The sequence below is a fragment of the Corvus hawaiiensis genome, chromosome 2 (genome assembly GCF_020740725.1).
Source record: "Corvus hawaiiensis isolate bCorHaw1 chromosome 2, bCorHaw1.pri.cur, whole genome shotgun sequence".
NCBI classification, from domain to species: Eukaryota; Metazoa; Chordata; class Aves; order Passeriformes; family Corvidae; genus Corvus; species Corvus hawaiiensis.
In genome coordinates, this window is record NC_063214.1 from 116,641,099 (window position 1) to 116,785,277 (window position 144,179).

The 144,179-nt window shown below is 42.6% G+C and overlaps 3 protein-coding genes across 8 annotated transcripts in view; 1 reads left to right on the plus strand and 2 right to left on the minus strand.

Annotated features, from left to right (window-relative positions):
• The first annotated feature begins 12,466 nt into the window (after positions 1-12,466).
• On the plus strand, positions 12,467-47,326 carry LOC125318752 (amine oxidase [flavin-containing] A-like). The gene is made up of 15 exons (XM_048289686.1): positions 12,467-12,595; positions 23,406-23,500; positions 24,794-24,931; positions 32,004-32,108; positions 33,341-33,432; positions 35,737-35,878; positions 37,394-37,543; positions 38,497-38,656; positions 39,891-39,987; positions 41,318-41,371; positions 42,286-42,343; positions 42,774-42,871; positions 44,033-44,144; positions 45,464-45,526; positions 45,997-47,326. Exons 1-15 carry the CDS (start codon positions 12,550-12,552, stop codon positions 46,150-46,152), a joined length of 1,566 nt encoding a protein of 521 aa, XP_048145643.1. The 5' UTR covers positions 12,467-12,549; the 3' UTR covers positions 46,153-47,326.
• A 9,149-nt stretch (positions 47,327-56,475) lies between these two features.
• On the minus strand, positions 56,476-109,465 carry LOC125318763 (amine oxidase [flavin-containing] B-like). The gene is made up of 16 exons (XM_048289698.1): positions 108,998-109,465; positions 90,679-90,773; positions 89,672-89,809; positions 77,229-77,333; positions 76,435-76,526; positions 73,082-73,223; positions 71,667-71,816; positions 70,862-71,021; positions 70,017-70,113; positions 69,208-69,261; positions 65,076-65,133; positions 64,069-64,166; positions 62,893-63,004; positions 61,239-61,301; positions 60,671-60,826; positions 56,476-58,000 (listed from the first exon to the last, which is right to left on the minus strand). The coding sequence occupies exons 1-15, from the start codon at positions 109,041-109,043 to the stop codon at positions 60,677-60,679; spliced, it is 1,560 nt and encodes a 519-aa protein (XP_048145655.1). The 5' UTR covers positions 109,044-109,465; the 3' UTR covers positions 56,476-58,000; positions 60,671-60,676.
• Positions 109,466-133,515: 24,050 nt separating this feature from the next.
• LOC125318775 (norrin cystine knot growth factor NDP) overlaps positions 133,516-144,179 on the minus strand; it is a 19,246-nt gene continuing 8,582 nt past the window's right edge. For 2 of the 6 annotated variants that reach the window (XM_048289736.1, XM_048289722.1), the window contains 3 exons: positions 142,152-142,208; positions 141,132-141,486; positions 133,516-134,331 (listed from right to left, as the gene is read on the minus strand). In XM_048289736.1, the coding sequence (XP_048145693.1) occupies positions 134,104-134,331; positions 141,132-141,350 (447 nt within the window). In that variant the 5' untranslated portion in view covers positions 141,351-141,486; positions 142,152-142,208 and the 3' untranslated portion in view covers positions 133,516-134,103. Of the gene's footprint in view, positions 134,332-141,131; positions 141,487-142,147; positions 142,209-144,179 lie in introns of all 6 variants that reach the window. The other 4 variants (XM_048289728.1, XM_048289709.1, XM_048289715.1 and 1 more) reach the window with 2 other exon arrangements.

The window sequence follows — 144,179 nt, forward strand, 5'->3', positions numbered from 1 at the left end:
GGCTCATCACTGTCAAGAGCTCACTGCACATACTCCTGTCTGAGAGATTTTGTGCTGCAATTTTAGCAACCATCAAAATGCAGGTCAAACTAGAAGCATGAAAGATAGATTGTTACCTGAGCTGTCCACATGTCTCAAACTAAAATCCAGGTGATCTTTTTTCATTTAGACAAACTTAGTGATGGGCTCAGGAGGAAATTTCCCAGAAGGAACAAATACAGTCAGCCCATCTGTCTTGGGGATGATAGAATGGGAGATTTGTCTCTTGGGATCTCTAGAATTCCCTTTGCAAGTCTCAGCTACACCAAAGAAGCACTGAAGTGCATAAAAACGTAAGTAGAAGCCCTGATCCTGTCTCTTGTGCTCATGCATCTCATCCTTCTACATTCTGCAGTGAACCTGGGGACAGCATCCCTGCGTGCTGCACAGGAACTCATCTGCTACATGTAATTTCCTTTCCAGTTATGGTTTTCTCCAAAGAAAAGTTTTTATTTTTTCTGTATTTTTGTGTATTTATATTGCCTGCCACTGTCACACATTTACCTCTAAATGCAATTTAAGCAGAATAAATTATGCCTGTGAAATACACCCCCCTCCCTGAACTGTACTGACAACCTAAATGTCTTCTCATTAGATGAATCAGGAGAGCTGCATTGCACTCAGAGCCACTCCCTCCTTACTCGGCCTGACAACAAGAGGTTCTTTTGGTTATGGGTATCTTAGAAATAAATTAGTAATGTATTTTCATGTGCAGGAGGCTTGAAACTGTTTGGTCCACCTGGGTGCTTAAGCTAAAGCCATGCAAGCAGGAGATCCAGCTTTTTCTCCAGGCTTGGAGAGGTGGAGCCCAGCAGTCAGCACACCCTGTGGGTCAGCACCTGCTCTGTTAGAAAGGAACAGCTCTGTCACCCTTGCCTGCAACCTCTTTTCCTTGCCCTTGGCTGCTACACTGTGGCTTTTTTTTTCCCAGCAGAGGGAAACTCCATTAAAACAAACAAACAAAGAAAAAAGAATGCAGATAATCAATATGTTTTACTCCATAACTATCTAAATTTCATGGCATGACACATGAACAGATATTTTTCTTCTGTGGAAAATAGGATAAAAAGATCTAGCACAGTCCTGATAGAAGAATATTTAATAAAATAAATTATTTCCCATCAGATTAGTCAGTAAGAGATCTGAATGTGATCAGCACACCTCAGACATATATGGAGTCTGAGGAGATGGCAGACATAAACTAGTAAAGAGGAGCTTTTTAAAATTAAAACAAGCTGGTGGTTTAAATAGGCATAGAAAAAAAACATAAAAAAATATATAACAAAGTGTTCTGGGCGTGGTTCACACTAATACCCATGTCCTAGCCCACAAATACACAGGAGTTGTATATTTCATACTTTATCGTACCTTTGTTTATTCATTCTCTTACCAGGAGTCTCCTGTTGGCAGTCGTTCCCTCACCACATAAATGTTTTCAGAGGAAAAAAAAATTATATCTAGGTATTGTTTCTTTGAAAATATATCTGAAAGCCAGTCAAAATGCAGAGGAAGTAAAATTCTTCTTTCAAAGGACTCCATGATTCACCACTGTGTAAACTTCCACACCTCCAAAACGTCCTGCAGATAAAAGGTTCAGGCAGATATGAAACCTCACATACAGGAGTCTCTCACAGTTCAGAAAACGTACTTTCACACTGGAGAGCAAGCACAATGAATTGTTTATTGCTGTAGGTCCCTTCTGATAGCTCTATGATGTTCAAGATAGCAAAATTCAAACCTGCTAGGAGTCAAGATCCAAAGAGCACCAAATAAGATATTTGCTTACTTAAGCACTGTACAGTTGATACACAGAAATTGTCTTTACACTGAGGCATTGCATTAGGCAAGGCAGGCACCTCCAATTACTAGAGGCTGGTGAAGCTGCAGGGACTTGTCTCAGGTGGCTCTGGAATGCAGAAGAGAAAAAGTCCAGAAAGAGAAACTAGAGTACAGAAAAATATGAAGTGAGATCCACAGTCAGAGTTCTTGCTGATGGTGCTTTCACCTTGTGTCTTGGCTGATCACTGCAGCCTGTGCTGCAGCCCCCAGACTCTGCAGCAGGTGGAGAAGTCACAAGCTTCATCAGAGGGGTAGAAATCATATTTTGGAGACACTGTTTTTTTCCAGTCCCTTTTTAATGCATTGCAGACACACAAGAAGGAGCTGTGAATCAGCCAGATGCTTACACTTCAAAACCCTGGGGTGGGAATTGTCACCCTGGACTGACAATGCTGTCCCCTGTCCCTGCTGCCTCCCTGGCACTGGCTGCCCAGACTGGTGGGCAGAAGGGTTTCCTGGGGAGAAGTAGCCCTGGTGGACACTGCTGATGGAGCCATGCCTGTCCAGACTGGCATCAGGCAGCTTCAGTCCTGCCAACACAAAGTAAATGTACACTCCCATGTGTGTTTTCCCCCTCAGTCCTCTTCTCACAGGTGTAAGATGAGTGTTGAACTCATAATGATGCCTGTGGCTCATAATGCTCCTCACAGGAATGAAAACCACTTTTACAGTTCCTTCAGAAATACCTCAAAAAATATTTGGAAAATTGCACCAATCTCCCTGTCTCTTAAATGACTCATTAAGAGGAGAGACAACAGGCAATGTTTTTTTCTAATGACTCAGGAGCACAAGGTACCTGCAAACCTGCCTGCTGCTGCTTCCCACTCTTCCAGCTCTGTGGAGGAATGAGCAGCTTCACGGGCTGGTGACAGCAAGGACTTTGCCACCCTGTCCGGGCACCTGTGCTGGCACAGAAGTGCAGCCCTGTCCTGGAGTGCGTGCCAAAGGCAGAACAAACACAGCTGCCTCCCTCTGCTGCAAATCTCACATCTGTGCTGGGCATTTTGGCTCGAGATAAATCTCTGTTCCAAAGAGCAGGCAGCTCAGTTTGAGAGCAGCTCTCCTGTCCTCCCTCTCTGCTGCCCTGGCACTACAAATTGCGCTGTGATTGCTTTGCTCTGCTCATGTTGTGAATAACCCTTTGAGACCCTGCAGGCTCACACTGCCTGCTCTGTGCAGGTGAATGCTGCATCCACATTTATTAATCAAGAAAGTATGTGTAGGCAGAGATTTCCATTTGCCTTCTGGGACTGGATGGAATTGTTTTATCAAGCTGGTGGTGACTACTGCTAAACAGAGCTCTGAGAAACTGCATAAGGTGGTGTTGATGGATTTCATCACAGGCTGCACTCTGTTTTTTCTTTTACAGGAAGCACGTTGACAGACTTGATCAGAGACTATTTTCAGTTTGAGGGGCTTCTTAAATCTAGATCCAGATTAAGACATTTTTTCCCCGAAGCAGTCAAAAAGTTTAATGTGTTACTAACTTGTATGAAGCAGAAGTAATCAATATTATTTTAGAGAATATTTGATATCACCAGATAAGCAATAGTCACTATCATAAATACTGCTGAGACAGTATAATTACACCAGAGGTCAGTGAAGTTACAAACAATCCTCATGAATTTAACTTTAACCAATTTATTAACAGTTCTTAATAACAAAATCTGCTAATTCATTGCTCTGGCCGATTTCTAATAATTGATCATCCAAATTTGAGTGATTGTGTGAGGAAAAAAGATGCACTTCCCTCTAAGACAGTTTTAGGAATGAGCATGATGTTGGGATCTGAGATTCTCTATTTGGGTTTGCAAAAAGAAAAACAGGCAATTAACATTATTTACTTACTGCAAGAACGTGGTTCCTTGGGTCACACTCAAAAATGTGCTGCATCTACAGGGTAACTTCCAGTGAAGGACTTTAAAGAAAAGAAGAAATGGCACCTTGGAGATGACTCTTCTCTCTCAGCTCACCTGCCTGACAGGGGTAGGGAATTGTGTCTGTGTGACTGATTTCTATCTGGTGGAACTTGGGGCTGGGTCTGGTTGCTGCACAGGGAGAGGTGGGCTGGCAGAAAGGGTTGTTCAGCTCCCAAACCCCTGCACTAAATTTGCTTCTCAGGAGGAGTGCTGATGGTTTTCTGTGTTCAGTGAAGTAGTCAATTATCTAGGAGAGAGAAGAAACCACACTCATGGCTTCAGCTCACTGCATCCTGCACAGGACTTGCAGTGGAGAACAACCTTTATTTCTTTTTAGAGGCTTTCTTTGGATTCCCAATGCTGTTTTACTTGAGACAGTGAGAAGGCATGACAAATTTCTCTGATCTAGTTGTAGCAAAGCCTTTTGATGTTTGTTTTTTTTGTTATTGGCTGGAGTTTGATGGCTGTAAGTGGATTATTTATTCCTGCTGGTGTTTCTACCAGGCTTTTTCGCTCTCCCAGATCAAATTGTCTTTGCTGTTTCGATGTCTTCACTAATGATCTCCACTCATCTCCCCATATTCTTATAATGGTGGTTCTACTTCTAAAATCCTGTTCGAGCTGCAGCCATGCTCTGTGATCTATAACAGATCCTTGTTCTCCAAAGGTAGTATCATGTTCAGATTGCTGTTATCTCTTGCACAGGCTTTGATCTAACCCCAAATGATACCAGCAATCCATGAGCTATATACAAACCACTCTTTCATGGAGCTAGTAATTAAAGGGACATTTAGCTCGTTCCACTGAAAGTTAATTTTAAATCCTGCTGCATAAAAATTAGCTGATAGTGGTGGCAAAGGGCAAAGAGAAAACTTGATAGCAGCAATGACACTGCGCAGTATAAATCTGCTTCAAGTGCTTTAAACAACATGAGCAAAGTTCAGGTCTTCATATAAATTCCTATTCACTCTCTGGGTCACATGTTGTGCAATTCCAGCCCTCCCCCTCTAAAGGTCAGAGGGTGCTTGCATTCATATGGTGTCTAAAACCTGAAAAGGGAGTCTGGGCAAATCAAAGGAGCTACTAAACTAAGAATGGAATTAAGTCAGTTTAATATGCCCTCAGAAACACCGTAAGGAGAGTCAGAGACCTGAAATGTGCAGGCTGAGTGTTAAACCCATGCCCTCCTGAAGGGCTGAGTCCAGGAGAGAAGACACAGAAGCTTCTCCCCATTTCCAGAGCTCAGGCAGCTCTGCCATGGCTGCTCCTTGCTGTCACCTCTTCTTGGGGTCTTTACAGGACACTTGGACAAAAATCCTGCAGGCATCTGCTGCCAGCTATTTGTGCAGCATTGAAAGCACCACATGTCCTGCCCAGCAAGGTCTTCCCCCATCCCATTAGGATGGAATGAAGGAGCTCCAGAGGTTTGAGAAGCACCTGGAGCCCTTCTTCTAGACCTCCCTTGCAGTGTCTCCCCTACCAAATTCATATTGGAGCTTCTACTGGACCTGAAAGTGTCAGTCAAACTAAAGTCCCTGAAGGATTTATTCAACTTAAGCTTGTTAAGCTTAATAAACGTTAAATAATGTTGAAAACATTCCAGAGCTTCTTTTATTTGAAAGAAAATACAACTATATACATATTTTTTTTAATCCTTGTTACTGCAGTCAGTGCATACATTTTATCTCATAGTTCTTACAACAAACTCTGTTTGAAGACAAATGAGTCATGAAGATAAATTAGAGAGAAAGGGAAAGACTTCATGCCTGTCTTGACACTGGCTTTTGAACTAATGCACGTAATTAAAGACAAAAAATAGAGAACTAAAGAAATTAAAAACAAGTTACCAGCATAATCTTTTTAGTCACACATGCTAACTTTATCTTGAATTACCTCTATTTATTTTATTAGCAGGAGACATATCTGCAGCTATGTTCTTGTCACATCTTCTGTAAAAAAGCCCCACTCCCACACAGGGGGATTGTACACTTTTAAAGGCAACAATTATATTTTGTGATGATTTTACCTTCAGAAGATGTTTATCAAGAGGTGGTCTGAAATCTGTTGGTGCCACTGTAATGGAATTACAAGATCTGAAATTGTACAGACATCTAAAAACCATTGTTTTCTTTCAGAGAGGCTGTGTGTGGGAGGAGGCTGATTCTGGAGAAAAGATGGGCTTGTTGCACTTCACCTGCTTCTTTCAGAGCACTGTGTGTGGGTCTTCTAACAGCAGAAAGCAAACTCTCCTCACTCTGAACCAAACAGCCACTTCTCTGTGTGAGACCTGCCTGGGTACATCTTGCTTCTGGCACCTAGAAATTTGTGCTGTATTTCACCCACTGATGAAGCCTGCCCAGTGCTCATCAGTAGGATGCTCAAATTTTGAAGATAATTGAAAAATTATCTTCATTTAAAAGTATTTGACAATTGTGAGACATACAGGAGGGTCTGATGCTGATAAAAGATCAGTAAGTGTTTTAGTCAGACTGCACAATTATGCAGAGAAGTTACTTTAAAAATTGGAATGAGGTAATTCATTCTCCTCAAACTATCTTCTGAATTTTGGTATATCCCACACCCCTAAGTTGTATTACCTAATGAAATAAAGAGTTGGAAATATTTTGAAAAACAAAATTATTGATGGTATCCTAGCAAAGTAAGAAAACATTTACCTAATTCTTTGGTGGCTAAAAAGTACTTCAGATTTTATTCCATGTTTCTGTAGAGTCAAAATATCTTTTGGCATCTTGAGGTAGGGAAACTTTATCCAGTGAGAACATAACAGGTTTCTCTGGGGGAACAGAAAATTTCACTGCATGTAGCTGAGGGCATTGCTCTTGAGGGAACAATTCTCAAGCTTGTATTTTGTTTTTCTTTTTCCAGGTGTAAAGGAGCACTTTGAAATTTGAATTAATGTTTTAAATATATTCTAGTAGATTTACCTAGGGACACTGAAGTCATAGTAGTTGCCCTTTTCTTCATGGCTTTCAGGAAACTCCTTGCATGCAGTTGCCTGTTTTCCCCACTGCAGAATCACAGAATGGGTCAGGTTGGAAGGGAGTCTGATCCAACCTCCCTGCTCAAGCAGGGCCATCCCAGAGCACATGGCACAGGATTGTGTCCCAATGGGCCTGGAATATCTCCAGTGAGGGAGACTCCACAGCTTCTCTGGACAATCAGTTCCAGTGCTCGATCACTGCACAGGAAAGAAATTCTTCCTCATGTCCAGGTGGAACTTCCTGGGCATCAGTTTCTTCATTGCCTCTTGTCCTTGGCATTGACAAGAAGAGCCTGGATTCATCTTCATGGTACCCCCCTTTCAATATTTGTACACCTGCTTAAAGTTTCCAGGCCCTCAAATGCAGTGCAGTCACAGAATGATGCCTTCTGCATCCAGAGCTGTGGAGGAACTGAGATCATTGGAGCCATGTAGGGGATGGAGAGTGGATAAGAAGGTCCAGCATCAATCAGTGGCTGAAGAGCAGAAGCTCTGCCAGTGCAGGGGGCTGGCTCAGAGCATCTCACTCCCCTCATCCCCTCCCACTGCCACTGTTTAGCACTCAGGACAGCCACTGCACCAGGAGGTTTGTGGCATGCTCAGTAACTAAAAGAGAGGGAAACACAGGTCAAGGAGAGGGTGGGCAGTGAATCTTTATTGTCTGTGTTTATGTATCAGAAGATTTCTGTTGTGATTATAAGGTAAAATGAACTAACCAAATGCTAATAGCCACGAGCAATGATAATTTCTTCAAGGTGCTTATTCATAGATTAGAGATCAACACAGTGCCTGAAACAGAGCTGGTCAGGAAGCATGAGATCACTAGGACTGTTGAAAATGTGCCAGTAAAAAATATGCCACAGCCATCTTTGTGTACAAAACCATTTTTCATACCAGTGAAGACTGTTCTGCCCCATCAGACTGGTGATGGTTTTCTGATGGTTTTGAATACACATCTAAGAAAGTAAGTGATCTGGAGAAACCAAGAATATGCATCCCAGTCTATGAAAATGAAGATTAATACTCAACAATGCCATCCACAGTTTACCAATTTGATTCTAACCAGTTTTTACCAACATGTTGTACAATCTGTTTGTGAATCTCCAGGTGGGACTATTCCTGTGGATCTAGATAACTCTGTATTTGGGGGCACCAGAGAGGGGTGAAGGGACTGTAGGAATATTCTCTAAGGGACTCACTGGGGGCATGGGATCATGATGTTTAACTTTCAAGACCTACTCTACAGTTCCATGGCTTTAGTTCTTGAAATGCCTCCAACAGGTGAAGTTCCAAAGCACAAAAGTACCCAGAGCTGTGATGAAACAGGGGCAAAACCCACAACCTGGCCAACTCAGTATGAGGAAAAAAGGGTTCAGTCTGAGAGTGGCCAGACCCTGAAGCCCACAGAGCTTATGGATTTTCCATCCTTCAGTGCATTCAAACTAGACAAGCCCTGGATGTGCTTTGGGCAGGAGGCTGGGTTACCCCTTCCTTGCTCTTTGGGCATACAAGTTTTCTCTCCTTCCTCTTGCATAAAGCCCTTGAAGACAATGATCTGCCATTTTTTGTTTGGAATTTGTTTCAGAGGAAAATACTCTAAAGCCTGAAACATTTTATAGAACTTTTTTTTTTTTCCCAGAAGATAGAGTGCAACATTGTCCAAATACCATGTGCTACATGGTATTTTATGATTTCCATTGACTGATAAAGTCCTTGGGTGGGAAGAGGAGAAGGGGAAGGGGAAGCAAACCACCATCTATAAACATCATTAGCAGTATAAATTAACTGTTGACCCTGAATTTAGCCTACAATAGTCTGTTCCAAAACAGAAAACTGTTCTTAGAAAATACAGTATCACCTACAGCTGAGTTCTGAAGTTGCTCCACACCATGTGCACTGTTTTCCCACAAATGGGCTCCCAACAGAACTACTGAGTCTGATATCTGGGGGAGTCCATTTGTCACAGTTTTTCACATTCCAGCTTGATGCCACCCAGAGTGCTAACCCTGTAATTAGCAGAATTAAAATGTGTGTGAATGCAAATTTTTGCGATTTAGGCTTCACAAAAGGCTCTGGTGCTCCCTGGAAAGCTCATTTTTGTGCGTGCAGGGTAGAGTGCTAATCAACACAGATGATGAGTTAATGGCAAAAATTTCAGCTGACAGTAACACTTAAGATGACATGTTCTAGGGTATTTTAGAGAAGCTCTGTTGGTATCATTAAGATAGAGAATTACATGACTTTAGAGGTGGCTAAGTGGTGCTAATTATGATCTTAATAATGACAATCAGTCTTCTAGGGATAATGCACTCTTTGCTTACAGCACTTAGGCTTTACTCATCTCTCAAAATACACTCATAAACCAAATAACTAAAACCCCTGTACTATATACATATATGTAGAACAGATAATATATTTTATTTTTACAAAAACAATTTATTTTAAGGATTTTCCCTATGTTGGTGTTCTAATTTTTGGATGCAGCAGCAAAATAAGTAACAGTGAAATCAGGAAGGAATGCAAAATATCTGTGTCTTTTGCAATGATTAGGACTGATTTTACTCATCATTTGGGGTATTGAGCAGACATAAAATAGCACTTAACTTGACTCCTGATGACATGATCTGAGATGTTTGGCTTCCCCACATTGGTAGCTGCCAAAACTGAAAGCGAAACACTGGTGGTACATTAATGGACTTGGTGATGCCACTTACATTTGGATACTTCTCTTCATGTTCTTTGATCAGAAGATGAGGATTCTTTGATCCATTTTTGCCCATTCTTGGGGCTACCCAATAATTTTTGTTGCTGCTGACACAGCTATGAGCTCAACTGAAAGCTTTGCTCTTGATATGCCACTGTATTTCTCAGCAATTTCAGTGGTTTTTTTCCTGGCAGATTTGAAAGTCTGTTCTGTGACTTTCTATGCCTTCACATTTATGATCATGCACATTCTGCAGGCTCAGCAAATTATTGCTACAAATCATTCACTGAAGCAGACATAAATCAGCTAGAGAGACTGCTAGGAAATGGTTTCAGCAGAAACAGAAGCTTCCTGTATTCATCCTTCAGTGTTGTTCCCTTGGTTTTTTATACTGCATACCAAATAGGGCCCATTGGTGAGCATTTCCTTATTATGCAGCTCTCTGTTCTGAGCAACAATTGATTTATTTCCAAATACAATTTTATCTGCTTGGAATTTCCCTTACTGTAAGGTTTGGCACGCCTTTATTTTCTGCTGATTTCTAACAGGTTTCAGATCTCTTTTTGAAAACCATTTTGAAAATGGTCATCACATTTAGAAGAGCAGGATCACACTCAGTATGACACATCACCTTCTTCCTTCCCTACTTCTTGCATTTTCAGCAAGTCCATTGGGTTTGTCCTGCTGTTCTCAAGCAAGGCTTCAGGGTTTTTTTTCCCCCCAAATCCTAGATGTCTGCAAGCCTGAGTTGAGAGAGAAATATTCTGAGGGCTCTTATTGTATCCTACAGATGCCAAAGACTAGGCAGTTACACAGCTCTGACAGGCATCGCTACTTCTGGAATCTGTCAAAGCCCGAGGTAACCCTTGGTAACCCCTCAGGAATTTTCTCAGTCTTTACTAAGAGGGTTGAGCCAACAATCTGTACAATTCACACTTTGATATCATCTCTCATCCTTAGAGCTGCTCTAGGTAGAGCCTCCATCGCCCTTTAACAAGACTGTTACGGCTCCTTTTAGCACTGGAGGTTTGTTGGCAGGATTGTCTATCAGCAAGTTATCTAGATGCACACAAGTTTCCTGCTGTTATCACAAAGGATGTTTTTGTTGTTTTCCTCCAAACTTGGCTTCTGAATTATGAGGGAGGTGCCCCTGGGTGAAGCTTTTTATTTGTCAGATTTCCTGTGACCTGCCCACTGGAGCCAGCAGAGCTGTGGGAGTGGGTGTCCTTATCTCTCCCAAGAAACAAAGACTTTTTTTCCCCGTTAAGCACAGAGGGCGTGTTGTCACACTGCGTTTTCTGTTTCAGAATCCATACCACTCTCACAGCCTCGATCTGCTCCTTTACCCTGGCATGGAGCAGCAGCAGTCCCAGTGATAATGAGCTTCTGTGTCAGCAGATGATCTCCCAGAGCAGCAGGGATCTGTTGTTCTGCCTTGCTGCAGTGTCTGGCACTTCTGTGTCTGCAGCTATTGCAACACACTTACTCAGCTCCACACTTACATTTTGTAAAGTGCCTGTCCTTACTGGTGAAGAAGATCCATCATTCTGTCTCTCACACCGTTGCTTAGTGATTTATAGATGTTTCTGCATTCAGTCACTGCTGTCATAGAGCCACAGAATGGTTTGGGTTGGAACGGACCTTTAAAGCTCAGCCAGTCCACTCGCCCTGCAATGAGCAGGGACATTTTCAACTGGACCACATTGCTCAGAGCAACCTGACCTTGAGTGTTTCCAGGGATGTGTCATCCATTACCTCTCTGGGTAGCCTGTTTCACCACCCTCACTGTAAAAAATTCTTCCTTATATCAAACATAAATCAGGTCTCTTTTAGTTTAAAACCTTTTCCTATTGTAACAGGCCCTGCTAGAAAGTCAGTCCTCATGTTTCTTATAGCTCCCCTTTAAATACTGGAAGGCCTCAGTAAGGTCTCTGCATAGGCTTCTCTTCTCCAGGCTGAACAACCAGAGCTCTTTCAGACATTCCTTGTCAGAGAGGTGTTCCAAATATTTTTGTAGCCCTCCTCTGGACTCAATCCAACAGGTCTACATGCCACTCATTTGGCACAATTAACACAAACCAAAGGTCTTGTATTTTCCCTATAGAAGAGAAAACCAACTAATTTCCAAGAACACCAGCTAAAAAGTACTGCAGTCTCATTGGATTCATTGGTCGTACCCAGGCATGGAATATGATTGCAGAATTGAGCAACTGTCAGAACTTATACCAATATTTAACATGGAACACCGTTAGGATTTCCAGTAATTGTGTGAATTGTAAAGGTCTCCTGTGCTTACTTGGAAGGGGATGGACAGACTCTCTGTTTTTTCCACTCACTTCACAAAGATGACATTTACACTTTGGCAATAAAACCTGTACGAGCTGTAAAATGCATGGCAAGAAATGTCACAACCATCACTCCAGAGCAGTAATAGTAGCCAAGTATGAACAGAATTTTGAAAACTAATTATTGTTTCAGGCATTGTCTTTGGGAACATCCATCCCTGGAAAAATTAACCCTTTGTTCCCTGGCTCATGGATCCAGTACGACTTGATTCTAGTAGGAGGTGAGGCTTGAAGGCTGCCATAACCTCTGGCTCCACGGATCTCCTCCTCTCCCGCAGTCACTGCGAGTCCCTAGCACGGGGTTAAGCGAGCGCTGGCTGGTTCCTACGCCGCATCCCGCACCGGGCACGCTGCCGCCCGCCTGCCTCCATCCCTCTGGCGTGGTGCGGCTCGGAGCCGGTACTGATCGGCGCGTCGGGATGCGGCATTCCCGGTGCTCCCGAGCATCCCCCGCCCCGTCGGGCCGCCCCGCCCGGGCGTGGCCAGGCGAGGCCCCGCCCCGGACAGCGCCCATTGGTGGAAGCGCCGAAAGGCCGCGCCCAGGGGCGGGGCCGGGGCGGGGCCGGGGCGGGGCCGGGGCGGGGCCGGGGCGGGGCCGGGGCGGGGCCGGGGCGGGCGGGGCGGCGCTGTCCGAGCGCGGGGCCGGGACGGAGCCGCGGCGGTGGCCGGAGCCCGCACAGGGACAGCGTGGACAGCACAGCCATGGCAGAGAAATACGACGTGGTCGTGATCGGGGGCGGCATCTCAGGTGGGTCAGGGGGTGAACGGCGCGGCCTCCGCGCAGCCGCCGGCCTCCCCCGGGGCATCCGCCGGGAGCGCTCCCGGAGCCCGTCCTGCGACAGCGGGGCCGGGCGGTGGCGCGGGGGTGGCGATGGACAAGCGCAGTGTCGGGGCTCCGGGGGCTTCAGGTGCGCTCGGGGAAGGAAAGGGAAAATGATCCGTGTCGCTGTGTTAGGGACAATTGCTGCTCCCTGCGCTGGTTGGTACTTGGTGCTCGTCGGGAGGGGGGCTGGAGGAAAAGTGACTTGGCGGTGCCCGCAGGTGCGGGACGAGGCAGGGATACGGGGATACGGGCTGGGATTGGTGCATGCCGACAAAGATGGTGTTTTGACGTGGTTTTTTTAGGTTGCTCATGCAGTGGTGGCAGTTGTTTTGTTTGGAAAAATGCTGCAGAATAAACGTCTGGGAATATCTGTGGGTTAGGTTCTGTTGCTGTGAGAAGCACTGTACTAGAGGCAGCCCAATTCCCCAGGTGCCATGGGCTCCTCACACTTTACTAGGCAACACTTCCCAAAATACTCTTCAGATCTACTGTGACACCAGCAATTGCATCATAGCCCCTCATCCTTATGCTTAAAAAAACCCGTTAATTAATTATTTTTATGTTACCTAAGATGAGAATGTTGCTGCACTGGAGAAGATTAGTGTTTAGGTTGTCCATCAGGTCAGTGGTGTGTTGGCAGCTTTGGCCAGGTCTCAGTTTTCAGGCAGTCCTTACTTCACTAATGATTCAGAGAAGGTGAGTTTTGCGACTGTGTGACTTCAGTGATATTACAGCCATTATTGGTGTGGGTAAAGTTAGGTTTTATTAGTATTGTGAAGGAGTCAGAGGCTTTCCTTTGGTTAATCTGCAGTGAATTAAGGTGTGAAACAGCAAATGGTTACCATAATTACATTATTTCATTTACTAAAAGAACAGTAGTTGTTTAAATAATTAATTGTGAATATGTAATTATGCAAATAATCTGTAGTAAGTATCACAAAACAGAAAAGAAGAGTCTGGACCTAGATTTCCTTACTTTTTAGTTTTACCAGATGCCTGGTAATTTTCCTGCTAGCAGGAGACATTTGGTCTTCATCCTTAGGGTTCCTGTACACAGTGTCCTTAGGGAATTACCACCCGTTCTGTGTGCAGCGGATGGCAACATCCTCTTTATATGTTTTTTAGAGCCTTGAGAAGCTCTTGTTCCCTTCAGGGTGCCTTGCTCCTCCAGGTCCCCAGCCTGTTGCAGTGTTTCAGAAAATGCTTTAAGTGTTTCTGTGTGGTATCTTGCCTCACTAGTACAAAAACACTAAGTTACTTTGTAACACCTACACCTTGGACCAAAACCTGGTGTGGGGATTGAAATGGAGCCAAACAGAAAATTTCATGGTGCTCACAGTCCCTGAAAATTTGTCAGCGGATGAGGAAGACGAATAAACATGTCACAGTACTCCTGGGGTACAGGAACATTTTTCATGCCAATGGAAACCCCATGTCAGTGGCATAGAAATTGGTGTTTGCCTGTTGGGAATTAGAACAAGCATCGTTTTAAGAATGCAGCCTTTGAAAAACAGACAATAAATGCCTTATTTGGTAATTAATCCATCTTTACTCTACACTGCCGTTCATAGCTGGGGATTAAACTCTGATCAGCCTCTGGTCTGTTTTGCTTTTCTCACAGCTTCTCTTTCACTACCATTCCTTTACCAATATGCCTACACCTCACTTCTGTAAGAGGCTAGACAGTCTTAAAACTGGTCTTAAAAAAAAAAAGTAATCTGTATCTAGAGTTCTGCTTCTGGTGGAATACATAGTAAATCATGTTCCCCTATGGACAGGATTTCCCCTCAATGTCTCTCTGACTCCAATCTTGACTTGCTGTTTGTATCTGTGAAATTGAGTTTGCAGTTGACTTATCTGGTGAGATTACTGTCTCCTCTCCTTCTACTGTATTTTAAATACTCACTCCCTGGTGCTTGCAAGAAAGGATAGGAGACTCTGGAATAAACTAGTTCTTTACTAGAAATACATGAAATGTGTATAAGGTATAAGCAAGGTGCTTGTTCCATTAAGTGTGAGCTTCCCAGCAGTGATGTTGTGGCTTTTAAAAATATTTGTCCAGTATTTGTGAAATGAAGCTCAAATCCTGACAGGCAGCTCTGGAGTTACCTATTCCTCAAAGCAAAGCATGGTCCTGAGAGCCAGTTTCTGACCAATGCCTAATATATTCTACTCATTCGTGCTCGTGGCCTCTGCATGCACACCTCAGTGTGGTCATTCCAGGGACACAGGATCCACTCAGCCTGCAGGGAACTGCAGCCTAGGGATGGAGGGAGCTTCTGCAAAGAGTGCTTCACAGGGGAGAAGCCTTTGGAAGAGGAACTCTGCTTGGGTGGCTTCTACCTCTGAGATTTTCCTGCTGTACCCCATGGAATCGCGCTCAAACTGTCCAGGCTGCCTCAGCAAGTGCTTTTGGTCCTCTACAGAGAGGGAGCTGCAGAGGTTGGGGTAGATTCCTCTTTTCACCTGGGCTTGCATGTTAAAAATGTGGATTGTGGCCAGTAAAAGCCCCAGGCGCACATTTGTGTCACTCTTAATAGATAACATCCCCTGTAATACAGTTAATATTAATTACAGCATTTTATACCCAAGCATATTAAATAAGCTGATGCCTGAAGTAACACTTTCCCCATACCCACAGGGAGTTTTTATTTATATAGTTTGAATATTGCTCCCATTTTTTATTTATAGGGTTTTCTACTGAACTGAAGTGTTGTTTTGGATTGATTTTGACTTGATTGATTTTACTTGTGTGTTTGTTGAAACCCAGCAAGCTGATGGCACAAAATGTTTTAGGGAGGTCCTGGATGCTTGGTCACTCCTCAGGCACTGCTCATTAACAACTGAACAGCATTAAGTACTCAGAGGGTTTTGACAGAACCCTCAGATATTTCAGCTTGTCAGATCTGGAGAATGACTGCTGTAATTTCTCAAAACTTTCTAACTGACCTCACTGGGGCATATTTTCACATGGATAACAAAATGAGCTATGTTGACTCAAAAGTTATCTCCCTGCCAAATTTCAAGTTGCTGCTAGAACTTCCAAAATAGGAATAAAAAAAAAGGCATGAGCTTTCAAAATCAAAGAATATTTTTTCCCTAGACACTTAGAAATAAACAGTCAATTTTGGCCAAAGTTTTCCAGCAGAAAAGAATCACAAAATAACACACCCTGAAAAACACACCCTGAAAATTCAAGCTTAAGTAGTTCCAAATTTGGAAAGGAAAAAAAAGAATGTAAGCAAAATACCTTAGCTTTTTTCATGGGAGTATATTCACGTGCCAGCCTCACCTTGCATGGAAGCCAAGTTTATCAGAAAATGGGATGGAGAATTAATACCGTTTGTCTACATAATGCAAACCAGAGAGGCAGCAGATATGGAGAAGTATGTCCAGAAACAGGGAAGTCCAAAAAATCTTGTATACCAATATCTTGGAAAAAATTTCAGCACATTGTGTTACAAGTACAAAACACAAGGGAAAAGCAGATGTAATTGAATCTTACACTTAAGATCATAATTCGCTGACATAGTTCTTATTTCCACATAGAAAGATGTTTGTTCTTGTCTAGAAACAAGGAGATTGCGTGGTTTACAAAATCAAAGCTGAGATTTGCCAGCCATGTGTTGGAAACAGCACTGTTTTCTGTTGCACTTACAGAGGAGTCCAAGGGCCACAAATTGTAGGAAAAGCTAGGATGTAAAAATAGTAGTGATTAGTCCTTATATAGAAGTAAAACATATGATATATTATTAAGACTTTTTTTTTTCTCTCTCTGAAGAAAAGCACTCTGTGTTGGCATCTCCAGCTCCACAGAGTGTGATCGACAGCCTTACCCCTCGAGCTACCTACGCCTTGGCTTGGGGCTCTTGAGTGAAAGACTGAATAATGAGGAAATGCAGATTTTCCTTGCTTGCCATCCTGGCAGCACAACTTCTGTTGTATACTGCCCTGTTTGTTTTGACAGCACGCCAAGCTGCTGGTGGGTGGTGGTGTCAGATAAACTGTCAAACACACAGTGTAAGATAGAATCAGTCTGACCTGTGTAAATCTGGAGTAGTTTGCAATAAATTTTTGTTTTCCTACTGTTACTTCTGTATTTACCTAGGATTTGACCTATAGGAATGTGATATTTGCATCATAAAATGTATTCTCTGTTTATCTCTTTGCATTCGCCCTGTGCTGGGTTCCATCTACCCGGTTCCTTCCTTCCTTCTTTCTGGATCCAACCAGAAAGCTGATAGTCAGTGGTAATATTGTCATTTAGTACCAGAGATTCCTAAGGACCATTTTTGGGGATGCAGAAATAAATAGCAATGTTTCACAGAGCTCTGGGTTCCCCATGCACTGCTAGCAAGCTGACTGTCATTTTGACAAAAATTTACAGCAGGACCAAAACTGCCCGAACCCCGTACAAAGTGTAATGGATGCTTTTTACAGGGATTGCAAGTAAGCAGAAGTACCAATTTCCATTTACCTCCTTCTTCATATTGTGTTCTGCTGTTTTGCTGCTGAAGTCTTATGAGTGTTATTTGCCTCAAGAAGCAAGAGAAATAAATAGCCAAGTAGTTGGGACAGATGCCTAAAAATATCCTAACATAATGAAACCTGGCATGGGACAGGCATTATGTCTTTCCTGGGAATACCAGTGCTGATGTTGTTGGTGTCTGCAGTGATGACACTGATCATAATTTAGCACCAATGTTTTTTCACATCCTTTTTTAGTTAAAGGTCACCATTTAGGTAACAGGAATTTATTCTGCACAACACTGACTAAAAGAATTGTCAACAGTTATCAAATGTGTGTATTTACCTTGGATATTTCCATTACTAGGTGGTTTCAAACTGTCATCATTTTAACTGCTCATTTTAGTATGTAATGGGAGGGAAGATGCTGCATTTCCAACCCTGTGCTTATACTTTTTCTGCCTTTGTTTTGGGGGAGGGCACTACTTTGTGGAAGGAATGTTTGCTGCAAGAAGCTGTGGACATGAAAATTCCAGTGGGTGTGTGCGGAGGAGTGGATTCATTGTTGGGATAGAATTCCCTCTTCCTGCCCACTGTATTTCTGTTAACATTGTCCATGAGAAACTGTCTTTGTGCCCCTCAGAACAAGGCTTGCGTCTATAGAAAGCATTTAGACAGTGGTGCCATTGAGACCAGTAAGTGGCTTGGTCTCATTTGGACAATGTATTCTGTAATAGAAAATATTTATTCTCTTTTGGTTAAGATCTTTGCTGAATCAAGTGGATTTTTTTCTTTTCCTAGAAGGGAAAAAAAAACCTGATGAAAAATAAATGTATTACATTTACCTGAAAATGGCAAAATGCATAAACTCAATCTCTCCCCAGTACCAGGTATTCTGCAGGAAGGGATGTGAAATAAAGTATGGCAAGATAAAACACAGTTTCTGACAAGCAGAAAGTTAGTGATGTTATGGTATTAGGCAACATTGAAGTAGAAATAAATGTAGACTTGTGATCCACACTGTGCATTCTTTCTGTTTCGTGTGAATTTAAGATGCTGTTACTGAATTAATAGCATTGTTGTTTTGGTTTTTTTAATATTTTCAGTGGCAATTTAAAATCTTGAAATCTTTAGTCTGTGAAAGGAAACAGTTCTTTAATTCTCAGCTGTAGGTTACGGGGGTTCTGGGGGTCCAGTCGGGATGGCCGGACGTAGACGGTGACGGATGGAGACGAGAGATCTCTATAGGCAGGTCTTGGGACACAGCCGGTTTATTGTAAAGGGCGTGGGTATTGGGGCACTGCTCAGAGCTGGTAGACTCAGCTCTGAGCAGGCCCAAGAGAGCAAGAGAGTGAACGGGTGAGAGAGAGAGAGAGAGTAGGAGCAAGAGTAGAAGTGGAAGAGAGAGAATGAGAATGAGAATGAGAATGAGAATGAGTAGAAGAGAGAGAGTGAGAGAATGTCTGAAGTCCTGGTTACAATACAATAAATCATCTTCTGCACTGAATATTCTAATTGTCACTAACCAATCTAATACAAGATACAAATCCTGTAGCACTTACATACAGCCTATAAGAGTTCTTATATTACCATAGAGTGTTACATCTTAACTTCTAAAAACTACTCTTTGGACCCCTTCTGCTGAGCTAGTAGGGTCTGCTCTGACCCTTGGACCTGCCTGCAAGCAGAGGGTATTGTTCCATCAAGAGGGGATTACTTCAGTGGCCATACCATTGTTTTCTAGTTGTTCAGTAACTAAGACCTGGTATTTCAAAAGTGGCTTTCATTTCGATGTTGCCTGTAGTTTTCATATTCCCAAAATCTTTTGTCAGGCAATCATATTTCCAAGGCTTTCCTGTTTCATCTTCCCCAACACTCAGCTTTGTGTTGTTGCCCATTAGTGCCTTCTCTGGTCAATCTGATGTAACTGAGCACATTTTTAACTGTATTTTAAAACTCAAATAAATGCTATAATGTACACAAAAATTCCAATGAAAGGGTAATCCAGGTTGCAGGAGAAGAATAAAGAGGTGAGGAAGGGAGATTTTCCCTATGGTCATGGCAGAAATGTTTTGCATCTCTCATTGACAGGTTCATTTTTACTTGCCAAAGGGATTTCTAGCTGGAAAAATGAGAGCTGATTCTAAGGTGGTTGTTGCCAGGTTTAATTACTCAATTGTGTTTAGAAAAAAGTTAGGTTTTCCATCAGTGAAACAGTAAAAATAATCTCAGCATTAGAATGCCATTACATTGGAACTTTAATAATGATATATTGCCCATTCTGTTATTTTACTGACGTGTATTAGAATAATGAGCAAAATAAGTCTGGAAGTTATTTCCCCACTTAAGATAAGAAAAATTTAGGGATTTTGCAGGAAGATTTTTCCCCATTTCCTCAATTAAAGCCTGCTAGAACACTACAGTAATGAGTTAGTCATCTTTCTCACAATGTAGCTGTCCCATGCCATGTACAGTAGGGTGGGTTAGCAAGGATTTTATGAAGGAATGTTGTGGACTTACAGAGCTTAGATTTTGAAAACTCTATACTGTTGGTATAGAATCACTAGCACATTCCCAATAAAGTAACTTTTTAAAAACTGTGTTTGTGCCATAGAACTCAAAGCTGCTCATAAGCCCTGTATCAACCCCAGAAGTGAGGAGACTTGGAATTATTCTCATAAATCTACCCTTGTAAATACTTCCCTACAAAATGGAGAACCATTTTCCACATTACAGGACTCCTCTGAGATTCAAGGTCGAGTCTCTTAAGTCCCGCTGTTGTTCACTGCCTGTGGAGTTGAACTTTTCTTTCCTATGAGGTAGAGATGGGCTTTGTTTTATTACAAAACTTAGTATTGTTCAGCATCCTTATGTCAGTCATGGAGTGTGTCTTGTAGTCTGCAGGCTGGCATCAATTCACCTTAGTTTCTTTTAATTTTTTTAATTCTTTTTTTTTTTTTTTTTACTGTATATCCAGTGTTTTGATGAACTTCAAAGTGCTTTGCTTGTGGTAGGATTATGACAATTTTCTGGCATGAAAGCAGCCGTGGTCGGATCTGTAGCAGCAGCAATTCTGAGTCCTTAATAGCACTGCAAAATCAATAGAAACAGAGCTTTCCTGCATGGTGTCTTCAGAGGAGGGGAGCTGCTTGTGAGATTTCCATAGAAACCCTTGTGGAGGATGTCTCACCTTGTTTGTTCTCATTTAACAGTAAGTGAATTTCTACAGCCAGATACTGCCAATGAGGCATGGTTTTGGCAGGCTCCTTCCATCTTGCTGAGGGAAGTAGTGTATTTCTAATTCATGGAATTGGGGGGCTGTCTGGAAGGAGTGTGGCCAGTGATTTGGGGTGGTTTCCAGCTTTATCTCAAGGCTACACTCGGAGGAGGTGGAGGCGACGCAGCCACAGGCTCAGCTGTGACAGGAGTGCCTGCGCTCCAGTCACACCAACAGACCCTGGAGTGCTTTAATTGCCTGGTCTGAGCACTGAGCCCAGTGCTCCATTTGGCCTGGAACAGTGTGCCTGTAAGGAATGGTTTGGGTTGGAAGGGACATTAAAGCTCATTTCGTTCTACCCCCTGCCATGGGCAGGGACACCTCCCACTAGACCAGGTTGCTCAAAGCCCCAACCAACCTGGGCTTGAACACCCAAGGAGGGAACATCTACCACTTCTTCCCTGCTCCTTGGCACTTCCTGAAGTTCATGAGGTCCTCTGGGATGGAGATGTTGTAGAGGAAGTGAGAGGAACAGAACAGCTCCCCTCTATGCAGCCTGAGGGGAGCTGAGCAGGCAGGGATGAGGCAAAGAGCAGGAAAGGAGAAGGTCTCATTCCTTCCTCTCTCATTCTCATCCCATCAATCAAATCGTCACTCTCTGGTGTCCAGTACTGTCCACAATACTGGAACAGCAACAAAAGTCTTGAAAATTCAAGTTATGGAGAAGATGAAAGGTAAATATGCAGTCAGTCTAGAGGTTAATTGTGTATAAATGAGGCTTCATGACCTGTGGGGTGCTTCAGCCAAACCTGTGGAAGCACCTGGACCTGGTGCACTTCAGTCTCACCAGGATGGAGCTAAAGAGGTGGGTCCAGCAGGCAGCTGCACAGAGATGCTCTGTGTGGGTGTTGTTCCTAGTCCTCTGTTTTGAAAGAAAATAGTTTCCACGCTTTAAGCAAATAAATGTGTAGTAATAATCTTAAATCAACATGTTTTATATTGGTTTTACTTGTGAGTCATGCCCTCTCCCGGTTCCCAGTAAGCCATTGCTGTCCCAGTGTATTTCTTGCTCTCTCCCAGTCTGTGAAACCCCAAAGCCTTTTTCCTTTTTTGGACCAGTGACTAAGGTGACCCTTGGGTCAACAATAATGAAACTTAACCTGTAATTCTGCAGTACAAGTACAGTTTAACAGGCAAACAGGTTAGAGAACCTCGGCCACATTACAACACGTTCTTCATCTCTTAGCATCCCTTCTTTATTGGGATATATCCCATAATTAAGCTATAATCCAGTAGTAGGCTTAACTTCCAACTCAGTCCAACGAAACCATTATTCTTCCTATAACTTCCTGTAACTGTGGTGGTAATAGAGCTGTTGTATTCAGCATGAAATTATGGTCTTAGGCACCAAAGATTTGCATTTAATTTTTTTTCATGCCTAGGCTTTACTTTTTGTGGCTCCATGTTCAATTTTTTCAAGGCATGTATATCTACAGTAAACCTTCTTACAAAAGAATTACCCACTCATGCCTGAGTGTCCAGTGGTATTTATACAGAATAAAGAATTCAGTCTTTTATTTTATGCATGTAGGATATCCACTATTTTGCGACAAAACCTGCTGTATATTTTGAAATCTCATTTTTCTGCATAGAAAAAATTGCGTGTTTGTAAGAAAATATTGCAGTTTGTCTTTTCAGCATCATAGATTTGTGTCTTCTATGTTTATGTTGGGGAGGAAGAGAACACCATCACTTAATGGATTAAAGAATTAGCTAGAAAAAAATTGTTTCTCGAGTTTCATGGAAGAAAAAATTATCACTGAAATAAATTAGATCAATTTATAAGACATCCACTCTACTGAAAAATGGCTTGCAATTAAAAAAATTAGAATATTAAATAGATGGAAGAACTAAGTATACTTCTGCTCCAGCAGCAATCTTAAGAATATGGTGCAAGGATGTAAAGTTATTTTTAATGACTATGAAAATTATATATATAATTTTTGCCTGTGTAAGACATTTGAACTTCCTCAGCTCAAGTGAGCAGTGAATGGTGTTCCACTTCCCCATTAAAAGGTTGTAGCACAGGAGTTTATGGTCAATTCTGTATTGTCCTTAGAGTAAAGGAGTACATTTAACTCTTCCCAGAATGATTCCTCTCCCCTGGTCTTTTCAGACATGCTTTGTTTGTAGGCTCACAAACAGTTGATTTTAATCACATTTCAGGGTAGTGTAATAAACAGGAGGGTAATGTTGTTACCGCTGCCTGCGGGGTATCTTGGAAGTTCTGATCAATAAGGCTGCCTTTCGTGTACTTAAGGAGGGGAAACAACTCCAAAGAAACAATGCTTCAGTGCCAAATTGGCCTGCAGGGCAGTGGGATAATCTGATTTCACCAACTCATGATTGCTTTTTACAATTTCAGCTCGCATCTGTCAAGAGCAAAGAGGTCTCCTGTCCTATTGAATTTTCAGTTGTCTCTGGTGGCTCCATCGCAAAGTCCCATAATTAGATGATTTTTGCTGAGACCATAATTCCTTTTATAAAGTATCTACATACAGCCTGTTTGATTGTCATGGTCAGACTCCCTTGCTGAAAATGAATCCTGACAGTGAGGCAGACTTTCCTTCTGCATGTGGATGAGGACAAGGGACAGCAGTGGAGCAGAGAGTTTGATGTGTGACATTATTGATGTCACTGTAGTGCTGCAAGTCCCCTAAGCTGGGTGCTGCCTTTCCACAGGCTGCACAAATGAAGAGTAAGATGTGTGTCTGTCTCTTAATAATGGAGGTTTTTCCAGTTTTAAAAGGCCAAAATGCAGCCCAAGGAGGAAACTTCAGTCTGTGAATGCTGTGAGTGGTTCTGCCATGCAACTAAGCAGCAGCCACATGATTTCTGTGGGGAGATACCATGAAAAATGCCTAACTTCTCTCAGGGATTTTTGAGAACAGTCTATTGAAATCTCTGACCTTGAAGCTTTGGTTCAGTTTTTAACCATTAATGTGGCTGATGCTGCCACTTGCTTTAACTCACTTTCTCTTTTTTTGGTAGGTTTGTCAGCTGCCAAATTGCTGTCTGAGGCTGGGGTCAGCGTGGTGGTCCTTGAGGCCCGGGACAGAGTTGGAGGAAGGACATTCACCATCAGGGTAAGTGCTTCATGAGACGTGGACTCTCACTTGTGCTGGTCTAGGATGTGACAAATGTCACTCCTATTGTTTTGAGCCAGGCAACTACAGCTTCAACTCAGTCCCTCAGAAGCTGACAGAACAACTAATCCAAAAGTCATCAGTCAGCATGAGTTCACCAAGAGGAATTCATGCTTGGCCAACCTGACAGCCTTCTAAGGTGCAATGACTGGCTTGATAGATGAGGGAAAAATGAATATTGTCTACCTAGACTTCAGTAATTCAACAGTGTGTTGAAAACCATCATCTGGGACCATGAGTGTCAGAGCATTTCCCCTCTCTTTCCCATCTCCCTTTGCATACTGTAACAGGCATGATAACTTAGAGCCCTGTAAGAAGCAGCCTGAGCAGGACCAGACATGATTATGGCTCAGACATATGTTTTAAAATGTCTTAAAAATATCTGAAATAACACTCCTGCTTCTAAAAATGAGCTGCATCTCAATTGCCATTAGAAAAAAAATGAAAGAAATGAAGAGTCACTTGTGGCACAGGGTAATGTAGCCCAGACATTACCTCTGCTTCCCACCCTGGAAGTGAGGGAGGTGTAAATTAAGTCAGGTGCCATTGCTGGAGAGCCAGAGATAAACTGTGGTGTTCCAGCAGAAATCATTGTGTGTGAAACATGGAGCATAAACACCATCCTTCTGTGACACTGAGAATGCCAGGCTTAAAATACTCACTATAAACAGTGTTAAAAAGAGTTACTGTCTTGGGACATCAGCCTGCTGTAATAGTGTGCATCCCTGAGGCCTTCTGCTTCCTTCCCACCTCCCAAGTGAGTGTGGTGCTGGTCTGAGGGGTGCATTGAGCACCTTGCATGGCAGGCGTGGCTGGGGGTCACTGCCCAGAGAGCAGCAGGCTGGAGCCAAGGAGTGCAGTGCTGGAAAGGAGATTAATCTCCTGGTAAACTGCAGTGCAGTGCAGTGCTCAGCGCCTGTAGCATTAAGTCTGAGCAGGTATCTAGGAGAGCAAACAAGCCTGGGTGCTGGAGATGGTTTCAGCTGCAGAAATGTTTTGCAATGACAAGAAAAGTAATGTGAATTTCTTGAACATCTCCAGGGGTGGTGAATCCACCACCTCCCTGGGCAGCCCATTCCAATGCTTGACAACCTTTTCCATTAACAAATTCCTCCTGAATATCATACACATACATTCCATAGACATGCAGTATGGAATAATTCTTTCTGCTTCTAGATGTTTGTTCTGAGGAGCTTCCTGCACAGCTTCTGATTCCTGCATTCTCTTTGACAGAACGATAAAGTGAATTATGTAGATGTTGGTGGATCATATGTGGGACCTACCCAAAACCGGATTCTCCGACTGGCAAAAGAGCTGGGTGTGGAGACCTATAAAGTGCATGTCGAGGGCCATATGTTCCATCATAAGGGGGTAAGTATTGCCTTTCCATGCTGAGGTACCCAAAGGTAGCACTGAAATTTGGAAATTACTGACAGTCATCAAGAGGGTTTCATTTAAAACTCATCCTTAGTAATCCAGAAAGTACCTGCTTGAAGTGTTGTTATTCTGTTTTAACTCACCGGGAGTGGGACAAATGGTTCTTACTTCCTTTCTAAGTGTTCAGAAAATGTAACTGACAGCAGCTAAAAAATTTGGGATGCATTTGGCACATTGTCTTTGAACATACCCTCCAAAGAAGTTTTGCCTCAAATTCAGGAAGTACTTGTTCTGAAATAAAAGCCAAATTTAAATTTAAAAAGTAATAGTATTGATGGATAGTATTGACTAATGATACTGGACAACAGTGTCACAGAACTAGCCTGAGAGTAGTATAATATATTTGCCCTGTGTAACTAGATTCACATGAGATCTCTCCCTGTCCTGTAGTGTAGGATTTGTCTTACTTCCAAATAGATGTCTGGAAGTTAATCTTTTAATCTGGGACTCTGAGGTGCCCTCTCTAGCTAATGGTGACACACAAGCCCTTCCCAAGAGTCACCAAAAGTTTCACCTCTGAGATGTGGGGCAGCAGGAGTCCAGGTGGCCACTCTTGAGCAGGTACTGGTGTGGCTAAAGTGAAACTGTCTTCAGAGCAGATTTCCAGCCCTTGTCCCAGATCTTTAGCCCACTCATTTTTTTGCACAGGTCCTACTACTGCCAAAACCAGTACAGGGTGAGACCAGCAGGGAGAAGGACAAAGAAAGGGCTAAGATTCATAGGTATGAGATGTGACTGTCTGTATCCATAACTCAAACTATTTTACTTTGCAAAGACCATCACTTCCATTTATTCAATTTTTTTTCTTTTTTTTTCTATAATATTCTTTAGTTCTGGTACTTAACAGACTCTGGTAGAACCAGACTTGAAGCCTCATACTCAGTATGAGTCAGAGTTGACATACTTGATGAAGGCAAGCCAGCCTATGTGATGGATCCTTAATTGGTTTCATTTCTATTACCTTCCCACTTTTTCTCCTAAGAATTAGAGTGATGTGTTCACAGTGCAGAGTTTTACCATCTGGTTCTGCAAGCACCCCTTATTGGGCAAATTGATGCCATGCTCATAAAATAGGCACATCTTAAATAATTGCACAGCCACTCCATAATACTAAAAAAGTTATTTGTCACCTCCTCATGCAAAACTGATGTTATTCTACAGCAAGAGGGATGGGCTGGTTTGTACCAGCAGAATGTTTGTCCCACTCTAATTTAAGCTCAGGCATGAATCTCTCAGCATCCTAAAAGGCACTTATCTTCTTTATGTTAAATAAAAGGCTCTAATGGGTTACATTACTTTGAGCCCTTAATCCATTTTGACACCAAAGCTGCAGCTGTTTATTGTCCCACGTTGCATTATGCACGTCTCTGCTAATGACCATGTAATTTTGGAAGTTTTCTTTGAAGTGGAAGCATGTTTCTAAGCAAGAGGCAGCATTATGAGCTATTCAGCTGGATCACAGGCTGTGGATCAGTTCTGGGTTTGTCATCGTGGTCCTGCTGAGCTAATCAGGGTCCCAAGGGAGCTGTAGTTGTTGGAGCAGGGTGACAGCAAAGGGGCTTTAAGGTCTCCCAGATTAAAGCACTGGATGAATAATAATGATGCTTTTCTTCATGTAGGTCTCAATTCTCCCACATTCTCTTCCCACTCTTTGAATTACAGCTTTTTCTTCCTTTTTTTCCCCCTAAGGTTTTGTACTTCTCCTTTCTTTTCCCTTGAGACATTGTGCAGTCACCGTACCTTTTGATTTAGGGATGTGTTGTTGAACCCTCTCTTACATCCCACTTCTGGAGGAAGCTTATTGAACTCCATCTGTGCAGTCCTGGCTGTTGGCCGGGCTGGTCAGTGTGCAGGGCTCTTTTACCTGCCTCTCTTTTACCTGCCTGCTGCACACTGTTCCCAGGCTGGAGGGTGAGGTGCAAGTAGGGGTTTGTGCTCTCCCAGCTGTAGATGCACCCCTCGTATTCATTAAAGATGCTCCAGGAACACAAGCACTTGTGGTATTTCCTAAATGACAGAAAATGTTAGCAAAGACATTATTTGGTATTAAAGGATCATACCCACCAAAAATTAAATATTAATCTGAAAGATGGATGTTTTCAGCTTCTTGGGCTAATACACCATCAGCCATGGGCCAGCTGCTGCCTTTCAGGTTTGAAAGGTCTGACTAAAACTTCTCCCCTTGTGTCTCAGCTGTTGTTGCTGTCAGCTGGTGGCTGTCCAGGAATGTGTAGCCAGGGCCAGACAGGAAGGTCTCCTCCCAAGAGCTTTCTCCAAAGTCTGCAATGTTGTGTGGTTTTGTCAGAGGTGAGAGGCAGTGTTTTGAGCAGTGACTAAGCACAGCTTTAGATGTGTTTGTGACAGTACTACTCTGTATGTAATATCCAGCACCCTTGGATTACGAGATTTTTGGTCTTTTGTTTGCCATAACAATCAGTTCAGTTTGGCTTTTTCTGAAGATTTCCAGGATACTGCTTTGATTGAGTTAGGAGAAAGTGGGAAAATGGTTTATCCGAGCAGCGGATGCAGCCAAGGGAAAGTGAAAATCCCCAGAGGGATTTAATGAGCTTCTTTTCTCTGACAGGAATTTTTCCCATATGCATGTGGAAAAATTCCATGTACTGCAAGCTTTGATAACCAAGTTGCTTCATTGGTGCAGGTTTCCTTTGTAGTTACAGTTTATTTGAGAATCCAAATATGTAACCATTGTTTATCTTTTTTTTTTGTTTGTTTGTTCTCTCCCATCAGTTAGCATGGTAACATGGACTCCTTTGGTGTCAATCAGGAATTTTTTTGGCATCCTGTCCTTGTAAATCTGTAACTTGAAACTGTAGTGTTTATTATGAGCCCCAGACTTTCTTTCCAGCTAAATTTCTCTGTGGCTACTGTCCCATAGTTCAGTAAGAATGCTTTCGAACTGAGAAAGGGCAGATGTGCTGGAGTTCTCCCTTCCCTGAGCTGGCAGACAGCTTTTTGTTTTTACAGAGGTCCATGAAGCTCTGTGCTGTTTTCACCCTTTTAATAGAAGACCCTAGAAAGTAAAGGCTTTGGGCCTTGGTGTGGTATTAGCCTTCTCACATAACTCTACTCCTCCAATATCTGGCAGCAGCCCACAGCCCCAGGATATATAATATTACTTAATAAGGAATTATGATTTTCAGAGCGAGGGAACACTTGACAAAATATGAGCATTTCTATACAATGCTTTACATTTGCCATCTAGTCTTTTCTTTCCTCCATCCTGCCTTAAGATGAAGAGCTCAGGGTGCAGCAGGTGGGTCTGTGACTAAGACTGCACATCACGATAAACTTGTTCAGACACAGGAGTCAGACAGTCCCAGGCACTGCAGTGCTCCCAGGGCTAGACCTGCTGGAGGTGGTGGTGATCAGGGAAGGACACTCACCCGAGGGATCACACCACGGGGAGCTGCTGCTCTGTGTGTGCTGTGCACAGCCCCAGGCAATAACAACCCCTGCTCTGGGGCATGGGGGATGCTCCCCCTGTGCTTCCTGATGTGTGCCCTGTCCCTGGCACAGCAGGCAGGAGACAGACTTGCCTTTCTCAAGACTGGAAAAATCATTTTCTCCTCTGGCACAATGTGAAACTTGGGGTGGTGTCACGGCTTGAGGTTAATTCCTGTAGTTTTGGCATAGCCCTGAGCAGGGAAGGGACCTTGCAGAGCTCGTTTCTCACTGCCTTCTTTCTAACCACTGAAGGATGGTGCTTGAGGATCTTGTTTTCTTTGGATTGGTGTGGGGTAACTAGTGCAAGCAGGCAGCAGAACTCAGATCTGAGGTCTGCAGGAAACCACTCTACACACCAGGAAATGAGAAAAAGGGTTGGATAAACTCTGTGGGTCAGTCAAGCAGCCCTGTGTTAGCATGGGAACAAAGCCAGTAGGTTATTTGCCTTTCAGTTAAGAAAACAGTAGTTCTGAAAAGAATGTGTCCAGAACACTATAAACTTGTTTAAAAATGGAATATTGCAAGACCTTGCCTGTTTGCAGTGAGCTCCTCTGTGAAACATGCAGCCAGAGCTCCTCTGCCTAGCAGGGAGACAATATTAAAACCAAATTAATAACTCACCTAGCCCCAGCTCAATCGAGCTAGATTTACTCCCTGCCGTGGAGATACTTGTGCCAGAGAGAAAGCTGGAGAACTGATGTGTCTCAGGCTGTTGGGCTCACTCTCCCTGGTGGGAAATGGGAATTTCTTTCCTGGAATTTGCTGGAATTGGGCTTTCCTCTGACCTCATGTCAGATAGGTACAGCCCCGCCACACAAGGGGTCACTGTGTCTGTGAACCATTTCAGTCTCTCTGAATTCAGTCTTAGCCTCTTCCAGGTCTGTTAGCACTGCTGTCTTTTTGCAGCTTTTCCTGCCACTGGACTCCAGTCTTACTGAAGTTCTGGGGTTTTTTGCATGCAGAAGAGAGCAATAAGTAACACAACTTTAGGCTTTTTAAATTATCAGTTGGCATTTCATAGTTCTCAGGGGATAAAATACATTTTCTCATTGATCTCTCTGGGCTATGCCATTGACCAAAGATGTTTTAAGCTAAGTAAGCTAAGGATAGGAGAGCTCTTTGCAAGTTACATCACTCTGTACAAGCACAGTCACTTATCAAAAAGACTTTTGAAAAGAGGTGTCACTGAACAGTGAAAAACTGGGAACTTTTTGCTGCCACTCCTGATTGGACACAGGCTTATCTTTTCCCTTTGCCCCCTTGCAGTATTTCCTGACAGAACTACAGTAATAACTTCTCCTCACCAGGATTTGGGTGGTCTGACAGCATTGCACCTCATCTCTGCTGCAGGGCAGAATTATTGCTGTTAAAGCATGTCAAGGAAGGAATGTGGATGGCACCTGTGTTCCTAACCAGAATGAAAAGCCTAGCAATATATGAATTTTGAGAAGCAGTGTTTGATGATCTTTTAGAAAAGCAAAATGTTGTGCAATAAGAATAAAATGATTAGTAGTATGTTACTGCTTGGTATCAGTATTTCCCAGTTTGATGCAGCATCAGTTTACGACAGTAAAAGCTGCAGTATGCAGTATATCCCTTTGCATGCATTGTTTGGCCTTCTTTTCTGTGGCTGAACACAGTGCTCTGGCCTGGCAGTGAGAATTTGTCCTCAAGGGAAAGGAAGAGCCAGTGTCATTTGGAGGATTCCCCTGCTGGTAGTTCACAGGAGCATTTATTCTGCTCTTGCCATGGCAGAAATGTTTTGCATGCACGTGTGCACCTGGAGAAAGCTGGAGCACCCACCACCCTCCTTTAGTGTAACTCTCTGGAAAAGAACAAAATGGGCATAAAAGAGAAAGAAGTATGTGGTACACAAGACTGAGATTACATACCCAGAAATCCAGAGGTAACCAACCACCTCCTGGTGACTTGAAAGCACAACATTTACTGGAAATTTAAAAAAAACCCCGAAAACCTTAAACATGTGGATCTCAAGCTGAACTAAGGCTGAGATCACAACCTGATGCTTTGCTTGGCCCAGAGGAGAAATTATTGGGTCTGGATGGAGCAGGAGAGTGGCTTTGCTGCTGCCCTCACTGAAGATGGTGAGGAGGAACAGCACAGAGTGACCTGATGGATGTCAGAGCTGGGGCACCCCTGGAGCCCTGCTCTGAGGAGTGAAGACCACGCAGTGTCAGCCAAGTCTTGCTGTGGTCCCTTACCCACCACATACATTTGCCTCCCCTACTGTACCTGTCCTGGGGCGGACAAGTGTTGACCAAAGCGTAGGAATTTCAGTATTTTACTGCTTTTGCCAAGTGCGAAAGCTCACTATGATCTCTGAGTTTCATCTTGCACCTTTTATCTTTGTTATGATCTTTGCAGAGAAAAATGTTCTGCAGAATATCAAAAACCCGTGTGTGTTTACAAACAAATACACAAATACCAGTGGGAAAGATCAGTAAATTCTCTCTCATGAAGTGTGAGAAGGGTGTGTTTGGCTCCTGGTTTGTGTCCTCTGTCTCTGGGTCCCCATCTCCTGTATTTGAAGCACTTCAGCCTCTCTTTTGGTCTGTGGCTCCCACCTGCCAGGTGTGATGGGCTGGCACAGGGTCCATGGCACTGAAAAGCTTTAGCACCCCAGCTCCTATCTGTCATGGTCAGTGTGTTCCCTGCATCCTCACACAAACTTCTGACACATCTGGAAGGGCAAACAACAGAGAGGTCTGATGAGAAATTCACCACTGGCTTACATGGGGGAAGGGTCAAAGCAATTTAGTAAGAGAAAATTTTACCTGCTCATCCTGTCCTCTTTCAGATTAAAGTTATCACAAAGAAGCAGCTGCTGCCAGATTGTTTCTCTTATCATTATATCACAGGATTATCTGAAACAGTCAGTTTCAGATAATAACAGCTGCAGCCACTGCTGCAGCTCAGTGTCATACACGTTGTAAGTACTGACACCATTTTTGCAAATGTACAGTATTTTTCTTCCTGCAGCCAAAAACTTCCTTTTCAGATTTTTTTTATAGGCTAGGTTTCTTCCATGGAATAATAAAGTGAGATGTACCATAAAGGTGCTTAAATAGTTTGAAATGCATGCAATTATAGACCCATGCCAACTTCAGGATGCACATTTCAGCAGACAGGCAAATAGTAGATTCATTTAAATGTAATAATGGAGGATGCTTAGGAACAAGAAATATTACCTCTTTGGCCATGGCTTCAGTCTCCTTAGCCCAGAATTTGACAACCTGCTCAGAACAAATGTACCTTTCCCCATCCTGTCAGAATAATAAATATAAAAAGTTGTTATTGTCCTTTTTAATGTCAGTCCAGCTGTTTTTATCCCTCCTGCTTAGCTACATGCATTTCATTGCTTGCATGCATATGCAGGAAAAAAAAAAGAAAACACCTAAAACCCAGCCAGGTCTTTTGTGGCAAAAGGCCAGCCATGTGATGACTGAGAATTTTGTGTTCTTGAGTAGTGAAGATATGCTGGGTTGTATTTCAGTTGCTTTTGTTTTTATGTGCATTTCAGGGAAAGTCACGAAATTTCACAGGAATTTGCCCTTCAACATGGAATCCCTTGGTTTATCTGGATTACAATAACTTCTGGAGAACCATGGACAAGATGGGAAAAGAGGTAGGCTGTGAAAATTCTGTTTCCTACAATGCTCATGTCACCATGAATAAATCAGGTTTTGTTTTGTTTTGTTTTGTTTCTGGCAGGGTTTTTTATTCCTTCTTTAATACAAAAAAAACCCCTCAACAGCAAAACAAAACAGAAAGGAAGCATTCATCAGGAAAGATTCCTATATTGCCCAGGAACTGTCAGAAGTAAAAGGTCCTCCTCACTGAAGGAGGGTGGACTAGATGACTTTTAAAGGTCCCTTCCCACCCAAACTATTTTATGATTCTGTGAGAGAAGACAAAAAGGTCTGGAGGTATCTAAGATACCTGAAAAAAGTGAGGTTGAACTCAGTGTATATATTTTCTCATGACAGGGAAAACCATTCCATGAGCTAGGGGATTAGAAGGAGTTTTTTTCCCTTCCCTTGTGACAGCATTTTGAGTGAAGATGATTCCTTTTTTTGTAGCTGCCTAAGCTGAGCTCCAGTTTGACTTCAAAGTAACTTTTTTTTTTTAAATTCAGAATATAAGCAGTACAGCTGCAGCCCCTGGAGCATTATACTGTCTTTCAAATGTTCATCAGTTGCCATATAATCTAGCAACAAACCAAGGGCTTTACCTTACCAGAACCTTCAAGCATAACTCACTGTACTCCTGCAAATTTTATTGGTTTCATGCAGTTTTGCAGAATCAAATTTGTGTATGATACTACACTTTTTTTTTTTTTTTTCAAATAGTACATTTTTTAAAGATTTAGGGATTTGGTAGTGTCCTCCACATGTTACTTACATGCAAAAAATTGTTATTAAGAATTTAACTGCCTAAAAATATTTCAGTGGTATCTAGACTTTTTTTTCACTCTGCAATTAGCAGAGAGACATGGGTACCTTTGGATACCCATCTTGGAACTGACTGAAAAAAGAACTTTCCCCTCAACTTTTAGAGGACACCAAGACAACTAAATTGCAATCACTTCTGGACAACTAAAAGCCAGATGAGTCCCAACACAAGGATATAGTTCATTGGTCAGACATAGACAGATTTAGTGGTCATGGTACAATTCATGCCGAGATGTGTGAATGGAAACTATTCCATTTAGTGAATTTGTTCCAAATTTATATCCATGTGCAGCAGACAAAATAACTCCTGGCCAACATATCAATTAAGTCTGTGCTAGTAACTAGCTATGACCAGGCAATGGTGAAGTATTGAATCATTTATTGAGTATTTCACCTCTGTCTCCAGATTCCTGTTGATGCACCATGGGATGCTCCACATGCTGAAGAATGGGACAAAATGACCATGAAAGAGCTGATAAATAAGATTTGCTGGACCAAGTACGTAAATCTTTATCTGCTTTGAAATTCCAGCTGTGGAATTATAGTGGCTTTTTGGCAGATTCTGGGGTACAGCTGAGTACAGGTGCTGAGAGATCAGGAGGTGTTCGAGATGGGGTTTAGTTAGCTGGCAGGTGGCATCAAAGGTGCTGGGGGAGCCTGGGGTTTGCTTCAGCAGGTCCCTGCACACAGCAGTGGTGGTGTGGGCTCTTCCCACCATCCTTTCACTTCAAACCATTGCACTCCAGCCAACTCTTTGCCCTGCAGGATAGTTTCCTAGGAGACACTGGCAGTCAGGCCCTCGAGGAGGATGTAATCTGCCCTTCCAGATTCCAGGGCTGCAATTCTGCTGTTTGCCTTACTCCTCTCAGGATCTTAAACTCCACAGTCTCATGGCCACTGCAGCCAAGGCTGCCCTTCACCTTTGCATCATCCCACAGGTCCTCCTTGTTTATGAGCGGCAGATCCAACAGAGCATCAACAATAGTTGGTAGGAAGAGGGCTCAAGGTCTATAAAATGACCAATGTGCTCTCTGTGAGGGACCACACTGTACAAATAAAAAAAGGAACAATGTTCAATACATTGAGGTGATGACCACTGGAAATTCTGTTTCCTTCCTTTCTCTTTTCAGTCATTTCTCCTTATAAGGCAAAGAGAAGTGTGATTGTATGAGCACTCATGTCCCCGCTTGCTGTGCCAGCCCCTGTGCTGTTCTCTAACACTCTCCTCCCTCCTATTCGGTGTCTTTTATTTGTGTGGCTGTGCTCTGTTTGCCCTTTCATTCTGAGTGCAGTTTAGTGCTGTGTCTGCGGCTTTCTGACCAAAACTTTTCATTTGAAATTCGTTTTTATGGCTTAGGTCTTGCTCCAGCTCCATGGGATCTGCTGTACAGCCATTTGGACTTGCTCGAGCTCTCTGTGGCATTGGAGTTTCCTTTGCAATTAGCTTTATGAGCCTTTTGCCTGCAAACTCAGTTACTTTGGACTACTGTTGCAAGTGCACTGATTCTTCCTCCTACTTTTACTGCTTCTCTTAGTCATGGAGCTGGTGGAGTATAAGCAGGACTGGGTTTATAGTGATCCCTCCTTTAACAGACTTCTCTGCAAGGCAGCTTCTACTGCCAATGGTGTTGTCAGTAAAACATCCAGTTTTAATGGATGTTCTCAGCTGAAACGCATTCAAAAACTCAGTAAAAACCCATTTTAGATCTTCAAGCCAAGCCACATTTTTCTACACACAGTTGAAAAACAGTGCTTAAACAGACAAGCTCTTCCACAGGGTTTTCTGTATGACTGAGGCCAAGATTACAAAAGAAGGTTGGTTTGTCCTGTGTCACAGATCAGCATCTACTGATCCTGGAGACTTTTTTCACATTTCTCAGGCCTGAACCTGCTGCAGCTGTTTAGTGTCTTGGTGCTCTCAGGATTGTCACGGAGTTCTTGTGTGCAGGCTGTTTTCATATCCTGGCTAATGAAATAGGGGTGAATGCACTTCATACTTAGGGAAATGAGGTTATAAAAGTTTATGTTACATATTTTAGCCCAGATAACTTGCAAAGTTCCTTCCTTTAGCAGAGGATTATAAAATCATGTTGTTTCATGGAGCTTCATCCAAGTCAAAGTCCTTTTACCTTCTTTGAAAATGATCTCAATTTCCTTAGCAATTTGTAGCCACAAATTAAAGAAATGTGAATATCGAGATCTTCAGTTCCTGCTGCTGTTTCTCTGTTCATGTTCAGAGGACTTACTGTGGTAGACAGGTGACCCTTTCCTTATTTTTATGACAATGATTGCCAATTTGGTTTCTCTGGGTTATTTACCAAGTCTGATTCTCAATTTCACAAAAGATCAGTGCAGCAGTGTTACGTGAGAGGTGGGGAATGTTTTGGCTGCATGGCTACTTCAGTCCCTCAGGACCCATCAGACCTTGGAACTGATGTGCTCGATGAGCTCCCCATAGAGGAGAAATGCAGAAAAGTTTCACTAACAGATTACCAAAAATGTTCTTCTGCTGAGAAAAATATTTATTCTGATGAAAGGAGTAGCAGCTGGGAAACTCTTTAACTGAGGTAAAATCAGTGGGATTTCAAACTAAATGGGTAAATGCTTTGGGAGGGAGGGAGGCGCTGGTAGAAACCATTTGAACATTCTCACTACAGACTGAAAAATTAAACAGATATAAATCACCTTGACTTTTCTGACTTTGGGAAAGCAGCCCTTGTTTAGTAAGACAAATAAAATCCTGAAAGCAGTCAGGAAGTCATATTTTATCACTGTCTCTTTCTGCTCCTGTGTCTCATGCAGAGCTGTTAGAGACTTCGCCACGGTCTTTGTGAACGTCAATGTCACATCTGAGCCTCACGAAGTTTCTGCTCTCTGGTTCCTGTGGTATGTGAGGCAGTGTGGGGGCACATCCAGGATTTTCTCTATCACCAATGGGGGCCAGGTACAAAATGTCTCATTTTCTTCCTTCTCTCTTGAAATTATAAGGAGCAAGTGGAGTGTTGTACCCATCAAAACCCTGCAATTAATGAAAAGATAAGAGCATGTGGCACCAGAGAGAGACATGTTCTCCCGGGGTGATACAGCCCTCTCAACTAACCCTATTTAATGAAGGATTTTATTGGCTAAGCTGTGGGATAAATTGGGACTATTTAAACATTTGGGGGGGTTTCTGCATTCACTTCAGCACAGTACTGTTGTTGCAGTTCTGTTGCTTTTTTGCCAATTTATTTTCTATGGGTTACTTGGCACATTTGAATGTTTGCAAGAGTTCAGAACAAGTGCACTTCAGAGTGAAATATGGGTGTTTTTTTGGTGTTGAAGCCTCTAATGACAAGAGTTGGAAGTAAATAGCAAAAGGTCCTTCCTTCTTGAGTCAGCTCACATGGCAACAGTTTCCATCAACATCTGTCCACTGGGGTAAGAATAGACAACTGTATGTCAGGAAGGATGTGTGCTGATGCTGTCCTGAGGTAGGAGACAGACCTGACTAAGAGCCTTCCTCCTCAGGAGCCCCTCAGTCATGTTTACTGTCCCACATCAACAACTGCTAGATGTTGCAGCAAGAATTAAAAATAAAATTAAACCCAAGATACTCAGAGCTAAACAAAACATGTGGAGAAGGGAAAGCTAGCCTGGGAAGAGCACTTGCTTTTCTTGGTAGCTGGATGGGAAAAGCTGTCTTTGTTCCTATCATGCTTCCCTCTTCCTTCACCCCAATCAATATAAGTTGAGCAAAAGCACTAAGGGTTTCTGGCTTTGTGGCCCTGACAAGTCTTATAAAACCTCCTTGGGCAGCCATTTCAGTCTTTCAGCATGAAACTTTGTGGATCCTTTCCTCCTTGCCAGTACCAGCATCTTACATGTGAAAGTGAGCTGCTTGATACCACGCTGGTGGCTGGTAGATAAAAGAGGTTTTAGTGCTTCCCCTGCCCCTCTGCATGGACATTACAGGGAAATGTGTGTCACAGATTGTGCTTTTTTCCAGACAGCACTGTCTTTGTGTCTTCCCAGGGACAGAGAAAACTCATTACCTTGGGACCAGACCCAGTTAAAGATCTGTCTTGCTTCTGGGCTGGTGCAGTTTTTCACTCTGCAGTTGGTTTCTTTGTCACACTTGAGGGTTTTGGTAGGTAAAATACTCAAAACCTGTTTTGAATGAAGTGATATGTTTATTTTTGCTAGAATGCCTGCATTATATGTGCATGTTCTCTAGGCTTAAAGGGTCTTTAAGCCAGGTCATTAGGGAAGGCGCTGTAAAAGTGGTTTAGTCAGTAATCCCCACTGAGGCTCAGGTTTATGCCCTCACTCTTCTGAAAGTCTGGGTGTCTTTATGCACCCTTAGGACTTGAAGATTTGGCCTGGAATTTCATGATGGTGAGCAGAAGTCATATTCAATATCATTGTGATTAATGCTGTTGACTTTTTGTTTGTGTTTCTTTTCTCTTTGTTGTTTTAGGAGAGGAAGTTTAAAGGGGGTTCTGGTCAGATATCGGAGAAAATAATGGGACGCCTCAAAGGCAGAGTTAAACTGGAGAGACCTGTGATCAGTATCGATCAGACAGGTGATAATGTCCTTGTGGAGACTCTAAACCATGAGATATATGAGGTAACTCGATCAGAATAAGAGTAGAATATGCATTTAGTGGGGGAATACATCTGCTGTAGCTCTTAGCCAGATGTAATCAGGAAGTACCCATTTGTGTGTGTCTATTTCTTGGACTATGCTGACACTCCATGAAGCCTGCTTTACAGATTTATTTATGACTGGCTCTCTTCTTGGTGTTCTGCTACTTGGTTTCTGTCATTACTCTGACTTCTCTGCCATAATTTTTATGTCTTTATAAATTTTTACATTTTAGTTCTGCATTGAGACCATTTCAAAGGAAGGAAAAGTAACCTTCCTGTTCGTGTCTAAGTTTGTGGTTTGCAGCACAAAAAACAAAAAAAAGACATTTCAAACACCCTTAGTAAGATTTTGCCTCTGTGCTGTGAAATGCTCTATCAGCACATGATTACCCACAGTGGTACCCATGGGACAGCAGCAGCCCCACCAGCCTGAAAGCACCTGAGAGCAGCTGTGTTGTGATATAGTGTCATCCTATAGAGTCCTGCACTGCTCCAGTCAGACCCAGACCCTGTGAGAGGGATGGAACACATTCAGGAAAGCTGAAATCACCATTAGTATTCCTTGTCCTGAAGTAACGTCCTGTGAATATGCACAAATGGGATTTTTTTAGCATATTTTAATTGGGATAAATATGGGTCATATTTTCCTGGGGATGATAAAAGGCAGTTTTACCTAGGCCATAAGATCTCTCATGTCCCATTTCCCCACCTGTCTCCAGCCAAGTTTCAACTATGCTCTGTTTTTTCCATCTCCTTTTTTCTGAAATGGCAGAATTACTTTGGTCACCTGGAAATATATGTGTGAGAAAGCCAGCTAGCAGGGTCAGGTGTGGGAAAGCTGTTAACAGCTACAAAGAGTGTCTTTCAAATGTGTCCTGTGGAACGAGCTCACTGAGAGGCAGCGCCTTGTGCTGACTTTGTTCTACATTTCAGGGCAAGTATGTGATCAGTGCCATCCCTCCAATCCTGACAACAAAGATTCATTACAAACCAGAGCTGCCACCAAAGAGAAACCAGTTGATTCAGCGTTTGCCTATGGGGAGTGTCATAAAATGCATGGTGTACTACAGAGAAGCCTTCTGGAGGAGGAAGGGTAGGTGGAGGATGTGGAGGACTTGGGAACTCTGAGCAAATTTTGAAGCTCTGCTGTCTAACAATCAAGGAATAAATCCAAGGGGGGGTTAAATGGGTAAAACCCCAAAATCAAACACACAGAAAAGTGAAAAGTAAAGCTCCTTAGAAAGGAGAACTTTTTCTCCAAGCTTGAGTGCATGCCTTATCCCAAAGATGAGTCCAGACCCAAACAGGATCCTGAATCTCATTGCTGTTAGCTGAGGTGGGACAACCAAGAGAACAAGCATGGGAAAACCTGCAGAGAACAGAAGCATCAGCTTCCCTGCAGCATCAGCTCCCTTCTTCTCCTGCCAGGGACAGTTAGGTCAGCCAAAGAGAATTTACAGCAAAGCTCAAGGTTTATGCAAGACCTTTCCCTGGTTTTAATCTTCTGTTCTGCAGACTTGATATCTCAGAGGACTGGGAAAAGTAGGTTCAGTTTTTGTTTAGCTCAAGATATTTTTTCCATGCTGCAATGTCATGTTTTTCTCAGCTTTATGATACCATATTCAGAACTATTTGTATGAACAGATTAGTTCCACTTCCTTTGTACCGGTACTGAGAGTGGCAAGAGTATTTCTTAATCAAAGTAATATAATTTTTGCATGTTTCAGGGCATAAACTGGCCACAGAGATTAGACAGGAATACAATCAGGTGTATACATTGTTCTCTAGATGAGATTTTTTGCATGTTCATCTGAAACATGTCCTGACGTGATCCTAGATTAGACAGGCCATGCTTCTGCTGCATTACTGTTACAGAACACCATTCCTAACAATCTTACCACCAGCAAAATCAAAATAGTGTAAATTTGAGCCTGCAGTGACCAGATGTATTTACGCTGGGTTTTGTTTTGGTCAAAGTTACTCATGGAATGAATCACCATACTTCTGACTAGATCAATTTATTTTTAATGTTTATTGTCCCTGAAACAGAAAGCCAAAGAGACTTGCAGCAATCCACAGAAATTCGTTGTTAAGTAACAATGGAATTTTAAAGATTTTTATAAGTCTGTGTACACAATTTCCCAGAGTCAGAGAGAACAGAGTAGAGAAACTGTTGCAGAGACACTTCAGACATGTAGGTGTTATTGGTAACAAAGGAATTACTGTACAATTCCTTTTATGGATAACTTTCCTTGCTCGTTGCTATCAGCAACAGTGATCACCAACAAGTTTCTCTGACAATCACCTTGGGGTTCTTTTCCCTTTAGGTTACTGTGGTTCCTTCATCATTGAGGATGAAGAGTCTCCAGTTGGAATAACCATAGATGACACGAAACCTGATGGAACTTTCCCTGCCATTATGGGGTAAGAGCTTCTAGCCCACACTCACAGATGTGTATTTCTTCTTGTAAGAGTTAGTGGGAGGAGGAGGGAGAGGGGAAATGACCAGATTACATCAGTGTTTTCCACTTCCACAGTCTGCACTTCTGCCAAGCCTCTTGTGCCCCTCTAGTCCATATAAACTTTCTGCTGAAGGTTCTGCTACAAACAGCCTAATACAAAGGATGTGGTTGGGAAGGAGTTCCTTGAATTCAGCTGCAGTTTATTTTAAGCACTCATTTCATGTCTTTTTTTGCCGTGGAGTAGATTCAGAAAGAAATCCCTGTCTTACCTATCTGTTTGAGCCTGTATTTGGCTTATGTTGGGCTTTTATGTTTAGTGCCTGGGCCAAAATGACAATGCAATTGTCCAAGAAATCCTCATTTGTCTCCTCTCACCACTGAGCTGAGGCAGGACAAGGAACATCAGCTGGTGGAGCAGAGAAGCAGCTGTGCAGTGAAAAAAATCAAGATTCTGTAGAAACTGACAAGTAAAAATGTTATAGTTTGGAAAAACAGGTGGTAAAATACATGACAGCACTGACTGACTCTTAAAATAGCTGAAACCAAATGAACAATCAACCTTTACAGATGTTTCCACCATAATCTGAGGTGATGCTGCCAAAAAAAGGCCAGTATAAATGTCAGGCAACTACTCCTTAACTGTCTGGCAGGAAAAGCTCACCACTTCTACTGAACTGTACATGTTTGTGGGCATGTTCAAGACTTAAAAGCTTCCATGGCCCGAGAGCAGCAAGCCTGCTCCAAACCCCATATGGCAAACAGCTTCCTGCTTTCTTTCTCCTTGTGGATTTATGTGACTTTCTGAAAGAGTGCAGGAATATACTTCATCCCCTGGGTATCTCCACTAGGGTCAGATGGACTAATTGCCAAATCTGTTTCCTTCAAGATGAATAAATACTAATCCCAGTTGTTGCAGGAGGGATCCATGACACTGTGCAGTGCCTGTCAGAGCAGCAGGCTGCCATCACCTACTAACACCAAGTGACACAGGCAGCTGCCTGCTAGACTACAAAAGCTCAAGAAAGCTCAGGGTCTCTCAGTCCTTTTGGATCAGACCTTGATAGGTGCCCTCTGGGAATACACACCCTCCCTTTCATTTAACTCTGCAGGTTACCCTGCACAGGCTTTTTCACCTGTGTGACCTGTAATTATTAAATGTTGAGGTATGATTACAAACATCAAGCCCATTACATACCAGTAAGGTGCTTTGCCAATCCCTTTTTAGAGTCATTTCGAGCAAGAGCTTGCGAATCAGCTGGGGTGATGTTCATAAGCCTTATTTTTCTTTTCAGTTTCATCCTTACCAGAAAGGCTGTCAAATTGGCCCATCTCAGCCAGGAAGAGAGGTAAGAGTTCAGAAGCTGTAAATATTCAGAAGCAAGTTGTTTCTCTGGGATGCTTCCCCACAGGAATATGTGTGAATATGTGTGTGAATATGCACAATATGCTCAGTGCAACTACCAACACTGGAAATTGAGGCAGAAATTGAGATTTAGCATAAACAAGCCAAGACACTAATGCTAATATTCATCCAGCTATGGATATTTCTAAATTTCTGAGTCCTGCCCACTCTTCCATGCTATGATTTACCAGCTCTGGGTCTCTGTGTGAACAGAAAAGATTTTTCCAGAGATGTTCCCAGACTACATCCCCACTGAATGATGCTTTAACCCAGGGATACAGGGAGTGCTGACATGTCTCCTTTTGGGTCCCCTTCACATTCAGACTGGCTGATAAAGTTTTTAAACTTCAGTGTTGACAAAAGTGTGGTTTCCCTGCTAGTCAGTGAAATCAACAAACAGTACTTTCTAAATGTGAATCTTGGTAATGTGCAAGAGGAGCTCTGCTTAGGAATGTGAGCAGCATTCTTCAGCTCATATTTTATTCCCAGCTATAGTAAATCTGTAGGGATTTAATTGATTTGTATTGCTTTTCTTCTGGTCTTACACCAGTGAACATGAGAATGAATTGGCTCTGCATCCTAAAATAGCTGTACAAAGATTTGTTTTTTTTAGAGCTCATTGCCAAAATCAACCTTCATTTCTCATTCCCTGGGTCCATTTTAGATGTAACTTTCAGGCATCAGCATTTGAAATATGTATGTTACGATAAGAACTTGAAATCAGACTTAAAAACAAATCCTAACCCAACTTTCTTTCCAGTGTGTTGCAATAAATTTGTTGGGTTTTTTATAAGAAGAATTAGAGCGGAGAGGTTTCCCCCGCTTTTTTTTTCTGACTCTGATTTTATTTTCATACAGGAAAAAGAAGATCTGTGAGGCATATGCCAAGGCACTGGGGATGAAAGAGGCTTTACAAGTAAGGAATTAATGCCTGGTTTTGCCTCTGTTGTACAATAATGTTGCTCCTTTGTTCTGGGTGATGAAGCCGAAGTTCCTGGCACCTAAAATGTGTACCTAAAATTGCATGTTGTGCCATACAATCTGTACTCCCAAGGGGAGGGCAGCATCGAGTACAGGAAGAAAAGAACTGCCAGTCTCACCCTGCACAAGAAAAGAGAAGGCAGCGCATGTTTTAATTTGTCCTGTTGTGTCCCCGTGGGGGGCTGGTGTTTCTGTAAAAGCACAAAAATTTGTTTTGTGCAGATGGATAGCATTAGCCAGATGACGTGGCACTCCTTTGTCAGGTATTCTTAGCCTGTATTTTCCCCCTTTTCAAAAGAAATCTGTTCTTTATTTCCAATTTCTCTGCCAGTGTTTCACTCTGTTTTCTCTGTTGATACTCACAGCCTGTGCATTATGAAGAGAAGAACTGGACCATGGAGCAATATTCAGGGGGCTGCTACACAGCCTACTTCCCACCAGGCATAATGCATTCCTATGGAAGGTAAAACAGAGAAAGCTTTGCTTTCCAATTCACAATTCTTAGCTCACATACAATGCCTGTATACCTGATGTAACACACCTGTGGCATATATTGAATACTGGGGGAGTTTCAACCCTCATTCCACTCTCCTACTCCCTGGCTAACAAGGATCTTGCTATTTACTTTATTAAGAGCAGAGTTTCTCTTGTGGCTTTCAAGGAAACAAAACACAGTCACAAAGGGACCTGCTAAAGCCACAAAACTTTTCCCCACTGGATTATTTACGATTGTTTGTGCTATGCAGTATTTGCAATGGATCCCTCTAGAGACACCCAAGCCCTTGAGAACACACATCTTGGACAGAGGAAGACTGTGTAGGTGGAGCATCAGGTTCAGGAGATGCCCAGGAGCTCTTCAACATGTCCAGCATGGGGTTACACCCTGTCTGAGCCAAGATCATGTGGGGAGGAGTCATCCCATGCACAGTCTCTTCTCTTGTCATTTATCCAAACACTTGGGCAGTGATGGGTGAGGTATATGGCCCAGGGAAGCTGCTGTCAGGCAGACTGGGAAAACCTAATGGGGGATTAAGTGGGAGCCATTACACCAGGCACATTCCCAGGGGGAGAGGGAGCTCATTACCTACAGCTGGGTTGGCTGGGATGCTTGTGCAGGACTGCAGGGCTGAGGGAATGGATTTATGACCCTACAGGGTGAATGCAGCTCCCTGAATGCCAGGCCTTCAGCAGCCAGGCAAGTCCAGCCTCCAAATAGAAGCTGATATTAGTGATCCATCACTGCAAAAATGTCATTCACATTCCACTTAATAGAAGGATAACAGCAAAGCTGCCCTGCAGAAGACATAAATCTATCAGCTGCACGGCATTGCTGGAGGCTGTTAGGATTATCCCTTATCCCAGCACTAAAATAAGGCCTGTATTACTTTGCATGGAAGCTGGGAACACTGATTTATGCCTTAGATTTTTCTCTCTCTCTGATGTTGAGTTTTGTGTACAGAAGCAAGCAGGTGGTCCTGCAGGGACAGCTTATGGCACCTCAGCCCAGGTCTGCGGGGATTCTGGAGAACTGAAGCCACGCGCTCCATCAAAGCCATAAATTGCTTTTAGAAGGATCATCGCCTTCCTGTCACTTGTCATCTGACATTCTCCACTTGTTTTGAAGGATCATTCGCCACCCTGTTGACAGAATCTACTTTGCTGGCACGGAGACAGCAACCCAGTGGAGCGGATACATGGAGGGGGCCGTGCAGGCGGGAGAGAGAGCAGCCAGAGAGGTACAGACCGTTGCTCTGCTTTCAACATCTCTATCAAAAGGCTAGAAAGGATTAAGTACAGCTTGGAGGGTCTGATTTTGTGCAAAGGCTCCTAGAATTGCCAGGGAGGGATCCCATAAAACAGCAGGAACCAAAGTATTTTTATTTTTTTAAACTTGCTTAGTTTGTTATTGAATAAAGTGAAGCCAAGAATCTCAACCAAATCAGAATATTACTGCACTGGAGACTTAAAATAAAGTTTATGCCACGTACTGCATGTCTAGAGGAAAAAAACCCCCAACCTGATGCTGCTTGTAGATATACTACCTCAATTTCTAACAGATTAATCACTGCGTGTTTTAAAACTACTCTAAGTCATTTCAAATGCTCACAGCTATTTCCTGTACAGCAATCTGGAAATCTGAACATTGTTCTTGTGTTTGATCTATCCCTTCTGCTTCTCCTTTTACAAGACAGTCCTGTTAGCTGAGCTTTATGAATTTGTAATGTGCAGCTCTGATAATGTCTAAATCTCCTCAGAAGGACACACATTGGGCTGGGCTCCCAGTCACAGTGAAATCCCTTTACAACAATCTAGGGGGAGGGGAAAAAAGCATGAAAGGGTGCACATTACAGTTACAACTGCTGCATGGCAAAGCCACAGAGTTGTTACTTAGGGAAAATCAGTCTTTTACTTCCATTTGGCACAATGTCATATTCACCTTATAATCCTTATTACTTGCTTTGTTTCAAGTCACCTAATATCTCTTTTCTCCATGCCTGTGAGCAGTAGTTACAGAGACAGTTAGCTGTCTCTTCTGGAGGCATTCTTTTGGCCCCTGGAACCTCCATGATTGTTACAATCAGTTTATTCTCAAGAAAAATCCTTGATGAGCTTTGTACTGCCTGAATAGGCGAGGGATGACTGCATAATTCTGTGCTGTGAGAGCCTCAGGATTGTATCTTTCCTGTTTCTATATCCCAGCAGCATCACTCCTAACAGGTTTTGTGTCCCAAGTGCGTGGCAGTAACCTCACCTTGGTATTTCTCAAACTGCCTTGAGAAAAAGCATTTTTACTTTTATTTAGGAAAAAAAACCCAACAAAACAAAACAAAAAAAAAACATAACTAAAAATCCCCCCCCAAAAAATATTTAGAGAAGCTCTAGTAGAAATCACTGTATTTTCTGGTTCAAAATTTTCTGGTTCAAGAGACTTTCAACTACTCACAGTTAGGCTTTTTATCAATGTCACCTTGCTCTGATTTCCTCTGTTTTTCCAAAACTGGAAGTAGTGTGGGTTATAATTTTTTCATGTGGTACAAACAATTTTTCCTTCCAGGTACTGCACAGTATGGGGAAGATCTCCAAGAGTGAAATTTGGGTGCCAGAGCCAGACTCAAAGGTAAGCCAGTCAGGCACACACCCCTCAGTCCCACGTGTCCCTATTTCAGTGATGCCTATGCACCCTGCTCCCAGGCAAGGCTTTGGTCACCTCACATGCTGATGGTATTAATTTTTGTGACTTGTCCAAGGAATATCATTACCCATGTCTGAAGGGTGGATGGCTAAGAGCCAAGGACAATGATCTCAGGGCCTGGGGGACTGAAAAATGCAGCCTGATTCTGCCCAGTCCCAGGCCATGGTTTAAAGCCAAATATAACCTCCTTCCAATCACAAGTAACTCCATCTTCACTGTCCTGTGGCTGTTCAGGATGACAGAAAATACTTCTCACAGCCATGACTCTTCTTCCCTGCATAATCCAGCCCTTGGGAAAAACCTGTGACATCCCCAGCCTCGTGGGGGACGTTTGCCACCTCCCTGCTCACGTGGTGAGGAGGGACCCTGCAGTTACCATCTCCTCTCTCCCCCAGGATGTCCCAGCCCGACCATTCACCACCACCTTCTGGGAGAGGAACCTGCCCTCAGCGCCGGGGCTGCTGTGCCTGCTGAGCTGCACCCTGTGTCTCACCTCTGTGGCTGCTGCAGGGCTCTTTGCCTGTAAAAAGGGACTTGTCGCTCGAAATTAGTGGGGACCACACGCCCAGTGGAAGCTGCATATCCCCTCTCCTTCCCTTTTACCAGATGAGTGTTATTTGGAGAAAAGTGGCATGGACAGCTGGAAAGAGCATAAGTTATTCTCCTTGTGATTTTTCTTTTTAGTCCCATAATTAATGCATCAAATCTACTGCAGTTGCTACCAGCTAAACAGAAATAAGTCAACTGTGGGGGCATTTTTCAGATTTGCCTTATTCTTGTCCATTTGTTTTTGATTGGACATGGTAATATCAGTATATATCAGTAATATCAGAATATATTCCTAATAAAGGCAAGGCAAAATGCAGATCACACCTTTTCTGAGTTGCAAAGAGGTCTCGGAGAATGCTTTTGTTTCCACTCAGTGTTTTATTTTTCTCCACATGAGATAGTAAATGCCCTCATGCATTCACCTCAGTCAGCAGCTCAGAACATCCGAGGTTATTCCCATAACGTGCCTGCTGCATAGAAGAGATTAGCATGCCAATCAGTCATAGAATTGCCAAATTAATTTTCAAATGAATTTGATTAATTATTAATCATTGCAACGTGAAACTTAACCCGAGCTGGATGAAAGGAGGGAATTAGCACGAAGCACAGCACTGAACAGAGAGAGAGGAGGCGTGGGTGGACTTTATTCTGCCCACTGCCAAGGAAACATCTGTGCACATCTGCTCTGCGGGGTGCCTGCCCCGAGAGCACCCATCCAGCCCAGCCTTGTGCTGTGCAGCACAGTGAAATGAATTAGCAAAGTTAAATCCCCCCAGCTTGCAGCAGGTGGTGGCTGTTATTTTCCAAATAACAGCCAGCAGCTTCCTGGCTCCCTGTCAATTCGCTGCCCCTCATTTCACTCCTAATCCGTAGCCCCTTCTTCCAATAAGGAGAAATGTATTTGAGGCTCGAATTACTGCCTTGTAAATTACAGTAATTGGATGCATCTGCCTGTGCTGCTCTTATTATGTACATGATACACTTAAAATAATCACTTTAGTGTTTTACTGAAGTCAGGAATGTATGTTTCACAATGTACCATCATTATGTGGTCTTTTTGCTATGAATTTTGAGCATTGTACTTGTCCATGAACTCAACTGTTGTTCAACATGGGTGAAATGTGCCTTTCAATAGTTCTGAAACCTTGATCTTCTTATAAACTTTTCTTCAGATTCTTTCTTGCTTGGTTTTTTGTGAGTTACATGAATTGCTGATTGACTCGAGGGCTCCCTGCTGAATGTCTCTCCCCAGCTCCAGCCATTACTGAGCAGGGATTCCTGTGCCCAAGGACTAGCCCATGCATGCAGCTTGGCACAGCCACGGTGTCTCCTCAGGGAGGGAGGACAGGCTTGCTACTGCTGAGCCTTTTGTGGTGTGAAACAGTTCTACACCACTGCATGCTTCCTCCAGGGGGATATTTCCACCACCTGAAAAACACTGCCCATATTTGTTCAAAAATAATTTATCCATAGGTGTATTTGTAGCAATCAGAGCCATTCATTTTCAGGCTTACTTTAAACTTGACATCAGAACTTCTGTGTGCACATAGAAAGGGACCCCAAATCATCTGGAATACACTCATGAGCCAGCACTGTCCAGCTTCACTTTTCACCTTATTCACGCACATTTATATTGCAATTAGTTTGGGGTTTGGAATACCAGTTCAATTCAGCTGAACTCATCTCAAACTGTTAAACAGGGCCAGGTACAATGTTCTCCCCTTCCCAGGGAAAGGCACATCTCACCACCATGGGATTGGCAGGCGGCAAGTGAAATGAGAGAGATTGATTAAAATTGGCATTTCTGAAACTCCTGCAGCTCCCAGGCACCAGGCCGCTGCCGAGAAAGGGCAGCATTAGTCAGAGATTATAGACCCGTTCCCATCCTGCTTTAATGCCCTTTCTGACAATCAGACCAATTCCCCTGTTTAAACATTAAACATTTAGCTTAAATATTAAACAGCCAGGCATCTTTCTTAAACCAATTTTGAAACAGAATGGAACCGAGTTTATCACTACTGACAACTCCTCAAGTGAGCTGCTGCTGTGGTATTAAAGCCATGAGGATGAAGCACCAGGGAAACACCTCTTTCTTCTGGGAACCAAGCAGAGTCCTCACCCAGGCTGGGGAGTGGGAAAGCCTTAGGACACCTTCCCTAACCAGGAGTGCTCAGTGCCCCAGGTTTCGGAGGAAGAGCCCTGCACTCCCTTGGCAGAAGTGGAAATGTTCTGTCCTCTCCTAAGTGAAGGGTGGGATGGGAGAGGTAAAATTCTACACCATCAGCACCAGTGTGGGAAGTAAATTGCAATTCCCTGGAAAATGGGAAAACATTAGGTGAAAGGGCTGCTGGAAGTAAAACAAAGACCAGAGCAAGCACTGGCAGAAGGAGTAGCAGAGGGGAAAGAGAGAGAAAAGACCCTAACCCTCCACAGTAGCAGTGAAATAAGAAGCACCACAGAGCATATAGATCAGGCGGTCCAAAATAAGCAAGCAGGGATGACACATGTGAGAAAATCTGCCTCTTTTTAATCAAGTTGCTGGGTTTGCTTACAGACAGCATAGCAGCTTTGCCCAAGCCCTGGGGATGGAAGAACACTCCTTTGAGACTCTCCTGCTTCCCACCTCCTTTCTGGCCCACTCCCCTTGGCTGCAGCTCCTGCCTGTAAAGGGTGACATGCTTGGTCCCTCTCTTGCTGCCATCAACCAGCCCATGGGGACAGGGACGCTGAAACGGGATGGGCTGCTGGGTCAGCAGGAGCTGGACAGGCAGGAGGGGCAGGAGGAGAGCCACTGGCTTGATTTTAGCACCATCAGCCCAGCGAGGCTTTCCTTCCCTCGTTACCTGCCCAGCCCACAACCTCCTGACACAGGAACTGACAACCCAAACCTCTCTGGTTGGAAACCCACTATGTGACAGGTCTGGGAAGGGGCCACCACCCCAAGGAAGCTGTGCCAGGTCGCAGGGGCTCCATGTTGTGGAGCAGTGAACATGGATGTTCCCCAGGGCAGGCAGTGGCCCTCCAGTTGTCCTCCTTGTGCAGGACAAGGGGGAGGTCTGACAACACACACAGTTTACTAAAAAGGTACATGCAGCCTCGAAATGGTGAGGGACAGGGTGCCCAGAGAACTCAGGCATGTCCCATCCCTGGAAGTGTTCAAGGTTTTCTGGATGGAGCTCCGAGAACTTGTTTTTGTCAAACAGGGATTGGAATGAGATGATCTTTGAGGTCCCTTCCAACCCAAAGCATTCTATTACTCTATGAAAATCCACTCTGGGGAAGCAAGAAGTTGCTGCCTTCCCTTGGTCTCTTTGTTAGTCCTTCAACAGCAGTACTTTTCAACTCACATTTCATTCAGCCCCCAGGTTCACACTTGATCTCTTTTCCCAGGATCAAACATATCCCCCAACTACTGGCAAAATTAGCTTTATATATTAGAATAAAAATATCACCCAGGGTGATGTGCCAACATTGCACAGTCTGGCACATCTAAACATACAGGTTTTCCACCTGGATTCCCATGTCCCACTGATCAGGTTCTGATGCCTGACAACAAGGGTTTTCCCCAGCCAAAAACCACGCCAGGATCAAGCTGGGGACTGGTTTTATGCTCTCCGCACAGAGTTCAGCTCCCAGCTCCAAAAATAGAAAAATAGACAAACCAGAGGGTCCTCTTCTGTGGAAATGTGGCCATAGTGGGTTCTCTTCCTCGTGGGCTGTTTGTCCCCTGCAGCAATTGCTTTTCACACACACAGAGAGAAAGGAAATTTCGTCTTGGTGAAAATCCAGGAGGAGAAATCAAATGTGCTCTTTGTGAGTGAACTGTAACTTTTTCTTTTCCCACTCAGCTCCTGCACTTGGCAACAAATGCTTTGGGCTCCAGCTGCAATTCCTATTTTGCTCTTTATTTGTAGCACTTGGCTTTCCAGTTTCTGTTCCCTGTTTCTTGCTCTCTTTGTTTTGTTTTTTTTGACTCATCTTACATAACAGAGACAGAATAACCCAGGACACATAGAAGGAACAGGGAAAAAGTTTCCCAAGTGAGAGCCCATTGCTGATGATAGGAGAGGGAAGCTTTAGCAGAGTGGTGCTGGCACCTTGCTGGGTGCCAAAGGAGGTCAGCAGTGCCTTCAAGCCACACATCTCTTCTTCCAGAGTCCCAGGGGTGTGGTGATCCCTGGCCTATAATGAACAGATCCAACAGAGGCATGAATTTGCACGGCCTATGACCTTACCAAACACAAGAGAATATAAGACAGATGCCCTTTGCCATCTGTGTCTTCCCACGGTTGTTCTTTATGAAATGTGCCTGACACTCACAGTACAAGAGGACAGCTGCCACTTGAGATGGGGTTGAAAATGAAGCAAAGGATGTAATTAGTGCTTGTGTTGGCATTTGGACTTCCATGGCCAGTCCATTCACTTGAAAACTCCTTGGATTATAGCCTGAGTCCCATCATTTTCATCAAAACCTTGGTTAAATGCAGGACACCTGGCTGAATTCCAAAAGGCAGAGGCTAGCATTTGAGGAGGACTTCTATCAGCAGACACCAGCTGCAGACAGCTGAGCTGAAGCCCGGCCAGCTCAGCAGCATGGCACAGCAGGGCTCAATGCTGAAATAAAGGCTGTCATCTTCTGGGCTACCTCATAGCAGTATTTTATCACCTCACAAAAAAAAATGTGGCAGAAGCTTAACGCTTTGGTTTGCAGAAAGGTCTCTGTGGGTATTTCTGGGCTGGTGCTTAACATTCCTGCCAGCTACCCAAAATATTGATCTCTGTAAGGAAAGCACACTAAAGGAAAGGATGTAAGTCCCCAGCTTTCAGCATCACTCCTCACCCATCTCCAAGCTCTGATGTGCCACAGTGGAGGAAGCAGAGAAAGGCAGGCTCCATCCCTGTGGCCTCTGCCTCCTGGCTTTGGCCAGTCCCTGGCAGAAATCAGGGCAGTGAAATGGCTGAGGCACCACCCCTCTGCCAGCATTGCAAAACTTCCTGCAAAGGGCAGCTCAAGTCCCTTCTCCTGCTTGGCAGCATAAAGGAGCTGGAACAAAAGCGTGAGCACAGATCCTAAATGCACCTGGACACTCCCCTCCTCCAAGAAGGGGGTTTCTGTGGGGGCAATTTTCTTGGCAGAGATGGATAGAGGTGCTGGCTCAAATATGCACACTATGAAAAATTGTTCTGGCCAAACTCCATCTCACAAAGAATTATTGGGAAATAATATGGTTTCTAATTTAGTTAAATATTCTTGTTCCACTTTGGACTGAATTGGCAAGTGGAGGCTGGAGTAATGTCTTCCCTTGATTTTGATTAACTACAAGCATGCATTTCAATTGTTTAAGATAATGACTACACAGCCCAATGGGACACCTCCCTGCCTCAGACCTGGAATAGAAGTTTCCACATCTGAAATTATAATGTAATTTCTGCTAAATGCAACACTGCTGTGCAAAGTGTTTTCTTACAGCTTGGAGCGTATGCAAATTGCGCACAGCCTGAGGGCTGACAAGGATGCCTCAGTGCATTATTGATATGTTTCCTTTTCCCTGCTCCTTCCCAGCCAAGCACTAGAGCATATTCGAGTGCAGTGTTGAATCCCATTAGACAGAGGGGCAGGAGCAAACAGAGCCACTTGAGAAACCAAATCATCCAAAGGCTGGTGTTTCTGCTGGGTACCATTTCCTCAAGTGCTTCTTGGAGTCTCTGCTGCTGCAGGGAAATGGCACTCAGAGACACTCCCTCTCTCAAAGATACCACTGAAGTTCAATGACATTATGCCCTTGGGCAGATGGGGCTGGTCTGTGTTTGCTCAGCCCCTTTCTGCTGCAGGTCGGATGAATGGATCACTTTGATTTGGATGAGGCTTTTTCTCCCCCACAAAGCTGGAGGGATGGTGGGAAGGAGTCTACAGAGCCTGTAGATGTCAGAGTAAATGGAGCTGGATGGATATGGATTATTTTGTTAGGGCCGTCCTGCTAAGAAAGGATTAGAAACATTGCTATCAGAAAATTCACTGTGCACCCAGCAAAAGCCAGCCCTGGAAGAAAGCTAATACCCTTTGCTTCTAAATTAGAAACAGTATCTCACCTTCTGTCAAAACACAGAGTGAGACCAGCTTGGACTCAAACCAACTTGGTTTGCCTCTTTCAGCAGTGCCAGGAAGAATGGAAAACTGGGATGGGCCAGCATGGCACTGGGTACAGTCCCAGTGGATGAGACCATGTGTGTGTCACAGGTGTTTTGACAACAGGAAAGACATGGACCTGTTGGAGTGGGTCCAGAGGAGGGTCACTGAGCTGATCTCAGCACTGGAGCACCTCTCCTACAACAACAGGTTGAGAGAGTCGGGGCTGTTCAGCCTGGGGAAGAGAAGGCTCTGGGGAGATCTCAGAGAACCTTCCAGTACCTAAAAGGGTTGGAGAGGGACTTTTTAGGAGGGCTTGTTGTAATAGAACAAAGGAGTTAAAACTAAAAGAAGATAGATTTAGACTAGATATAAGGGGAAACAATGGAACAGGTTGCCCAAAGAAGTTGGGGATGCCCCATTCCTGGAAATATTCAAGACCAGTTTGGATGGGCCTCTGAGCACCATGGTCTAGTTGAAGATGTCCCTGCCCATGGCAAGGGGTTTGGACTAGATGATGTAGAAAGATCCCCTTTCTAGATCCCCTCCAACCCAAACTATTCTATGATTTTTTTTTTTATTATTTTTTGAGCTTTTTCTAGCCTAGCTTCAGAATAGCTTCTTGCTACCGACTGTACAAATCATGCACACTAAAATCAACTTACAAAGCCTCTTAGTCAGGTGTATTTTTTTACAGCTTATCTTGGCACTCAGCTGCTAACTGAAGGCTTTTCTAGCAAACACTGTTAATATTATGACTAGACTATCATGGCTCTGTTTCCAATGACAAACAAAATTCATCTATATCCTGCCTGGCTAAAGGACAGCTGTGTATTAACATATTAAATGTGCAGCTACCTATTAACACGCAACACATTAACTTGCAATGTGTTAGATCCACAGAGCCCACATCATTCCTGTTGGCATTTCTTCAAAACTAAATGCCCCAAGAAGTACCTAATTGCCATCAGCAGTCGGTGGGAGTAGAACCTCCCCAGTTTGGTACCCAAAGAGCATCTGTGCCACCAGGCAGGGCTGGTTTAGGACACACATTCCGTCGGGCCTCCGGAAGAGGTGCCTCCTTTTGGGGCAGCAGCTGGAGGCTGAGCAATGTGTCTTCAAATGTCTGAGAGGCACAAGGCTTTGGCTCATGAATTGCTCTCTAGGTGGGTAAATATGTGCTCTTTGCAGAAAAAGTGAGATGCAAGTAAATTCCATCTGATAACTGAATTTAAAAACCCATCCATCCCTCCTGCCTGGACACAGAGAGAGAAGGACATGTCTGTAGGAGTCCTACAGTACCTGCATGGGTTAAAATGAGGAGTCCCCCTCCACACCCACACCACAGAGCAGGACCAACCTGAAGAAAATGTCTTGTTTCCAGCAGATACCAAACTGTACCTTGGTTCTACCATCTGAGGTCACTTTTACCTATCATTCTTGCATGTTTTGTTTTTTTTCTTCTGAGGCAATTCCACAGGCTCAGGGGGAATTTATCCTGTCTTGAGCCAAAAGGCAAAACTCATCAGTCCCTCCAACATTTTGGGATTTGCTCCAGATGAGCAATTGATATAATTACACAAGACAAGAGATAAAAATGATCCTCAGCTCTCATAGTAGCAGTGAGTTTTGCATGATTTAGCCAAATAATTTGCACACACATCCTATCCTCTTCTGAACAATGAGTGGGATTTCTAATTGGTTTCTTGGGAAATCATATTTGTATTTTCTATAGATGTTAAACAAAATAGATTTCTTCTGTATTAATCTGTCCACATTAATTTTCTGTACTCTGGACTGATGGAAATAATGAAGTGCCCCTTGGCTGACACAGTCTCTTAGAAATGCACACTGAAAGCTTTGTAAATAACTAAATTAATAACAATACCATTTCAGTTGTGTCCTCTGGGATTCTCCAGGATATGTCTGAACAAAGGATTGAAGAAGGTAGGTCAAATCTGACTCCACTTTCCACCCCTCACCCGTGTAAATCATATATTTAAGCATTTAAGAATTATCATTAAAATCCATATCTATCACACAATCTGCACTCACATCAACAAAACCAACCAAACAAAGCAAGACAAAAATTCCCTACACAAAAATCAAAGTAACTCCGTCACAACACAGAGCAAAAATGGGAAATTTACACAAAATCTACCCCTTGTCCCTTCACCATAATTACAACAAAAATTCCCCACAACCATTCTACTCTCTAACACTGTTCAGTTCATGTTTTGCCCAACCTTTCCCAATTACCATCCTTATCTCAAAATCCTCATGATCCTGGGTTTCAACCCCAAAAAGGCTGTGAGGGGTTGACCCTGGCTGGATGCCAGGCATCCACCAAAGTCACTCTGTCACTCCCCTCCTCAGCTGGACAGGAGAGAGAAAATACAACAAAGGGTTCATGAGTCCAGATAAGGACAGGGAGAGATCTCTCACCAAAAACCATCACAGGCAAAACAGACTCAGCTTGGGGATATTAATTGTATTTATTAGTAACAAAATCAGAGCAGGATAAAGAGAAGTAAAAATAAATTGTAAAAACAACTTCCTCCCACCCCTCCCTCCTTCCCAGCTCTTCCTCCTCCCCCCCAGTGTCACAGGGAGATGGGGAATGGGGGTTATGGTCAGTGCATCACACGCTGTTTCTGCCACTGCTCAGGGAGAGGAGTCCTTCCCCTGCTCCAGTGTGGGATCCCTCCCAGGGGAGACACTGCTCCATGAACTTCTCCAATGTCAGTCCATCCCATGTGTTCTCCACAGATCACTCCAGTGTGGGTTATTCTTCCCTGGGGTCAGTCCTTCAGGCACAGCCTGCTCCAGCCTGGGTCCCCCACAGGGTCACAGGTCCTACCAGGAAACCTGTTCCAGGGTGGGCTCCTCTCTCCATGGGTCTGCAGGTCCCTGCCAGGACCCTGCTTCAGCGCAGGCTTCCCACAGGGTCACAACCTCCTCTCAGCATCCCCCTGCTCTGGTGTGGGTTCCTCCACAGGCTGCAGGTGGATCTCTGCATCTCTGTGCCCTCCATGGGCTGCAGGGGTGCAGCTGCCTCACCACGGTCTCACCAGGGGCTGCAGGGGAATCTCAGCTCCGGCACCTGGAGCAGCTCCTGCCCCTCCTTCTGCACTGACCTTGGTGTCTGCAGGGCTGCTCCTCTCACATATTCTCACCTTGCTCTTCTCTGGCTGCAATTACATCTGCACAATAACTTTTTTCCCTTCTTGAATTTGTTATCACAGAGGTGTCACCACCATTTCTGACTGGCCCAGCCGTGCCCAGCAGTGAGTCTGTCCTGGAGCTGTCAGGGATTGGCTCTGCTGAACACAGGGGAAGCTTCCAGCAGCTTCTCACAGAAACCACCCCTGTAGCACCAAAATTGGCAGCACTCCTCTACCAAAATCAGGCCATGCAAACCCAGTACAGCAGCAATGTTTTAGAGTCATAACCACTCGCTGGCTGCTTTGAGGGCTGTGAAATGCATTGCTGGTTCTGACACATTTCTTAGGGGACAGATGCTTTATAGAGCGTGTGAAGGATTAGTTGTGGGTATTTGCTTTCATTGTATTTGTGCTCCTTTGTAACTTGTAATGCTGAAAGTTAAGCCTATACAAAGAGCACTGCACACTTTAGATGGTTTTCACATGGATGGTTACACTTTCTCCAGTATTCACGGCCAACAGTTTTGTGCAACACAGGTCCCTTCCCAGGAGCAAATTTGTTCTTCAGTTGCATTATCTTGCTAGCACTGACACTGAGCCAGTGGGTGAAATTAAGAGATTTTCGTCTCCCTTTTCTTCCAGGGTTTTTATGTTTACATCCCACAGGATTTGGTATAAGGTCTGCTTCTTATGTTCAGTTTGAGCCACTTGCCCTACCGTAATAAAAACTAATTCTTAAGTGTAAGACAGTCAGTCATCTATACTACTACCAATTGTGGTTTGATTTTTTTTTAATTGTGTATTGGAGGGGTTGACTGGGATTTTTTGCACTGTTTCGGGAGGTTGCTTGAGTGGTTTTGTGTTATATTTTCTTTTATCCTCTCCTTTTCTTTACAGAGCTTTCTTTACTAAGAAAAGCTGAAGTTATCTCACAGGTTTCAGTATGAAATACAAAATGCTCTGTCAGTTAAGTAATACCACTACAACCAAGTCAAAAGGGGCTTCCATGAAAGAAAAACCTCAAACAACACATGTGACATGACAATATTTATTGATTCTAATTAAGGTTAAAAAAATTTCACAGCTGTCAGATAAAAATATCTGCAGAGCCTATTGAAAAGGGAGCTGAAGAAGGAAACCAAGGGAGACAGTCACCACAGAGGCACTTTAGAAAATGCTACGGTTATAAAAGGCACAAATTCATCACACACACAGCATATATATTCCTGCAAAGTGAAGTCACTCTTTTTTTTTTTTCCCAAAACACAGAGGCAGGCACCACTGAGCACTGACCTGCACATGAGCACAGCAGACACGCTATAAGCGGCAGTCTATGACAACGCCTAAACGAATTCACTGGAGAGACACTTAGAAAGCAAGGCTGCTTTGGCTGTCTCATTTTTACAACCTGTTCTTCAACAGAAGGAAGATCAAGGTGATCTTAAGGTGGTGGAGATGGGAGAGGGAATGTTAGTTCATTTGAACACAGGTCAGGTTTATTTGTGAGCATTTGTAATCTGTGATTTGACGGGGTTTGCTTCTTGCCCAAGTGGCAGATCTGCAACTTAATCTTGACTCCCTAGTACTTCTGGGGGTCATACAATTCCTTCTTCCTCAAAAATATTTCTTTTTCATGTCTCAAAAAAGGGGAAAAATCTTAAAATTTCTGCACATCTGTAAAGCCTACTTCAGTGAAACAACAGTCCCACTGTGGACACAGAAAGATTTCTTCAAGCCCCATAGCTTCTTGTCCAGGCCATGGGTTCCAGTGATGGATAATGCTCAGACATGTACTTAATTACTTGATTAATGTCTTCATATTGAGAGCAGATGTGCTATTTGGAATCAAGATCTGCACTGGGTAAAAAAATGCACAAATTAAAGGGAAGACAAGGGGGCTGCCTCAGGTTGTTCACATCCTTGTTATTGTTGAGTAGTTTACACAATTAGATTTCAAGTACTTTGGTTAACACAGATTTTTATGCCATGACCTGTCATTTCCTTGCAATGTACGGTGGCTATCAGGACAGAGTATAAGAAAGTAAATCTCTTTTTTTTTTTTTGTAAACTCTTAAGAGCATTACAAAATATGCATGGTAACACAGTTCAGTTCGTAAGAGACAAATACAATTATTTCCATAGTTGTTCCTATAGTACATTTTACAAAGCTGGTAAACTGTTGGAACTTTCATGATAGCAGTTGTCTCATCAAGTGTGTTAATAAATTGAGAATACAGCACAACTGGTTATCCATTAAAACAGACTTCATTCCTCTCTTCAAAGGGTTAGCATGAATTTTAGTTTCAAAAACATAAGCCAGTGCTAACAGTTCCCTCTACCCATAGGGAAGCAGCTTGATTCTCTACCTACATTTGTCAATTCACTCATCCTGCTGGCATCCACGTACACAAGGTGCCATGTATTCCTTTTGTGTTGAAAATGTTGAGAAAACAGCAGCAAATCCTTTTTTTAATCCCATAGTGGTGGTAAGGTCCACAGCACAATCATAGCAAGACACGGCTTTAAAGACAAAGAGAGCTTTCCTAAAGCTTTGGCAGTCTGAAAGGAAGAACACAGAGACTTTAGAGTGCTAATACAGATGTTACAATTCAGACCTCCCAGCTCCAACCAGATTTGATTAGAAAATTTCAGGGAATCCAAATTTAATTTGACATTCCAAGTCTCACCTACTTCAGTTGTGGCAGAATAAGATGAGAAATGCTTTGTGGGATTGCTTTATTTTTTTTTCCATTTTTTTTTTTCACTTTGAAATGAAGAATATAAAAGGTTTGTAAGTATAGAAACTTTTCAATATTTTTTTAATTGGTCAATCTCATGAAAAGGTTAGGTTATAAATCAGTTCAGTTCTAACTACCTAATTTCTGGTTTTGATTGGAATTTCTGCCCCTGTGGCACACAGCAAGATCTTGTTAAATGGGGAAAAACTTCTGCCAGATTCAGGAGTAAAGAAGAGAGAAATACATTTTGGATGTGAATAAAACTGATTTATCCTCATTAATTTCATGAATCTGCTCCTCTTTAGAGAATGTGGAGTATTTCTAGGGCAGAAGCAGGACCCGAATTCCAAACAGTTCTGGCAGAAAAATCATCTGCAAATGCAGTAGTTCTTTATATGTAAAGTATGTATTCACTGTCTAGCACTTACAAATATTGGGGCCAAGACTTTAAAAATGTCTTCCCAAATTTAGGTTCCTGTGTTTATTTCTGGCCTGAGAATTGTGTGAGTTGCAAAAACTCTGAACTTCCCATTCAGCTTTCAGTTCCTAATTCATTTAGTAAATAAATCACAGGGACAGAAAGCCATGTAGAAGCTCTCTGCAGTAGGCAAATGTCCCAGCAAATTAGAGCTCGATGTGATACAATGAGAGAGGCCATATGTACACTGCTGCACTCTTCTTCTGCCTTAAAGATCTTTATGCCTGAAAAGTTCCCCCATGCATTTTAAAAGGCTGTTATGAGGATATTCATTTGTGATAAAATCCAAGCTGCTGCTACAAGATGATGTTTAACTGGCACATCAAGTTAAAAAGAACAAAACCTAAGGGCCGGAAAGCGAGGTGCTGCTCACAAATATTACAGCTTTCCAAGCAGTTTGGTAAATTTCCATGGGACTATTTGGAGAACAAAGTACTGCTCTACACAAGCAAGATCAGATGCTAGCCAAAAAAGTCTGCCTGAGACTGGTGATACAGTTCCTCCACCTTCTGCTCGCACCAGTTGCTGGATTTATTATTATACTTCCTTCCATGGCTCTTTACTGCAATCCATTTTTTTTACATATAAATTGGTACTCAGTGAAGGGAGAAGTGCAGCAAACAGACTCTGAAAAATTCCAGACATCTCCAGCTTCATGTGCACCAGATCTTGTTCTCATCCATACCTATGTCTTCCTGTTTTGTCTTGTGCACAGGTAACACAGCAGAAATATCTAGAACAAGGTACCAACAGGCTGACAAGTAGGCACTGAGATCTTGGTGTGTGGATTTTTTTTTACTTCCCCCCCACCCCTGCATCCTGCCTTCTTTATATCTTCTTTTTCTCCACTGTTTGAACAGCACTAACCTGTGAAGGGCAGAAGCACTTGCATGTGACTCTCCTATCCACGGCTGTCTTTGAGCTCACTATCATTTAGATCATTAGTTACCAAAAGTGTATAATCAGTACAACACAGCACAGCAGGCAGAAGTGGAAGTGCTAATCCCATGAATATGGTTGTTAGGAGAGACCAAAGCTCTGGATCAGCAAATCTGTGCTCAGCATGAAGCAAGAGTTTGGGCGCAGATAAGTTGGTGGGTTTTGTTGGTGGTTTTTTTAGTTTTTTGTTTGTTTTGGGGGGGGTTTTGTCTTGGTTTTGGGGGTTTTTTTTGGGGGGGTGGGGTTTTTGTTTGTTTGGGTTTTTTGTTGTTATTGGGTGGGGGGTGCTGTTGTTGTTGTTGTTATATTTTGCTTGTTTAATGCTAACACTACATTTTCAAGCCCATTTTGCCCTACCAGGCAAGAGACAGCCTCAAGGCACCCACAGGGACAGACTGGACTGCACCACATGAGCTCTGCTGTGCCAGGCAGTCATGAACACAGCTGGGGAGCCTGAAATCAACCACACTGCCAAACACAGCAAAATATTGTCCTTTAACTCACTGTAGGACACATAAGCCACTGGAAATGCCAGCATCCTATGGCTGTACTTGCATAGTTCAGGTGGATAAATTCAGCCTGACTCGTCCCTTAGGTGCTCCCCGGGCTCTGGACATCTGGGTAAAAAATAAAAATACTAACAGTTTTTTACCAGTAATTTGCATGAACTATTTAATTATCCTGTAAGTTGTGGATTTCTTTTCTCAGTCTACCACACAGAAAGGCAGAAATCCTTTGTTTACAGCTAGAGATTTTGTTGTACAATACAAATAGGGCCTGTGGAGACTTGGAGTTCAGGGTCTGGTTCAGACGTAAGAGTAAAACCAACTAGAAACCTCAAGGTGATAACACCTGATACCTCAAAAATTCAACAACCAGTTACTGCTAGAAATAGGCCTGGACTCTAGGGGCTCTTTTTCAATATGGGTCCCCTTTCTATATTCCTTCCTTCCAACCTATTTCTCTACTGTTTTCACCTCTTCCTCAGATTTTGGAGACAGGAAAGTACATGACAAAAGAAAACCTCTGAATAAAAAAAGAAAATCCCTCAGTTGGGAGGCTTTGAGTTGGCACCTTTTTTCAGTTTCGAAGTCCCTTTTTGTAGGCAAATAACCCAGCTGCAGCCACAGAGGTGAAGAAAGTGGAAAATCCAATCAGCTTTAGCAGTCCTGGCACAGATGGCAAGTTCCTCTCCCAGAAGGTTGTAGTGATGGGCAAAGCTGGCACATCCTGTGGGGAGAGCATCCATTATCCACAGAACATCTCCACTGTGAGAGGCAGGATATAAATGGAGAGATTCTTGCAGCAGGAACAGAACTGGGTTGAAGCAGTTATATCTTATCAAGAAGCAGTATATCCAGATTTTTCTCTCGGTTAAAGGGAAGAACACACACATGGAAAGGATTCACAGCCCAGTTAAAAAGTGCAGCTCTTTCCAATCCTGCCTTACAGACTTGTCAGATGGGTGCCCTGAGTTTCTGTCCTCTTCCTTTTTTAGGGAAGGGCAATTTTGGTGAGTAAGGGAAAGTTTATTGTGGCTTTGATTTAGTGAACTTATATAAAAACAGCCAACAAAATTTTATCTCATCAGCAAAACAGCAGGAAAAAAAACCCAATCCATTTTATCTACATAAATACTTACAACTGATTCAGGTTCTGGCTTCCAAATTTCACTGTCTGGGATTTTCCTCATAGCAAACAGTATCTGAAAATAAGTAACACTCTCAATAAGTGCCATTGATTCTTCAGAATGGAAAAAAAAATCTGGCTTCAATTCTTGTTTATAAACGGCGTGATGACTGAGTGCATAAATCAAAATGTATTCAAATTTTAGAAGAAAACTCAACCTTTTACAACTCATTTCTGGGGAGGCCTGATATTTAATAAGACACTCCTCCTATTGGAACATAGAAACAGTAACAGAAAAATCTCTTTATGCTTAGTTAGTCCATGCAGGATATTGGAATTTGGCCAGTCCCACGGGAACAAGGTAATGTGATTATGACTAAGAGTTAAGCAGACACTCATGGCACAGTGAGGCATGAAGACACCAGCTACAAGGAGTAGCTTGTTTTGCAAATTTTATCATGATGTAGGAAGAGGAACAGCATCCTGGGAGTGATGACAGACCACTACTTCCAGACAAAGAAAAGCAAAACTAAAATGAAAACTTTCTCAATGGGAAAGTTACCAATTTAAAGTATCAAAGCTAGCAGAGATCAGAAGGATAGCAAAGGCTATTTGAAGTGATAGTCAGGGAAGATAGCAAGATTAGCTTCTTCTACAGTGAAATAAAATGGAGATGGTTATATTAATGTTTTTCCTATTCCAGGCACTTGTAGATTTAAGATTTAATATCTTTTACAATGGGCTTTTACTGTAGACAAGATTCATGGACCCTGTCAACCCTTCAATGCAGAAGAGTGAGAAGCACTAAATTTTCAACACATTTTCCTCTCTTAAGTAAATGAGGAAAGGAAAACATCAAAATTTTTACCAGTCAAGTGCACTTATCAGCTCTTCTGCTGACGCCTATGGAGGCTCTGCTGTAATGTCCTTAAATTAGAGAGGTCATGAGGCACTGCCTCTGGAGCCTTTCAGGAGCAGTTCAGGTATAACTTTCCCAAATGACAATTTAGGAACAGTTAATCCCTGTTTCTAGGGGCAGGGGTATGGGCTAGATGAACTCTCCACATCCCTTCCAGGACAATTTGTGTTCCATGACTGTAGCTTTTAGCCACAAGGTTCCCTTCACCTCAGAAAACAAAAATTAAATTTCTTTTGCTGTTCCCTAAACTGTAATGTTCCTGAAAATACTTGGGGAATTGGCATTTTCTCAGAAGAAAAATATCTAAGTCCTTGTTTAGTGACTTTATGTTAAGGCTGTCTCGATGGAATAGCACTACATTGGAAACACCGAGGAAGGGAGTGGCTTGGTGTGCAGAGCTGCAGGACTGAGCTGTTCCCATGCTCTAACAGCCAGGATCTCTCACTGTGATGATTAACACATTTGGGAGAAAAATTACTAGGGGAGAATTTGGCATTTCTGCAAAAGAAGAAAGAATTTAATCCTAGAAACAAGGGGAGAGTTGACAAAATAGCCAGAGCCCTTCCTAACATTCCAGATCTAAGTGCAAAACCTTTATCCTTTTTGAAGTCTGCCCCCTTTGCAGGGATTTGCATCAAGATGCAGAACACTCAAAGTTGTCAACACTCGGTTTTCATTTCCCCTCCAACCACAAGATCTTTCATTTTCCACAGGACATTTGACAGTGCTCCCTGAGCATCTTCTGTACCTCTCTGGCTGCTCTTTCTCCAGCCTGGACAGCCCCCTCCATGTATCCACTCCACTCTGTGGCTGTCTCTGTGCCAGCAAAATAGATCCTGCCAACAGGTTGCCGAATTATCCTGGAAGGGACCAAGCAAAAAGTCACGTCAGTGTCAGGAAAGAACTGAAATAGTTGGGTTAATGTTGGAATAAAGTGTTTTAAATGACAGCAGGAACTTGAAGATAATTGCACTGGGTGAGTGGAGCTGGAGGAGGAGTCTGGGTTGCATTTAACTTACTACAGTGAACACACATTTTCTAAATGTTTACACTGTTCATAGGTGAAAAGGACTAGTTTGAGATGAGACTTACACTACCTCACAATTCCAGCCTGTGGCATAAATACCAATGCCAGGCATTACTGGCACAGTGTAGTATTCTGAAATTGCTCCATAATATTTGAAGCAATAAGTAAATAAACAAAAAGCATTGTTTAAACTCTATTTTTTGCCAGAATCTGCAATAATTACCATTTTAATTACTTTAAATACTAAGGCCTCTGTAAGCTCTTTGTTACAACTGCTTTATTGCCCTAAGTTACTTTTAAATTGTAAGAACTTACGCTTCAAAAGTAGGGCTATTCCAGCACATTAAAACCTGTGTATCTAAATCCAGTCACCAGTCTGAAGTAAATCTTTCCCTTCTCAGTAAATCTTATTTTCATGCAAAAACTGAAGTGGGAGAGGACTGTATACAATGGCACACTGTATTAGGCTTTCACTGCTAAAGAGAAGGAATGGTCCAAAGAAATCTCTCATTACTATCAATGTTGGCAAGAATTAACTCTGTCAGTATTTTTAAAACATCACCTAAAGATGTGCTTGAAATGGTTACACTGATCTCAAATACCCAAAGCCTGTTTTGTAAGCAGACTGTGAAAGCTTCCCAGCTCCCTTCCCAGAACCTACTCAGCTGTACTCACCAAATAACAGGAGTGGATAAAAGGCCCTAATGATACTGTACTCATCCATCATAAAGCCCAATGGAGACAAGTGGAAGGTTGTATTGTCTGTTTAAAACATCCCCCAGTGATCTTAAAGGTGTAAAGCGAACAGTGACAGAGGATTTATGACCCTTTCTGAGGATATTTATTAACTTGGTCTTATCTTACCACTCCAAAGCCCACTATAAATAGGCACTGTACCTTCCATACTGAGTCATTACGCCTGGTGGGAAGTAGGCTGTGTAGCAGCCCCCAGAATACTGCTCTTCACACCAGTTCTTCTCTTCATAATGCACTGGCTGTAAAACAGAGATTAATTCACTCAAGGAAAGGACAGAGTCTCGAGGAAGTTAATAACAGAACTGAGGAGAGAGCAGAGAAGAACAGCTTATCATTTGTTGCATGTCAACGTGTGACAAAATGAGCACATTTAACAAGTCTCTTAATGCAACACAAACCCAACACAATAAGCCCTAATTTTTTAAAAATAGGAATACACTGTCTAAAAAACTGGTTAATCTGGCCATTGTAGAACACAATCCCCTTAATCTGTCAACATTAATTTATGCTTTGTGCACAAATTTATGCTTTGAGCCATGTAAAGCAAAATTAACCTCCGGTGTATACAGTTGTAATACTTGTAATGTGTACATTGGGTACAAACATACACTGTTAAAAGTGCAAAGTGTGGCACTTGTATGGTTCTGTGTTGAAAATCATGTGTTCTCCAGATTGGTGTCTACAATTTTTAACCTTGTAAAATTGTCCTTAGAAGTATAAGCAGTGTTAGTCCCATAATCTAAGTGTGAGATCACACCAACCCTAACAGTCATTTACCTTTACAGGGAAGAGAAGGCAAGGGGAAGGCAAAAGAAAAACAACCCAACATGTGCAGCAGTGGATCTTAACAACCAGTAAGAGAGAAGATACAGGATGGACAGAGGGGGAAAGTAAGCCTGTCACATGTGACAGCAGCTGAGCTTTAGGGTGGCAAGCACTGAAAACTCCACCCATGGAGCTGGACAAGAATATACTAACAACATCTTTTAATGTTTCATTAATGTTCATAAAGCTTGTTCTTATCCTCACTGTCAAATCCAGCCCAAGACTTGCCATAATCTTCTCTCCATTCCTCTACCGAGGGCAGCAAGTGCTCCCATAGCAGGTACCTTTTCCAAAGGTATCTTTTCCAGAGATTTTGTGCTTACATGTAAAGCTTCCTCTGATCCCAGAACCTTTGCATAGAGCTCACATAGCCTCATCTTCCTGCAAGAGAAAAGCAACAGAAGACTTCAGTGTGGGGGAAGAGAAAAAAAAAACACCTCTAATTTACTCTACTTCCAGGAGAACAAGTATTGTACCTGCTTGAATTTGAGGTTCCAGCTTCTTGGGATCTATCCTAATTCATCACCCTCTGGATCACTAGAAACAACCCAAGCTCCTGTGCTGCATAAATGCTGGTTTTCCAGCAGTTTCACAGGCTGTTCCCTTAAGATAACTCTAGCAGCCCAAACCCCAAAATTATCCAAATGTTCTCCAGGCTGTCAGGAAAGAAAGTAGTAAGGTAATGCACTTTTTTGTCTTGGCACATAGTCTAACTTAAGGTTTGTTCCTACTAAGATGCAGGTCTCGATATACTGTGGCTATGAGGGAATCAGTACTTTATTTCTGCATATATAAAATTTCCTCCTGTTTTAGTTTATGAGTCTACAAATCATTGAATATAGTTCATTCTGTAGCAAATCCCAAGTGAAATTAAGTTTGTTCCTACAAGCCCTTGGGTCTTACTCTTAGCCACGCTGCACCAATTCCCAAAAGCAAGAAGATCAGGATGAAATAACAATTATGAAAAAAAACCCTGCAAACACAGCTCTGGAAAGACATTTACTTCTGGAAGCAAATCCAGTGCTCCACAGAAAGCCATGCTGGGCACAGAAATACAGGAGTCCCAGCTCTGTAACTCTGAGGACTACACTTTTAGCTATGAAAGCACGTGAGGAAGCCACACATAATTGCTGTAAGAAGCAACCCAGCTCTACAGGAGCCCAGGTATACCATGAGCAGCTGAACTCAAAGAATGCTATGGAAAGGGGAGGAGGAGAAATAGGATGACTTGAAGGCCCTTGAAGGTGTCCTCACATTCAGGTTGGAGCTTGAGCAAGAAAGTGAAGGTTGCTACAGCTCAGGAAGAGCCATGGCCCTGGTGTGGATTTGCTGCTGGCAGGTGTCAAGCCAAGCAGCAGCAGCGGGGAGGAAACAGCCCCTTCCCTTTGCCCTGGGGCAGAGGACAATGGTCAGCCTGCTCCAGAAGCAGTGACTGGCCAGGAAGGCTCAGAGAGCTTCAGGACCTACATATGAACATTCCTCTGCTGTCAGGGGTGACACAAATCCAGCAACAGCCATAAAGAAAAGGGTGATTTCCCAATTTCTCCGTAAGTGAGGTGAGCACTGTGCCCTGCAGACCATGAGCACCTACCCAGTGTCTGAACAGAACAAAGCCATTTCAACAGCAGGATTCAGCCAAGCCTCTGCTGAGGTCTGCCCACCACCTCTCACAAACACCATCGGCCCCGGCTCTCAGGGCAGGTCAGAAACACCACAGGGCGCCACAGGAAAGGGAGTTATCACCTTGGGACCCATCTGCTTCTGCTCCTCTCAGCACCATGGCAGGGATGAGAAGGACCCCTCTAGACCTGCCTGTGCCCTGCCTTTTTTCCACAATGACTTGCAGACCCTCCAGGGAGCCTGGAAATGGCATACCAGTGGCAGGTAGATACTGTCACTTGTGGCCAACTGCAGGGCTCCACGAAGGTGCAAGTTCACAGCTGTGTGCTGAGCACACTGCCAATATAGATTAGTTAGTTAAAGAGAGCTGTGCAAAGGAAAATATTAAGCTTCAGGTCAAGGGCATCTTCAGACTGTTAAGAAGTGTCGACATTGGAAGGAATTATTCATCGGTAATAGGGTATTATTTGACAAGAAAAACAAAACCCAAATGAGCAAACAAAAGCAAAACCAAAAGTTTCTAAAAGATTGAATTGTAGCAACAGAAATCAATCACTGAGGTCATCACCCCTAATAAGAGCAATCTTTGCATCTGTGCTGATCTCTCTGCAAGATCTGCACTTTTTGTCCTAGAGCAGTTTAAATAAATTTGTTTTAATGGACTTGTAGTTAATGCTAACATGGAACATACAGAATATACAGTGAGTAAAATATGGAATATGCAGTGAGTAAAATCCTTCTAGGCTTTGGGCTCAGCTGTGAAATTGCTATAAGCACTAAATAAGAGGAATGTTATGCCCAGAGCTACCAAGGTAGGGTCCTGTTGAGTCACGCTGTGTCCAGTGTGGAAGAAGTGCACATGCAGACACTCAGCTCTTTTCCTGGTCTCTTACTCCACAGCAGTGTGTGATGCCATGGCCTTCACTGCACAGCTCTGAAAGGCAGGGCACAATCTCACTATTGGCACCTGGCCTGGGAACACCAGCTGGAAGGCAGCAGTGATTTTTATTCCCTTCAGTCTGGCTTAGCTGTAAAAAGATTTCCATCCTCTCCCACAACTTCCAAGTCATGATTTAGGATATCTGCCACAGACTCTACATCCTACTCTTCATATCCAAGGATTACCAAAACCCTTATCCTGTCCTCAGCACAAGCCCAGCTTGTGTTGGTAGGTGAGCACAGCAAGATGACTCCCTCCCTCTGCAGGGAGTCACAAGAAGTTGTGCTCAAAGAGATCCCTCCCTGCAACAGCACAGCCCCCATCTAAATTATACAAACTTGCTGCACCCTGAGCGTACACTGGGAGAAGGGCTGTGTTCGTGTTCTGCCTTCTCCTGGACCTCAAATTCCACTGGAAGGAGACTTGTGCTCTTGGGGAGGACAGGAGCTGCAGTGCAAGCCCAGAAGGTTCCTGCCTTTTCTGGCTGTGGCCAAGACTACGGGAGCCAGAAGCACCCCTGCACCAGGGTACAGCCAGCAGGTGCAAACTTGGGCATATTTCATAACTATTCTTTACCAAAGCAAAGTCCTAGTCTAGGGTTTATTCCTCAAAAGACAAGAGTTCAAAATTCAACAGAGTCAGATAATTGTGCCAGTGCTTTTAGTGCCCAGAGAAAAGGATGGTGCCTTGCAAATAGCCAGGACAGACCCTAATTTCATAGAAAGAAAAGTTGTTCTCAAAGACTGCAAATGCTCAGTTGTATCAAGGATATTCACACAATGTAAGACACCATTTGGTGTTTAGGATGGCTCAAAATGCTGAGCACACTGGGTTTCGGAACACCTGCATGACTTTTATCATCTGGCACCTGCTGGGCCTCTATCTCAAAGCCTCAGTGCTTGTCCATTCCTGCCAAAATTAAAAGGGCTCTGTGGTACCAGGCTGTCATTTGAAAAGACTGGGACATAAACAGCTCCATTTAGAACCATTATCCACAGACTGCCAGACTATTTGAGATGACTACATCTTCTCTAGTTAGACCAGCTATTACTGTAAAAATGTTTACTTGGGCACCGTATTCCTTTTATCACAGTTTAAAATCAAATGTATTTTCTCCCTGTCAAACCAAGGTTTTCCTCATAGTCCACACTTTCTAGTTGCAGCTTTGATTTGATCAGATACAGTGAACCAGTGTGATGGAAAATAAAAAATCATTACTTTATAAATTCTATTTTAGTAATATACCAAAGAGCACTACTCTATGCAGAGATTTGTTTCAAGAAGACAGTAAAATGACGTCCATTTGTGCCTGAAGGGTATTTTTTTCCCCACACTGAGGGTGCAGAGATGGAGGCAGCTTTCTGATCCCTTCGTGATGCTGAAGCTTGCTCATGGCAGCTACAGATTAAAGTTGCACTAAGTTACAGACTTCCCTCCAGGGTGAACAGAAAATAAAGATAAAATCAAACACAGAGGCCAAGCCTTTCCCTTCTGACAAGCTCTCCAAGAGTTCAGGGCACCTGCAGGAAGCCAGGGAGGCAGCAATGGGGGGCAGGTCCTTGGCCCTTTCCAGCAGAATGTCTACACTATTTTCATATTCAGCAGCTTAGAGCTGCTCTTTAGCAAGAGTCACATAAACAGAGCAGCCCTGAGGGAAAATAAGAACCAGGACCAGAGAGTTTCCAAAGGGATACCACATCTGCCACCAGGTTGTGAGAATTCTGTGGGGCCTTCATCCAAAACCAAGACATCTTCCTGCTTAAAGTGACATGTCTACCTATTGGCACAAGGTTACAGACAACTTCTTTCAAATCAGGGCATTTCTTTCCTGCTCTGGTCATTTATAAGAAAATTTTGACTTGAATTTCACACAGATCTCCAGGGTTTGTACTTACCTTTCTTCTTTCGTGAGACCCGTCAGTCTTCTGCACTTTCGAGCAAGAATGAAGCTGTAAGACCACAAACAATTTACTCCCATTATGCTGCTACATGTCCTGCATTATTTAAAATGCCAGTAACTTATGATGAGATGCTGTGATTCACAGTAATAGCTTTAGGGTCTCTAATAAAAATATCCATTTCACCTCTCTGCATAATGCTCTACCTGCTGCTTGCAGGACTCATTTGGAAAGGAACCACTCTGAAATTCATGTTAGAATATTTGCATGAGCTGTTTCCCAATTACTTTAATTTTATACAGCCTTGGGTGCAGGCATATAGCAATGACGTGAAGCCTGGGATTGAGCTGGAAATTATTTTTTAATAAAACTTCTAAGAGTGATCGTACTCTCTGATTGCTAAAAAAAACCCAGAACAAAATAAAACTTAATTCTAGAAAACAAATTTTCATTTAAAGAAGTGGAATATTTGGGAGAAAACTTTTCATTTCTGCAACCACCCTCTTTTCTCTTCTCTTCTCTTCTCTTTCCTTTCTTTTTCTCCAAGTTTGTACTTTGCCACACAAAAAGGCAAAAGATAACAGTGATAAAAATTAGAAAGAGAGAATTTCATTTTTTAAATTAGCAATAAAATCATAGAGGAAAATTTTGAAGTCAAACAAACATAGAGCATCACCATACACTGAGAAACTCAACCTTTAATTATTTTAAAGTATCTCCTTTCAAAAGTATCAGGTTTTCCATTTTAATTGTTGCCTCTAAGACAAAATAAAAAGCATTAACTAAACACTTTCTTTGTCCCTTACCCTATTATGGCAGGAAAGCTGCCATCAGGCTTAGTGTCATCAAGTGTCAGACCAATTGCAGCATCCTCATCTTCAATGATCATGGTACCACAATACCCTGGTAACAACAAGGTGGAAAAGCAGTCATGATCCATGTATCAAAACACAGGAGTTTCCAAGAAGTTGTGAAATATTCAGTCACCTCCTGCTGATCCATCCCAAAAACAATAGCCAGAACATGACAGGATCCAAACCCTTAAGTTCATTAACAGAGATGGGGGTGGATGACATTTGTAGGCAAACAGATGTGGGCTCATATAGCCAAGAATGAGAAGTGGGTGTTACTACATTGCAGTTCACCTTGGATTCAGTAAATTCCGAGAGAGAGCTGAGGAGTCATGATGGAAGCATTCAGCATGTAAGAGGAACCCAGGATGACTAGCCCAGCTGGGGATGTTTGTGTGAAGACACCTTCAATTACTGCTGCCCAGTCCATCCAGAAAGCAGAATTTTTGCAGACATTTCCATCCCACATCACCTGCACCTTTACATCCCCATACAAGTGAGAGAGACTCATCTCACACCCAGGTGCCACTCAAGGAGAGGACAACAGAGAACAACCAAGGCGATAAGCAACAGGCATGAATTCTCCCTTCATGACTACGTTCTTTTCTTATTCCCTCATCCACCCTCTCCTCCCAACCAATCTCTCAAGCTTCTCTCACAGGGGAAGGCAAAAATGGCAAAGAAGCACGTGAAGTCTCCTGCTAAGGTTTAGCATCCTGTGAACAAAGAGTCTGCTCTGTTGCCATGTACTCTCTTCCCTCTTTCTGTCACTACTATTCCTTTCAATTAAAATGCAATACCCTTCTTCCTCCAGAAAGTTTCCTTGTAGTACACGATGCACTTGATGACTGAGCCCATGGGGATTCTGTTGATGAGCTGGTTTCTCATTGGGGGTAAAGGTGGGTTGAAATGAATCTTCAAACCAAGAGCTGGGGGAATGGCACTGATCACGTATTTGCCCTGGAAAAAAAATTACCCGTAAGCCAAATACATTCTCCCCTACTTCAGCCTAAGTATACTGCTGAAATGGCCTTGGCAGACATCTGGGGAGGCTGCAGGGTGTATCTTGTGAAGCAATTTTGGCATTTAGCAGAAGAATTGCAGAACTAAATCCTCACAAAATCCTGCTCATTAAACAACAAACAAGCGTTACATAAACAGCCATCTGTTCAAATGATGGGCAGCTGCCCTTTCCCCTGGTGTATAAAAGAAAGCACTGTGCTCTAAGAGTCCACTGGTCTCCCTTCCATCTGGACTGCCCTGTTACAACTTGGAAGCAAAGTCTGCAGGTTTTTTCACTCAAAGTTTATTGCTAAGTTACATTTTACACCTTACAATTATCCTCTAATTCAGAAGGTAACTGAACACAAAGAAGAGATTCCAGCAAAGGAAAAGTTTGATTACACGCTTTGCTTTTAGGCATCACTTTAAGGCTCCTACATTGCAGTTACTTCAGGACAATGAGAACATGTGACTGTTTGCCATGGTCACTTCAATCTCTGCTGCACTTTTGTACAGGATTTTGGAGAAGTCAAAAAGGAAAAGCTAAAAGTTGTGTAGCCACCCATCCCACCATTAATGACTTCTTACTGGACGTGCCATTACCTCGTATAACTCATGGTCTAGGGTTTCCACGATGACACCGTCCCCCGACTGGTCGATGCGCACGACCGGCTTCCTCAGCCTCACCCGCCCCCCCAGGCGCTCCATGATCTTCTCGCTGATCTGCCCAGAGCCCCCAACAAACTTCCTCTCCTGAAACACAAAAACAACAGCTCAGCAGAGCAGTGCTTGTGGAGCGTGCATCAGGACCAGCATTTCTCTTGGCATTCAAAACAAACCCCCTTCTTCCATTGTTATCAGAACATTTTTGGGAATTTTGGCAGTCTCACCTGGAAATGGACCCATTTTACTTTCTCCTTCTGTGAGCTTCTCAAATACTTCCCCTATTTGCCCACCATTTGAACTCTAGTCAAAACTAAAAGTAATAGTAACCTCATAAGAAAATCCCTTCTCCAAATGTGATCTCCAGAAAGATTTCATAGGCCTTGTGAATCAGCAGGACTTCTGAAAAGTGCTTAAACTTTCAAACCTTTCTCTGAGTTCACTCATCCCTGCAGAGCTCTATCAGAAGTAGGAAACCTGATCTTCATAATAAATAACAAGGTGTAAGAAGTAACATAGTTCACATCAAAAATGTCTTCTGCAGTACATAATCCAACCCAACTTAAACTCAAATCATCTCTAACATAGTACAGAATTCAAATAATATTTAATTAAATGTATTTAACTTAAATTACCTACAGTAATTGCTTATCTATGCATATTTATGCATTTTAATATGGTTAATGGATTTGCATTTTTATTTATGATTAAATAATTAGCATTTCTAAAAATATACCCATCTCTAATACAATTAGTGAAATTTGCACTTCTCAAGTAGAAGACCATTAAGGGAGTCTTTACTTTCTTCAATGCAGAAGCAGCTCTAATATACCAGATTGCAAACATTTCAGAACAATACCATATTTGAGCAGAGGTGTTCATTTTCTTGAGACTGATTTTAAAATTTTAATGGTGTTAATGCTTGGAAATGTGCATCTTAGGAACCCAGCTCTGGATTACATTTTCAGTATTAACTCACAGCTGACATTGTCATCTCCATTAAGTGATTCTGCAGTGCTAAGGATGGCTTCAGCCTCGTGACAGAAATAAGCATAACTAAAATTTTCTCTTTTCAAAGTGGCTAAGCAAAGCACGTGTTCAATCTGTATCCAAAAGAAAGCCAGATACAAATCTACTGATCCCTAGGGGCAATGCCTTCAGCATGGGAGCAGATTTCAACACTAGTTTGGCAAGATCCAGATTAAAGACTAAATGAATAAAGCTAGTTATCAGCATGCTACTGGATCAAAAGTCATGGATGTCTCAGTTGGCCCTCTGAACTAAAATAAACCAGCAAAAGAATGAAGTTAAAGCAGGGCATGCCAAGAGCTGCAGGAGGTGATGGCTGACAGTACCTGTCCCCCGTTGGTCGTTGAGAATATCCTCGCTGTGCCCCCACACTGCTTCACATACCACAAAAACCAGAGGGCAGAGATCTCGTGGGGTTCAGAGGTGACATCCACATTCACAAACAGAGTTGCAAAACTCTTGGCAGCTCTGCAACAAAGACAAGAAAGTTAGCTAATTTAAAAACAGAATAATGCTGACAGGATTGTTCTTGAGTAGGCAGGAGGCTCTCTTTGGCAACCTTTTCTTTCATGGTGCGGGCAAAGGATTCCTTAATTTCAGCTGAAGTAAGGAATTATCAACTGCTTTTATGCAACATTTTTCAAGTAATCCTGCAAAAAAATATTAATGAAACACTCCTGTATTCCATAAAAATTAGGGCATTGGGAGACACAAAAGCCCAAGTTTATATCACTTTATGCTATTAATGCAAAGTTAGCTTGTCATCCTAGCCTCAGGATTAAGGAGAGCAAGCCCTCCTGTCTTCACTGGACTCCAAAACCACCCTGTACCCAGTTCCTGGGTTACAAACCAGATCTGCATCTCTGTCTGCCCCTGCTGAGTGCCTGTCCCCTCAAGAATACAGCATAGAGATTATTCAACACCTGTCACAAAAAAAAGTTAGGGGTCTTTTCTAAGCTAATTATCTAAAATCTATGGATTAGTCAGCATCCATTCACTGCCCAATCCTCTGCTCAGGGAGAGTTTTGCAGCTGGAACACAAGGAAAGAAATGTAAGTCAGAAGCCATAGCAGAAGAGCCAGCATTCATGCCAGAGTCTGTCAAGAAAAAGGAAAGGAAAGGAAAGGATAGGATACTTTTGGTAGCTCAACTCAGTAATTTAAACAGTGCCCGGGTATCCAGTGGCAATGAACACAGAAGCAGAAAATTGAAAAGGGATCACTGCTTCATGTCCTGTAACCTGTGCTTTCATAGCAGCTCTACTGTAAATTACTGTATAAGCCTGTACAAGGTTTTGTGGTACACTAAAACAGAGTTAATTAAGGCTCAGGGAAATATTCCTCCTGCTAAAAGTAAATACTTCCCTCTGCCTTCACTCTGAGGAGGAATTTAAAGAGACATGGACAGGACCAGGAGGTGCTCAGTTTAAGTGCACTGTAACAGATAGGGATGAAGATTCTATAGATACTTCATATGCAAGACATCAAAGACAATACAGAATCCACTTCTGGTTGCTTCTTTATATTTTTCAGTCTTCAAACTTTCAAAAAAAAAAAAAGTAACTCTAACATGCTATTTCAAAGAGCTCTAGATCTACATAGAGAAAGGCATCTTCTTTCTTGTCTAAAAATGCAAAGTCCCACTCAAGTACAAAGCTGATCCATTTTCTGAAAATATTTTGAGAATTTTTTTGTAAGTTTTTCATCTGTATAAATACATACTGTAAAATATGATCAACTCTCTAAGAGATTTTGCCTAATATATATGTATTTATTAACATTTTATAAGCATATGCTGTTAGAAGGTGGTTACATTCTACTGGTTTCTGCCACCTTCTCCCATTGCTTTTCAGTTCCTGATGCTTTATCTAGACATGGCAGTATGATTTCAACCAAGAGCACTCAGGATATTTCCAGCACACAGTTCTAGCCAAAAGCAAACCTGTACAGTCTGTTGGATAAGAGGAAACAGTAGAAGATTGCCCTTCTGGATCATTACCTTCCTGGGTGGGAAGTTTCTGCAGTATGTTACCTAAATCTTGAACAAACCAAGCAAATCAAGCCAAGATGCACATATAAAATCTGAAAAGCATCTTCCAAGTTTTACCAATATTCAGGTAAAATGTCAAGTCCTATTCTATCAGAGTTGGAAAAACATGACTGTAGTCACATGAGCTATTGGAGATTGAGTGACCACTGGTGTGTGGTGTTTTGGTCACTTGGACAGCTCCTCACCCTGTCCGAGGCTCAGACAGCCAGCACAGCTGTCAGCACGCATTTCCATCTGGTTTTACTGAATATGGACCACGGTGCAAATGAGAAAGGCTTTCCATATGCTTCTGTGCCATTGTCACTCTCGTTAAAGCAAAACTATGAACCAGAAGATTCCAAGTTTTTGGACAAGAGGCTGTTGTCCATTAACAATCTTAGAACTATAGAATGGTGAAAGACCTTAACATGTCCTTTATCACTTCCAGTTCCAACCTCCCTGTCATGGGCAGAGATACCTTCCACTAGACCAGGTGGCTTCAAAGCTCCATCCAGCCTGCCCTTGAACACTTCCAGGGATGGGCCATCCACAGCTTCTCTGGGCAACCTTTGCCAGTGCCTCACCACCCTTGAGGTAAAAAAGCTATTCCTATTATTTAATCCAACCCTTCCCTCTTTCAGTGTAAAGCCATTCCCCCTTATCCTATTACTAATGTCCTTGTTCACAGTCCCTCTCCAGCTCTTTTGTAGCCCCTTTAGGCACTGGAAGGTGCTCTAAAGTCTCCCTGTAGCCATCTCTTCTCCAGGCTGAAAAACCCCAGCTCTTTCATCCTGTCTTCATAGCAGAGGTGCTCCAGCCCTTGGATCATCTTTGTGGCCTCCTCTGGACTCACTCCAACAGGCTCAACACAAACAGCAAAGGCCATGCTGCTCTCTAGAGACTGCCTGAAGCCATAAAAATGACCCATAAAAATGTCAATGACAGCACCAGCTTTAGCGGGCACTAACAGGCTTCTTCACCAAGCTCCAGCTCGTGGCAGCCACGTGTCAGGTGCTCAGCAATTCTGAAGAGGTTGCAGGAGAAATCAATCTGCTCTACAGCAACCAGGATTAATGGGCGCTGTTTTTTTCCCCCTTCAAGGAGAAGAAAAACAATCAAACTGCTGTTGAATGGCAAGTAAAGAAAAATTACTTTGATGTATACATAAAAACAGGACACATTTTCAGTTTCCCTGGGTGGTACGTAGTGCAACAGCTAAACAATAAAATGATGAGTGCTAAAGTGATTTAGTGTTACTGCAAGACAAATGTTATCTTTATAGCACTTTGGTCAAATCAGCTAGTCCAGCACAGAATAAATGTGTACTGTTCCATCAAGAGTTTGATTCAAAAACCTGCTGTAACCATAACATTTTTCTCTTAAAGGCTAAAATACAGTAAAGAGCAGGAAGTAACCTTTCACAAAAATATTTTCCTTTATTTTAGTCTAAAAAGTTAGGGGAATATAAGAGAATCTACTGAGTGTGCTGACAAGTGTCATGGTCCATTATGACAGGACTTTCTCATCCCTTTTCTTTAAAAGGGCTGTATTTTAGTGACAGTTATATCTGTTTGAAAAGCAGTAATGCTTATTTGGAACCCTAAAGTATATAAATATAAGCCATTATATTTCATATTAAAAAGTTTCTTACTTTGTCCAGCATATTTTATCTATGAAATCTTGCATAGTCATTTTGTCCCATTCTTCTGCACGTGGAGCCTTCCATGGAGCTTCATTGGGAATCTAAGGAGACATGAAGAAAAGCATTTATCAGCAACTGAATGAGTGACCAAGAAATACAAATAATCTTGTCTTTAAATGCTAATTCAACCTGCAAATCTCTGGCAGGTAACACAGTGAGCTTAATAGAGAATGCTTTTGGGGGAGGGGGGTTGTTTGTTAGCTTGTTTTAGCATTCTTCTTTTTTTTTTAAGGTTGAAAAAATAGAGAAGTAGTTTAGAGTTAAGGACTGTCTCTAAGTTATTCCATATCTCTCACATTTATTGATACAAGAGCAACCTCTTCTCAAATTTTGTAGCTCATTCAATGGAAAACTGGTAACAAACTAGAACAGACAAGTTGAATTTGAGGGTAGAAAAGAGCAAATGTTTGTGGTCTGCAAGCCTCTTAAAATATTACCTACCAAATCATCAGGAAAAGTGCTAAAAAAACTAAGGCATAAACCTTGACATTCCCATAAACAGAAAAATGAAGGGATGAGTGCAGACAGCCTCAGCAGCACAGGACTCAGAAGAGCTTGCCAGGATGCCACTCGCAGATGCGGCTCTGGCCATCAGTGTGTACCAAAATGTGTGGCTGCTCTTGCCAGCAGTGGGTTTGTTCAAGCCAGAGCAGCTTTACCTGTCTGCATCCTAATCCCTTCCCTCTGCCCCTCATGAAGCCAAGCTCAGCTGAGACAGTCAGCTGCAATGCCTCATGCCATACCTCCTTTCCCATTTCATCCATGGTCCTCCACAGGTTGTTGTAGTCCAGGTAGGCCAATGGATTCCACATAGGAGGGAATGGCCCTTTAAAGGGGTAAGATTTACCCTGCAAGATGAAAACAACCCAAAAACATCATTAAAAACCCCTAAAGATGACCATAATCACAGCTTCCATGTGTGGGAAGCTGCACCAAAAGGTTAAGTGTTCAAAAAAAGCACAGATTTAATCAATCCATGTGACAGTTTCTGACAGGTCGTGGCTGTGTGTGCAGGACACAGGACAAGAGGCAACAGGGACAAGCTGAAACACAGGAGGTTCCTTCTGAACATTGGGAAATGCTTTTTCACTGTGAGGGCACCTGAGCGTGGGCACTGATTGTCCAGAGAAGCTGTGGAGTCTTCCATCCTCAGAGACACTCAAAGGTTACCTGAACATGATCCTGGGAAACCAGCTCTAGGTGGTTATTCTGTCATTCCTGTTGTTCTGCATGTGCAATTCAGGTGTCATACACAGCTGAATTAGCAAGTCAGATGTGCAGAACTGATACTTTACCTTCAAAGCTTTACATTTGGCACTTATGGGCAACCAAACTAACACCCTGCAGTAGAGTCACTAAGATCAAACCAAAACAATGAGATGAAACAGCATTGTTTGAGTTGAAAAATTGGTTATTCACTACTGAAGATATATATATATATATAAAACTTTTTTTCCTCCTAATTGTTCATGAAAAGACTGAACTGTTAATTGCATTTAGCAGTTTGGGGTTTTTTTCTTTCAAAGTCAGACAAGAGTAGTTGTGGTAAGCTTTATTATAAACTAAATCACAGCTCAGAGATCTTCCTGGGGGGAAAAAAAATGTTTCAACTTACCCGCCCTGCAGAAACTGTAGCATTTACTAATTAGACTTATTCTTTCAGCCCAACACCACTAGCTGTAAATTACAGTGGGACAGGGTGACCAATACCAATGTCCTAATTACATCATTACATACTTAAAAATCAGATTTTTTGTATCTCTATCTCCACTACTAGATGTTCAAAAATTCTAGCTTAATTAAGAGTGGAAGACAATGGGTCATTTGCAGATCTATTTTATTTACATGGGATTTCCCTGGCTACTGTATGGACAGCAGCCTAATATCTTTAAAAATTCACAAAGAAAGGCTCATTACCATTATGTGGATACTTGTTTTTTCACAGTGCATTCTGGAGTCCATAAGATAGAAAAATAACAAAGGCTATATTGCATGCCACAGCTGATTTTTCAAAATTTATATTAAATTATGTATTTAAGCATGCATTGCCTGAGCATGAATGTCAAACAGTAGAAGTACTAACTTTTAATAGATACTTGATGTAGTGCCACACCAATACATCACTAAAAGAAGTATTTACACTGGCTTAACAAAATCATACTGCACCAAGATTTAATATTTATAACCAGGCAACAAAAACAACACTGTGTCTTTTTGAAGAAAGTATCCAAAGACAACTTACTCAAGAAATGTCAGGCCTGATTTGATTTAGCCTCTTTATTAATACTGTGAAAGAAGGGACAGAGGGCACATTATTCAAATCTGCAGGTGTCTGCAAGCACCAGGAGAGACAATAAAAGGGCACAAAGGGATCCTGCAAGACTCAAAACTTGGTCTGGAAATAACAAAATGGATATATAACCTTGAAAAGAGCTTTGAGGACTTTTAATTCAAAGAGAAAGTTACTCAGAAATCAGTAAGGAAAAAAATCAAACCTATGAATAAGAGAAAATTAGTTTACAAAACTCCCAAACAGGTTAGAGGAAGTGAAGAAGAAACTGGTTTTTCACCTACTCTTTATGTACAGAAGACTCTAATGGAATCCTTGTCAAAAACACCAAGGCAGTGAAAGTTAGGAAGAAAGCAAAATGGAGAGGAAAGGATTTAATTCTTCGGTAAATGAACAAGAAGTAGCTACAAGACAACAATTTAACTCCACAGTGCTTTTGAGGATAAATTGTGGTTTTTACAATACCAAAACAAAATTTTTAGAAGTTTTCAATCAAAAGTTCTGTCACAGCCAGAGTAGATCTCCAGTCATTTTATGTGCCAGAGGCACCAAGGTTGAAAACCTAGCACTTCCAGTTTAAGGATGGACATTATGGCACATGTTTACCCAGAAAATGGAAGGTTGTCTTTTTTTTTTTCGTTCTGCATGAAACAGAAGTGCATTTCTACATCTTTTGTGCTCAACCATATGAAAATATTGGAATCAGAAAACAAAACCTGAAATTAGGAAAACACACCCCTGTAGATGGAGATGAACGGCTCAAGTTTGCTTCATCAGAGGCATTTGGTCCCAGCATGAACATTTGGGTATTATTATGGAATCTCTTAACATGGAATCAATTTATACTAGGGCACATATCAATTCATACCTGGCTGCCAAAGGGCTGTGTGAGAAGAGCAAAACCTCTCAGACCAAATGCCTTCCTGTCCCAGGTGATAACACCTGAACCATGTAGGAAATTACCTTTCAGGTATTTGGGGCACATTAAAATTCCATAACTGGCTCTAGGGCCTCAAGAAGTCAGTTTTACTGTACTTTCTTCTGAACTCTGGAGCCTTCACTAGTGTCAGCACCATGTAAGTATTCCAAAGCCAGAGCTTATCAGTTTGGTTTCAAGTACTACTGCTATTTCCCAAATTTAGGTTTACGAAACAAGCACACTGCTGTGCTCAAGAAAACCAGGACAGCACCAGAATAAGTTATTCTAATTATTGATTTTGTTCTGAGCTTCCTGCTCTGCCAGAGGCAACCCTAACCCAGTTATCCCCTCTGAGTTAACTGAAGTCTTATGAATTCCCAGAGGTGCTTCCTCATGAGTGCACAGCTGAGAGACACACAAACCATATTTCTGTTTTACTGTTCTTCTATTTCACTGCATTTGAACTGCCGAAAGGAAAATCTTGGGTACGTCTCTTGTGTAGGAATCTGGGGCGGTAAGTCTCACAAAGAACAAGAACAAACTTCTACCTGAAAAAAATAAAAACAGTCATCAAAGTTGGTGAGTTTCCTGTGAAAGTTACTTTCAAGAGCCCCTAAGCCATCTCCTACGGCCTGATCCTTATTTCTTGCACAAACAAAACTCCAGGAGCTGTCAATCAGAATTTTGTTTGAGAAGAGACTGCCAGACTAGGCTCTACACAGAAACAAAAACAGCAGCAGCAAAGAGAGACTACAGATGGCTCTAAGTAGTCACCAACAAACCAAAACATTTCAGCTTTACTGGTGCTGAATTTGCATTTTTGCAAACACGAAAACCTTTTTGATATTTAGACAAAATTTGCTTATTTGCTGGGAATAGTATTCTCTGTGCCTCCTGGTGGTGTGTAAACTCTAAAGAATAACAAGGCACTTGCCTGCCCCAAGATGCATGAAACATTCCCTTTCCAAATATTTTTATACCTAAATCAGAGCTGTATAAAACCACCAACAATAACCACCCCTTCCAATCATTTGACATGGTATTTCAACACCAGTTCTATGATGCTCGGAAGTGTTTCTTATCCTTTTAAAATTTATATATATACAATTTTGGGAATGGTTTCATGAAGCTACTTGCAATGCTTCAAAAAACACAACAGCAGCATCAGCACTTGCAGGTCTACCTGCCACTGTGTGGATCACTTGCTGCTCACAAAGCCTGTTGCTGCAGTGGGGGGCTAAAGCTTGCTGAAGAAGCTGAAACTCAAGGGAGGAAACTCGTGCAACCCAGCTATCCCAGGAATAAACCAGCAGGGAAATGAGAAATCCAGTGTTTGTCACAAACTTTACAATTCCTGAGAGATTTTTCTCAGCCATCTGTTCCACGTCAACCAACATTTGGCTGTGTTATGATGGACCCGTGGAAGTCGTGCAGAAATAAGCTTTCCTTATACATCAGGTCTATTTCAGGTCAAGTAGCTGATAGAAGAAATGTGCTATTACAGGGAAAAAAAACCCCACAACATGACAAGTGAATATCAGTAGCCCCTTGAATATCAGCCCCAGCACTCAGGAGGGCACAGGGACCAGGTCTCACGCACTTTCTCCTGTGAGGGTGACAGTGAGTGACTGCTTAGCTGAGAAAGGACTGCTAGGAAATATCAGGATCTCAAAGCAAAGCGGGATTCTCAGGAGAAAACCTGCTTTTTCAGGCCCAGGACAACTTCATGCTCCCCTAAACATTATGTACCCAGGTAGTGCCACAGTGAGATGCAGTACTGTGAACTGAAGCCCCTGGTGACAATGATCCATGCATTTTTCATAGCACAGGATAAACATCTTATAAATAAAGTCAGCTCTCATTGGAAGATACGAGAAGGCATGCATTCCCTGCATCCCTGAACAAGCACAAATATTCCCTCAGCGAAACCATCCAAACCTTGGACTAACTGATGCTCACTTCACCAAGACTGTCACTCTGCATGTTAATTCACAGCCACACAGGTCTATTGGCACGTAGTGCCCTCTGCTGATTCACAGCACTGGTATGTCACACACACCCTGTTCTCTCAGCTTAAAATCCCAGTAATGTCATTCATACAAAGCTCAGGAACCATAAGACCACAAGCTGGGACAAGGAAAATCAAAACCAGAAAAGCATCACTTCAGGCTGCAACTCTGTACCTGTCTCAGATGCTGTTTCTCATCTGATGCCTTGTGGAAAAGTATCACTTTGGTTTTGTTTTTTTGTGGCTGCTTTTTGGGGTTTTTTGGCAGCTGTGTGTGTTTGTTCATTGTTTTTGGGGGTTTTTTTGTTTGGTTGATAGAGGTTTTTTTGTTTTTAATTTATAACATCTAACAAGACATTTTTGAGACTAAGCCTCTTGTATAATCAAAATTCTCAATTAAAAAATGGCAAGTAGCTGGACCAAAATGAGAGATTATACAATCTACTTCAAATCTGTAACAGTGCTGAGCTTCACTGAAACTCCCTTCATTGCAAAACTGTTCAGTATCTCAAACACTCAGCTGGTTACTATACTGACAGATACTCTAAAGGTAAGAACATCTATATGTTAGAAAATATAAATGCAAAAAAAAAAAAAGCATAACTGATGCTGCAAAGCTACAACATTAAGACCTGCCAAAATGTCCTCCAAATATCTTTCAATATTTAATTTGATTTCATCAGCTGTGCATGCCAACACATCTTGGGAATTTCATTACGAAAACTAATTCCCTTTTGAGTGTTGCACAGCCAGACATGGTGGCTTGAAATGTGCATTCTGATAAGGAAAAGAGCGAATTGGGAACAATTTGTTTCTGTTGTATTATGGAAATAAAGTCCATCTTCACTCTGCCACACCAGTCATGCAATCTGTTAAATACTTGTCATGCTTGAAAAAAAAGGAGAATGAGAGAAACACGACTGAAGTGATTTAGAAAGTAAAATTGAGGATCTTGAGAATCTGCTCTGAATTTAAAAGCTATATGTAGCGGGTTGAGTTTGAAACCGGGCGGAAACACCAATTAAATGTAGTGGTTTTGATTCAAAATATTCATTATTTACTTATTTTCCTTCTGTGAGATAAGAATTAGGAGAAAAGCAAAGCAGGCCACAAACCTTAAACAGTTGCAGTACAATGAAAAGAGCTTTATTACTAACAGAATTAAAAGTAAAGAGAAAACAACAAAACAAAATTAAAGTAAATCCCCCCCCCCCCCCCCCCCCCCTCTTTCCAGCACTTCTCTCCTTTTATCCAGCTCACACAGGGGATAACAGAACATGGGATGTTAGTCAGTGTTGCAGTTCTTGAAAAGTCTCTCTCTTATGCTTAAGGAAAAAAGGGTTTTCCTTCAGTTGCACGTGGTTCCCAAACTGCCACCAATAGCAGACCCGCCCGGAAACAAACAGTCTGCTGTGTGTAGGACATCTCTCCCATGAAGAATTTCACAGTTCTTTCACACTACAGAACATGGGCCATCACATGGGGTTATTCATCTTTTTAAGGATAAGTTATTTTGGCCTGCACACAGGGGCTTTTCTTCGCCACAAGTCTCTAACAGCCTCTTACTACTTCTATATAGCCTGGCATAGGCACTCTTCACAAACTTCATAGGCACACGTTGATTCTCCACCCCCCCCCCCCCCCCCCATGTTCTTCGAATGGATTAAAGAGACAAACAGTTTGTGGTATTACAGTTTCTTACCACGGCATGCAAGAAGGTTTCTTTTAAGCTGCGCGCCAGAATCGCGGCACCGCCCTCTTTTCTCCCGTCGCCATGCTCAGCTCCGTCCCACGTGACTCACTTCGCTTTCTCTCTGACTCTGACGCCGCCATGTTGAAGAGTGTTCTTGTTCGGGCTTTACGGTGGGGAAAGCCTCGCTCCCTCTGTGCTGCTGGCTGCGTGGTGTCCTCTTCAGTTCAGCACGGAGTGTGCTGGCTGCAGACAGGAGGCTCTGCCGGCTCCCGCTGGCTCCGCCGGCTCCGCATGGAGAGGAGAGGGACCCGCCTGTCCCCAGAAGCCGCGCTGGATGGGTTTAGCTGTGAGCAGTCCATGGCTGGTTTTAGCTGCCTGCGGCTCTGGGACAGTCCCCCTCAGTGACCCAGGGTCCGTGCCGCAGCGTTGGGAAAGGGGGAAAGGGGCAGTGGCCCCGGCCCGGCCCAGCGGGGCCGGGAGGCTCGGAACCCCCCCACCTTCCAGCAGGCGAGCTCCGACCAAAAGGGGAAGTCCCGCCTTTCCGTGCGGTTTAAATATGTAAATTGTGAGAAGCGTAATTGGTCTTAAAGACTGTCCATCAACTCAGGGTCAACCCAACACACTATATAACTATTTGTTCCAATCAGCTGTGAAAATAATTAACCAAGTGTCCTTCCTGCTAGAATGAGATTTTTTTGTTTTCAGACACCAAGAAACACCTTTAGAAAAAGCCTTAAGGTATCTTATGAAGCACAGATTCATAGGGACTTTGTTTCTAAATACTCTGATACTGGCCCTGCATGTGGCTTTCAACACCTGAATTAAATCAGTCAACGAAGTGGATAAAAGCAGTTGAAAACTTGTCAGTATTTCTAGAGCAAGTCTTAAGAAAAATCTTCCTTCCCTTCTACAAAGCAGATAAATGGGGCATAAATAAGTGAAAACAAAAGAAAAGTGGAGCTTCATTTGGAAGAAAGCCTTTAAAAGAGCATCTGCCCACAGTATAACTGAGTAGGCACACTGTCCCACAACTAGAACACTGGGTTTAAGTAGAACATGACTTTGGGGTCACTAAAAATATGAAAACGTACATAAAATTTTACAGATATGTGAAACCCAGTATGCTCAGTCAGTTGTTCCTGTATTAAATACACATTTCTCTAATTCTGTTTTCCCATAGACATTAATCAGCTTCTCAAAGGAATCAAAAATCAGTTCTACAATCAGATGCAATTGAAGCTTTTCTCCCAGCAGCCTCAATTAAATAATCCAGGTGGGAGCACAACTCCTTTTCCTTGCCTCCTCAGGAACAGACTGTGGAGTCTGGGAAAGCTAAGACTCAGGAAGATTTTTTTCCCCTCAAATTTAATTAAGAAATGCATACTTTATCTATAGTTCATTTTTCTTACTACTTTCATCCTCATGCTACCATTAGGTCACAGCTTCCAGCCTTCCAATCAGTCTTCCTGATCAATAAACACCCTTTGCAAGACCTTGCTTTACAGCCCCCCTTGACAGAGATCACTTTTATGGATTTGCTGTCCATAATTGCTTCTTTTAAGCTGCTGTAATACAAATATCCACATTTTAATTTAAAAAGCTCTAATTGGGAAATTTCTTCTTGCAAATACTGCTGGCTAGTTAGCATGGAAAAAAGGGAAGATGCCCCTCTATTTATAGGGCAGGTCCAGTGAGACCAAACAAGTCCAGCTTTTCCTATACTCCTGCCAAAAGCCGCTCTTCATTCACAGACTAAAGGATATCCCTTCTGGGGGTCTGGAAGATGCTTTCACCAACTTCAGCCTGGTCAACCTCAGACTCACTTTGAAGCTACAAATGAGTGTGATAATGATACAGCATCTTGTGGCCAAAATGTCTGCATCCTCATCTCCAGTAAAGAGTTAAAATAACACAGATCTCTGTTCCAGTAATGACAGTGAAACTATTGAGGCCCTGTAGCAATTTAAGTGTCTTTGAATTTACTTGGCTTCCTTTTCAAGACACCAGACACCCAGCTTCTTCAAGATTCAGATGAATTCTCAGCTCCCCAAGTTCTTGTTTACAAATTGTCAGCGAAAAGGGGAAAAAAGACATGAGGCTATTTCACCTCACTTCAACTGAGAGCTACTGAGAGTCTCACAGTCTTTTAATTTTCTGACTGCACTCTAATTGAGATATACAAAGAACAATGAAAGCACTTTTATCTAGTCATTCAAAAATCCATTTAAGCAGTTATGCTCTATACTACAGACTATGCCAGGAGATACTGCTCTTAGACTTGCAGGTGAAAAGCTTAAATAAATCATATTTCTTAGCTTCTCTGCATATATCATGGATATCACAGAAGAAACACCACTAAACTCTGTAACTTCAGATACAGCAGTCACTTATCCAGCTGCTAATTAAATCCCAATACAACACAACCATCATATTTCTAATTCATGAACAAGACCACTGCAAACTGCATTTTAATAAGCACAATAGTGATGAAAATGAATGACACCCAAGAGGGCTGTAAAATTTTGTTCTGCAAGTCTGCTGTAGATCAGTATGTAACCTGGCAAAATCAGTGCAGATTTGGGGTCCTGGTTAAAAGCACTGTGTGCATAGGATTAAATATTCACCTTCATTAGGTGCTGCAGGCAGGGTTCCCATTATCACTCTCCCCAGAGCTGTCAATTACTTGTCCTTGTTTGAAAGTGGTACCAAACTTCAAGTGGGCATGGCACACACTCAGACACCCCCAGCCAGTGCTGCTGGCAGAGAGATGAGCAGGAGAAAACTCCATTTTCATACAGGGAACTTCACTGAGGTAATGATGTAGTGGTAAGTGGCTGTCAAGAACTTATCCAGTCACTAGGGAAGAGATGCTTCATGTTTCCCCCAACATCTTAACCTGAAAGACCCCCCCCAGTATGGGCACCATGCCCATGGGGCCTTTTGGTGCTAAAGAAACAACTCAATTATAACCACATGAGGAAGTTTCAGGTGCAACAGGCTGTGAAAATAGCCAGCTACCTCAGCCAGCTGTTAGCACTATGCACAGCCTGCAACTGAGACAACCCAGAGATTAGAAGGAATAAGTGTTACCACCATTTTTTATAATAAGGAATTTCCAGGAAGCCTCATGGCATTATCCCATAAAGAGATCTGATAGAAAATGGGACCAGAGGATGTTCAGTGGGCACCACAGCTGGACAAAGAGTAGGTCATCCCCACAGTATATAAAGGAATCAAGTTCTAAAAAGATTAACTGGGCAAACCATTCATATAAAGAAGTGTTTCCTCACAGAGATTCAGGACAGCAGAGCAAACCAGTTCCACAGGTATCCTGGACAAGGAACCCACCTTACGACTGAAAATATGGTAAATTTGTGTTTTAAAATGAAAGTTTAAAAAAGAAAGTTTGTGTGGCTAAGGAAACTGCACAGAAGTGAAGTACAGATTGAATTAACAGGGAAAATTTGTTAATTAAACCCTCACAATAGCTGGCATGTTTTCATATTTCAGCACTTCTTTCCAGGGACTCTTACATGGCAAAGGTAAAAATTGCCTGGACTATATGCACTTAGCTTTCTTTGCTTTTTTAAAAGACAAAAGCTGTCATTCTGGTGAGGAAAATAAACAGCACTAGTCAAAAGTTGTAAATCTGCATATCTAAGGTAGGACCCTGAATCCTCTCTTGGGCAGCTAAGGAGAAGTTAGCTCATTTTAAGAAGCATTTTTACACATTTTACATCTGCCTACCAGTCCAGTGGGAGAACTGTTAGGAGATGATGATTTCTCATACATTTCTGCTTTTGCTTCTTAAATCTGGATTTATGAACCTAATTTCAGTTAGGCTATTGAAAAATCAATGGTGTTCAGGCAGCAATTTGCCTACCAAATACTACTTACAGAGCTATACTAATTTTCTCACTAAGGCTGATGAACCAGTATTTACAAAAATGAAAAGGACATACTAATCTCTTTTCAAAGACCATGAAAAAGGCTGCTTAACAAGTGGAGGGAAAAGAAAAAAAATGTAGGGCAAGAAACATAATTTTGAGTTTCTCTGAAGATATCACATGCAATATAAGCAAGACCAAAAATAATCTCACAATAGAACCTGACATTAAAAAAGATTAAAGGAGAAAAAAACCACACAACCCAATCAAGTTGGTAAAGCCTAATTAGCAGAGACCCACCCAGAGATCAACAAAATGCATTCTTTTCATTTTGCAGTACAAAGAAGCTGCATATATTACTTGTATTAAAAAGCCTCTAAAATGAATTTAATTAACTATGAAAGGCTTGATTTTGCCTTTGGGTATAAGTAAAAACAGCGGCTGATTTTACAAGACACACTGTGATGCCTGATTGTGTAGCAAGAGAAGAATTAAAACCTTTAGGTTTCATTGCTTCTCTGGGCTCAGATAATTCTGTGGTCCAGAATTTAATTACATTTGGCCACGGTCACAAAGCTTGGGCCAGCATGTGAATTCAAATCCACACAGGGGACACAGCCCTTTGGGTACTTTGGAATGTACACAGCCCTTTGGTACTTTGGAATGCTTGGGAGCACTGCTTAGATTTCAAGGAGCACATGAGCATTGTCCATTTTCAAGGAAACCATGGACAAGCCACATGGGTCAGGAACCTGTGAGGAATGTGTTGAAGGTACACATTTCACTGTGATGGAATGCTGAAGATTTGGCCACAAGACAGTGCATATGTTTATTATATGGTGCTCACGTGCCAATTATTTAACTGTAATTCTTCAACTATGTTAATACTTTCCCACAGCTGTATAAACACAGAAGGAAAAAGGAAATAAAGGATTTAAAAATGAATTAAATCAGGAGATGCAAAGGATGTCCTACTGACTGTGGAATTACCTCCTCTCTTTACCTCTTGCTTGGCTACCAGGGAGTTCTGGCACACAATTCTCCCCTTCTTCTCTTCAGGAACTCCTACAGGCAGTTGAGCCTACAAACTGTTTCCATACAACCTGTAGGCTCTTAGCATAGCTTGGGAGCACTCAGCCAGCAGCTGGGATCTCTCTTCTTGGAGACTTTCAACACTTGACTGTGAACAACCACAAGAAACAGAGACTTCTGGAGGTATTTTGGACAGCCACCATGCTAGGACAGCAGGCTGCCCTGAAAAGCTGGGCATCCTGACTGGCCATGTCAAGGGTTTCCCCTCGTGGCATGACCTCCTATCACTGTTGGGGAGATTTGAAGGCTAAATACGGTGAAGAAACAAAAAACTTGGCTTTGAGGATGATGCCAGAGGCACACAAAACAGAGCAGTGTGGATGTATCCATTAGTTCTACCGCAGAAATGGTAAGTAATTACAGGCAATCACCATAGCAAGTCATTTTGAGAACACTCTTTTATAACAATTGAGCAGAAAAAATAATGGAAAACATGACAGGACATCCATTCTCTATTGCTGTTTTTAAATCTGTCAGTGTCTTCTTAAACCTTTGATCAAACACCAACTACAAATATTTTGCTGGTCACTGCACAATGGCTTTTCCTAAGCATATAATGAAACCCAGAATTAACTTACTTGGGTCTAACAAGGAAAGTTTCCTTTCTGTGGGAGTGCAACACTGGTCTATATCAGGGAAGGAGAAAGGAGGCTCTTTTGGAGAATGACTAGTGAGAATAAGTGGGCTTTTTAACAGCTTTGCCATAGCCGTTCTATTTCAGACCATGAATAGATCACTTAAATCTACCTCCACAAGACTGTCTGATTCCCAGAGCCTTTTTCAGATACTATTTTGCTACTCTGCATGTTGAGTTTCCCCCATCAGCAAAACCAGACATAACCTTTCACTTTTCTTTCTGTCGGCACAATAATTGTCACTGGTTTAGGAAGCCCATCCTTAGAAACTTTCAGCCTGCTTGGAGATGCAGCCAGGAATTCTGAAAGGGATTTTCAGTGCATGTCAGAGCTGACCTGCACAGAAGAGTCACAGGTGCCCTGTTCATAAACAAGGAAGACTTTTGAGAGCTTCCAGCTAAGAGGTGAGACCTGAACCAAGGCATCAGCTGGCAGGATGCACCTACAGCGTACACACATAAATATGTGTGCATGTCATAATTTGTACTAGTATAGTAATTTGTTGGTGATTTCATTAACAACACACTTATTTTTTTAATCAACGAACTCAGATGCTGCACACTCAAACAGGTATTCTCCACTGCAGCAAGAGTGGAAAACAATGAGAAAGGATATCACTACAACTTGCCTGTTTACAACAGCAGCTTGAGAGCATCTCTTACCTTGACATGATGTATCAGGTGCTCAACTTCATTCACTTTGTATGTCTCTATTCCCAACTCTTTAGAGAGTCGCAGGAGACGATTCTGGGTTGGCCCCACGTAAGCCCCTCCAAGGTCCACATATTTAACTTGCTTGTTCTGGTTTATCACACACAACACACAAAAGGGAAGGAAAAAAAAAACAAACCCAAAAGAGATAAGCTCTTTGTAAATAGCACACAAAAGAGCAATCCAGAGGAATGAAATTAAATTAAACACTCCCAGAGCTTTTTGGCTAAGATTCTTCTCCCCATGGAAAACAAATTATTTGGTAGAGTTGTGGTATGGTGATCACAGAGCTCAAAACCAGCATGCTGGTTATAATCTGGAGTTCATAACCAGAATAGCTAGCCCATTGTTACATTACAGCCTTAACAAGAACAAGAGAAAAGAGCCTGACAGGCAGGAAGAGGACAGAGACAGAGACATCTGGGCTGCTCTTGCCCAGTCAGGCATCTCACCAATAACCAGTTTAAATCACACTGTCCTAGGAAGCAACATGGGCAAGATTCTCTAATGGGCAGAGTATGAGGGGGTGTCCCAAGTCAAGACAGAGCAGAAGGGAAAGGAGTGAAGGGAGACGTGGTAATTGTAGTTGTCAGCTACCCCTGACACTCCTCTGCCTTACACCACTCGGTATGGGCCATGTTCCAGTTCAGCTCAAGGCTCTTCACACCATGGGTGGCCTCACGGGTGTTTTTTCCACAGGCATTTCTACAGTGTCTTTCCCCAGGAAATGATTTTGAAACTTAGCTCATCACGTTCTCCTTCCCACATGGATGACTCCAGAGCCTGCAGATCACACAGAAATATTCTGTCCCCACCATCATGCCAGTCTTTCCCTTCCTCTCCTGGTACAGTATCAGGAAACTTCCCACCTGCTGGTACTCTAGACATTTTCCCCCATATGTATGGCATGTACTGTAAGTATGAATATGCAGTATACAAATGGGTTTGGGGATAATTACCCTCACAGTGAAAGTTCTTCCACCAACCCTGTCATTGGCTTCCAGCAACACCACATTCAAGCCTGACTCAGTCAGTAGCTTGGCTGCTGAGAGACCTAAAAGATAAAAAGAAAAGCAGTTAAAGAATACTTCTGTATGTGCACTGCACAGCTTTTGTGACTTGATATTCTCATAAATAAATATTCTCATAACTGTCCATCCAAATCCTGATTCTTTCAAACACTATGCCAGAGTGGTGAGGTGGTGGAATTAAAACCCTCAAAACCCAATAATCGTTAAATGGAACAGAAGCCAGCTATTAAAACAGTTTGTGGTCCAATTTTACGTGTGCTGAGCAAGTTTTGCACCACCTGCTCAGGAATTCTGATGCATAAGCCAGCACTTGCTGTGATGGTCATCCAGCCAGGCAGAGAACTTACAAACTTTACTGTTTGTAAACAGAAAGCTGTCCTCCCCAACATTTCATCTTTTAGAACTCCAACAACAACAAAAAAGGAAGTTTTATTAGCACTGCCCTACATTTCAAAAAGTTTTCCTGACACTTATTCTATCTCTCTGCTTTCCAGTTCTCAATATCTTAAAGTACAGTAGCAAAGTTCCCACAGAGTCAGGTCACAGGTTTCACCTCTAAAAGAACACATGGCCTGACTAAGAAGAGACAGAATGTGCAGATGTGTGTGGCAACCAGAATTAAAAATATGGGCAAGTCTACCCCAAAAAATTGGTTCCTCATCCATTTTTTAATACATTTTATTTCCATCTTGCAACTCTTGAAGCTGAGACACCTAAGTGAAGGAACTGTAAAAATAGATGAGGCAATATCTCTTTTTAGTCCTGATGTCATGAATTCTCAAAACTACAGTGGAAAATATCAGTGTCAAGCCCTGCAGCCAGTGTGTAAAGCTGCTGTGGGAATGAAGGGAACTGGAAAGGGTGCACATGGAGGGAATCCAGCCCACAACCTCTCAACGTCCTAAGATCATCTCTGCCTTTTACTTCAGCACACAAACTGAGATTTAAATAAACCAAGGTGCTTCCTTTGGCCACATGTGAATTTCTAGTAGGACACGAGTTATATTCTAGCAGGTTGTATCATCCTTTTGAACCAACAGGATGTGTTGAATAAAGTTCAGCAAGAGGCCAGGCTGGAAGCCACACTCATACATCATAATTCATCTATCCTTTCTGGCTCTCTGCCTTGTTACCATGAGAATGCAATCAGCTCCCTCTGTGTGTCCTAGTACATGCAGTTTTTGAGTTGTCATCCAAGCAGATTGTTCCAGGCAGAAGGCAGCTGTGGAAGAAATGGCAAAAAGCACTGGCAGCAAAAACAGATGGCCCAAGCTAATGTGGCAGGACTGAATGAAATTAAAATGAAGAAAATATAGCAGTCCTGGGGAGAGGCTACAGAACATTCTGGTCACCAACTCATGGATCAGGAGTAGGAGAACATGGTCCTCCAGCCCTGTAGTGAAACTGCTGCACTGTGCTGGGTAAACCACTTAAGCTCTATCTGTCCCTGTCTGAAAAAAAAATGAAAGAAAGAAAGAAAAAAAAGATACAATATTGTAGACCTATCTATCTAAAAAATTTGAGATTTTCTGAAAAAAAGCTGCGGATGTTTCCATTAAAACATCATACCCTCCTGCTTTTTTTTTTCCTAGCTTCATTGGCTTATTTATCTTGGGTTTTCACATAAGCGTTGGTGAGAAGACCAGTAATGAAACTGACAAAGGTCTTTCCATACTTCCTACTGAGGAAATTATATTGCAAAAACATCTGGCTGGATTGGTGGCCTTGACTACACTCAAAAACATTTGTAGATACCAAGGAAGAACATAATACAGAAATAGCCATGGTATGTAAACATGGACAACCCCTTCAAACAACTTGCAAAGAGAGATTGGCTCCTGGAGGAAAAATAGGCAACAAAACTCCTACATAAATCTGGCTTATCTGTTAAAAAAAAAAACAAAGAAGTTACTTCTCAAAAAAGACAAATATTTCATCAGTTGGGAGAGGATCAATAGTAGTTATTAATAATTTACAGAACAAATGCATAAACTGAAGGCTGTTGTCACTGAAGGTCTCTGCTGGCTTATCATGATAACAGGTATTGAGTAATCAATTAATAGCATTCAGTTACCAACACTGATTAAGGGATATGAGATTTGACTTTCTTTATTAAAATCTAATGAATAAACCTTTCAGTACAGCTGGGAACAAAGGCAGTTTATTCCCAGGAGCAGAACCAACAGAGAAGTTTGTGAAAGGGTAACTCTCTAGACTCCACTGAAACGCAGCTGATTCACAGCCCAGGTACAACCTCCTTGTTTGCTCCCTCACCCTTCATCCACCTGATTGCACCTACCTGATATTTATTCTCCAGTGTTTATTTTGGGGCATGTGCCACCTTTCCCCACCCCCACACATTCACACATGGACCTGTGAGAGATAGGTAAGGGTTTACTCTTTCCTGAAGCAAAAACAAAAAACCAAAACAGTGCTGAGGGAAGGATCAGGCTCATTAATATCTCACTGCCCCATCCATGCCCATCCTCCAGCAGATCTGATCTCTGCAGGGGGAGGGATGTGTCCTTGGGGCTTGGAAGATGCAGTCTGCAGGGTTCCCAAACTAAGCATCACCTGATCAGTTCAAGGGCTGGTGGTCCACCCCTCCTCTCCCCCACATCACAGCTCTTTTCTGGTCCCAAGTTTGCTGCAGAAATCATCACAAACATGTGACAGGAAAAAGCTGGAAGAAGCAAAGGCAGAGGCCCAGGAGGGTCAGAGGGCACAGCAAAGGACCAGAGTAGGTCTCTCAGCACACACAGTGCAGGATAACTCAAGGCTGCTGCTGACAGATACCATATTATAGTGCAAGTGCCAGGTGGGAATGTTGCTGGTTTTGGTATCTCACACATTTGGAATCACAGTACTGCCACATCACTCCATACCTGATCCCCAGAGCTGGACTCAAGGCCCCAAATGGGCTCTTGGGCTGTCACTATAATAACAGTGAGGGGACTGGATGTTGTGGAGGGAGAGCTCTGAGCCAAAGTGGTACAAGGACAGATAAGGCACCAGGAACAGCAACCAAAGCATATTAAAATGCATATTAAGCATTAATATGCATACTAAAGCATATTAAATACTAGCATGTGAATATTGGGGCATGAGGTTGAATTTTGCTTTTCACAAACAACTGCTGCAGGAAACCCCCACAAACCACAACCTCTTTCCTGGGCAAAAGTCAGAGTGGTCTCTCTGTGCCCCAATTGCTCCAAACAGAGCACACACGATATCTGTGAAGCAAAGCCTGGAAAAATCAGTCACACATGATGTAAGGTCTCCTCTTGAGAAGTGTAACCCTTCTCACGTTTCACATTCCAGCACTGCCTCTGGCTTACCTGTCACTCCTGCACATCACTAACAAAAGGCAGATCTTTGATATTGCCCCCATTCCTCACAAGCGAGAGGCAAAGAGCCACATTCAAATGCAAAAGTCACCCAAAAACGTGACTGGTGTTATTATTACTCCTATTTTGTGCACAGTGTTTTGTCAGCCAGTGGCAGTTCTCCCTCCTCCCCAGGAGCATTTCAGTAGAATCAGATCTCCATTGTAATTTAAGTGCTCAGCCACTTTTGCCACCACTTCACAGAAGACAGAAACTGGGTCCAGTTTCCAGTGCAGGTCAGTTTTCTCCAAGGAGCCACTGAGATCCATATATAAATAGATATAGATATAGATATGGCAGAAATCATGCAGTTAAGCAGCCTCAGCTGCAGTTCTGCTCAAAGAACTGAAAGGCAGGTAACTAATGCAAACAACAAAGAAGAAAAGATGATTATTTGAAGCCCCAGACTGAAAATACCACTGTGTTTAGAGGTTGCTTAACCGGGCAAGCCTCCATCTGTTACCACAGCAACCCGGTACCCAACGGCAGCCACCCAGAGATCCTGGTGGGAGATTGCCTCCCCCAGAATCTTACAATGCAAGTTCAAGTCATGAAAATAATTTCTTTCCCCATCGTGCAGCACTCTGCATTCACACAGATTGGACTCAAATGTAATCATCACAGTAATTATTTCATCTTCAGTTCCAACTTGTTTCTTCTTTGATGTCTCTATACCTACTAAACACCTTAAATTGCATCATTTCACTAAACAGCTTCATTACATTCATAACCTCACTTCCTAATATCAACAGTTTTCTTATCCTGAGAGAACAAATAATTCAAATTTTTTTTTTAAATAGAAAATCTTAGATATTTATGCTAGGGTAAGATCCAAACTGCTATTTCATAGAATCATAGAGTCATTAAGGTTGGAAAGATCTCCAAGACTATAGAGTCCAACCTTTACTATACATACATATTAGTATTATATATACTTGGATAACATGTACTTGGATTATATATAACATATATATATTTTTATATATTTATTACATATATATTTGAATTGAAAAATGTGAGAAGAGTCACATTTTTCAACTGACCCCCATGTACACTACAATGCAGGCCTATGAGCAAATATATTTGGCTATCTAAAGAGTATTTTAAAGTATATTTTCTAAAAAAGCTGATTGCAATTTAATAACACCATTCTGATTCTGCCTAGAATCAGCCATTTCACTGATATACCCTTTAATCTTAGCATTTCAACAAAAAGTCCACTAGAAAAGACATGACTGGAAGTTGCATCTCTGAAAAGCAGTACATTTATGAAGGCTTTCCTGTTGTACTTTCTCTGTATTACTCACTACTTTATCATGTTCCTCCATATTTATTATCTCCTTTCTAGGAAAAAAAAATTGCTTCTCTCATTTATCTAATTATAAAAAGCATCTATGAATTCTAAATTTTAATTCATGTAAGGAGCAAAGAAAATTCTAAGCCACAGGGATTCAACTAATAGCTTCTAAAATGGCTGGCAAAAAAAAAAATGTTCACCTTACAATCTTAAAAATTTCTCCCTTTGACTAAAACTGTACACTGAGAAGGAAGAAATGCTGCCATCGGACTTATGCTGTATTAACTTGCAGGTCTTTCTGCAGAACTTCTTTCAATTCATGGAATTTGCCAGCATTTTTCTCCCTGTATTTATTTTGACACAAAAGATATGTTCGCAAAGGATTTGTTTCCCCTGGTTGTCAACCTGTCCAGCCACATCTAAAGCACTGAGTCTGCAGAGATGTCAGGCAGCAGATGCTGCTTTCCACAGAGCTAGTGGGCAGAGCAGCCTTGGTGGAGTCAAGGGCAGTAAACAAACATTGCACCAGGCTCAGCATGAGGATGTGTCCAAAAATGCACCTTGGAAAGGGGATAACACTCACCCTGCAGAACAAGCAAGGTCCTCTGCCCTGGGGTTAATGGAGAAATTGTGGGATGCAAAAAGGTTTCACAAGACTGACAGCAAAACAAGGAAACCTATGGTAATTGATTATATATTATACAAGTAAGACCTCAGTTCAGGGTTGTCAAGGTAGATGAACTCAATTATTTTTTAACAGAATTACTCAATTATTTGGCAGATGGATGTCCATGGGTATTTAACACACTGAAGCTGTTATTTTAGTAATCTTTGTATTCTTCTTCTTGATCTTGAATATAAGTTTCATTTTGACCAGAGAGGCCATGAATTTAATTTCTTTTCTTAATTTAAGTGATAAGTCTCAAAAAAAAACCAAAAAACCAAACAAACAAACAACCAAAATACCAACAACAACAACAAACCAAAAAAACCAAATAAACAAATGAAAAAATCCCCACCTGAGGTATCTAAAATGTTAAGAAAAAAACAGGAAATCTGTCAAAACCTACAAAAAGTTATAGAAGCTGATATTGCTGTGGCATCACATGGGAAATACAACTTTCCTCACTATTAGATCTCTTCGTCCAGTATCCCTGACCTACCACCTCTGATGCTCAGGAATACTTGCAAAATACATACAGAATGAGTTTGGCCAAAACTGCTGCACTGTACCCAAAGAAATAAAATCCATCTGTTAACACTGCAGAAGGACATTTGGGGAGAACACCATCGTTAGTGGTCAACACAGCTGCAGTGAATGAAGCCAGTAAGAAGAAACTCAGAGGAATATGCCCCAAGCAGCTGAGGTAAATTGTGGGGGAAAGAGAAAAAACCACTCCCTTTATGAGGAATTCAGTTTCTTGCTTGTAAAAATTAGATCAGTTAGTAGAAGAATCTGGTTTGCTGTTTCTTAGGCCTAATTACTCTAAAATTCAAATAAAACCCCTCCTTGTTTATACTCAGGGCTGTCTGAACTCCTTCCAAGAAATGTCCCCACAACATCCTGTAATTCAGTGCCATCAGCATTAGTTACAGTTTCTATGTCACTGTGACCCTGGAGGGATGGAGGGCAGGACCAGAGAAAAGACTTTGTCCTCACCCACAGCTAAGCAGCTATTTCGCACCAGTGGGATTTCTCCTTCATCCTCCACAGCTTCTTTATTGCATTGCTGTGCTAGAAACTGCAATTTAATAGCACTGGTCTTGTTTGTGCTCTAATGAACACAATCCGATTACTGCTCTGCCACTGAGAGATTGAACCTGGCGCTGGTCACCTTTACCTCTGTCACTCATCATTAGCCAGCTAAAATGTTTTAATTGAAATAATGGCTTGAGACAGTAATGCCTGTAAGGCATTATAGATAAGGATTGTAAATAAAACAAAAAGCAAGACAACAACAGCAACAAAAAAAGCAAAACCAACACTGGCCCAAGGATCTGGGTGAGTTAAGGTGGTACAGGATTGTTTCGTAACATTCCTCACATTATGGAAAGGTCAAGGAATTTTGCTCTTGTGAAGAACACTGTGCTTTCAGAGTGAAGGTAACCTTTTAACTTCTCTTATTTGGGCCATCTGAACAATGGTGCTTTAGATATCTGACTCAATCTTATGGAAGAAAGATACAAAAATCATAGTTCAGAATCTAAAACCACGGTAGAGCTGGGCCCCTGTAAATTGTCACTCCTGGTCATGCCTCACCTTCACATGCTAAACAGTACAGTGAAAAGTATCACAGCAATTCTTTTTTGATCCAAGTATCTTGGCCATGGGGGGAGATACTCTGTCTTCCTAAACTGTTTCACCATGCTGCAATTAATGCCATCAAACTGAATATCATTAATGTAGAACATTCCGGAACTTCGGAAAACAACAAAATTACAGTTTCAGAAACACCAAGGAGCAAAAAAAGACATTATCAACCTATCTGCTTAAAATGTACATTTGCTTGAAATATTTGTGCATTTGGACCTAACTAACATTTTTGCCTAAGATACGGCACTCTAAGAGCAAATATAATTTATTTCTGTTGGCATTTCATTGTCTAGCCAAGACAATGAGTTTTTCTTCCTGAGCTCCAATTCTGTAATCTTGTCACTGAGGTCAGTATGAGCACCCCATGAGTTAATGGGACTTAATGGGAGCATAAACTCTAGTCCCAACTTTCTGTGATCCCTTCTCCCTGCAAGAGCTCCTGGATGATTCATCCATGGTGCAGGGAGCAGCATTTGTTAAGCAGAGTTCTTAAAACCAGCATTACAAACATTCAGCCTACATTTGTCCCAGGCATTGCAGCTGGTTGAGTGATACAGAGCCTGGGCAGATATGAGTGAGATGACCAAAGTTGTGGGGTGTTAAGCTCAAGCCCTGCCAAGCATAGGATGAAGACAATTAGTGGCATTTGGGTGGAAATCCAACACCTTTGGTACAGTGGTACCCAGGCTTAAGTACTGAAGGCAGAGCTGTTCTGCCCAAGGCTTCCCACATTTCCACTTCACATGAAGTTCCCCATGAAACTTAATATTGACAAAACTCAGCACTCCAGCTTTTCAAAGGTTGAGTATTTCTAATATCAATCATTTACTCAGTGTTCTCTTCATTTTATGGACTTGCCACGTTTTACACATGGAGCAGAACAGCCAGGCATCACACTTCAAAAGCATGTCAGAAGTCTTCCTCTAGGCTCCAGTCAGGTAAAAAAACCAAACCCAAACACATTCTGCATGTCCTTTGTTATGGACCCAGGATATACTGAAGAGTTAAAGTTAGTAATAATAATAATAATGTAATTATCATTTTTACTCCAATACTATCACATGCCTTCAATCCCAGGGCCTCCTTTAGCGTAGGTCATCCCTTTCTGCTAGTTTACAATCTGGGCTGCCTCAAAACACAACAGACAGGGGGGAAAAAAGGACAGAGAGAACTGAAAGTGCTACAACAAACAGATCACAGCACTGGATTAAATAAAGCTGAGCACAGTGAACTGGCTGAGGGTCTATACAGGCAGTTTCCTAGAAGCATCCTTTTAGGCATTATGAAGAGATTATATTATGAAGAGATCTTCAAGCAAATAAAATGCCAGCCAGATTTACTCTGAAGAATAGTTTTGCTTTCCATACACAGCAATGTGGGGAAAAAAAGGCTAGGCTGCATCTGGAAAATTTTGCAAAATTGGGCAACAGTTGCCTCAGAAGAGAAATGCTTATCTGTTTCACCAAGTCTTGCTTGTTCTCAAGCAAAGAAAACATTTTTTTTAGTCCTCTGAGAAAAGTAAATGCTCAAAAAGTAAATGCTCAAAAGTAAATGCTCAAAAACCACGATCAACTAGAAGAAGTGAACTTTAAAAATAAACAGACTATCATTCTCATATCTTGACATTAAAGAATAAGATGTAACTTCCCAGATTTGTCAGTATCTGATCACTCCCAGGTGTTCACCTAGGCCAGGCTGGGCAACGGCAAAGCCCAGCAGAGCCATCACGTCCTCATTCCATGGCCATCCACTTTGTTTCATGCTTTAACTGATCTTCTGCTAACAATTTTCACCCAAATAGCACATAATAATTACAGATTTAAATCAAGCACCTCTCAATGTCACTTCCAAACAGCCACGCCCCAGTGACTCCTTGGAAATTCCTACCATCATCAGAGCCCACATATACAAGTAGCTGTGTACACACACACACACACACACAGAGGCTAAAGTGTAAAGCCTATAAGGATTTGTGAACATTTTATCTATTTGAACAACTGAAAAATTAAGATGAACACTGCTGAAAGTCCAAACCATTCCCTGGCTGAGATACCGAAGGCTGAGAACCTACACGTCATCAAGAGAAGCCCAAAAGGGAACTACTAAGTAAGATGACTTGGAAATGACTTCCATCCATCCATCTTTAAGTGCAGGCAGAAGGAAGTTTGAGCCAAAATGTTAATAAAAACATCACTGCCATCAAAAAAAAAAAAAAAGCTACCACTAGAATTGTACCATTCTGATAGAATGTGTATGGGCAAAAATGGTGAAGGAAGAATCAAAGAAAAGATACGTATCCAAAGTGGAAAATAAAAGCATTTACACCCTTTCCTTTCCTCATTTGTGCTCATTATTTAGCATAACTCACTGATTCAGCTTCTGGCCAAGCTGCCTCATAAAAAATTAATTCATATTGGAACAGAAGAGGTGTCTTGCTCCAATATTTAATACATTCAAACACAGATTTATCACTCAAGCACAAATGAGACCAGTTTGTACTCAAGCTATCCTTGTAATCCAGGTAATCATGGTGCGCAGGATGAACCTGCTGTTTGATCAGCTGTTGCTGTGTGCAGTCAACTGAACAGACTGAATTCAATGTTTTATATATGAATTATACCATCAAGATAAAGACCAGCTGCCTGGGAGGCAGGAGGCTACAGAGGTGTCTTTCCTTCCCACCCACCTCACTTCCAGCTGCGTGGGAACTGAAAAATATGAAGTTGGATAGTACAAAGTAGTATCTGTAAGATGAACAGGGAACTTTGTAACCACCTGAAATATGAAGTGCCAACAGAAGCCAGGTCACCACCTGTCTTGGGGTGACTTTATGATGTTGTATCCCATATTACCTGCCCTACGCCCAGACATGAATCTTGTGCCTTTTTGTGTCTTTAAACTGAGCCCAAGAGGGAGAAGAGAAAAAACTGAGTGAATTTTTCAAAGCAGTTGTTCAAGGACACAGATACACACTCCTCTGCGTTCTCCTGCTGTGGGGAGAAGAGCAGAGGAAGCACCCTTCTTGCTTTTCAGCCAGCTTTCAGCTCCTTTTCTCCAGAGGAAGACGGAGAGTGGAACTTTGTTTTCCTGGGACTTCGGTTTTTCCCTTCTTCTCTTCTGGACTGTTTCAACATCGGGAGAATTTTCCACCGAGGCCCCGGAGGTGGGCCCACATCGACCCAGCTCTGAGGAGGAGAGAGACCACACCTACAGAAGGACTCTCAAATCTTCCCAGGTTTCTCTCCACAGTGAGAGGTTTTATTTTCAGCATTTATTATTCTTTTCCTGTGTGTTTGTTAAATAAGTAGTGTTTATCTCTTTCACTTTCCTCCGAGGAAGATTTTTTTTTTCCCAAACCTGGTGGGGGAGGGATGGCTGTAACCCGCCTTCTATCAGAGGATGTTCAAATTTGGACTTTCCTCCAAATTTGTCTCAAACTGGCACACCACCATAACTTAATCTTTGCAAGATGCCCAAGACTCTAAAGAGCCACAGCCAGACTCTTCATTGTTAAAAATTAGTGCATCTGTGATTTACTTTGCCATATATGCCAGTCACTAGAAGCAGCCCACAAGGTGTCAGACTTTCTAGACTGGACCACTCATTCTTCCAGGGATGGTTCTCACTTTGCATTCCCCCATCCTATCCCTTGCTCTCTGCTTCCCTGACCTCCCTTCCTCTACACAATCTCACACAGACCCCTACAAAAATCCCGATGCCCACCATTTCCTTGGGCAGTTCCCTGCCCTCCATCCATTGCTGCTGCTGCTCCTGATGCCATTGAGAACCCACAAAATGCACACAGTTGAGTCCTGTGGGGCTGTGGGTGGCATAGGAACAGGGGCCTGCTCTTCCCATAAATAATATTATCACTGTTTCTTGACTAGGTCAGTGCAACTCCTCTGTGGCTTGACAGGCACTTTTCAGCATTACTAATTTATCCAGAACTCAGGGTCTCCCCAAATGAGGCACTGATAACCATTCTTCTTTCTCCTCCATTCCAGCCCCAAACCAAATGATGGTTTGTGTAGAAAATAATTTTCCAAGTGACTTTCTGCTGATTTTTCTTCTAAGCAAGCTGTTTGAATAGAACACTGACAGGACAGAGAAAGTTGTGCAAAATACAAGAGAATGGGTGGGTTGTTTAAGAGAATGCTAGCCATTCATGGTTTAAACACCAATGGTCTGTAGTGCAGCCACACTGACTACTGAAAACAGCAAAAAAAAAATGTTAAACAAGAATTATGCAGCATTACAAAATTATAAACCTTAGACACAAAACAGTCCATAAGGAAAAAAAGCTAGTGGATTAGAAGAATGATCACATTTTGACCATCTTGAAAGGCAGCAATTGTAATAATATCTGACATAAATTTACAAGGATGAAATAGGTTATCAGCCCAGAAGAAAAATCATGTTAAGTTCAAAAATGGCTATATAAAAATTAAATGGTTGAAACTTTAATGAGATTAACATAATTTCCTCAAGAAACCAAAGCCTGGCTAAAGCTCTGGAGTCCTCAGCACAAAAAAGACATGGACCTACTGCAGCAGGTCCAGAGGAGGCCCACAAAGATGATCCAAGGGATGGAACACCTTTTCTATGAGGAAAGGCTGAGAAAACTTGGGTTGTTCAGCCTGGAGAAGAGAAGGCTCCGGGAAGACCTTATAACACCTTCCAGTGCCTAAAGGGGCTTACCAGAAAGATGAGGATTTTTACTAAATTTTTAGTAGGGCCTGTCACAATAAGACAAGGGATAATGATTTTAGACTAAAAGAGGGTACATTCAGATTAGATGTAAAGAAAGTAATTTCTTACAATGAGCGCGGTGAAACGCTGGAACAGGTTGGACAGGAGAGGTGGTGGAAACACTCAAGGCCAGGTTGGACAGGGTTCTGAGCAACCTGATGTAGTTGAAGATGTCCCTGCTCATTGCAGGGCAGTTGGAATAGATGACCTTTAGAGGTCCCTTCCAGCCCAAACTGTTCTCTGACTACAATTCCCCAGGAATGGTGACTGACTTTAGAATCATCCCTGAGTGCTTTGTAAGTACATCAAGACACCTTCTCAGCAAAGGAAATCCAAAGGAAGGTCTTCAATACCATAGGGGCCTGCACAGTAAACTTTTATAACCATGATAAACTTCACTGCTGTATCAGTGCACTCTGTGAAATAACTGCTACAGAACAGAGACAGAACACAAAGGCAACCAACTCCTGTTTTGGGAAGGGGCATCGAGACAACATGGCTTTTTATCATGAAATAACATAACTATTTAATTACAGTTGTCAGTTGTGCTATGGAGAAGGAAACTGTGCCAGTGGGAAATGTGCCAAAATCCCCCAGATTGTTTACATACAGAATAGTAACTTCCGGAGAAAAAAAAGCCTTCTCAGTTGATCAAATTAAGTGTAAGGCCTAATTCATTGTCATTAGCTGCTGTGGAAGCCATGTAAATATAGAGCAAACTTTCTGCTGGTTTATAATAATACAAGCAGCACTGGAAGTTTACCTCTGGGACTATCAGAGCTGTGTAAGCCCACATTGCTCAGGCTGCCTACTTAGGCAATGCAAACATGAACACTTAGCTTTATGGCACAGCTCTCCAGCTTTGGATAAAACTACATACACACACCAGTTGCTAAGAGTACCTCCAGTAGTCAACAGTATCCTTGTCAACACACTCTTAAGATCATCTTAGACAGCCTGAATACTCCAGAATGGAGCCAGAGCAGTGGGCTGCTCATCACAGCCACGGGGACCACAGGCACCAGTGTTTGACCCAGAGTTGTGTCACTGTGGTGTCTGACATCGTGTTATGTGCTGGACACTGACACTAATCACTCACTACAGCAGGGGAAGCACAATGAATTGCGCTTCTCTAAAATTACTCCTGAACTTGATGGTGCCAAGGAGTAAAATGAGCAAATCATAATTCACAAGTACACAGAACGTGATCTTTTGGCAACCTCTTGACACTACAAGAAAATTAAAGAAAGAAAAGTAGCCGAGGAGAAAACAGAGAGGATGAAGATAGAGGATGCAGGTGCACATCTGTGGTCAAGATGAACAAGTAAATAATTTTTAACAGGGTCTTCGTGGAAGGAAGAAGAGCACAAAATTGAAATATTTACTCTTTCCATGTCACTACTTTTGATCAGGAAAACTAAAAGTTTCCCAAGACAACAAGCTGGCAGTGTCTATGTTAGCAAATAGTGCAGAACATCACACACTTGATCTGAACCAACTCCCTAGTGCAGATGAACACCAATCACCACCTCCAGTGTGACTACATTCTAGTCAAGTGCTAGACCAAACTCTGACAAATCCCACCAACTAGAAGCACTGCTGCAGGTGGTTGTCCAAGAAAACAATGAGCAGAACTTGCTTACTAAGAACTTTCAGTCTCTCCTGTTTCTAATCTTCCTTGCCAAAAAATGTATGCAATTCAGCAGTACAGATAAGAAAATCCTGTGGACTTTCCAGTTTGTAACTTTAACACCAACTGCTACACAGAAACTTTGGTTCCCAATCAGTTATTTCCCACAGCAGCTACACAGCAATTCTTTCCCAAATTTTTGCCATCCTAACTTAGCTATTTTCCCCTTCCATAGTAATTTTCACATTTTGCTGAACACACTGAATGAACTTTTCCTAACAACAACCTTTCATAATGGTTAAATAAGCTAATGGAAAAGCTTTCCTTAATGATGCATCACCCTGAGCCTTGTGAGATGAGATGGCTCCTGCAGGTAGACTGGAAAGCTTCTTATCAAATCAACTCTCAGACCAATTAGGAGGTCTCAGACAGTGAATTACAAGAGCTGTCCCTGCTGCCTAGGCTACTAAACTATTTCACAACATTATGCAGCTGCTTTCTGTTCTGTTTACTGTGCATTGCCAAGTTTTTTTCTGTGAAATGTCTAGAAGTAAAATGCAGGTTCCATCTAACTGCCTCACACGGCTTTGCAACAGCCATGAGAGTGGTTGGGTACAAGAAGAATAACTCCCTGCTGTCAGATACAGAGACAGGTGATGGAAAATGTGAACCAAGAGCTTCGTCATGTCAACTGGCAGGAAAATGTCCCAGCTTCCCTTTGCCAGAGTGCATTCCAGAGAGGGTGATATCCTCTGGAGAGGGTCAGAGTCCTCCCAATGACCAATCCATTCTTGTTCATCATTCACACCTCTTTCATCCATGCCCTCATTTTGGCTGTGTGGGGGTTTTTCTTCTCGAAATGGGCATCTAGCATAGGACTCCCGGATTAGTAATGTTCTGCAAAAACAGTGTCTTGTTTGGTAAACCATGTTTTCAAAGGAGGAGTATTGAGACATTGTAATTTACTACCAGAGGGCAAAAAGAAACAAGTATCTACTGAATATTATGCACTTCAACTATTGTTTTCTTACAACGTGTCCCAGATTTGTTTTAAAAAATAATTTTTCCCTCTGCATCAATCTATTTTTAAACAGAGAGAATACCTTCAGATAACAGTCCTCAAAATACCTGGTCTGTTTTAGGATGTTTTGATTTTGTTTCTATTTTTAAAGTAACTTGACAGTGGCTGACAGATGCAGCGAGAGCTACTGTAATTATACAGCACATTAAATTGTCACACAAATTAAAAGTGAGACTTAAGAAGAGCAGAGAGCACAATGACACCTCAATAATGCATAAATAGGTATGGAAATATTTTTAAAACCCAACATAACAATAGAATTACTTTATCTTACAGTATGTTTTGGTTATAAAATAACAGGAACATGAGAGGTTGCTTGTGAACAGCAAAACACCAAGCATACTTCAACTAACACCATAATTAAGAAAAGACGTCACCTTTAAGGAAAAGAAAAAATCAATTAACCTCGCTTTGATTGTAAAATCTGTGCCCTAGAGATTTAAGAGAAGCATATTCTTAAGTAGGACTGGCGTAAGATTAGGATAAAATCCGATAATTTACCTGAAAACAATGCAAGAAAAGCAGTTCCCATGGCAAAAGCAGGGATAGGAAGACACTTTTGAAAACAAAAGGAGAAAGTCTTCAAATAAAATCTCTGAACAGAATCCAAGATTTTATTTGAGGAAAATTTCTGTCATCTGTGTCTCAATTAAGATAAACAAGTTTGATGACATCACTGCATAGTTTTCTCATAGTTTTGACCCTCATGCTTGAGGAGTCCTTCAAAGTAAAAGAGAGGACTCTAAGCAAAGAGAAGAACCTGCCATGATGCACATTCCAGCTCTAAGAGGGTCTGTTACACCTCATATCTAAATATTCTTTAGTATCAAGACACACTACACACAGTGTGTGGCTAAGTGTTTTCATATATGCTTTCTTACTCTGGGGAATTTTCTTCTAAAATATTTTTTTTTAATCTACACCATTCGCAAAACAATTTCAAGGACTTCTGCTGAAGTTTCACCTGTAAAGTAGAATCTACCCTTAGTAAATCCTTCTGTTCCTCAAAGGTCTTCACTATCATCAACTGTACTGAGATTACCTGACATCTTCAGAAAAGCCACCGACCATTTCTTTGACTTGAAAGAAATGAAGACTAATTTTGAGTAGATTTTCATTACATAAAATATAAATTAGACAGTTCCTTAGTTTTATTCTTCCCTTTTATCAAACCTGCAATAAAGGACACTAAAAATGATTCAGCAAAGGAAGTGGCATCTTCAGATAAAAGAACAGTGACCACCAGGGTTGTGAAGGCCTCTGCACTGTTACTTCATTATCAGGTTTTCACTCTTTAAATTTTAGATCCTACTAATTACATCTGGATAAAAAGACAGGCAGAGATGCTGCCAGAGGGTCTGAGCCTGCAAATGGACAGCTTGCATTACCAAAAGAAAAAGACAGAAAAGAGATAGCCAAGTGGCAGCTCTGTGACACTTGCTTGTTTGCATCCTCCTGCTGGCACAGCAGGTCTTTGTTTGCTCTGCAATTACCTGCTTTGCTGAGGGCTGTAGCGGGTGGCTCGGGCACACCTCAACGTGACAAGAGCCTTCTGCTGTTTTACAGGCAGCAACCATGGAGCCTCAGTCAGCTGAGCCTCAGGCAGCTCAAAACCAGAGACTTTCCGAAGGAATGCACATCGGTTGTGGAGCAGCAACAACCCCTGTCTCCACGGAGTGCCTCATTTTAAAAATCATACACTCCCCTCTCTGGTGGACAAGACAAGAGATCTCTGCAGCAGCTGTGCATGTTAGCAGGGGTTTTCAATCAGTGTGAGGAGATCTAAACCCATAGTTTCATCACTTGGCTGCAAGTTCAATGATTTACAGGCAAGTGTGAATCAGAGGTGAAGCAGGAGTGGTGCAAAACAGCTAAAGGAAAGTGACTGAAGAGGGGTACTTAGTCAATAGTAATTTTTGTGCCTGTATATTTTTCCAGCCTTTGTGGGAAGACAGGAGAAAAGTTGCAACCACATGAAACAGGAGCATTTTGGCGGGTATTTAGTGTAAAAATAAGTAAATAGAAAACTGGTTCCCCCTGGCACTTGCTGCTGTCTACAGGTGGCAAAGCACACGCTTCACCACGGCTTATGATGCTCTTCCAGAAAAATGTAAGTGGGCTGTGCAGGCCTGCCATGAAAATATTCCCATGGCAACCATGAAAAACAAGGGTATTTTAAAAGCTGTTACACTGGCTCTTTCACTCCAACTCATTCAACAGAGGGAATGTAGCACTACTGCTGTACAAAACCATGCCAGTGGAAATGTTTCTGTTTACAAGGCACGAACAGACAGTTACCACTGCCTGATTACTTTAATTGAGCTTCTGTTTCTCTGTGACACACGGTGTAAGTTAAAAATGAGCCATAACACCGTGTTCAGAATCAACTGTGCTTTATAGAAAACCAGTGGTTAATTTTTGCTGTTTGTGTAAACATACTTGAAACATTCAAACATTATTCAGCAGTTTGTTATCAGAGTCCTTAGGAAATAATGCCAATGATTTTGTCTCTACATTTTGTAAATCATTCAAATTTCATGCTACACACCTTAACATGATGGTTCAATAGACACCTAGAATTATATATAAGTAAATAGTGGAAATTAAAAGCTGTGTGAAAAATGGAAGGACAAAATCACATTTTGTAACAGATCTCAAGTAATTTGTTTGTGGTTTGGCAGGAGATACAAATTGGATCTGTGGACGTATGCACACTCATTATGCTCTGAGGAGATTACCACATGGAACAGGAGCTATCACTCCATACCTCCCAATGCTAAGGCACCAAAAACCAATTGTTTGGTACGCCAAAGGCACGGGGGAAAAAAATCTACTGCACATGCACAATTTATTTGGTGTATCTCAGAACAAAATGCACAGGGGAGAGATTCACCATGGGCAGGCACAGAGGTCTTCTAGACCTGATTGGGTTACAAACAGCTGATCATTACTCGAGAGCAAAAAGGCTCAAGGCCCCCTGTGCTGTCTGTCCATTTCTGCCAGGCTGCTCACACTCTCAAATCCATACCTGCGCTGAAAGGGGAGCTAGAAACTTCCTAATCATCCAGCTGATTTCAGTCATTTTTCCTTTATGCCTCTACCTGCGCTAAACAAAAGGCAGCCAAGGATTTAAATTAATCATGTGTGACCGAGGGCCTCTGCCTAACACCCCTGGACTGGGTGCAGAGGATGAAGAGTGCTTCTAGGCTCGCTTGTCCAAAAGATACAGGGGTACTGGAAGAATTGCACAGGTTCAGGGGATGCCAGGACTGGACAGTGGAAGAGCCACAAAAATAGAATGTAAATCTATAGAATTAAATTGAATTTTTTTAAAAAATAGTAAAATGAAAAATAATAGTAAAAATAGATTACAATGGATATAAACAATAAATAAATTATAATGAAAATAAATAAAAAAATGAAAATCAATAACAATACAAATAAATGGTAATAAAAGTAAATCATAATAGAAACAAATGGTAATAAAAATAAATAATAATAAAATAAAGAAGAATAGAAATAAATAATAATAAAACCAATAATAAAGTAATTTATAAAATAACAATAAGACAAGAATAACTAAAATAACAATACAATTGAAATTAACAACAGCTTAGAATAATAAAATACTGCCTGCACCATACGGCACGCCGCCCGAACGATGGGGGCTCTACCGAGCCGCTGGGGATGCTCTCGCCCCGGCGGACCCGCTCGGCCCGGGCGGGGGTCGCGCATCCCCCCGCCGCGCTGCCCCGTCCCCGCCCCGCCGGCACCGCCGCCCCGCACCCACCTGAGATGCCGCCCCCGACCACGACCACGTCGCATCTCTCGGCCATGGCGCTGCCCGCTCCGGGCGCTCGGTGCTCCCGCGGCGGCTCCGGCCGGGCTGTGGCGTCCCCGCCCCGCCCTGGCACCGCCCCCGCTGCGGGCCCGGCCGGCAGGGACGGGGCTGCCGGTGCCGGGCACTGGGCCACCGCGAGGGACCGGCGTGCTGCTGGGGCTCTCCTGCCTCCCGCACGGCTCGGGGAGGGAATTTGCCCCTGGTTGAGGCGCGCAGCTCCCAAGGCGCAGCAAACGCGGGGTCTCTGCTTGGGTAGTCTGGAATCCACTTCTGCACCCTCTGCAGCCACTCTGGGCTGCCAGAGGGGACCGCTGGCTGCCGAGGTAGGACTCTGGAAGACCAGCTCGTGTTTTCCTTGTGAGAGCCCCCCGAAATAAGAGTTGGCACCTGGTGCCGGCTGCAGCGTGTGCTGTGTGACAGTGCCATGTGTCAGTGCCCCTCCAGACCGGCCTCCAAGCACAGAGCTGTCTGTGAGAACCCCCAAGAGACTCACCCACAGCACTGGCTCATCCAGAAGCAGCAGTGTCATCAAATTCACCGGGATGCTTTAGGCTGGTCCCCTGCACACCCAGCTGGGCTTTCCATTGCCCAGGTTTTTACCGTGAGGGTGGCACCAGCAGAACTGGCTTTGGGGATGGTCAAAGCATGGAAATGTGTTTGGTCGGGTGTATTTGTACAGATCCCATCCAGCCATCATGTCAGTCATACCTGACCTCCCACATTTGGCAGGCTCAAGGCAGAAGGTTCCCAGCTCCAGGACATCCTCTGAGCCAAAGACACTCGTTCAGTCTCTGTCATTCTCCATTTCCTGGGGCTGTACATTGGACAAAGCAGGCCATGAGAGTCTGGAGAGGGTTCCCTGTCCTTCCTCCATAACACCACAAGGGACAGCTTATGGGGTTCAGAGACAGGGGCATTTGGATGGAAGTCACAAATATTGGCTACAATGGGTACAGTCCTGCGTTTTTAGGGAAAATGGGAGGGAAGAAAATTAAAGGACCAGGAAATAGAATAAAATTAAAATACATCTTCTTAGTCTGATTAAAAGAATCTGTCTGATTCAAGGGTGGTTAAATCAAACTCCAAGACCTCTTTTTCCTGAGAGACACAATTATCAAATTGGCAGAAATAATGGTTGCAGAGACATTTCAAATCCCATATGAAACACTGAAAATTGGGGAAGGCTGTTCCAAAAGCAGAAGTGAGGGATTTTATAGACCATTGTCAAGGACAGCTGTGGCTGTATCTATGTACCTAATGCCAAGTGCCACAGCTTCGGAATGTTCACAATATGTACAACTTATTCCTGGGATTCTTCTGGTTCCCATTTTTCTCTTGTGGCTCTAAGAATTAATATCTTTTTTTTTTGCTTTAATGTGACTGTTTGAAACAAGGCTGCATTTCCTGCATTGGAGGGTATGTGGTACATGTCCTAGAGTCACATGAAGGTCCATGGGAGTGTTGGAAGGCAGAAAGCCCTAAAAGGGCTCCTATTAAGATTCATCTGTGTCATTAAGTCTGTGTTTGTATGTTCATGGACACATTATATAATCCTTCTAATGAATAAATCTGGCACTGTTTAGAGCAGGCCAAACCTCTCCCAAAACCAGGTTGGTGGTTTTTCCCTCCTCTGTCCTGCAATAAGTCTGGTTCAAAGGTTCATTTTTTTTCATCTCAGTAGCTTCTTCTTCCGAAATGTTTGCACCATGTGTGATGGCTTAACCCCAGCCAGTACCAAAACCAGCACACCATGGTACATTTAAACTGGTGCTGTATTCCCCTCTTTGCTTTTCTGTTTGCAATGTTGTGATGCTTGTCAAGCACTTTAGGATCCTCATATATTGGGATACACACTTACTGATCCTAATAACTCTTTTATACACAGGTCTTAGTCCAAAAGTATCTGTCTTCAACAGGTATGAGCAGAATGGTGTACATAATCCTAATAAAGCCTCTTTGATGGCATAAAGATGATTTTTTTTCCTGGAAATCTCATATCTAATCACATTAGGATTCAGTTTCTGATTTTTATGGTGCCATAACTTCTCTCATCCCATGTAGTTCTAACTAATTAAACAGGTAAAGTGTGTTCTGCCTGGATTTTGGTGCATTATTCTTTGAATGCATGATGTTAAAAGCAAAGCAAACTTTCAGTGAAAACACAGCGTCTGAGAGCCTCCGCATTTTCTCGCCTCAGACTAGAACTTGTCTGAGACAAAATATATTGTTTTCATAAATTTTCTTAGGCTTTCTGACACTGTGACAATGAAATGGCATAATAGCTATGCTGTCTGGTAGGAAATGTACTGACAGCCATGGACTAAATTTTGAGGACTTAGTGGAAAGTTGATGGAATAGGGGTCAAAGCCAAAGATCTCCACATTTACAAACTGTAAGAAGTAGAATTTAGGCACATGATTCATCACTGTCTGGTCAGTACCTGGTAAAAGCACAGTACAGCATTTTAAATTACACATCCTCTCATTTTCTACTCTTTAAATAGTAGTGCATTTAAAAAAACAGTTATTCATTGTTTTTTATATGTTACAGTTGTTCCTTAGCATGTTCGGGGGGAAAGTCTCTTCTTTAGAAAGAGACTGGTTCACATCTCTGAAATTTCCTGCTGGCAAGGAATAGGTTTTGACATCACCTTTAGTCAAAGCATCAGAATGGAATCTCTGTCACCTGAAGACTCTATTAGCACCTGCTTCAGGTGCAGGGATGTGGTTGAAGCCAGGAATCTTTCTCAGTTCCTGGGTCTGGATGCAAACTCCCACTGTACCGGCTCCCTGTCACTGACCCCTGGGTGTTCATTCTCCTCCCACCCTTTTCCAGCGCTGTCCTGACAGACCCTGAGCATGCCCTGAGCCTTGGTGCTTTCAGGCACCCAGTAAATCTAGTGCTTGCACTTCATCCCTTGTGGAGAATCCCTCGAAGGAGGAGTGAACTTGGCTTGACACCTCCCTAATCTGCGACCAGGCCATGCTGTTCTCCTGCTAGTACCTTTGTGCTTGCTGAATACTGATGTTGCAGAAGACACGCAGGTTTAAATACATTTTTAAACATATATTTTACACCGTTTAAAATTTCTCTCCTGTCATCAGTGCAGAAACTGTGAAAGCACTTCAGTGCTTTTGAAATACTGCATGATGAAAGGAGCATAAGCTGCATGCCAGGCTTTCCACTAGGGGAAAACTGCTGCAAGGTGTCTCAGCAGGTTGTCTAGTCTGTCCCTGCACTCTACAGTGGCATTAGCCATGACTGAAACGTATCTTCATTAGCAGTGAGTGTTAACTGGAGAGGCAAAATGCTAATAGCCAAGAGTTTTAATCCAACATACACAGTCTGACATTTATCAAGAGCTAATAAGCAAAAATTGAATATTTTATCAATCAGATTGCATTCAAAGTAGGACTGATCACTAAATGTAAAATGTACAACATTAGGCCTGTTACTAGAAGTGATGAGTGAATGTAAACATTCACATTCTGAGCACACACAGAGCCACAGCACAAGAACAGAACAAGGGTCTGAGTGCCACGGTGCAGCCAGGCCAGCAACTGCCTGGGATGGGGGCAAGGATCATGGGGACCCCCAAGGGAGGGTAACAGCCCAGGCCTGTCCCACCCCCAGGCAGGAGCAGCACCCAAAATTAGGTCCCTACTGATGTCATAACCATTTAAGTGCACAAGCTTTTAGAAAAAAAAAAAAACAACTTTCTTTTTTTTATCTGTCTATTTGGACTTAAGGGTTTTCCTGGTCTAAAGGGTATAGAGGCACTCTCCCATTCAGTGGAGAGAGGCCATGTAGGCTCTAACACAGCAAGGAGTCAGTCACATGTCTCCTCATTCGGTCTCACAGAGAAGCCATTCATCAAGACTGTTTGTGTGATGAAACCCCAAGTAGGAGTGGAAGAAAACTGATGTGATGTCTCAAACAATTCCAGCTATCTTACTTTATAGTCTCTAGTTTCTTTTCCATCTATTTGTCCTAATGAGCCCACTTTTACAAATCTGTGACTGGTGTAACCACCATGCTGATGGAAGGATTAAAAACAATGATGGTAATCATGCAAATATATGCATACTTACTAATAACCAACGAAGAAAAAGCAGGGAAAAACCCTTAAACTAACATAAATTAATTCCCCGATGTCAAGCTCATCCTTGCACTATGCTAATCTCTTTCTGACAATTAGCTACAGCTCAGGCTGATCCAATTTCCTATTGCTTCTCTTTTTTTGCAAAATTTTCCTCCAAAAGAAATCCACTTTCAGGTTTGTGGTGGTGTTTGCTATTGTTATTAGCATGAATACCTGCATCCAGAGGTGCCTGGCACCACAATGGCATCTGTTTTGTGGACTTATGCCAATTTCTAAAGATACTTCGCATTCATGCACAGTCAATGCTGGTTCCTGCCAGGCAGAATTCCTAGGGGATGGATCCACAGGTCCCATACAGGCAAGGATAATGACAGAATGCAAAGCAAGGTTTTATGTGGATGTAAAGCAGTTAGAAAAGTTCAAGTAGCTTAGTAGGTACCATATTGCTGCTTCAGGAAAAGACAGACTTAAGGACAGACTTAATCAAAGTGTGTTGCTCAAAAATAATCAGTGTTTTTTAATAGTGACCAGAAGACATATTCTGAACTGAAAACCAACAGTCTTTGCTATGTAATGCCTATTTTTTTACTGACCCTTGTTTAGAGTCTATTTGAGCTCAGTTTTTTTCACTTGAACTAGATGAGCAAAAGCTAAAGATGCAAAGCAGATGAGAGCAGTGAAATTCCATCTCCTACCTCTAACCAGACAGTGTCCTGTGCAAATTCACTTGCATACCACAGAACACATGAGGAAATAAAACACTTGCACCTCTTTAACAAAAAAGTCTAACCTAATTTGAAGAGTTCCTGAAGAGACAAGTTATGCCTCTCACTCATGCCAAATGTTTTCTTGTGAATAATGGCTGGTGACATTTTATTTTCTCTTGATCATGATGGTCCTGCTGCTTTGCATCTATGGAAGTCGCAGCACACTGTTTCCATCTGTCACTTGAAAGATAGCCCCCTTCCAGTCTGTCCACTACCAGCCTTCATTATTAATTCATTGCTGATTTATTTCACCTTTCTTGGAGTCAAAAGAAGCTCCTAGGTTTGCATTCCTCTGGTTCCTCATTATCTTTTCCCCCGTGTTTCTTCTGCCTCATTCCTGTGGTGAAACAGCCCATCATCAGAAGCAAACCTCATGCTATCCTGAAGGAAAAAGTATCCAGGAAGATATTCCAGAAGCTCCTCCAGTGCAAGCTTGGGAAATAATTAAAGTAACGAACAACAGGACACAGGCTCTCACGTATTGATAAGGGGGTTATTGTGCATGTATTAGGTATTACTATGTGTGTACATGGTAATGCTGCTGTGACTCCTGGGGGGATGTTGTTCCCTGCACACTTCCACAGTCCAAGATGGCCCTGTATAAATTGAGATGGCTTCAGTGAAAAGCCCTGAACATCATTAATAGATTCAGAAATATGCTTGCTAGTGAAAAAAAAATCTAAATTTAAAGAAGAGAAAGTTAAGAGGTTATGGTTGTTACAGGTGGGATTAATTTCATCTTATGCTGCTCATCTGCACTGTCTCACAAGATCCCTTCTCTGGGCCATGGGAGGGACAGGTAGTTCTGGAGACTGATTTATACTTTACTAGAGTAGTTGATCAAGACAGGCAAGACAAGTTTCCTCCTGGGATTCCTGGCTGTCTCAAAGGACACTTGATTGACTTGGACTAAATAAACTTTCAGATGATTAGAACTAGTGAACTCAGTCCCCCTCCAGGTATGTGCTTGGGGAGGAAAGAGCTGTTCATACTGTTCTCCAGTGAAGCTGACAGAAGTGCTAACTAATACTTCTAGCCTGGGAGAAAAGGACAAATCAACACAAAACTTCCCTGGAAACTTACCACTGGGTTTATTTTGTACTGACCACAGGATCTCGTCTTTGCTGCTAAGAAGCAGCAGGAGGTTGTGAGTTTAATATGACTTGGCTCCTTGCTCCTCCAGGAAGGTTGGGTCTACCTTGCAAAGGCCTGTGTTGTCCTGCTCATCCTCAGTGCCCCTCAGTGCCCTGGAACAAAGCTGATACCTTTGGGGTGGGCATGAAGAACCCTTTAGCATGGGAAGGCTGGGGCCTTGCACATTTTTAACATCATTGCACAGATTTTAAGCACCCACAGGCACAAAGAACATGAGCTGTGTGCTGGACCAGAATCAAGTTTTTAATCTTATAATTGCCCTTTGCTCTCTGTGTTTTCTGAACACTCAAAATCCCAGCATTGCCAAGTGCTGATTTTAATCCAAATCTTTCTGTGCTAAATCTTCTGAGGTCAGGACTTGATCTCATTCTCTGAGGCTTGGATTAGATTTTCCATGCCCATGTTATTTTTCCTTTCTATTCTATATACTGTTTTCGTTCTTTTGAAGACTAAACTTTCTCCAAAATCTTTAATTACCCTATAAATTCCAAAGTCCAGCTCCTCATCAATTTTTTCCTTGTGTTCCTCTCCCTTTAACCCATTTCCATAAACACAAACCTCTTTGAAACAATTAAAAAATGCATATGTATCCACTTACTAGATGTACAATAGTTTAAAATTCATTGAGTCTGGATCTGACAATAAGAAGGGCTTTTCATATTCATGCTATTTTTTGTTTCTCAAGGTATATAGGGCTATCTTTGCTTATTGTCTTCCATTTTATAAGTGTCTCCTTTTGAAGTGCTTGGTTATTTTGATAAGCTTAACTTGCAATGGTGTTTTGTTTATATTAGCACTTCTGTATTGGGCAGCTAGGATTACACATAAGTCTGTTTTCTGCAAAATGAGGCTGCGGTACCCATTTTTTGTTTACAGATCTCCTGTTGAAGCCAATCTTCTAATTTCAATAAATTAAAAATGAGTTTAGATACATCAGAATTTTAACTACTGTCACATGCAGACACTGAACAATAGTTTTCAGATAAAAATATTATTCAATCTACTCTCACCTTTCTCATGATCAGAATTTTGGTTTCATGAGATAGACAGCAAGTAGGTAGTGTTACTGTGGCTTGTATTTTACAAATAGTAGATTTTAGAGAAGATCAGTACAAAACAGGATATTTTAAAGTGCTGCTACTTTACAGATGTGATCAAGCAGCCAGACAGCATCAGGGGTCCTTGTTTGGTCCCATTCCTCAGCTCAAGGAGATCTAGTTTCTTGTTGCTGGTGACTGCATTGAATGGAATTATCAGGGCTGAGGTCAACTTTGACTATTTTACCTAAAGACCTCATGTGGTCCTGGCTCTATCTTCATGGACTAGATCCTTGAATCAGAATATCACCTAGAATCTATAATTTTAACTGTGTAGGTTGCGGTGTGAGCACAGAAGCTTGTCATGTTCAAATACCTGACCCTACTGTCTGCAGGCTTGGGAGAAGGACTGCAGGGATCCTCCATCTTCTGGCAATTGTCATTTAATAGCAGACGGAAAAAAAATCAAGGTGAGTGTTCTGTATTTCCTCTGTTGGGATTAAAATCTTGGTCCTGAGCCACTGTGTTCACTTTTCTGATTTGACTCTGATTTGACTTTTCACTTTGACTCCTTTCTGCATGCAGTGGCCATTGCTTTCCCTCATGCCTGTCTGGGGAATGGTTGATACCTTACAGGCATGTGTCAGGTATTTGTAAATCTTTGTGTACAGGCACTTGGCAGGAGGGTACTCTGAAGGGCTATTTCCATCCACTTTCAGACACCATTTTATTTTAAGTCTTAGAATCATAGAATATCCTGAGTTGGAAGGGACCTACAAGAATCATCAAAGTCCGACTCCTGGCCCTGCAAAAAACAGCCCCAAGAATCCCACCATGTGCCTGAGAGCGTTGTCTAATGTTCCATCAAAACTCCAAATGATGCCCTGGGATCAGACCATGCACTGATTTGAGTCTGTACTCTTTTTGAAGTCTTGCCTGCTTCCCTTACATCCTTTTGGTCTGTCTTGGTTTGCATTGTTTACTTCTGGTTCCACATTATTGGCATTCTCTTCCTTTGTTGTGTGAGCCTGAACTCCTTCAGTCTTTACTCTCATTCCCTGTACGGGTCTGCAGCATAAGCTCAGTGGCTGGGAAAACTGCTATGGCATCTTTCTGGGAACAGTAACACTCCTTACTGCTCTTGTACTTGTGGCTTGTTCAGCTGTGGGGTGATTCATCCGCTCTGTTTCCACCAGTTTGCAGATAGGCCACAAAATAAGTTTCATTGTTTGGATGTTTTTTAGTCTTGCAGACTGTGGTGTGAGGGGCTGGTTTGTCTGCAGCTTCTGCCACATATTTTTGCTTGGCTTATTGCTGATCACTGATGTATTTTGCAGTCTTGTTCTGGTGACTGTAAAGAGTAAGTGGAGTAATTCCTGCTGGTGTCAGGGACTGCTTTCTGAAAGCCTCTGTTATGGTTTTTGTTGCTCTTCTAAAACAATTGGGTGTGAAAAAAACTGTTTTGCTTTTCAGGCATGATTTTAAAAGAAGAGAACCTTAACCTGTGCAAGCACACAGATATTTGTCTAAGTCACACGGTTTCTGGAACTGGTACCTGTTCAGAAATACCTGGACAAAGGTACAAGAAATATCTCATCTGGTAATTCTTTTGACAATTAAATATGACTTTTAAGCTATGTCAGTCAAGTGAAGCAATTGAAGCAGTTCTGGCAGTCAAGTCTTCTGAATTCACAGTCATAAATGCCTTAGCACTGAGGTAAGATTTTAATAAACCAAGTATATTTGCATACTTTCATACTTGGAGAATGTGTATAGACAACACCAGAAAGAACTGGCCTTTTGAATATTGGTTAGTGATTTCAAATACCCTGAGTTCATTAGAAAAGTCAGCATTTCATCTGGGATTGACTGGCCAATGAAAATAGTAGACATAAGCAAAATAAACACCATATTATTAATTAGCAAATATATGTGGTATTTTGTATTTCTGAAAAAAATCCTGACATTTTCATATGAGGCTCTGGGATTGTACATTATATAACCACGAGCCCTGCTTAATGAAGGAATGTATTCTGAAATGAGATTCTTTGATGTGCCTGTATCTTTTAGACTGGCTCTCAGTAGCCATATCCTCATGAACACTGGCTTTTACTGCATTATAAAGCATCATTCCCTTGAGAAGCAGGTACAGCTTTCCCCTTGAACCAGGTGTTGCACAGCATGGGTTACCACAGCTCCTGGAGAGCACTGTGCATAAAACCCTCTTCTAGGTTCAGCACCTCTGAAATCTGGTGGGCTGGCCAGTAGTGCCTGTATTTGCTCAGGTTGATCAAAAAGTCAGTGATAAATTGACCTTTAAACCCATGCAGGCTTCATATGAGCTCTGTGTTGGTGGAGGGCCATGCCTTAAACCACAACAGACTCCTTCCAGGGAACTCTGTTCTGCCTAAAAGGCTGACTTTTCTCTCCCAGGTTATTGTCTGGAATTTTCCATAGCTGGTTTCCCTTTGTGCAATTCTTTGTGAACAGTGACCGTGCCTTCTAAACTGGATTGTGACTTTTTTTTTTCCCTCCTCTAGTGGTGATATGGCAGTGCTGCTGTGCCTACATCCACAGTAGAGTGGTTTGCTGTGCCTACATCCACAGTGGTTTGCTGTGCCTGAGGAAGAGGTGGCAGATGTACAAGACTTTGGCAGTGAACAGCACACAGAGTGATGTGGGTAAAGCTGACATGAAAGATTTTATGGTGACAGGAGGACAGATAATGGCACAGGTATTGTAGAGGAGCAGGTGGTGACATTTAATTGATCCAGACATGGAATATTGTCACGACAGCTGTTCAATGTTGATTGATTTCTTCATTGGGAATGGCTACGATATGTCTTCCCTCCCCTCTGAAATGTATTGTTGAAAACAGCCTATACAAGGTGTCCTGAGCTCCAGAGGAAAGTTGACCAACAACTGCAGAAACAGGCATGTCACATGTGAATAGGACGTGCTCTAATAATGCCAAGTGCAGGGAGATGGAACCTTAAGGTCCCTTCCAGCCCAAACCATTCCATGGTTTCACAGACCCAGGGCACTGTTCCTCTATCCTCTATCCTCTTGATAATCTTGCAGGCAAGCAGTAAATCTTATGTGGCCAGGGCACTCACTTTTGGATTTGAGGACCTTCTTAAACTTGGGGACATTGGAACCTGTTTCTGAGGTTTATATTTTAAGATGGCATTATGCATTCATAATAATTCTTCCCCAAATGACCAAGGTTAGACAATCATAGACTCATTTAGGTTGGAAAAGACCTCTTATGATCATCAAGCCCAAGTGTTAATATGCTGTAATGGACAGGAACTGTGTAATTTCTAAAAAGATAGTTTCCAACACTTATAGCCTGCCTTCATCATTCCACCAACTGTAAAGTGCATCTTAAATAATATCTATGTGTTGCAGTGGGGATACTGCAACACGCATATATCAAACCAGGAGTCCCGTGGAAAGGAAATATATACGGACAGACAGATTCTTGCTAGCTGTTTCAGAGACATGTTTATTTCTCCAGCCGCATGGCCGGGGCTCTGCCCAGGAACTGTTCCAGTCACGGGACCGAGGGTCCTTCTGCCCGCGCAGGGAACACAAACCAACCAATGGGAACGAGGCTGAGCAGGGGCAGGGAAACCCCGTGTCTGTGCCCTCAGGGCCCCTCTCCCAGGGCTACACGGCAGGGGAGGGACCCCAACACCTCACCCGTTTTATTTTAATAAAAGGAGAATGAAAACAACTGGATAAACATAACAAGAACAGTTTCAAAACAAAACAAGCCACCCTCCTGAGTCTTTAAATGTCCAAACAGATTCTCTGGAACATCTTAGGGCTGACAGAAGGGAGACAGAATTCTCTGAGCATGCTTTGTGGGGAAACTGAGGCAGGAGAGGGTTTAACTTCTTCCCTCCCCCTTTTCATCCCCCACTCGGCATTGGAAAGGGATTTTTGGGGAAACAATTGGCAAAAGCATGGTTTTGTGAGGGAAACCATGGATGAAAAAACGGATTGGGAATACACTGGGGGTAATAGGACATAGGGTAAAAGGGAAAGGTGGGATTAGGAAAGGGAAACTGTAGGGGGGGCTTACAATGGAGATACTGTCTAACATGACTACGATTTTTTGCATATATACTGCCTTTTACAGGAACACCATCAGGCCCAGTGACCTGCGATGCTTGTAACCCTTTTCTCCCTAGTACAATATTAAATTCCACCACCTCTCCATCTCCCAAGCTTGGGATGCATTTTTCAGGGTTATTCTTTTTAATAGCAGTTCTATGCACGAATATGTCTTGCTGGTTGTCACACCTTGTTATAAAACCATAATTTTGCTTAACATTATACCATTTTACTATCCCTAAGGTCTTAGTTGCTATGATCTTTTCCTTTTTCCGAGTGGCTGCTGTTTTCTGTCTCGCTGCGTCTTTGCTCTCTCCTTCGGTCGCTCCCGTGTTGGAATTGTCGGGGCTGCTGGTGCCTGCGCGCTCTTCCCGGGGTCGCGTTCGGGGCCGTGCGGGCCGGGCCGGGCCGCACCGCTCAGTTCTCCGTGCGTCACCTCCTCTGGTCGCAGCTTTGCTGCCGATGTCGGGCGCTGCACCCACATCTCGGCCGGGCCCCCGAGCGATGACTCCCCCGCGCCCCGCTCCAGCGCGCGTCTCGGCTGGGCGCGGCTCCGTTCCACCGCCATCGCCGCCAGCCGCCGCCCGCGTGCCGCCCCTCTCGGCCGGGCGTTCCCGGGGCTCGCTCCACCACGCACTGCACAGGACCGGGCGGGCACCGCCGGGTCCCGCCGCTCCCGCCGCTCCTTGCTCCGCCACCGACACTGCGGCTCGCGTGGCTCCGCCCGCGCGCGGGAACTGCCTCGCTGCTGCTCTCAGAGCGCTCGGTGCACGTGGCCTGGGCCGCACGGTCCCTGCGCCAGGCTTCCCTTCGCCAGGACACAGCTGACATTGCTCAACAGTCTCGGTAACTAAATAATATTCACGAAAATATTCTTCCATCGGCATATATTTTGACTCCAGTATTAACTGTGTCCAAACGGTTTTCCAAAAGCCCTTGGTAAGAATTAAATCCCAAGAAACATAGAAAAAGTTCTTAAACAACCATGCCAGGAAGTGTTTCAGTTCTTTTTGAGCTTGAATCAAGCTAAAATTTACAAATCGTTGTTCAAGAATCATTTTAAGTTTAAGATAAATGTCCATATGCGGCTCTGAGAGCCAAGAGTCTTCCCACGGTTCCTCCATAGTTTAGATACGGAATAGCAAAGCAAAACCAAGAGGAGGAATCCAAAGTTTCCAGGGTTTACTCACACAAATCAGTCGCTTAGGGATCGGGGATCGTTCTGCTCTCAAATCTCCACCATTTGTTGCAGTGGGGATACTGCAACACGCATATATCAAACCAGGAGTCCCGTGGAAAGGAAATATATACGGACAGACAGATTCTTGCTAGCTGTTTCAGAGAGATGTTTATTTCTCCAGCCGCATGGCCGGGGCTCTGCCCAGGAACTGTTCCAGTCACGGGACCAAGGGTCCTTCTGCCCGCGCAGGGAACACAAACCAACCAATGGGAACGAGGCTGAGCAGGGACAGGGAAGCCCCGTGTCTGTGCCCTCAGGGCCCCTCTCCCAGGGCTACACGGCAGGGGAGGGACCCCAACATCTATGCACTTGATAGTGGTGTTGCTTATTAGCCACCAAATAATCTCATTCTGAATTCTGAAGGCTCCAGCCCTGGCCAGGGGAAATTTCTGCTCCTGCCCCTGGCACAGGGAGCACTGCCCACAGGTCAGGGAAGGTGATCTCCCAGGAGAGGTGCCTGATCTCTGGAGGAAAGTCACCATCACACCAGTCTTCAAAAGGGGCAGCAAGGAGGATCCAAGAAACTACAGGCCCATCAGCTTCATCTTCATCCCCAGGAAGGTGATAGAACAACTCATCCTGGATGCCATCTCTAAGCCTGTGGAATCAGCAGGGGTTAGTCAAAGGTGATAGTGCAAAACCAGAAGTCAGTGAAGCTGTCCAGGAGCCTCCTGAACTGGGATCTCAGAGATATAGTGTTTCAGCAGGGGCACACACAGAGCAAGGTTCCCCCAACGAAAAACTGGAGTTCACCCCACATCTTCACTTAACCTTTGCTCTTTGCCTTTAGCAGAGACTCCAGTCACCCCCACAGGGCTGCCCTGGGAGAGTAACTCCATGTGCCTGTTCTCTATGGAACTAGCATTTACAGCTTTTTTTTTTTTGCTTTGTAGTTCCCTGTGCTCACCACTACCTTCTCCCCTCAAAATATTTTCTCTCGAACTGATTTCTGGGGTTTCAAAACACCTTCGCCCTGCTTTCTGGCTATCCCCTTGCCTATATATCTTCACAGATAAAAAGCCTAAGCCTCTTATGGTCTGGGCACTGTACTTCAGACCAGTGGCATAGCTGTTTAGAATCATCATTCCTGGAGAGAAAAAGTGGGGAAAAAAGGGGTAAAAGCACACGTAGAGGCATCTTCAACACTATGGGTTCAATCTGTCTCAGGTCTACAGCCACCTGCAGCAGGCACTGACAGCTCATGCTCACAGCTGCAAGCTAAAGCTAGATTTTCTCTAGCAAAAGAAGAGTCAGAACAAATAGGCTACCTGAGCCTACACTTTAATGTGCCAAATGTTGCCAGGCCTCTGGAGGCCACCCTGCTGTGTGAAACAAATTCACAGTATATTTACTTTTTCTAAATATTGTAGCTCTGCTGTCTTTTTTTCTCAGTTTCGGTGGTGGCAAAGTGATTCTCTTTTTCTGCTTCCCAATCAGAGTCATTTTGATGTAATTTTTCTGCAGCAGTCCCTGCACCAAGGACACAAGCCTCGACCTCCTCTGCTTAGTTTAGTGGCACAATTGTTTTAACCCTCTCCTTGGAGGTCATGCATCATGAGCTTACCCAAGAGAAAGATATTGTGACAAAATGATCACGATGCACTGCTACACATCAGGGCATGGAAAGAAACTGAGGAGATCATCTAATTCACTGCACCATCTGGAGGTAGGATTGGCTACACCTAAACATTTTTCTAAACTTCTTAAAGGTGCCTAAGGATGTGTCTTAACAGCCACCTACTGTAATTATTTCCATGTCTTCTGTGTAAGAATGTGTTTTTCATTATGGATACTATGAGTTTAATCCCTGAGGCTGCTTATGTTCATATTTTCAACAGATTTTCCCTTAGCCTTCTCTTCTCTAGACTGTACAGCCCAATTCCTTCAATTCTTTCTTACAGGCAATGTTTTCATGCCCTCTGATTACTTGAATTTCTCTCCTCTTTATTTTCCCCAGTTAGTGAACATCTTTCTTGAGGTCAAAAGTGATCCCACTGCTCTGGTTGAAGCTTCACTAACACTGAATAAAGTGGAAGGATTGCTTCAGGTGCCTTAGCATGCCACCTAGTATTGCATTTCGCTTTCTCCTAACAACATAATGTTGACTTCTGCTCTGCTGTGACCCACCATAATCCCCATATCTCCTCCTGGAGAAGGTTTGTATTTGTAGTGCTGATTATTCTTTCCTGTCTTGCTGCATCTTTCAGGTCTCCCTTCTGTTTGCTTTAGGCAGTGCCTTCAATTTGTCTGGATTGCTTTGAATACTAATTCATATTTGCAGCCCCTTCTGCTTAATACCACATGCAAATACAGTAGGCATCCTCTCTATTCCATCATCTCAGTCATCAGTGGAAATGTGAAGGGCCTCAACTGATGAAATCTCACACTTGGACAGTGTTAGTAGCTACTCTTGGTAGGTACTCTAGGTGTTACCTCTCAGAAGATCCATTTAGACCGTGTTTCCTCATCTTATTTGTGAGGATATCAACAGAGAGACTACATTAACAGCATCTCTGTGATTCCTGTTGATCTTCACAGCTGCTGTATGGCTGTACATGGATTCTTTGAGTTAAAATTGTCCTTTTTTTTGTCTGTACTGTATATTGATCTGCATCTGTGACTTTCTGCTATAAGAATGATAGTAAAATAATCAATTAGAGTGATGGAATTATGGAATTCCTCTTTCTTTCTTTTTTTTTTTTTTTTTTTTTTTTTTAAGAAAGAAATAGGTTGATTCAGGTGGAAGATTAAAACTGGAGAGAATATGTCTACCTCTGCAATAGCTGTCTAGTTTCCTGTTACAGCCCACAAGCATCTAGTCAGGACAATCAGTCTAGAAGGTTACTCAGCTCACCCAGAGATTTACACTGAATGTCTGTTCAGGTGAGTTGACCTTAGGCTCAGTTGTCTCACCTGGATCTCCACCACCTGCAGTGGGAAGTCAAACTCAGCCCTGATTCTTGGCCTCTTAATCCAAGAGCCAAATCCTGCCTGCTAAATTCTGTGTAACACACAGGATAACATGCTGTCTTCAGGATGTTCTAGTCAAGTTTTGCTGAACATTTTTAGAGTGCAGAAGAAAGCCAGAGAAAGGATAATATTTACAGTGCAAGTTGGAGTAATGCTGCACCACTGGAATTTGGTTTTGCTGATCTCAGTAGCTGCTTACAGTGGTGGATGGTGATCTGTCATGTGAAAGGGGTAGTGACTCTTCCTAACTGACCCATGAGATCACCTTAAATTGCTAATGTTGCTTACAGTTATAGTAATTGGGCATTATCCTGTAAAAAACCAAGGCTCTGGGGAGGAGAATAAAGCAGTAATAGAATGAGAAGCAACACTGTTAAAATTTGTTTCCCTTATAATTTGATTTTCTTTCAAAATATCTTCTCTTAAATACATGGGAAGGAGGTCAGGATACTGGTAGTGAGAGATCACAAAATAGTGGGGAATTTTTGCCACAGATGTAGTTTCAGCTGATGAAGTCTTTTCTGGGAAACATCTCACTAAACAATTTGCTTTTTCACAGATATTCATGATCATTAGGTTGCTGGGGATTTTTTCTTGCGCAAGTAGGGAAAAAGGCGAGGAACTTGTGAGACTCCAACTGAAATAAGCAGGCACTAAAAAGCAAGAAAGAAAAGTAGCATCTCCTGATCACTCTTTGATATCCATGCAGAATCCTCACTATCCCACATGTAGGAACCCAGAGTGCAGAGAAATATTCTCTGCACTCTGGGTTCCTACACCACAGGTGGTAGCAGGATGCCCTCAGTGTAAAGTTGCTTTTGTAAAAGTTTGCTGTCCCAAACATCTGTTTATCCCAGGAAACTCTTGAGTGCAAAAATATGGTAGGCAAAATTTCACGATCTTCTGTGAGTAGGGTGTGATATTGTTGGCAGCTTCATGTGTATAAAAAGTGGAATGCAATGATTTTGCCTTTTCATGTTTTGCAGATTTAAGGACCATTCCTGTCCCCTGCTGCAGTCTAGAGCTGTCCTCTGATGCTACCAAGGGCACCCTCATTCTTCATGCTCCTAAGCTGACACAGGCCCTGCCTGTGATGCCTGGTATCACTTTTAGAGTGTGAAACAAATGGGCTTTTACAAGCCTGGCTTTGTTAGACAAAATGTGACTAATTGCAGTCCCCAGTTGATTTGGGATTTGCTGCTAGCACAGAGCTTTCTTCCACTTATTTCTGCTACTGCTCTCCAGCATGCCAGATATCACAGAAAGGTTGGGAGGAATTAGGAACCACACACTTTGCAGCTGATTCCCTATGCTGAGCACAAATCCTGCTCAGAAACCTCCTCCTTCACGCTTTCCACTGCACTCCACAAGCGCATGGCCCTCCTGTCCCAATCCCACAGTCTGCCCTCCCTATCCCACAGCCCAGCCTTCTCCAGCTATCCCATGGAATGTGCTGGATGCATCCACTGCCCCATGCTCCCATGCACACAACACCTCCAATCTCATTTCTTAGCTTGTGAGGATCATGGCTATTAACACGAGCTGTGTAAAATCAGGAGATTATTTTCTCTTTCTCTCCTTGCAGGAGAGAAATAGTCCAGCAGGAAAAGCAGCAGTAAGTGAGCTCCACCTAAAGGCTTATCCTCGGCTCTCTCCCAGAAAGGGAGGAGGGATTCACAGGGTTTTCATCATGCCTGAGCCTCACGCTGTTCTCCACCTCCAGGGAAAAGTGCAGGTTACTCAGCAAAATCTAGGAGCAGTCAGTTAATGCCCTTTGCCTCCATTGCAGCCAGGAGTGCTGCTGACTCAGCCTCATTTTGTATTTATCACTTTCTACTTTATTGTTTTCAAGGTCATTCATGCAGCTATTTTGTCTGACAGCCATGGCACTATCGAGGCTTAAATGCATAAAAATATATTTATGAATATGTAAAAGGAGAGTTGTGCATGTCTCTGTATGTTTCTCTAACTCATTGAAAGACTGTAATATAAATTACTTCCAAAAAAGCTGTGATTATCCAAGTCAAGGCTAGAAACTACAGCTTTTTGCATCCCAGAATAAACAGTCTCATCTTCCCTATGTGTGTGTGCACATATACTTTGTATTCCTGTATCTATCATTGTAGTTTAAGGGAAAAATATCACAGTGTAGCGCTCTGAAATTCATGGTGCCTGCAGATGAAAAGCCACAATTAACACATATATTTCCCCCTTGAGGCTGTTTCCAAGCTGGAGAATACAGATGAAGAGTGTTGGACTACCTGCTCCTCATTGTTCAAGACCTTCCTTAAAGGCAGCATCAAATTTAAACAAAGAAACAGCATGGGAGAAATCAGGGAGCACGGGAATGGGTTCTCCCAGTGTAGGGACTCTCTTGTGCATCAAAGAGAATGAAATATGTGAGGCAGTAGCATCTCTAGTCCCTGGAGTGGTAATATTTGAACATATCTAGCTCATATAAGATTAGAATTGCTTTAAAGTTTGCACAGTCTTGCTGCAGCAGGTCACACTTCCAGTTACTTGGAGTGTTTGGGCAGTGTGGAGATGGGTCTGACATCAGCAGGGTGATTGTTTCCACAGTTAAGAGGTGCAGTGAAGGTGAGGCAGAGCAAGGCAGGTGAGAGGGATGAAGAAAATGAGTGTTTTCCTCAGTTAAGGGCTGCTGACTTGTGAATCTGATGCTGAGGACTGCCAATATCCTGAGCAGGTTCTTTGCAGGACTGGATCCTTTCCTCCCTGCCTCCCCCATCAGCCTTAAGCAGGAGGCTTTGCTGGCCAGGCTTTGCTCTCCCTGAAATTGCTGATTGCTCTTCTTCTGTGTGAATGAAAGTGGAGTTAAGTCAATATCGAGCCCCCTTGAAAAATCCCACTCAGAATTCATTTAGTGTTTATTCAGTTGAGTATTAATGATGAGATTTTTTTGGCTAAAGAAAATCCTTTACTGTCTTTTCATCAAAGTCTAGAAATATGGTGTCTTAGTTCCCCCAAGCATCCTCTGCTCTGTTTCATCTTCTGATGTATTTTCCCAGTTACAGTCTATAGAAGAGAACTACATTTTAAAATATTGTTCCAGAGTTGAGAAATGACACAGTTTCTAAACAAGATAAAACAATTTTGTTGAAGTTTCAATAATCTCTTTGTCAATAGTCTAAAGGGGAGCAAAACGAGAGTTGGGAAAATCTGCATTTAAAAAAATGAGACCCATAAAAAGCACAGATGGAAAGAGTAAACATAGACATGCAGTTTCCCATGGAATCACCCTGATCCCTTTTCTGCAGAATATTATGTCTGGAATATTTATTTGGCTCCAACAAGTGACCCCTGATGTGGCCACAGAGAGCTGTGTTTGAGCAGTCAGCTGGGGGACTCGGGAGGATTTGGGCACCAAGTATTGTTTCACTTCAGGAGAATGATGAGTGATTCAGACCACCTCCTTGCTAAATTTTGACCATCTTGCAAACAGTGGTGAAACATAGCTGCTTTCTAAGAGCAGTGGAGAGGGTCTAGCAGAGGTCTTTATCCTTCTCCAGTCTTTCAGAAATGGTAGAGGGCTGTGAGGCTGAAAAGAGATGTCTGTGAAATAGAGCCTCGTTTTGTGCGTGGATGTACATATACGCAGGAATATGACACAAAGCTCAAGAGTTACTACTTCTAATAATATCATACTGCATCTTGGTAAAGCTATGGGGCTCATGGCCCTTTTGAGTGTTTGAGTTCTGCAAAAGCATTTTTAAGTCATTTTCAAAGAACAAAGCAAATGTCATTGCAAAGTGAGCATGTTATTTCAAAACTTTAAATGCTTTACACGTGTTTTCCATCTATTGGGGTAAGTTCTTGAAATCTAATTTCTAATTCACTCAGACACCTACCTGGGACATTTTCAGCCTCACAGTTTTAGACAAAAGTCTCTGACCACCAGAGGTTGTCTCTGCCTTTCCTACAGGGACTTCCTGGGAATGTGCATCTGCAGAAAACTCAGCAAACTCAAGTGCAAAGAGCAGCTTAATATTTCTGCCAATGCTGAGAGCGTGCTTAGCTCTCTCAGACTGCACTGCATTTACTGACAATGGCTCTGAGGATTTTACCACGTCACTTATGCACAGCTTCTGTGGGAAAGCATGGTCACCCAAGGCAATGGGGACTCATCCCAGATCCTCCTCTACTCATATGAGGGGTTTTGATTCCCACCTCTTACAGTGTTGGTGACTGATGATTTCAGGGTAGAGGATTCAGCTCTGAAAATTATTTTGGAGGCAGAACTAGATCCAATAAGTCAGAGGCTCTAGTGCTTAGGGTAGGGAGTTGGGGGAGGTGAATGCCAGCACACAACTTACTGCAGCTCCCCAGATTAATCTTTTTTATACAGTGGTTGACTACAGTACAAAATATCAGTGCAAACCTCCATTATTTTTTATGTCTGAAAAGCCTCAAAAGAATGGAAAATTATCAAGTCTTGAGACCCATGTAGAGCTTGGAATACCAATTGTGCATCTGAATGAAAACAGCTGTAACTCAGGATTTGCTCTTTAATTCTTTCAAGAATAAAAGATCAGGTTAATATATGTAGATTAGCTGGGAATATGATTAGTTTTTTTTAATATTTCATGGGATGCACTGCTGGTTAACATCTAAAGGAAGTATTAATTCTGATTCAGACAAATGATAAATATCCTTTTGTATTTTCATACATGTTTTTGATTCCTCGACCTCTTCTGAATGGCCTATTAGGGGAAAAAAAAAAAGGCATAACAAACCACTTTGATATATCATTCTTGGTGTAAGCCAAACAAGATTACTTATTCTCCTTAATGAACTCTGAATTTTTTTATCTTGATATACATAAAGCATATTTTTTGTATTATAGAACCACCAGGAACCATTTTCAGTGCTTTCACCTGCTTACTAACATAGTTTGCAGTTCATTGGTGATTGTCCTCTGTCTTTTAAACAATAAATAGAGGTTGTGACCCTTTGCTTGCAAAATAAAAGGGATAGACTCACAATTTGGATTTCCAATCAGCTTATTTGTACATACATTTGCAACACAGCAAACTTCACTGGGCTGCTCATTTCCGATGCACTTTTGCAAGGGTATCAGTCTCCCTACCTGTTACCTATAATGTAATCTATTTTAGAAGGCTGTCAGCTCCTTGCCTTTCAAATAATTACAGTCAAAGAAAGCAAGACACATCCTCCCTCTCCCCTTCCTTACAACGCCTTTTTTAAGGTCATTTGGATTTTTCAAAAATATTTATGGCCCAAGTCAGAGGAAAAATGCTTTGCTAAGTAGAACTGTGTTTTGTAGGGGGTTTAATCCTATGTCAGGCAATTTCTGTAAGAAGCTACTGTCTTTAAACAAGTAGGTCTAGGCACTGAGAAAACACTCACCCACAGGAGGGAGCTCAGGGGCTTCTCTTTCCTCACATCACAGACTAAGGACTGAGATTAGACACACAGAGCAGCAGAGCATGGGACTACTCCTATGGGACAGTAACCTCTCCTCTTTTATTTCCCTCCTCCTTCACAAAAACATTCTGCCTGCGAGTCACACAGTCCTGCCTGAGCTTCAGGGCTTCATGGTAGGTCTGGAAGGACTTGGCAAACAGGTTTCAAGAAAGGGTCACATGAAAGCCCAGCACAGGCTGTGGTGTACCATGGATGTCAGTGAATTTTGCCTGTCCTTTACTGCTTGAGGCCTGTGACAGTAACTTACAAAAGCCCTGATAAAGGCCACTGGGAGATAGCCAGGCTCAGGAACTCTTGGTAAAAGTTCTTCAAGGTCAGCAGGCAAGGTGAGGTGTTGTCAGGGGGGATATCTCCAAGCAAGCAGTGCATGATTCCATTTAATGATTCTTGTAAACGTCGAACCAGCAAAGTGGCTTTGAAGCTGGGAGCAAAATAATTAAAATTTGCTCTTTTATTCTGGCAAATCACAGATTATTTCTGATAGGCACAAACTGTGGGGGAATTGTAAGACTTTTCCTACAAATAAAGGGTACCACCGAAGCTCTGGTGTTTGCCTCTGGTCTCCATGTGTGGGAAAATGACTGGAGGTAAAAAGACTATGGCACAGATTTTATGAGGGAAAATACAGCTCCTTCTCCCTGGACAGAACATGGTCAGCATGCCCAAATTCCCACACAGTCTAAGGGGGACTAAACAGAGGGTGGAGTGGAGTGGAGTGGAGAGGGGTGGGGTGGGGTGGAGTGGAGTGGAGTAAGGATGCTACAGCCAGGCTCTGTTGAAACCCTTGCAGAGGAGGTAACTTGGTGGTACTTTCTTGGTGGTACAACATCTGAAAACTGAGGCAGATAAAGATGTCCTGCTGTTGAATCAGCAGCTGTGCTGAAACCCCTCTCCTTGGGTAAGAATCGTACTCTGTGTGCATTGAATGATCTTGAGCTGGCTTTTATTGAGGATTAGAGCTTGTTAGGATATTGCTTTGAATTAATATGTTGTTTGAATAGTCTTTGCTGTCAGATATGACCACCTGCAATCCTTGAACCTTAACCTGTCACAATTTTATTAATAGACTATTATTCCATAAACTATTATTGTGAGTCCTTGAAGGGTGCTGGCGGTCGCTGATAGTGGGTGAAAGTGTGGAGACCTAGAAGGGGGTTTCTCTGGTGTGTGACCCTGAAAGAGTGAGTCAAACCACCCTCTGACACAGCAGAACAGTTCAGGGTCCCCATAATACGACACTGACAGACTGGTTGGGCTCAAAATATGGATTTATAACTGACTTTGGGGCATTTGGTTCTGAAGAATAGCTCCTCCTTTTCTTAAATATTAATATAAAGATTGTCTGACAAAGCCAAAAGGAGAATTTGAAAGCTTGATTCATTGTTTAATATCAAGTTGTGGCTATTTATAACTAGTTTTTGTTGTCATTGATAATTTCTGTTATACTCCTTCCATGAATTTTATTCAACTCCACAGTTCAGTTAGATAATATTGGATTCACCTCAACATTTATGTCTAGCAACAGCCTTTGAGGTCACAGGGTGATGATTTCATCAGAGGAACTGAGCAAAAGTGGAAGGAATATAGGGGGGTGAGAGGGAAAAAAAGCTTTTCTTGAAACAGAAATATCTTCTGTGAGGCCAGTTTGAGCAATTACAGCTCTGGCTCTGTGTTGGAGAGGGGGGTGTGGGTACAAACACCAGCCAAGCGCTGCTCTCACTACAGATATTTTCTTTTTTTGCTAAATTGGCTCAGGCATGGTCTCTGCTGAACCCCACTGTCTCTTCTTACCTGAGGACCACAATCAGGGCCATGATGTTCTGCCAGGTCCCATCCAACCATTTTAGCCACTTGCAGCACCCAGATTTTGTGTCACAGCACCTCCCCCCCCCCTCTTTTGCACTGGCAAAGGAGACCAGTGGCAGCACGACCCGGGGGGAGGTGATGCTGGATATAGCAATTATCCCTCAAACATTCCCATTCCTTAGATAGCTGCATAGTGCTGCTGGTGTGCAGCAGTGTCTATACCCACGCTTGGAGGTCACACATATTTTGCTCTATAGTTATTTGGCTATCAAAGCTAATGCTGACGTTTTGAATAAGGACTGGAATTTGCTATATATAATTAACAGTAGGGGGTGGTGCTCTTTTGGATAATGGGATCTTTAGATGCTGGAGGTTGAAAGAGAGTGAAAAAGGGATGCACATATGATCTTTCATATAAAGTAGTCTGGTGATAATGCCCAGCTCACGCTCCCTGTGCTGGCCCTTTGATGTTCAGATCATGCATCAGACGTGAAAGGAATGACTGACAGTCCTGGGATAACACATGGTGCCTAATGAGCTCACTGGGGCTCATCACACCCAGTTCTGACATTTCAATCTGAGCCACTCAGCTTCTGGGGGTTGGGTTCACCCTTTTTTTTTGCCCACAGCTCTGTGTCATTGAAAAATGACCATCTCCAAGTCACCTTCAGAAGACGTAGACAGTTCTTCCCATGTATCACAAACCTCTCTAACTGGTGTCCGTGGTCATATCTGTCCCCCCCCCATGGCTTTCCACTTCTTACTGCCATCCTACTCCAGAGTTTGGCTTGCAAGGCCAGTGTCTGTCACCTCTGCCTTCACACCCCATACGCATTCATCATGAGGCAAAGGAATTAGGCTTTGCCTGAGCAGCCACAGTAACTCCTGTTGCTGTGCTCTGTCAGACCTTGGGGATTCCCTGTCACACACAGCAGTGTGCATCCTCCAGCTGCTGTGGATAGCATCTGCTGCAGATGAACTGGGTGGAGTTGAACAGATGGGCTGAACTCTGTTCTTGGAAAAGACTTTCCCTCCTTACCATGGGACCCTGCCAGACATTGCTGTGCATGGGAGCCAATCCTGTCTATCCCAGACAATAACTGTGGGATTGTGCTCATGGGTGCTACTGACCCTGAATTCTTACACAGCAAAGATGCTCTCAACACTCTCATGACTTCTACCAAAACGATGGCTCAGCCAGGTTTCTGTGAACAGCACAGACATGCTGCGGGCTGACTGCATATACTGCCATTTAATAAGATAAGAATTGTAATATGAGAGAAGAACACTTATGTTGTTTCCTTGCAGTCACAAGAGACTGTGAGTGAACCTTCCTAAAACCTCATGTTAATGGAGGAGGAACAGAGTTTCTCAGCAAATACCAAACACCATGCCCAAACTTTGGATCTCCTGTTGCTTTGAGATTTAGGATTTGGGGATTGCCTGTCTTTAAAAAGCAAAATGGTATTTGCTCAATGGCCTAAGAGCTATACATGAAAATAAGTCCTAGGTTTAGTCATCATTCTGGTGGCTCTGGTTCTGTACATCAACAGGTCTACTCAAGTTAAGAAATTACTCCATTTAGTATGTGGCATTTTAATATTTGATGAGTTTTTAGCTTTTGAATAATGGCTTTTGTGACAGACATGGTGTGTCACACTTACAGGCTTTTAGAAGGGAATAGTGAGCCTCATGACTTTTCCCTTCCCAAGAGTTTCTCAGCCACTGAACTCTGATGACACAGGGTTCAAATAATTGTTTCAGCTAGGCTGGGTATTCCAAGCATGGCATTTCATATCCAGTTCACTTTTCAATGGTTTATTTGTAATTTCTGCTAAACCACAGTTAAAGTTATCCAGCATTTGGCCACTAGGTCAGTAACAGATGACCCTTGCCAACAGCACAGTTTGCTTTGAAGGCCAGTATAACTAGAAAACTGAGAATAAATTGATAGGTTAAGAGGTTGTCTGTGGGAACTGATGCCCATCCTCTGTCCAAATGTCAGCTTCCAGACTGCAGTGCTGATACCTGGCTGACCTTCTTCTCTGTTCCCCTGCTGCCCACGGCCTAAAGTAAAAGCACCTCTCTGTAGTCAGAGCTCAGTCAGAAAAAGAAGAAACTCTCAAAAATATCCTTTCATAAAAAAAGAAAGGCTTCTTAAAAACAAGTCCTCATGCTTTTGCCTTTGTCACAGCCCACACTGTGGTACCAGCACCCTCCAGCAACCCAGGATATTTTGTACTTCTGCTCTCAGATTCAATCCAGCCTGGTTAGTCCTGTCCTCGCTGCAATTGTGTGCTTGGAGCACGGGCCTGACCTAGGATTGTTTCTTGGGAGTCTTCCCCAACAGCAGCACCCCCTCGTCCCCCGTCTGCTGTGCCCCTTGGTCCCTAGGAGTTGCACTCCTCGCAGTGGCAGGAGAGGATGTAGCGGTAGGTGGCCGTGAGCCGCATGCCCCCCGAGCACCGCAGCCTCATGGCCTTCAGCTTGGAGGTCTGGGGCCGGCAGCAGTGGCAGGTGGAGCGGAAGGGCTGCTTCAGGACGGTGCTGAAGGAAACCATCGGCTCCGAGCGCGAGGTCTGGCTGCAGCGGCCTTCACAGCGAGCCAGCAGCACCATCTGTGAAAGAAAACACTCAGGTTAGGGAAAGTGTCCCCAGCACACAGCTGACACCAGCAGGTGGGAGCCTCCTTCCAGCCTGGCTGGGGTTTTGTCACTGCATCCCAGCCCCACACCGTGCTTTGCCCCTGCGCTGTGTCTGAGAGAGTGGAGGAGATAATGTGGGCAGGAGGAAAAGCAAGGCTCCTCCTGAAGTCCCTGGCACTGACACCAGCAAGGACTGCAGGACCTGGACTGACCTCAGGGCCCCGAATGATCACAGCCAGCCCTGCTTTCCAGACACTGTGACCACAACTGCGAGTTGCTGACCCCAGATTTGTAGCAGCCAAGCCCTTAAATCATCAGCCAGACTGATACTTTGATTGGGTATTTACCAGTGTTTTGAGTATATACACCAGTGATCAGCAGAACTGGTTCTCAGGGACAGCAAAATGTCCAAGTTCTTTGATATTATGAGCATGCAAAGCAGAAATATAAAGAAGTATGTTTCTAGCTCAGCCCTTTGATAAAGATCACCTTGAACATGTATTTGCAATTATATGTGTATCTATATATCATTGCATCAGTTGTATCTATATAACATGCACTGCATAGCATAAGGCAGTAAAAATGTAAGAAAAGTTGAATAGGTTGCCAAACATGAGGGTTGACTCATGAGATTTCCCAAAAGCAGTGCAGCTCCTTGTTTCTTCTTCTGAGTTCACCATGTGAGCTGTGACCAGAACAAGGTAACTTGCACAATGGGAGTCACTAAGGAAGGCAAGTCCATGGTCAGTCACCTATTCCCCAAAAACCCCTTGTTGAGCAGAGATGGATAGAGCATTAAGAACTACATAAATCTTGGAAAGGACCCTCTAAAGCTCAGCAAATGATGTGCTGGAAACAGCTGTTACCACCTTGATAACGGGTGTTGTAAAAGTTTGAACAGACTTATACTTTCATGGGAACGGAAATATTAAATCCATGTCAGCTAATTATCCTTAACCAACACAAACTTCAATATCAGCTTATTATATCATCTAAAGCAGGCAGTAAAACAGTTGCAAGTCTTTCCTATGACCACGGGAGAACATTACATTTTAACCATGCTGCACATATCTCATGGCTTTTTTCCAGACAATCTGAAAACAGCAAATATTTTACAGTGTTAAACCTTTTTGGGCTTCTTTCTCTACAGAAGCTCAACTGGCTGCAAATCTCTAAGTCATGCAAGCAGGTACATCGAATGTTTAATTTTCTCTTCAGTCAGAGTCATAAGGAAAGATGAGATAAAAGAGAGAGAGAATATTCCTGAAATCAAGTAGGAAATGCCAGCACTGTCTGCATCCATGGGAAAGGTTCTGATCATCCATTGTGCAGTGCTTAAAAATGACTCTTCCAAGAGCACTTACATGCTAAATGTTTTGCTTGAAAATGTATTAATGTATTGATATACTAGTGACTACACTTCCAGTCAATAGAGGTCACAAGGAAGATGTCTTCGTGAACTGATGACCTGTGCTTGGGACCATCTTGCTTCTTAGTTAAATTAAGAGATGGGTTCTTGTTGCTCTCTGACAAATTTGCCATCTTTTAAGATTTGTAGCATAAATTTATGGTATCCTTCCTGTGGTACTGCATATTCCTACATAAATTAACTTCAGCTGTGGGAAGGAAATTTCAGTGTATGGTTGAGTCACACCCAAGCTTTAGACCTATCAGCTCTGTCAAGCTCCTTAATAGCAGTGCCTTTAGTGTATAGAGAACATGAAAGGGACAATCACTACAGTGCTGTCACCCCATTACTCACAGATAAAGATCCACTTTTTTCCCCTTGGTAAACAAAACTCACTTCCCAGACAGGCAGCTGGTGAAGGTGTCTAATTAGATACCAGCTATGCAGGTATCTAATCCTGCCTGTATTGCAAAGGAAAGGAGCAGATTGAGACATTTAACCCAGTTAGTTTTCTTCCCAGCATCTTGACACCTCTTGTTAGGTCCCCTGCTTTGACCAGTTCACCAGACTGTGTGTTACAGGCTGTTCCCAAACATTTGGCTGAATCACAGAGTTAACTGGGTTGGAAAAGACCTTTGAGATCATCACCTATAAATTTTGGAGGTGAAGAGCAATCCATCAGCACCTGACAACTCTTTAAAGGCTTCAAAGACAACAGAGCTGAACTCTCCTCTGGAGTGGTACAGGGGGATGTGCAACAGCCAGAAATTCCTTTTTGGGAGGTTCAGAGTCCCTAAAGTCCCTTCCAACCAATCATTTCTATGATTTCAGCCCAAATGTGACAGCACACATTGCTGTATGTTGGGGCTGACTTCTGGCGGTTGATGCTTCTGGAGCTGGAAAAATCAGTCACTTTCTGGTACTGTTACCCTAAGAATTTTTATGGCACACATCTGCTCCTGTATCTGCAGGTACTTTCAGAAATGCCAATAAAACTAAAACAAGCCCTCAAGAAACTGGCAGGACTAGAGAAGAGTTGTCCAGAGTAATTATGGGGTAGAATTATCTGATGTGCCAATATGTCTGTCTGAATATATTTCTCATAAACAGCTGGCTTCCTTATGCAAACCCAGCCAATATTTAGTCAATGTGCCAGTGTATTTATAATTTATAATTTACAATTTATAAATTCTAAGCCTTGTCTTTAAAGACTTGCTTTAGTCTGAGGAGGCTCTAATTTTAATCTGCAATTTTTCTGGCTACTTAGTTTTTCATAAGATTAAGGTCAGTATTTATATAATGTAGAATCACACAGTGTTGGTTTTATACCTTGTTTTTGGATGACAGTGTAAACTCTTACAAATGGCACAAACCCAAGGTTATCAAGTTGAAGTTTTAGGCTAAAAATAATATCAAATTTTCCATTTTCATAGCTTTCTAACCTTCCGGGCTATGAAGGTTTTGTCCTAACCAAAATTTTCCTTCCTCTTCATAAATCCAGAACAGCACCAGTGGATTTTGACAGGTGTGCAAATGAGCTGGAAATAGCATGTACTTTGAAAGCTTTGCTTTGCCTTTTAATCAATTGCACCAGCTGCTTATTGCTTTGTGTACTATAGTGCAATAGAGATTATCACCTAAATAACTAGTAATGCCATGATGGCATAGCACAATAATGCAGTGGGTGTGTATATATAGTAAAAACGTGGGTATTTTATAACCTGACACCTCTTGGCCCCCCTTGAGCCCTGCACATGTGAGTTTGTGCATGTCACCTTGCAGGGCTGGATCCAGAAGCACAGTGTCCTACCACAAGGGAACCACATGGGTCTATGAGCAGCTAGGGAAGAATATTATTGTCATTATCATTATCACTATCATTATCAGTATTATTTAAAGTCAACTGTCTCATAGGTACAAAAGAGAGCAACCTGAATCTGAGGCAATATTTGACTCTGATCATTTGAGCTGTATTCTGGAAATCCAGAAGCTGTGAACTGGTTTTTGTAGTCCTTTTTCTTCACCTTCAGCAACAAGCTGAAGCCTGAAAGCAGATGGGCTGAGATGCCTGAGAACAGATTTTCACACAGTTCCTGTGGCCTGGCTGCAAGCAGACATTACTGAAAATCTCCTGAGCTACCTCGGGAGTAAATGTCTTCAAACATCTGCTGAATTTTTCTTCATCTGCTCCATGTCTCTCTGGCCTGGATTCTTGAGTGCGAGGCTGTCAGTGGTAGCACACTTCTGGCACATCTGGACGAAGCACTTGTGACAGTCAAAATTGGAATTTAGGAGTCTCTGGCAGCAGTGAGAGAACCCAGCACATCGATGGAGATCGATGGGTCTCCATGACAGAGGTCAGGGTAAATCCAATATAGTCAGGAAAGGTAATACCTCATGAACTGCTACAAACATTTCCTTGAAGACAAAGGAAAACACTGTTTTTCTGGAATAAATGGCCTTCTTCCACCTCTCTTTTGTGTCTCTTTTGTATGTTTTGTTACTATAATGGACTATGTTTCCAAAGGATTTGGAAAACTGTTTTCATCGTCTGCCTGAGGCCACAAGCAAAAGGGATTTTAATGATTAAATTATATTGGCTGGATGTTTACCAAAACTGCTTCCCATGTGGGTACAATTGGCAGCCTCCACAGAGAAGCACATAATGGTGGACATAATCCTTTTTCAACCAGGACAGACAGCAAACATAGTATGTCTTGCAATTTCTGAAGCCATTTTTAACTTCTGTAACTCTACGCTGCACCCAAAGGGAAAACATATGGAGTGAGAAAGGATATCTCAGTGAAACCAGTCTATCAACCCAAAAAAGGGCAAAGTCTCTGCTTGCCACTGTCAGTCCAGGCTTCCACAGTGGAAACTTGGTGGAAACAAGAGGTACCACAATTCCCACAGCTACTCCCGAGAACTTTCCATTTTTTGTCTTGGTTACATTTTATCACTATATATATATATAAACAGACATTGCATCTAGTTTCCATTAGCATGTCTAATATTCCTCTGTGTTTACATGCTAGATCCAGAACAGAAGCCATATGTCTACCAGGATGATTCAGATCCCCAAGACCTTAAAACAAAGCAAACAAACAAAAAAAAAGCTTGAATTAAGGAAGTTTTCTAGGAAATTATTTCACTTTGTATGGAAACTGTTTTCATTTTCCATTTCATGAGAAAGTCCATACAAATCACTGTACTGTTATAAAAGTGTTCTTGAAACCATTGTGGAATTTGGGAAGCCAAAAGATGTGATAATATTTTCAAACATGATTTCCATTAAAAGCTTGATTTAAAAAGAATCACTGACTTTTGTAGCCAGAATTGAGAATGTTTATGTCAACAACTTTTCCCTCAAAGCTCAGTTTTGAAATTATATGTTTTTCATTATGATGAAATCTAACCAAAATGTCCTCATTTCCATCAGCCCCACTCCTAAAGGCCTGATTGCTTTTTTGCTTTTCTATGTCATTGGGGATGATTAAAAAAGTGAATTGTTGATGGGTTCTTTTCCTTTTTTCCTTCCTTCTTTCCTTCCTTCCTTCCTTCCTTCCTTCCTTCCTTCCTTCCTTCCTTCCTTCCTTCCTTCCTTCCGAATTCCTTCCGAATTCCTTCCGAATTCCTTCCTTCCTCCCTCCCTCCCTCCCTCCCTTCCTCCCTTCCTCCCTTCTTCCCTCCCTCCCTGGTCTAACAGGTGATCAGAAACATGAAGAGAGGGGAGGACTGGTAGCACGCAGATACCAGTAAGCAAAAGCCATCCACACCACCCACACACCTACATTTTGTCACCTTTGCCTCTCGCTGGAGTCAACTGTGACAAAATCAATAGTGCACAAAGAGATGCACCTCTGCAGTTCTCTCTGATAATGCCAGATGTCTCCCACATGGTAAGAAAGTCTAGTCTAGGCTACAGGCAAATCAAAAGGCCTCTCCTGAATCTCAAATAATGTATGATTTTACTGTTTGGATTCAGAAGAAGTAGGGCAAAAGTCTCTGGGCTCCCACTGCTGTGAATCAGGCATGGTTGTGCAAAGCCAGGCAGACAGCTCTGCTGAGAGAACAGTGTAAGGCAGCCCAGAGCAGAGCAGGGCTCCCTGTGTGCAATTCTGAGGCTGTCAGCTCCTCTCTGTTGAGTAGGCACAGGACAAGCCCGGCTGTCCCAGTGCACAGCAGCTGTCCTGGTGCACAGAGCACCGAGTGGGTCTTAACTTGCTGTGGACACTTCTCTTTGTGCTTTATTTTAGGTTTTATGACCTGCAGCTACCTGTGGCATTCCCTCACCCCTGCACTGATTATGGGAAGCAAGGCAACTTGTTCTGCACACGAAGGCATCTGGGGGTGTCTGCAGCCAGTGCTGCATCCATCTCAACTCTGTAAGTCCTCTCTCCTTGTAAATGAATGCTCCCAGGATCCCTGCTGCTGGGGTTTGCCATCAGGCAGGCACCCCTCTTGTCCTAAACCCTGTCACACTTCGGCCTCCCATCACTCTCTTACCCAACACAGGGCTGGCAAAGGCACTGGTGCTGGCAGCTGTTCCCTTTCCTTAATCCAGGGATGTGAGCGCCTGAGGCAAAGCTGCTTCCCATGGGACAGAGGGATGGCCCCCTCATCTGAATGTACAGACTGTATTAACTCAGACAGAACAAATTAGGACAAGACAAAAGAGACCAGTAAGGATTTTCCCATTGTTTCTCCCAATTCTTTTTCTCCACATAATGAAATAAATGTCTGTAGGCTACATGCACAGGCTGCTAAACCATTTTGACACAAAACTTCTCAGGCTTGAAATCCCAAAGGAAAGTCAATCTTGTATTTCTATCTACTCCTAAGCCCTACAGTTACCATCCAAGTGTCATTCTGCAAGAAAAAAAAGGCTTCGAAAAGGGAGTGGGCAGGGAGAAAATAAACAATGTTCTTCACAACCTTGTTTAATTACCATTTTAGAGTTTGGTTCTTTATCTCAGTACTTCACTTATGGTAGCTATGAATTTACATGCTCCAGATTAAACACCCACTTGAAGGATGGGTGACTGGGGTGATCTAAACTCCCAAACTAGCCCATCTCCTTGGGACCATCAGCTGAGATCCCAAATGGGGTCCTTTGAAACTTTTAATTTACTGCATGTAAATTTTACCATCATCATGCATTTCTCCTTTTGAAAAGGTGAGAGTCAAGAGCCTTTATCTCCAGTCCCAGTTCTTATGTACACACAAGATGTCTCCACATCTGCATCCCCCTGCAGCTCGATTTTGGTGGATAAGAACTTAAGCAGAGAAAATCACCCAGAATGGCTCTTTTGAACAACTCTTCCCTCGCAGCATTGTGCTGTGAGGAGGTGAGGGGAGGCCTTACCTTGGAGCTGCACTTGTAGAGAGGGTGGCTGATGGAGTCGACGTAGTGGTGCCTCATACAGCGGCTGGGGTCGGAGTCGATCAGGAAGGAGCCGTCTGTTTTACTGTCTGTGTCTCCCATCATCACCAGCAGCGAGAGCATGGAAATTGAAGCCGCGAGTACATGATTTCCCATTGTCGAGGAACTTCTCGCTGGTAACAGCAGAGGGAGGTAGAGCATTAAAAACCCACCAAATTCTGGAAGCCAGTTCCTTTCCAGGATGGTGAGAAGTCTGGTTTAAGTGTCTGAGCTGTCATTCTTCTTCTCAGGTTGGAGTCTGCCGAAATTGTAATCCATCAAAGAAACTCCTGCCCAGCTGGAATAAAAGCAACGTAAATCACAATCCTGAGCAAAAAGACCTCTGGAGAAAATAGATATAAATAATATTAAGACACTCAGGACCTTTCCTAGCCAAAATACATGCTCTGAGTGAGCATCATTCCCAGAGCAGGTAGGGAATATGGCATTAAGGAAGGAGATGTCAAGGCCTTGTTACTTTTAGCACTGTTCTATCATTTCAGGGAGAACCTTTTGACTTTTAGCATCACAAGTGGTGCAGTGCCATTCTTTTCCACTTGGTGATGACCCTAATGTGTTCCCCTCAAAACTGGTGATTAGTAATACATCAGAAATTTCTGCAATTCGAAAGGACTCTGTATCCACTCAAAGTGCCAAAGAGGGGCAAAGCTTGGCTGCCTTCCACGTTACAGACGGGAATTTCTGGCCTAGATAGCACATGGAAAGGCTGGAGGCAGGCTGAGCTGTGGCTCTAGAGGCTGCCTGTCTCTGGTGTGCTGCAGGGACAAGGAACAGGATGGAGGGATGCTGAAGGTCCAAGCCCAGGCATGAAGAAAGTGGACCCCCAGAGAACTTGCTGAGCACCAACCTGCACTGCATGAGGAAATACCTGGGCCTCTGGCTGCCCTGCCCTCTGAGTACCAAACTCCCATGCACACACATGGACAGGCTTTACTTACTTACTTGTCAGGCAGCACTTGCTCAGTGTCAGCCTCTTCCCCACTAATTAAAGAGCAGCACCTGAAAAATAAATTTATTATTCCATAATATCCAAGGAATAAGTTTGTTTAGGTGGAGACATATGGCTATCTACCCAGGCATCTGGGTTTCTGGTTCATGTTGGAGATCAGAAGATTCCCTAGGGAAAAGGCAAAGGACAGCCCTTGAAACGCTGCCCAGAGCTTTGTGCCAGCAGGGGAAGGAGAATATCTCCCTCAGCTGCTTCTTCACAGTCCCTTGATCCTTCTCACAAAGCCCTTAGTCCCAACTGGGTGATTAATTTCGCTTTTACTACAAACAGATATAGCTTGAAAGAGCTGTGAATTATCCATCTAAACACAGCCCGATGAAGGATAGTCAAAGGATACTCATCAGTACAGTTAAAAGTGCAAAGATTTTCTGAAGGAACTTAGGATAAAACAGTTCCCTGCTCACAAAGAAATGCTCCGGCAGAGCCTCTTGAGTATTTAAAGAGCGGATGTGTGCCTTTATTGCCTTATACAAGCCTCTTTCAAAACTGTTTTCTGGTTTGCTGGCAGTCCTCTAAACTGACTGATGCTCATCTCCCAAACAGCCTCCCCACCAGAGTGCTTGATGATTTGTGTTCTGCTTTATAGACTCCTCCAGCACTTCTGTGAGAGGAGTGCCTAGCAGTGACAAACACTTCCAGAGTTCATCCAAGTTGGGATGGTGCTGATGTGACATCCGAAGTGTCATGCTGGGAAGAAATGTTATTAGGGATGCTCTGTGTGTTAGAGAGACAAAGATGCTCTGTGTATTAGACATTGTTGTTGTTCTTGCTTCAGGCTATTATCCGTGTGCTTAAGTAGGAGAGGAAAAATTATGTGACTGTGGATTTAAATGACAATACATTTTTTTCCCAGAGTCTGACATATGACCTGGTATATTTTCCTCAGCAAATGGGGTATTAAAAACATACTTTGCAATTTATGCATAAAAAACATATGCTTTTGCAATATAGAGAACTTAAACAAACAACATTAAACACTTAGGATCTCAGATATATTTATGCACAGCCTCATTCATGTCAATAAATATCCCTCCAAACATTTTAGCAGCATAGGAGAGAAATCTCTCGGTCATGGAAGCAGGGACAGACTCCCTCCCTGAAGTGAACTCTGCTACTCCAGTTCATGCAGATGATGCCCAAGGATTAGCTAACAGGAGGAGGGAGGCACTATTTTTTTCTCCATGTTTAACCTTTTACCTACATTCCTATTCTTTTTTATAAAGAGGCTGACCAAAACATGCTGCTTGGCAAGGTCTCCCTCCAACATAGTTTATCATTATTACACACCCAGTAATTCCCTCTCCGTCCAAATAAATTTACTTGATATTAGACGGTCTCATTTCATGTGATATTACACCCAGGGATCCCCATTTCCCATTCTCTCTGTCCCACTGTTAATTCTGTGCTTCTATATCTTTCCCTGGTTTTGATCAGTATGATTTAATACAGTGAGTGAAATCTGAAGTCCTGGCTCAGTTTTCAAAGGCTTATCTCCTTAGTTTTCTTCAGGAAATAATTGGATGACACAGAGTCTGCCTCATGAAAACACTCTGAGAAAGCTGGAAAGACACAGGGAAAAGTGTGAGAAAAGGAATATGGCTGTACCTTCTTCAGGATAAGCACAGTACAAAAAGTATTAACACTTCCACAGTCTTTAAAAATTGCCCTGACACTCTACTAACAAAGAAATGTAGCAGGCTTTGGTAACAATACTTTGAAAGAAGTAAAAAGTATCACATATTTATAAGAAAAAAGAGAGAAAACCACTGTGAATGTGATCCATCTCCTGTGAAATAGCTGGTTACTGTTCTTTGCAGACACACTGGCAAAATGTGTAGGTGTATCTCCTGACACACCTATGCGAAGTGTGCACCAACGTTTTTCAAGCACATATATGATATATAATATATATGGCAGAAAAAGTCTTAGAGGGACATTTAAACACATAGAAGTTAGGGTGT

Excerpts from the sequence above, each read along its gene's own strand:
- LOC125318752 (XM_048289686.1), top strand. The coding sequence starts at position 12,550 with ATGGCAGAGAAATACGACGTGGTCGTGATCGGGGGCGGCATCTCAG. Across the intron at positions 23,501-24,793 it reads GAAGGACATTCACCATCAGG|AACGATAAAGTGAATTATGT; the intron begins GTAAGTGCTTCA and ends TCTCTTTGACAG. Across the intron at positions 33,433-35,736 it reads AATAAGATTTGCTGGACCAA|AGCTGTTAGAGACTTCGCCA; the intron begins GTACGTAAATCT and ends TGTCTCATGCAG.
- LOC125318763 (XM_048289698.1), bottom strand. The coding sequence starts at position 109,043 with ATGGCCGAGAGATGCGACGTGGTCGTGGTCGGGGGCGGCATCTCAG. Across the intron at positions 76,527-77,228 it reads TGGATGAAATGGGAAAGGAG|ATTCCCAATGAAGCTCCATG; the intron begins GTATGGCATGAG and ends ATGTCTCCTTAG. Across the intron at positions 71,022-71,666 it reads TAGACCATGAGTTATACGAG|GGCAAATACGTGATCAGTGC; the intron begins GTAATGGCACGT and ends TTTTTTTTCCAG.